Source organism: Chanodichthys erythropterus, chromosome 20 (genome assembly GCF_024489055.1).
Source record: "Chanodichthys erythropterus isolate Z2021 chromosome 20, ASM2448905v1, whole genome shotgun sequence".
NCBI lineage: Eukaryota > Metazoa > Chordata > Actinopteri > Cypriniformes > Xenocyprididae > Chanodichthys > Chanodichthys erythropterus.
Genome location: NC_090240.1, coordinates 1372075 through 1516253, shown reverse-complemented (window position 1 = coordinate 1516253; position 144179 = coordinate 1372075). Strand labels below are relative to the sequence as shown.

The following is a 144179-nucleotide window of genomic DNA, read 5'->3' as shown; positions in this document are numbered from 1 at the left end:
TCTTGACTTCATGCTGACCGAGTTTGGTGGCGATCGGATTAATCGTCTAGGAGGAGTATATCAAATTCCAGAGCATGCGTTTTTCAAACAACCCTTAATAGCTGACTTCCTGTTGGCGTGGCGATTAACTTAGAGCGCGAAAGTTGTTCGGCCCGATGAGGTCTATATGTGTACCGAGTTTCATACTAATACGTGCAAGCATGTTTAATATATGGACCAAATTTTCAGACTTTTTTCAAGGGGGCGCTGTCGAGCCCCCCTGCCACGCCCGGGTACCAGCCTCTCCGGCGTCCTAATGGCCGCGGATTCCAATGTGTGTGCCAATTTTCAAGAGTTTTTGAGCATGTTAAGGCCCCCAAAAAGCCCCGGAAGACGGAAAAAAAAAAAAATAAAAAAAATAACAAAAATAATAATAATCCTTAGAAGAACAAGAGGGCCCTGCGCGAATTTTCGCTTGGGCCCTAATAAATAAATATAGCTGCGAGCAGCGATGGCGGGCCCAAGCCCGGTGGCACCGCCACCCCGGTGGCTTCAGGGCAACTGTGCACAGCGGGCAATAGGCACTTAAAATGGTTAAACATCAAAGGACTATGTCAAATTCACTCCACATTTACTGCACTACAAGGTGCCGCTATAGAGCCCCTCCTCCCTGCCCATTTTCAAAGGATTACATGTGCCAAGTTTTAACATTATTCTGATGAATTTTGAAGCAAATCAGGTAAAAATAAGAGGGTGATCTCAATGTATGCTGAAAGTGACACATTTTCTGCTTCCAGTTGGTGGCGCTATGACTTTGAATCACAATAGTCAAATCCATGTGATCAGCCTCGTACAACGAAGACTAAGCCAAAGTTTCATCAAAATCAATTAATGTATGCAGAAGTTATAACACTTTGTTTCCCTTTTCTTGCCATAAATTCGTTGCCTCGCCACGGCCAAACCGTTTGAGATATCCAAAATCCGTTTGCAATTAAACAACTTCAATGTGTTAGCAACAAGTTAAAAAAAGCTTGGTGTAAATTGGATAAACCCTGTAGGAGTAGTAGTATAAAATTCATAGCCTGTTTTTTCAAAAAATTAACATTCAAACAAAAATAGCCGACTTCCTGTTGGTTGGAGCTAATGAATGTAAATTAGAAAATTGTCCAGCTTGATGAGAACAATATGTGTACCGAGTTTGGTGACTGTAGGAAAAACTAACCCCCACTTTTGACAAAAGGTGGCGCTACTGAGCCCCTTCACCACGCCCATTTCTATGGCTTTGTCCATGTCTACTGGTTGACAATATTGATGTGTGTGTCGAGTTTCATGCAATTTGAAGCATGTTAAGAGCCTCAAAAACACTCAAGAATATTATTACAGTTTGACCTGTTGCCATGGCAACAATATTTCAAATATCAAAAATCCTGTCATAGGTCTACATCTGCTGTGTATTGACATTACACTGATGAAGTTTGAAGCAAATCAGGTAAAAATAAGAGGGTGATCTCAAAGCATTTTAAAAGTGATACACTTCTTGCTGCCATTTGGTGGCGCTATAACTTTGACTCACAATAGTTACATCCATGTGATCAGACTACTACAACCAACACACTCCTGAAGTTTCATAAACATCAATCAATGTATGCAGAAGTTATAACATTTCCTGTTTCCCTTTTCTCGCCATAAATTCGTTGCCTCGCCACGGCCAAACCGTTTGAGATATCCAAAATCCGTTTGCAATTAAACAACTTCAATGTGTTCGCAACAAGTTAAAAAAAGCTTGGTGTAAATTGGATAAACCCTGTAGGAGTAGTAGTATAAAATTCATAGCCTGTTTTTTCAAAAAATTAACATTCAAACCAAAATAGCTGACTTCCTGTTGGTCGGAGCTAATGAATGTAAATTAGAAAATTGTCCGGCTTGATGAGAATAATATGTGTACCGAGTTTGGTGACTGTAGGAAAAACTAACCCCCACTTTTGTCAAAAGGTGGCGCTACTGAGCCCCTCCACCACGCCCATTTCTATGGCTTTGTCCATGTCTACTGGTTGACAATATTGATGTGTGTGTCGAGTTTCATGCAATTTGAAGCATGTTAAGAGCCTCAAAAACACTCAAGAATATTATTACAGTTTGACCTGTTGCCATGGCAACAATATTTCAAATATCAAAAATCCTGTCATAGGTCTACATCTGCTGTGTATTGACATTACACTGATGAAGTTTGAAGCAAATCAGGTAAAAATAAGAGGGTGATCTCAAAACATTTCAAAAAGTGATACACTTCCTGCTGCCAGTTGGTGGCGCTATAACTTTGACTCACAATAGTCACATCCATGTGATCAGACTCCTATAACGAACACACTCGTGAAGTTTCATAAAGATCAATATATGTATTAAGACGTTATAACACATTTCCTGTTTCCTTTTTCTCGCCATAAATTCGTTGCCTCGCCACGGCCAAACCGTTCGAGATATCAAAAATCCCCTGGCAATTTTTAATCATCAGTGTCTTGACTTCATGCTGACCGAGTTTGGTGGCGATCGGATTAATCGTCTAGGAGGAGTATATCAAATTCCAGAGCATGCGTTTTTCAAACAACCCTTAATAGCTGACTTCCTGTTGGCGTGGCGATTAACTTAGAGCGCGAAAGTTGTTCGGCCCGATGAGGTCTATATGTGTACCGAGTTTCATACTAATACGTGCAAGCATGTTTAATATATGGACCAAATTTTCAGACTTTTTTCAAGGGGGCGCTGTCGAGCCCCCCTGCCACGCCCGGGTACCAGCGCCTCCGGCGTCCTAATGGCCGCGGATTCCAATGTGTGTGCCAATTTTCAAGAGTTTTTGAGCATGTTAAGGCCCCCAAAAAGCCCCGGAAGACGGAAAAAAAAAAAAAAAAAAATAATAATAATAATCCTTAGAAGAACAAGAGGGCCCTGCGCGAATTTTCGCTTGGGCCCTAATAATAATCCTTAGAAGAACAAGAGGGCCCTGCGCGAATTTTCGCTTGGGCCCTAATAATCCTTAGAAGAACAAGAGGGCCCTGCGCGAATTTTCGCTTGGGCCCTAATAATCCTTAGAAGAACAAGAGGGCCCTGCGCGAATTTTCGCTTGGGCCCTAATAATCCTTAGAAGAACAAGAGGGCCCTGCGCGAATTTTCGCTTGGGCCCTAATAATCCTTAGAAGAACAAGAGGGCCCTGCGCGCTTAATTCGCTTGGGCCCTAATAATCCTTAGAAGAACAAGAGGGCCCTGCGCGAATTTTCGCTTGGGCCCTAATAATCCTTAGAAGAACAAGAGGGCCCTGCGCGAATTTTCGCTTGGGCCCTAATAATAATCCTTAGAAGAACAAGAGGGCCCTGCGCGAATTTTCGCTTGGGCCCTAATAATAATAATAATAATAATAACAATAATAATAATAATAATAATAATAATAATAAACGGAGCAATTCCAATAGGGTCCTCACACCATCGGTGCTCGGGCCCTAATAATAATAATAATAATAATAATAAACGGAGCAATTCCAATAGGGTCCTCACACCATCGGTGCTCGGGCCCTAATAAGTATGAGCAATAATAAGAATGGAGCTTTGCCTTTGGCAAGCACCATTAATAATAATAATAATAATAATATAATAATAATAATAAGTATGCAGAAGATTAAGAATGGAGCTTTGCCTTTGGCAAGCACCATTAATAATAATAATAATAATAATAATAAGTATGCAGAAGATTAAGAATGGAGCTTTGCCTTTGGCAAGCACCATTAATAATAAGTATGCAGAAGATTAAGAATGGAGCTTTGCCTTTGGCAAGCACCATTAATAATAAGTATGCAGAAGATTAAGAATGGAGCTTTGCCTTTGGCAAGCACCATTAATAATAAGTATGCAGAAGATTAAGAATGGAGCTTTGCCTTTGGCAAGCACCATTAATAATAATAATAAGTATGCAGAAGATTAAGAATGGAGCTTTGCCTTTGGCAAGCACCATTAATAATAAGTATGCAGAAGATTAAGAATGGAGCTTTGCCTTTGGCAAGCACCATTAATAATAATAATAAGTATGCAGAAGATTAAGAATGGAGCTTTGCCTTTGGCAAGCACCATTAATAATAATAATAAGTATGCAGAAGATTAAGAATGGAGCTTTGCCTTTGGCAAGCACCATTAATAATAAGTATGCAGAAGATTAAGAATGGAGCTTTGCCTTTGGCAAGCACCATTAATTATAACAATAATAATAAGTATGCAGAAGATTAAGAATGGAGCTTTGCCTTTGGCAAGCACCATTAATAAGTATGCAGAAGAATAAGAATGGAGCTTTGCCTTTGGCAAGCACCATTAATAATAATAATAATAATAATAATAATAATAAGTTTAAATAGGATTACAGTAAGTTGGCTTTTTCAAGCCAACTTAATAAGTATGCAGGAGAATAAGAATGGAGCTTTGCCTTTGGCAAGCACCATTAATAATAATAAGTATGTGGAAGAATAAGAATGGAGCTTTGCCTTTGGCAAGCACCATTAATAAGTATGAGCAATAATAATACTGATGCTTTGCCTTTGGCAAGCACCATTAATAAGTATGAGCAATAATAATACTGATGCTTTGCCTTTGGCAAGCACCATTAATTATAATAATAAGTATGCACGAGAATAAGAATGGAGCTTTGCCTTTGGCAAGCACCATTAATTATAATAATAAGTATGCACGAGAATAAGAATGGAGCTTTGCCTTTGGCAAGCACCATTAATTATAATAATAATAAGTATGCAGGAGAATAAGAATGGAGCTTTGCCTTTGGCAAGCACCATGAATAATAAGTATTTCGAATAACAATAATGGATGCTTTGCCTTTGGCAAGCACCATTAATAATAAGTATGCAGGAGAATAAGAATGGAGCTTTGCCTTTGGCAAGCACCATTAATAATAATAATAAGTATGCAGAAGATTAAGAATGGAGCTTTGCCTTTGGCAAGCACCATTAATAATAATAATAAGTATGCAGAAGATTAAGAATGGAGCTTTGCCTTTGGCAAGCACCATTAATAATAAGTATGCAGAAGATTAAGAATGGAGCTTTGCCTTTGGCAAGCACCATTAATTATAACAATAATAATAAGTATGCAGAAGATTAAGAATGGAGCTTTGCCTTTGGCAAGCACCATTAATAAGTATGCAGAAGAATAAGAATGGAGCTTTGCCTTTGGCAAGCACCATTAATAATAATAATAATAATAATAATAAGTTTAAATAGGATTACAGTAAGTTGGCTTTTTCAAGCCAACTTAATAAGTATGCAGGAGAATAAGAATGGAGCTTTGCCTTTGGCAAGCACCATTAATAATAATAAGTATGTGGAAGAATAAGAATGGAGCTTTGCCTTTGGCAAGCACCATTAATAAGTATGAGCAATAATAATACTGATGCTTTGCCTTTGGCAAGCACCATTAATAAGTATGAGCAATAATAATACTGATGCTTTGCCTTTGGCAAGCACCATTAATTATAATAATAAGTATGCACGAGAATAAGAATGGAGCTTTGCCTTTGGCAAGCACCATTAATTATAATAATAAGTATGCACGAGAATAAGAATGGAGCTTTGCCTTTGGCAAGCACCATTAATTATAATAATAATAAGTATGCAGGAGAATAAGAATGGAGCTTTGCCTTTGGCAAGCACCATGAATAATAAGTATTTCGAATAACAATAATGGATGCTTTGCCTTTGGCAAGCACCATTAATAATAAGTATGCAGGAGAATAAGAATGGAGCTTTGCCTTTGGCAAGCACCATTAATAATAATAATAAGTATGCAGAAGATTAAGAATGGAGCTTTGCCTTTGGCAAGCACCATTAATAATAATAATAAGTATGCAAAAGATTAAGAATGGAGCTTTGCCTTTGGCAAGCACCATTAATAAGCTTAAATAGCAGATCAGTAAGTTGGCTTTTTCAAGCCAACTTAATTAAATAGTCTTAAAATAAGGTTCTAGGCTAATGTATACGCACTCTTAATGCAAATATATATATATATATATTTAACCCTCTACCGCATGCATTATGATAAATCTATAAAAAAAAATATTTGACTCTTTTTCTTTTCTTAGAATGGCTTAACTTAAAGTGCTGTAAAAAAAAATTTGGAAAAAAATATTATTTTAAGGTACTTTATTATATGTTGCCATATGGCAACAACGTACAATAGTGGAAAAACTTAAAATAAGTATAAGTGTATATAGTTCATATTTTTCCTCAGAAATGTTGTTTGTATTGAATCAATTAGTGCTATTATAAGTTTTAGCAGTAATTATAAACAATACCTTATACTTATTTTCCAACATCTTGTGTTTTTTCTCTTTTGCTGAATAATGCTTTATATTCTTTAAATTTCACCTTTTTTCTGTATGAAACTTCAAAAAGCATTTTTTTTTTTTTCAAAGGTGAGACACATGTAGACATCACATTTGGTGCTCTTTACTCTTACAATACACTTACAGCCACTTGCACCTGCCTTTTTGAGACACCATGGTAGGACAGTGGTTGGTCTGGGCCAGTATACATGGCTGTGATGGCAGATCTCTGATGTTGATTTAATCCATAATACAAATGCCATGGCAGTCCTTAACATACGACTAATCAACATTATATCACTAGCATTAATGTTTTTATTGTTATAGCTTAACAGACTGCAGCTGATCTTTGCTAGCTATCTAACATATTATAATAATGCTATTCCATTACTGCGCAGTGTTGCCATATGGCAACACAGACATTTTCTAGATTTACCAAAAACTAATTTCATAAAAACATTTTTGAGTGGTGAATATGTCATCATACCTTACCTGAGATGATGTTAACATTTTTTTTGTGAATGTGACATGGGCAGGTCCTTGTTTGTTACTGACGTTTTAGTTTGCTTTCAGCAACTAGCGACAAGAGATGGCAGTCTGTCAGATATAGCGTCACAGAAAAAAAATGCATGTCATGTGACTTAACCAAAGCAAATTCAAATTCAAATTCAAATTCAAATTCAAAATTGCTTTATTGGCATGACTGTAAATAATACAATATTGCCAAAGCATACATATAACAATAATAAAAACATCTGTATAATAGAAGAAAATATAAAATATTATAATGCTATCAAATATTACAACATAACAAACTTAAATTAACAGTGTAACACAATAGAACATGTCTGAACATTTGTTACCACAGTGGTTAAACAAATATACACACACATGTACGGAGGGTCACTGTGGTGGACGGTAGGGAATCACACTGAGGTCAGACACACACATTACACACATTCACCTGCTGTCTCTCAGGCTGTGGCACATCCACACGTATCTCGCAGCCAGTGCTGCTGTCGGTCCCTCTCCTAATATTAACTTTATTTGTTCTACTTCAGTCATGGCTGTAAAGTTCTTTATTACGTTACTGAATTTGGTGAAGTAGAGATCTCTAATTGATATGTATTTTTGGCAGTGAAGGAGGAAGTGCATCTCTGTCTCGATCTCTCCTGTCCTGCAGTGAACACACACCCTTTGCTCTCTGGGTAGCCAGCTCTTTCTGTGTCTGCCGGTCTCGATGGCTAGACTGTGCTCACTGAGCCTGTACTTGGTCAGGATCCGTCTCTGCTTTGTGTCTTTGACACTTTGGAGATATTCTTCTAATTCATAATTTGATTTCAGTGTTCGATAGAATTGTAATTTACTTTGTGTTTTAGTTTTCTCATCCCAATGTTCCAGATATGTATTTTTAGATTGTTTGAAGATTTGGTTTATTTTGATGTTTGGAGAAGCAGTGCTGGTCTGAGACTGGTTAGTGTTAGTAGAGTTAGTCAGGTTAGTAAGTCTCAGAACCAGCTGACTGAGGTGACTCTTTTCGGGGTTCAGTTCTTGGGTTTGTAATGCTTTAAAATGTAGCGATTCTGTGGGACTTGATTTTAGATGCATCCAGAATTTGAGGGATCTTTTTTGCATATTAATAATCAATGGGAATCGGCCTAATTCTGCCCTACATGCATTATTGGGTGTTCTTCTTTGTAATTTTAGGATCATTTTACAGAATTCTGTGTGTAGGGCTTCTGTTGGATGTCTGTCCCATCTAGTGTAGCTCTGATCACTGAGTGGACCCCAAACCTCACTTCCATACAGCGCAATGGGCTGAATGACACTATCAAAGATTTTACACCAGATTGGAATTGGTAAATCAATGTTTTGGAATCTTTTCTTGATGGCGTATAGAGCTCTTCGAGCTTTATCTTTGAGAGCATTCACTGCCATACTGAAACTCCCCGATGCAGTGACGATCAGACCGAGGTAAGTGTACTGCATTGTGTGTTCTAGGGCGGTGCTGCCTAGACTGAACTGATATCTGTGTTCCTGACATCTGGGCTTTTTCTGGAAGACCATAACGTTGGTCTTCTTGAGGTTTACTGCCAGGGCCCAGTTCTGGCAGTAGTTCTCCAGCAGGTCCAGGTGCTGCTGTAGTCCCTGTGCAGTGGGTGACAGCAGCACCAGATCATCTGCATACAGCAAGAGCTTGATGTTCTTGTCTTGTAGAGTGAGTCCGGGAGCTGTAGACCGTTCCAGCTGCACCGCTAGTTCATTAATGTAAATGTTGAACAGCGTTGGACTTAGGCTACAGCCCTGCCGCACTCCTGTCTTCTGGGTGAAGAATTCTGTATGTTTGTTGCCAATCCGTATTGCACATTTGTTGTTCGAATACATTGATTTAATAATGTCGTAAGCTTTACCCCCTACACCGCTTTCTAAAAGTTTGTAATATAATCCGTCATGCCAAATAGAATCAAATGCTTTTTTGAAATCGACAAAGCATGCAAATATTTTTCCGTTTTTGGTCTGTTTTACGTGTTTATTGATTAGGGTGTGTAGGGTGTAAATGTGGTCAGTAGTTCTGTGATTTGGAAGGAAGCCAATCTGACTCGGACTCAGGACATTGTGTTCGGTAAGGAAGTTTACAATTCTATTGTTTAAAACCAAAGCACATCATTGGCTAAATTAAGGTCTTCTCTTACCAATAAAAAAAAAAAACTAGAATGTTTTCTTAAAGAGACGGTGGCAAGGAAATGAACATAAAGAGTATGCATATGGCAACACTATGCGGTAGAGGGTTAAAACTTAAATTTACAAATAATTTTCCTCTCGATTTGCTCTTTGAGAGACTTTATCAACCACTAGAACCGGGTGGTTTTCACTATCGTCGTACATTACACACACACATGTTTTACAGGTTAAAATAAATTCTAGCAGAGGATGGTTTCGATCCATCGACCTCTGGGTTATGGGCCCAGCACGCTTCCGCTGCGCCACTCGTTACTGATAAATTAGTTGAACGAGAACTGTATTGTACAAATTAATAAAGATTGAATATACTGATACAATTACTCTGATGTAATACATATCTCAGCACAACAGTGTTTTACATTTAACATAGCATTTAAAGCTGATGAAAAAACCGCAGTAAAGATAGTTTGCGGTTTGATATTCAGATTTCTTTTGGCTATAAATACGCAGTGCGCTGTCATAGACATGCAAATAATACCAAATATCGTTCTCCATGATTTGTGAATTAAGGTGACGCTGTCCTTTGGGCCGAAATCAGTTTTTTTTTTCGTAGCGACTCTTAATTTTATAATGGCTATAGCTCCAAATGTTGGACACTTAGAGGAATGAAACTGGTGTCATCTTCACCAGCTTGATCTGTGAATTTTTTCACAGCAAAGCTCTTGTCCGTAAACCCCTTGGTAAGACCGCCAGTAAGGAATGTGAAATAAAAGCGTTCTTCATGTTTAACGTCTATTACCAATGAACAGGCAGACTGCTGGAATAAAATAACATTGTTTTAGGTCGAGCTCGATTTGTGAAAACTTTCACAAGAGCATTTTGTCTCGTGGTCATGTTTCTCTTTGCTCTGCCCCCCGTTTTTTGTATAATATGATATATATATATATATATATATATATATATATATATATATATATATATATCTATATATATATATATATATATATATATATATATATATATATATATATATATATATATATATATATATAATTGACCTTGTACAGATAATGTACATCACTATTCTCATCTGTGAAAACTTTCACAGTTCAGTGCGGGTCAGCTGACCCATCCCAGGGTCACTAACATCGCTATTCTGATCTGAGAAAACTTTCACAATTGAGTTTTGGTCAGCTGACCCTTCCCCGAGTCACTAACATCGCTATTCTGATCTGTGAAAACTTTCACAATTGAGTTTTGGTCAGCTGACCCTTCCCCGGGTCACTAACATCGCTATTCTGATCTGTGAAAACTTTCACAGTTCAGTACGGGTCAGCTGACCATTCCCTGGGTCACTAATATCGTTATTCTGATCTGTGAAAACTTTCACAGTTGAGTTTTGGTCAGCTGACATTTCCCTGGGTCATGTACATCACTATTCTGATCTGTGAAAACTTTCACAGTTCAGTACGGGTCAGCTGACCCATCCCAGGGTCACTAGCATCACTATTCTGACCTGTGAAAACTTTCACAGTTCAGTACGGGTCAGCTGACCATTCCCTGGGTCACTAATATCGTTATTCTGATCTGTGAAAACTTTCACAGTTGAGTTTTGGTCAGCTGACCCTTCCCTGGGTCATGTACATCACTATTCTGATCTGTGAAAACTTTCACAGTTCAGTACGGGTCAGCTGACCCATCCCAGGGTCACTAGAATCACTTTTCTGATCTGTGAAAACTTTCACAGTTGAGTTTGGTCAGCTGACCCTTCCCTGGGTCATGTACATCACTATTCTGATCTGTGAAAACTTTCACAGTTCAGTACGGGTCAGCTGACCCTTCCCTGGGTCATGTACATAACTTTTCTGGCCTGTTAAAACTTTCACAGTTCAGTACGGGTCAGCTGACCCATCCCTGGGTCACTAACATCGCTATTTTGATCTGTGAAAACTTTCACAGTTCAGTACGGGTCAGCTGACCCATCCCTGGGTCACTAATATCGCTATTCTGATCTGTGAAAACTTTCACAGTTGAGTTTTGGTCAGATGACCCTTCCCTGGGTCATGTACATAACTTTTCTGGTCTGTGAAAACTTTCACAGTTCAGTATGGGTCAGCTGACCCATACCAGGGTCATGTACATCGCTATTCTGATCTGTGAAAACTTTCACAGTTGAGTTTTGGTCAGATGACCCTTCCCTGGGTCATGTACATAACTTTTCTGGTCTGTGAAAACTTTCACAGTTCAGTATGGGTCAGCTGACCCATACCAGGGTCATGTACATCACTATTCTGATCTGTGAAAACTTTCACAGTTCAGTATGGGTCAGCTGACCCATCCCAGGGTCACTAGCATCACTTTTCTGATCTGTGAAAACTTTCACAGTTCAGTACGGGTCAGCTGACCCTTCCCTGGGTCATGTACATCACTATTCTGATCTGTGAAAACTTTCACAGTTCAGAAAAGTGATGCTAGTGACCCTGGGATGGGTCAGCTGACCCGTACTGAACTGTGAAAGTTTTCACAGATCAGAATAGTGATGCTAGAGACCCTGGGATGGGTCAGCTGACCCGTACTGAACTGTGAAAGTTTTCACAGATCAGAATAGTGATGCTAGAGACCCTGGGATGGGTCAGCTGACCCATACTGAACTGTGAAAGTTTTCACAGATCAGAATAGTGATGCTAGAGACCCTGGGATGGGTCAGCTGACCCGTACTGAACTGTGAAAGTATTCACAGATCAGAAAAGTGATGCTAGTGACCCTGGGATGGGTCAGCTGACCCGCACTGAACTGTGAAAGTTTTCACAGATCAGAATAGTGATGCTAGAGACCCTGGGATGGGTCAGCTGACCCGTACTGAACTGTGAAAGTTTTCACAGATCAGAATAGTGATGCTAGAGACCCTGGGATGGGTCAGCTGACCCGTACTGAACTGTGAAAGTTTTCACAGATCAGAATAGTGATGCTAGTGACCCTGGGATGGGTCAGCTGACCCGCACTGAACTGTGAAAGTTTTCACAGATCAGAATAGTGATGCTAGAGACCCTGGGATGGGTCAGCTGACCCATACTGAACTGTGAAAGTTTTCACAGGTCAGAATAGTGATGCTAGAGACCCTGGGATGGGTCAGCTGACCCGTACTGAACTGTGAAAGTATTCACAGATCAGAATAGCGATGTTAGTGACCCTGGGATGGGTCAGCTGACCCGTACTGAACTGTGAAAGTTTCAAAAATGAGAATAGTGATGTACATTATCTGTACAAGGTCATTTATATAATATATATATATATATATATATATATATATATATATATATATATATATATATATATATATATATATATATCATATTATACAAAAAATGGGGGGCAGAGCAAAGAGAAACACGACCACGAGATAAAATGCTATTGTGAAAGTTTTCACAAATCGAGCTCGACCTAAAACAATGTTATTTTATTCCAGCAGTCTGCCTGTTCATTGGTAATAGACGTTAAACATGAAGAACGCCTTTATTTCACATTCCTTACTGGCGGTCTTACCAAGGGGTTTACGGACAAGAGCTTTGCTGTGAAAAAATTCACAGATCAAGCTGGTGAAGATGACACCAGTTTCATTCCTCTAAGTGTCCAACATTTGGAGCTATAGCCATTATAAAATTAAGAGTCGCTACGAAAAAAAACCCTGATTTCAGCCCAAAGGACAGCGTCACCGTAATTCACAAATCATGGAGAACGATATTCGGTATTATTTGCATGTCTATGACAGCGCACTGCGTATTTATAGCCAAAAGAAATCTGAATATCAAACCGCAAACTATCTTTACTGCGGTGATGAAAAAACAATAAAGCAAAAAGAGAGAAAGTAGTGAAACATTTTAAGGAGCGAGGAAATAAAATGACTTTTGTCCACAACCCCATTTTTTTCTTAAGCATATGTGCAGCTCTAACTGCAGGCATAATAAAGAGAAAAAATAACTGGCATATAACGTTGTTATACAGTTAAAGAATAACTGTATAACGACTACTAATGTAATAAATATATAATTGTAATAAACAGCTATTAGCTATATAAATAAAATAATAAATGTGCAATGGAAAAAATGTAAACATAGTGTAGACTGTACATGTAGACTGTATCAGGCTACTTTTATGTTCATGCTCACAATAATATCTGCAGTTGCAATCAAAATGATTAAACCCCCTGGACGACCTGCAAGACTGGTTTTGTGTAAGAAAGCTTCAACCAAGGCATCAAAAAACCATCTAGAAATTTATTTGAGTGATTCTGAGAACGTAAAGTTGACTTACTGAGTTTAAATGGAAACAAAATCTAATTAGATCTGTACATTCACATCCAAAATTATTAAACCCCCAAAAGTCAAATTTTGTAGATAATATTTATAATCTCAAATAAACTTTGCCTATATATTATTTTTCTTCTGACCTTTCCCACTGGAAGATCAAACATTGTATTCTCCTTAATGAAACTGGTCCCACTTTATATTAAGTGGCCTTAACTACTTTGTACTTACATTTAAATTAATCATTTGATACAATGCACTTATTGTGTACATACATGTGTACTTATATTTAAAAAAAATACCTGCATGTAATTACACCTATTAGTTAATTTCTGTAATTATTATTATAATTACACAGTTGACCCATCCCTTACTTCTTAACCCACCCTTAATCCTACCCATACCACCAAACCTGTCCCTAACCTTACCTGTATCCCACCTCAATAGCAGCAAAAGTGTTTTGCAATACAATATGAACACAATAAGTACATTGTACTTATTTTTTTGATGCAGTACTTGCATAGTATTTGAGTCCACCTAATAAAGTGGGACCATAAAACTGCTTTTTCTTCAATGCCCTGGTATGTTTGCAATGGTATCATACATTTTAAACTTACAAACGATGCTGCTAACTGTGTCTCTAGGAACGTTTAGTGTGTTTGAAATGGTCTTGTAGTCATAGTCTTTTTGATGTAATAAAACACAGCTTTTGTGAGAGCTCTTATGCCTACTCCTACTGCTATATTTGCTATTCAACTTCAGCACATGCATATAGGCTAAATTTATGCATATGCCACAACTAAAAGTAATTAAGTGTCGATATAGAGTTCCCAAGGGCTTAATTCTTCTTTTTTTTACCACAATTTTGTACCCTACCATAAGTGATTTGAAAACGGCATGTTGAATAGGGGTTGAATAATTCTGAATAGCTGTACTAGGCTATAAAAAAATCAAGATTTTTTTTCTTTAGAAAACCTTACATTTGTAAATGTTACAGTCTCTGTGGGGTTAAAATTTTTTGATTGCAAGTGTATGTTTACGTTGACTGTAAACATACACTTGCAATCAAAATTTGTCCTTGATGTTATTCCGTAGAATACATCCTCATGACGTCATCACGAAACTGAAAGTAACAGGCAGTGGCAGTTCAGCTGTGATAATAACTGTAGAAATGGAGATTTGGCAAAGTTTACCGCTGGACTGTCTGATCAGTATTTTCTCTCTTCTTCAAGATGAAGATTTAATCAAAGCATCCACAGTTTGTAAGGTAAGCGATAACAACACTTGATGATGATCCAATAGGGCCTAATGTTAGCCCCCATTCTGAACCAGTCACGTATCCTAGGCTAGGTCTAGAGTAAGTGCACTGCAGACCTCCTGATACGGATGAAGTAGCTTATGGGAGGCTCGTTATCGGAATCTGGACACTCCTTCCTTTTGTTTCCATTGGAAAGAAAATAACCGACGTAGTCAATCACGCTGAGATGTCATCCCTATAGCATACTTTACAGTTGAAGTAACCTGGGTTGATTGCTTGCGATTGGAACTGTACGTTCTTTTTTTCATTTTCACACACAAGCACACATTAATTGCCGCATGAATACTGACACTGACGAATAGTTTACATTGAATTGAAAGCACACAATGAAATATTACACTATGATAATTAGTTAGAAGTAAAAAAAAGAATGCCAGGCCATAGTGTTCAGATTGCTTCAATGTCTTCTGATTAAAGAGTACATGAATAAGAAAACTCACACGTTACATTTACAGTAGCCTACACTTTTTACTTATCTGCCTCCGCTTGTTAAGTCATGACGTAAGGAACGCCGTTGCAAATATGGTTGTAAAGCTGAAACTTAAAGGAATTGACGGAAGGGCACCACCAGGAGTGGAGCTTGCGGCTTAATTTGACTCAACATGGGAAACCTCACCCGGCCCGGACACGGAAAGGATTGACAGATTGATAGCTCTTTCTCGATACAAGCCTCGACTCATTTCACTTGAGATTGTCATCGACGGCTGTTTATGAGCGCTATTTATTCATATTAAACATCAATAATTTTAAAAAGTTAAACATTTTAAATACAGTCTACACAACAGTCTCCGTGCTCACAGCGTCACAGACATTAATATTTTAACGATTTATAAAAGATGATCTGGCCATCTGGAATTTTGGTATGGAGATAAAGGTAATGATTAGAATTTTTTGTAGTATTACTCCACATCGTGTGTGTATATTAGCACCATTTGTTGTTTTCTTGTGGTATGAGATAGAGCGTTAGGACCCGGAAGCGCTGCCGCGTGACGTCAGACTTAACAACCGAACATACACTGTGGTCTAAAAGTCTCAGATCACGCTGAAACCTGGAAACCTGAAAAAATTGAAGATTTTAGTGATGTGAAAAAAAATGTTAAACATATACGATTTTTTTTCTAGGAAACTAGTCAAATAAGCAAATGTGTGACATTGAGCATGTGATCTCGTATAATAGAAACATTTTCACTAGTGGACCTCACTGCATATTATTTTCATGCAAATTTAAACTGTTTGTGTAGGAATGGTACTATGCTGCAGAGACACCATGGTTGTGGAGGTAAGTCACTAAAGATTATATGTCGTTAAACATTGCTTAAACAGTAAAATTACAATAATTATCTGTACTGTTTGGGGGCCATTCATTCCTGGGATTCCAAGGGTCATTCCTGGGATTTGGTGCCTTTTGTGTCCACAGTAAAGATCATGATTTTACTACCTTAAAATGTTGAACAATATCCATTTTAAAGCTTTCTTAGTTATAAATAACACCATTTGAACTCTAAGCATATTGAAGTTGATTCAAAAAATAATTTGAGAAATTTTACAATATTTTGACCATATATCACTATTTTTCCTATGTCCCCAGGGTTGCGTATCCAATTTTCATGATAAATACAACACTTACTATACAAGATTTTTTGCAAAATTTTTACATTGTTGGGTATATCAGTAATGATTCTCTTTAGTGTATAGAGTTTTTAAATTAATACATTTGACAATTATAATAAAGGTTTTTGGCATGTCCCTCAAGTTATTTTTGACTACTATCCCTTCGAATGGAAGTTGGAAAAGTTAAATGACACCATATCATAAAGCAGTCATCACTTCTTTGGAGGCAAAACAACTTGGGCAAGTTTGTGAGATCTTCTATTATTTTAACTGTAAATTTGACAAATTTCATCTTTCAAATTTGATGTGATCATTCAACCTCCACACATCTACTCTAAGGGAAATATTTAAAAAAAGTTAGTAGAATTTTTTTTTTAATTACAGTGTAAATGAAAAACCTTTACAGTGTGAACCTTGTGTTAGCTTCTTGTTGCTCAGACACGGTGCAGTGGCTGATTTTAGGTCAGAATGTCCACTCTGCTGACCTAACAGAGTGGACACTGAGAGTGTACATAGTGATTGTCAAAAAAGTAATTTTTGTTTAAAGTTGAACAAGTAGTGTATTTAAAGTTCTTTGGTAATGTTTTACAATTGGTTTCCTATCAGCTAATATGGTGTTAAATCATGAATAAATAATAAATAAATCAAAATCCAGCAACAAAAGTAATATTGTAACTGGTTGTATGTGAGAGATAGGAAATCATCCATCCATCCATTTTTATACCACTTGTCCACCCTGTTATTATGTTGTCCATCCTATTAAGCTATTTATTTATTTATTTTACAATAATTTCATTAAAATAGCAAAACAACAACAACAGCAACAACGAAACATAATTCAGTGAAAATTTATTGGAAAATATCAATAATGTACTTTAAAACGTTAAACAAAACTTAGTTTTTTGTTACAATTTGTATCTGAAAATGAAAGATGTCAAATTATGCATTTGTGAGAAAGTACACTTAAGACATAATATAGCCTAAATATTTTCTGGTAATTTAATAACTGATATCATTTTAAAAGAACTAAGGGACATAAGTTGTCTAAATACCCATAAATTAGAAGTATTTAAAAAAGTTAATTTGTCACCAACAGGGTGGGCATTTTTGATCTAGCATTTCATTGATTTTGTTTAATAAATGGTTACATTTATCTACCCGAGCTTGACCAAAATCATTTTTCAAATGTTTTACATGTATCATGATTACACAAAAAAATCTTTTAAAAACTGGGTTTGATTTTCTAAATTTGATGACGTCCAAAAGGCACAGAATACCAGGAATGACCCATAAATTGCATTTATCTTAGGATGTTGGAGGGCTGATATCACTGTATATCTTTCTGATGAGACACTTAAGAACAAATCCTTGTGTAGGAGAATGTATCTGCAGAGATGGAGTTTCTGCAATGTTTCCCAGCTTCTCTCAGACACGGAGACACACTCATGGAAAGCTTATTACCTGCGTCGTTCTCACCTAGAGATGAAAATGGAAACCGGCAGGTCATGTGCAGACTACACGTGCAAAAGCCTACGAGGCCATAAAGGCAAGTGATCTCATCCAAGAGCTCAGCAAATATATAGCTATAATATCAATACAAATCACATCAAGGGCTATTTTGAATTCTCTTTAGTTGATTTTATGTGACACGTTAGCTACATTGACATGCAACCAAATAATCTGTAAAGTTTATCAGATTGGAAGGGGTGGTGTAGACCTGAAATAATAACTATAAATGTTGAATCCAAATGTTGAATTCTTGATTGGATTCAAAAATACCTCATGCACATGCACAGTGCCATGATGTGCATGTTTACATGCGTTTTACGTCGTTTCTTTTCGTCATTCGTCTTATAAACTGTTCAGTGGAGGAGACTAAATATTTACTAAATGTTTGCTAAAACAACAATTAACACTCACTGTACCACCGGTGAGATTTTCTCTGGTTCTGAATGCAGCAACTAGGCAGTTTTTATTTTCCAGAATACATGTACTGCACATGTAAATAAATATGTGAATGTGAATACGTAAATGAATCTGAAATCAGATTGGGGTTCATTTGGATTGACAAATCAGTGCATGTGAGTCATTCTCTGATTCCATAGGCAGGATTGTTGGTTTTGCATACCTGGCTGGAAACGATGGCTGCTCAGATGTTTGGAATTGCACTCCGGTTATTTGCAGTGCATCGACAGATGGCACAGTCAAAGCGTGGGACATTCACAAGGTATTACATGCTTTCTTGTTCATATAAATGTGTGTAGATATGAAGCTGGATCTCAAAAAATGTCTGGGATAAATTTCACCTCCAGATCAAAGGAGAAAAAGCAAAGCAGCTTTACGCAAACAGAGTTCAGTTCTGCTGTAAAGCAGATCTAAAAAGACAATAGTGTCATTGTTCAGTTCCATTCAATAACTGTGTAAAATTAATCAATTATCGAATGAGTTCAATTCATCTATAAAGCAGCTCTGTAGAAAACAGTGATGTCATCACATCAGCTCAGTTCAGTTCTCATCCAATAATGTCAGTGCAGTCAAATTAATAATATTGCTGAATATTAAGTGTTCCCAACTAAACAAGAACCCAAACCCAAAATCCATCAGGTGACAGAAAAGGAGAAAAAACCTTGGGAGAGTACCCTAATTCTGATTGGAATTTTTAAAAAAAATATATATATATTTCACCATTGTACATGGCAGGGTGACTGTATGGTTTCTCATATTTATTGTAAAGAAACTGAAGCCTATTGTAAGAACTATTTTTATGACATTTTGTGCTATGACATTTTTTAATACGGAAAGTGGTTTTGGCAAAAGCTAGTTATTTTACTTTATAACATGTTAAATATGGATTTTTTTTCCCCACAAATGCATCGCTTCGCTTCAGAAGGCCTTTATTAACCCCCCAGAGCCGTGTGGATTACTTTTATGATGGATGGATGCACTTTTTTTGAGCTTCAAACAGGTGGTTTCAGTGCACTGCCTTTATAAAGCTTGGGAGCATCAGGGTGATTATTAATATAAATCTGATTGTTTGTCTGAAAGAAAGTCATATACATCTAGGATGGCTTGAGGGTGAGTAAGTAATGGGGTAATTTTCATTTTAAAGTGAAACAATTCTTTAAGCACATCCAAAATCAAGACTGACAGTTTTTGATTCACCTATAATGTAATACTTGTTTCATGCAGGGTGTTAATCTATGGTCAAGTCCTGCCCAAAGCCCCATGCAGGACATCACAGTTGATCCAGTGCAGTCTGTCGTTGTCACGTCTGACAGCACAGGAACAATCAAAACCTGGAAGGGTGCAACTGGAGAGGAGGTGGCCTCCTTTATGTCTGGATTCTCTGAGACCACACTACTTTCATTCAACAACAAAGACAGCTCTTTTCTCTTGGTAGGCTATAATTTATAGACTTCTTTGTTAAATGTGTAGCTACACAATGAATATGTAGTATGTACTGTAGACTTACATTAAAATCTTTCATTTTTAGGTGGGAACTATTTTAGGTTCTTTGCTCGTCCTGTCTTGCCCTGTACTGTGTGAAGTCTCAAGGCACATGGTGTGTGACTCCTTCAGGCTAAATCTCCTCCTCTCATCGCCAGATAGAAAATGGATACTTGCTGCCTCCAAAGAAAAATTTGACTCGAGCCCAAAGGTAAACCAACTACTATAAATTAATTTCAGCCCATTTCATCATTGGAATTAATATAAATTTTTAATATAACATATAAACCTTTCAAGATAGAGCTACCATCTAATATATACTTCTGCAGAAACCACAAGTGTAATTTGAGCTTCATTTGTAAAAATTCCAAGTTTAATAGTCTAAGTTTAAAAAATAGACTATAGCAATATCAATCACCCTGTCCCATAAAGCACTGTGATTGAGATAATTCATTGCCTCCTCTCTAACCTCTTACATATTTTGGATATATGTATGGAATGTTTTGTGATAATCTTCAAGTATAGGGATTTAATGTATGTTTGAGTTTGTAAATTCTACTGTCATTTTTATATGATTGTCATTCCCAGTGCTTCATGAAATAAACAACTCATGGCCCATTAAAAGGTGTCAAGTATGCAATTTTGTACCTTTGGTCTTTTTCCAATTTTTACAAATTATTTTGCTTCAAATCAAATGTTTTACTGTAGTATATCATGTTGGAGTTCATCGTTTTGGTTCAAGGGTTAAAACTGACAATTGCCGGAAGTCTGCATCACACTTGACAAAATACCCAATAGGATTTTTCCATTAAATTTTGGATTACTGAAGAAAATATGTCCTGTGTACAACAAAAGTTTGTGATTCTTATAAATTTTGTTCATCATAATAATCTTCACAAACAAACACATGAATTTTTAAGCCTAAATACAATTGGAAGAAGTAAAAACATAAGCTATAAACAAACTGCACTACGGTCTCATGACTTCAACATCACCATCAAGCTTCTGACAACTCTTTCAGTCTTTATTTAAAAAAACATTTTTCCTTAAAGTTTGAGTTTGTACAGTTTTCAAGAGAGCGATCACTGATTATAAACACACCGAGGCTGTGAAAGTAGACTAGTGAGTATATGAGTTTACCAGTTCGGTGTGATGTTTAATGTCCCCGAGAACATCTGTAGTCCCATTACTGATGTACTTTATGTCATAGAATACATTTTGAAAATATCTTGAGCTTGTGTTCACCACAAGGTGGCATTTAAAAAAAAAAACAAAAAAAAGGACTTTAGGACAATGGAACCAGAAGTGATAAAACTTGTTTTCATGTTTTGGCCTAAAAAAAAAACATTATTCCTGCAGCACTATATCATCTATAACCATAACAGCATTATAGACATCCCATTTGAAAAGTATGTAAAAGTTTGTTTGGAATGAGAAAGTTTGTTTGGATGAATGACATCTGGTGTGTTTTTGTGGAGGTTTTCTACAGTGAGAGTGTGTGCTGCCCTGCTGAAGATGAGGGCAGTCTGTGTCATAGTCTGCCAATCACTGGCTGTTGTGCCGCTGTCTTCGTCCCGTCTCAACCGGCACGGCTCGCAGTGATCCAATCTGACGGCCTCTTCAGCCGCAAAACAATCTCAGTCTTTGACCTGACCTTAAAGGAATCCAAGTACAAAAAGGAACCACAAGGTTGGCATTTAGAAATATAGTTTTTCTTGCTGTAAGTTTAATGAATACTCTATTTTTGTTTACAATCTTCATATACCTACAAATTACAATTGAAAGTATTTTAATGCAATGATATTCACTGATACAGTATATCATTAATTCCCACTTTAGCTCAGCAAGTCGCATCTTTTCGGGTAGAACTGAGCCATCGCTCAGACGTCGTTCTTGAGGCAAGAGGGAGCAGCACTCTTCTGGTTGTAGACGGAAAACATCTGAAGGTCTACACATTTAAAGGAGAACTTGTAGCTAGTTTTGAAGACCATTTACAGCCAATCACTTCTCTTTGTGTGGTAAGCTGTTTGAACATTCATATCAAAACTTTCCCTGTGAATGGTCTCACTTATAAAACATGAATTGTGCTGATCTTGCAGGACAGTTTTAGGGTGGTGACAGCATCTCGTGACCTGTCTCTCAGAGTCCTGACCTGGAGAAATGATCCAGAACACGGGCTTACCCTTGCGAGCCAGTATCATTTGCTCGGAGGCTCCCTCACAAGGTCCAGGTACAGCATTATCACCCACACTGGCAAGTGATGTTTACTTGCACCGTGTTTTGACAGCTATTTTGCAAATGGACTTTTTTCTTTTAAATGTATTTCCAGAGGATTCACCAGAGTTGCCTGTGATTATTCGAGTATTGTGGCCTCGGTGGATTCATTGGATGGGAAGGATGTTTTAAAGGCTTATACCTTTGATTTCTGATCTCGAAACCACCAAATGTATTCAGATCTTTTGCACTCACTGACCAGATTCATGTTTAGCATGATAGTGCAAAAGATGCTCTTACATAAAGCATAACTTTTCTTTTTTGTAATAAGCTAATCTTCAGTTAGCCTACACACATTCACCTCTTAATGTAAAATAAAGACTGTTTTCATTCATTTCTAGTTTGCATACAATCTACTTATTTTATTACAAATAACTGTACAAACATGGTACAAAAATGAGAGGTTTCAGTTGCAATGCTTTTCAAGTATTAAAACCATGGCACATAATAATATATAGTGTATGATTTTTTTTTTTTTTTTTTTTTTTTTTTTTACAGCAAAACAATTAAGCATACAAGATGCATTTTTCTGCTTTTACAAATGGGAACAATATCATGTAGTCTATCTGTGGACTAAATTACAGTGTGCATGACCATGTATTCTTCATATGAACCAAAACCCGAGGAACAACCAAAGATTTAAATAATGATTTTCCCATGACACTGCTTTTCAGTCCTATACCAATCTTCACCGGTTACTGAGAAACTGCAAAAGCAGATGTATAGAGTTTTTCTTTGACGATGGACAAAGATGTAAACAAATTCTCTTTTTAGTTAAGGTGTTCAGTTAGGTATTGTTACCTGTGTTACACCTCAAACTCGTTCATGGCAGCTGACCTCAAATGATGCAGAACAAGCTTCAAGACCTTTTTCATGATTTCGTGGACACTCTTCCCATCATCTGTGTTTCTCATCTGAAAAGTGCACCAAAGTGAATACAAGTATGCATGTAAGCATTTAGGCACATCTTTAGAATGACAGACAGTACCTTTGTGAAAGCTTTTGTTGCTCGCTCCAGAAAAGCGCTCTCGACTTCCTCAGGTATTGTGAATAAATGAGCAAAACAGTCCAGAATACACATAACTGTTTCTCTTGAAGCCTGGTAATAAGAATGGATTCAGATCAAGGAGCAAAATTAGTTTCATTTAGAATTATGCATGGAGTGTCTCTTGTTATCTTACCCTATCTAGGCTGTTGAGGACAGTCTTGGGGTCCTCAATGGTCTCTTCTAGCGTGTGAACATCATGGGCTGAGATTATTGGTACTTTGAGCTGCTCCAGCCAGGACCACAAGATTCCAGACAGAATAAATGGGTCTTTTTCCAAACAAAGTCGCTCCCAAGCACCTTGGTGATTAAGATCGGTCTGCAGAGAAGAATGAACTACTAAGAATACTGTACTAATGTTGCATTCAGAAAACTAAGGTCATATTTTCTACATGGTGTGAAATAGATTGTTGTTTAGCCAGATAAGACAACAACTAGGTCCTGCATGCAGAGCTTGCTTTTTCTTCAGTAGGACAGTGAGGATGGATGGGAGGTAGGCAGACTAAGGGGACGCTCACACAGAACACGTTCCTATTCCAAGGCGCTACTTTACCATTGTTTTTCTATGTAAACAACAGACGTGTATGACTATTGCGCTTGTGTTTTTTGCAGTCTTGCGCATGACACAGCATTCTAAAAACACAGCGCTCATGTTAAAATCAGTTCAACTTTTAAATAAACACGTCTTGCATTCCACTGCCAAATGTTCTGTGTGAATGAGCAATTGAAGCAATTGAAAGGACTGGGATGCAGAGTTTTCAACACCTGGCTACATAAACCCCTGACCTGTTGGTTCATGAAACTAGGCTAGGCATTTTAATGAACTGAAAAAAAAGATGCAGAATTTTTTGCAGAATATCTTTTCACAAATTTGCACATTCATTTATTAAAGAGGAGGTATACATATTTTGGCCTGCTTGACCTGAGCCTGAAGTGTCCCCCTAGGACTCACTTTTCTGGTTTTAGTGGTGGTTTATATATACCTGCTTAGGCGCTGATTGGTCAGATTTAATGAACTTGTTTCTCATGAACTTTTGTCAAACTATTTAAAACAATGAACTAAGAAAAAACTAAGAGACCATTCAGCCATGCAGCCTCTAAAATGGTGAAGACACAGTGGGCAAGATGATTTTTGCCTTTAGTAGAACAGAAAAAAAACTGGTCTTGCCCGAGACCATAAGCCAAAGCCTAGATTCAGATCAAGACCTAGACCACAAGAGCAACACTTCAAATCTGATGGGAGAGCAATCGAAGACTCATGTCTGGAGGTGTGCTTGTTCTGAAGCTCCTAACCCACACCATAGACTTTTATGCTTCTTAGTTCATCAGTACATGCACCTATACCTGCCAAGCAGCCACTTTCTGAATTTGTTCCTTTTCTCCATCGTTCTCAAGGTCTACCGCGAGGGACTGAGCTACCAGGAGTCGCCGTGACTCCAGAGACAACTCGGACTGGACAGTGATGAAGGGCACCTCCGAATGGTCTTTTCCATTAACTTTTTTAGTCTCGTCACAGTCAGAACTTTGCTTACAGTCTTTCTTCCAGAAAGACAGTATCCTGGCAATGCTTGTGGTGTTTTTCTCATCCGAAATGCCTAGAGATTGGCTTCGCTGCAGGACAGACTGTCTCCTGTTTTTGAGCAGTGGAGATCCTTCTGTCTGGTCCATAAGTGTTTTCAGCTCCCATATATTGCTGGTTGAGCTGTAGATGGGATTCTCCTTACAAGCCCCCAGAGAAGGAGGGACATAGTTCTGGGAAACTCCCAGCTGATTGCTGCTGGTGGATAAGTGGATGCTGGCTAAAACACCGAGAGGGTTATCTGAGAGGTTTAAAGACGCTGCTAACCTCCGGAGGTCAGACTCGCTGTAGCTAAGGCTCTTACGGACATAGTAAAGAGGTTGTGAGTTGTCTCGATTGGCTCTGGGTAGACCTGGAAGACGTGGCCTGATGATAGTCATCCCATTTCCCATGATCTCTCTGTTTAACTGATATATTGAGTTTTCATTAAACGTTTTCTCTGCCAAAGGTGTGATGTCTGGAACTTCAACAATGTCCTCCTCAATAACCTGACGATTCTCTGCGATGTCCAGTAGAAGCCTGCAGATGAGGGTGACGAGCTTTGGCATGTATCTCAGCTGCCGTGCCTCGTGTCCGTGCAGTATATTTTTCTGCCGGATCAAATATTGTGAAAGAGTGACAGGTGGCGCTCTTGGCTCAGCGTTAGCAAACAAGTTCCTTAGGGGAACTAGGAACTGAGCAAACTGTCTGACACACTGGAGCTGTCCTCTAGTCTGGATCGAATTTGGTCGTTTGTCTCGAACTAACAGAATGGCTTGATCTGCTCTCATCTGTGTAGTGAACAACAAGAAACAGGCCAGCAACACACCTATGACAAAAATTTGTAAAAAGAGTTAGTATCCAGCTAGCATACATATCATAACACTGCATTTTGATTGAGGCTAGGTTGTTGCAGTACCACATTTATTTATTTATTTTTTTACTTTCTAGGAACCACACGTATAATTAAACAAAATATTGTAACCAAAACATGACATGCAGTTAACGTATTTTATTACCAAAAATGATCAGTATTCGGAAAGGACTACAGGCCAGGACTCTAACTCAGGTTTCCTGAAGTGCTGTTGCGCTACATGTTGGAGCACTGTTCAATAAGCCCTGAGACCTTTTAAAAACATTTGGTTACGCTTTATTTTAACGTAAGGTAATTGTACATTTAAGTACTAAGTGATCTTTATTAGCTACATGTAGTGATATTTATTAGGGGTTGGGTTAGGTGTAGATATAGGGTTAAGTGTAGAGTTAGTTGCATGCAATTATGCATAATTTATAGTTATTGCTATTGTAATTACATGTAACATGTGTAACAAGAACACTATAAAATGAAAAATTTTGTGCTCACCGAGTAGTGCTTACGCAGATGCTTTTATCTAAAGTGACTTGCGCTAGCATTATTACCGAGACAATCCCTCTGGAGTAACCTGAGGTTTAGTGTCTTGCTTGAGGACACAATAATGATAGCTTATGGCTGCCATCAACCTTACAGTGCTTAAGCCTATAAGCCACATCACCCCCCCCAAAAAAAGAAGTGGTTTCCACCACTGCTCCACTTTCATTAAAACATATTGTAAACATACAGAACTATACCTGTTCTGCCAAGCCCCGCATGACAGTGAACAGCGATTTTGCCTTCTTGAATGGCAAAAGACATGACTTTCACCATATCCAAGACTGATGTGAGAGACGCCACACCATAGTCATTCCATCTAAAGTTGTAGAAATATACTAAAACAGAGCAACAAGAGTACCTTTATAACCTGAAGACATAAGAACAACCACAGCTACTATGTTATTACTTAATTACTTTAAGAGGATTCTTTATATCTTTAACCTCTTTATGTCACATTATACAGGAAAGCACATTTTGACATCTAAAAGTTTTGCAGAATTAAATGTTACTCACTGCCAGCTTGCATGAATGTCTCCGGTCGGTAAGTAAAGCCACTCTCGGGATCTAGCGGGTTACCGCAGCTGGCATGCTCGCCAGGGCATTGGAGGTTAATGACGGTCTTCAAACCACATCTTAACATGATGAAACGTTGAATTATAAGAGTGTACCAAACACATGCCCCAGAACCAGTTTTCTAAAGGCACTTTTAGTTAAGATAATCAGTTTTACCTCAAAAACTGATCTATGATGTCAAATTTTTTAATAATTTCAGTGGAAGGACGGGCCATGGCGAGCAGATCATCAGTGATCCTAGAAAAAGAGGAAAAGAGGAACCATGAATTAACAACAAATCTATTAATATGGGCTATTATTGCATCAAATTTTAAACTTAAATTTTTATTGAGGTAATATCTTAAAGCCTTTAATTTTAGGTTGACTTTCTGAAGAGGAATCCATTTTTTTGCAATTCTGTTTGGCATTTAATAAGAAAAAATCAACAATACTTTGACATGCTGAGAGATCTTAGCACAACATATAGAGAAGGTTCATAGACTGCAAAAGGCTTAACCTTTATATCTTAAGACCACTAAATTCCCTTGTTTAAGTGTACAGGTAAGTGCATGCAGTGTACCAAGACGAGTAGATTCCTCTGATGGCCTGCTTGTCCTCGGTCCAGTGTGAGGGGTCCTCGTACTTGCAGGCCTGCCCTCCACATCCCATGGAGCACTGCATATGGCAGGGAATTACATAACGCAGCGCCTCTCCAACCATTGTGTATTTTGCTCTGGGAACCCTGGAACCCGTCACTTTAAAAAGACAATCATAATTTAGAGTATAATCACTTTCAAACTTGTATTAGTGAAAGACTGTCTGAAATAAATTTCTAATAAGAGTCTACTCAAGTGAGCAAAACCATTCGCCAACTGATGAGATTGGCTCAGTTTTGTAATACAGTTGTATAGAAGATGCAGAAATCCTTGTTGCTTTACTGATTACAGCAAGAAATCAAAATGCCTTTAAAAAGGCAAGATGAAGGCAAGTTCTTGTAAAGACGGACTCTAGAAGAACACAGTGTAACATTGTTCTGATGGTTATTATTTGTCTATAAAAATAGTATATTTACACTGTGGCTGTAACTTTTTGCCATTGCTTACCAAAGTCCATGATATTCCCTCCTCCATGGCAATATCTGTTTGGGCACAGGAAAAACGAATTAGCACTACAGATTGCAAAGAGGTCATTTCAGGACCTAGGCTAAATAAATAAATTCAAAAAGTTTGGGGTTGGTTACGATGATTTTTTTTTTTTTTGAAAGAAGTCTCTTCTACTCACCAAGGCTGCATTTATTAGATCAAAAATACAGTAATATTGTGAAATGTTTTTACAATTTAAAATCACTGTTTTCTATTTGAATATTTGTAAAATGCTATTTATTCCTGTGATAGCAACAGCATCATTACTCTAGTCTTCAGTGTCACATCCTTCAGAAATCATTTTTATATGCCGATTTGCTGCTCAAGAAACATCTATTATTATCAATTTTGAAAACAGCTGTTGCTTTAATTTTTTGTGGAAACCGTGATACTTTCCCCCCTGAGCATGCTTTAACATAAAGTTAAAAAAAAATAATTATTTGAAAATGAAATCTATTGTATTATTGTATTTACTATCACTTGTGACCAATTTAATTTCCTTGCTGAATAAAAGTATTAATTTCTTTCTTAAAAAAATAACTGACCCCAAAATTTTGAACAGTCGAGTATCCCAGTTTGATTTTAGATTATAGCCTCCCCAAATCACAGGTAAAAAAAAAAAAATCTATTTTTATGATCTTCTGCATTGTGACAATTAAGCAGTTTTCCCCCAGTTCTCTAATGTAACATGAAAACAATGAATTCACTGACATTCAAGAAACTAACACCTTTGCGACCATCGTGCGAATTTTTTCTAAAGAATGAGTTGTGATTACTCACCCAAACACAGCTAGAGAAAATTAACTGTACTTTCACTTTGATCCATTGAATCCACAGCTGATTTGATAACTTGATGTTAAGAGTAAAAAGCAAATATCACTTTATCATTTGTTTTGTCTTCCTTTAAGATGCACAATCTTCTTCACTGTGCAAAACTTATTGATCCATCCAGATACACTGTACATCCTGGTCATTTTCAAACTGCAAGTGTTTGAGTGAAGGTAAACTTAATCCTGCTGTTCTCTTGCCATGCAAGCGGTCACATCAAGCCAAAGAGTGAATAAAGCAGCTATTTCAGACTCCCAAAGCTTTACCAACTAATCCACTTACTCCTGAAATAGCCCATTTCTCTGGCCACTGACCTTAGAGACACACACTGGCTCTGTCTGTATTCTAGCAGTTTGAACTCTTATTTTTGTGCATTTATTCCAGAAAGAAAATGAGGGGAAAACAATTTCCTTCTACGATCGCCCAGAATTTCAGCAACGGTGTAAAATAATTTCTCCTTTTTTCAAAATTGGTATACATAAACACTGGATTTAGCAAGCCCCCCATCCTGCAGATATTGAGTTTCTTTTTGTTTCGGCTATTAATTCAACTATTAAAAAGGTCAATACAGATCGTACTGAACCCAGTAACTGAAAATGACAATGAGGTAAGGTTCTCAAAGCTTTGCAAACTGATTGACTTACAGCAAATCTGATTAATGGAGAGTCTCCTAAGCAGGAAGTTAAACAGCTGATGCACTGCTCCACTTTTAATTAATCAGCACCAAATACACTGAGCCAAATTGATGATGGCTGTGATACAGGGAGACAATACATATTTAAAGGCAAAAGCCACTTTAAATGAATAAAATAATAGCTCTAGAGTTTTTATTGTTTATGAATAAAGGACATAGATGACAAATAATAATACATTGTGCACACCAGTAATGGTAACTCTGACTGGCCCTCTTAAGTGTCACTGATGACATCTTAACCCTAAAATGTCAATGTATCCCCTGAGATACAATAACATTTGGAGTCCCCTCCAAATATTGTAAATATGTGAAATATATCAACTTTTATCTGAAGGGGAGTAGATTTCCCACTACAGGTAGTTATGTTGTTTTTAAATGCTGCTCATGAGCTAAACAAATAATGTATGAACAAAGTCACCAGATCTAAATATTCACAACAAACACCCTTTCAACATGAAATCAAGAAATGAGACCTACACTTTCCCTGTCTCTCCCCACAGCCTCTCAAATGTTTGATTCCCCTGGGATACAAAAACCTTTTCAGTGTTAAATGTCAGTGTGTCATCACACATCAATGCCATAACCATCCATATCAGTGAACGGATCATACTTGCTGTTGGTCTCACAGCTGCACTTACAGTGAGCTAGTAAACATCAGAAAACAGATCTGTCCACTCTGTTCACTAAAACGGGCGTTTCTACAAAATTTGTTTTTGATGAATGCAAACGAGTTAAGATTACATTAAAATGGAAAAATAACAACATAATACAATGAAACACTATTCTGCTTTATAAGAAGTTGACAAGACAATTAAAAAAACATTTTCAGATTCCACGAAATAGGAAATTAGTGATTGATAGGGCTCAAAGATGATGATGATAATGATGTTACTGAAACAGGGTTCCCACTCTTTTTCAGCGATCATTTTCCAGGACATTTTAAGTGTTACTATGGCAGGAATAAAAGACAAGGATCACACCCTAAAGTGATATATTGCTCTCCAAGTCTTTAAAAGGCGTACAGTTTATTGCCATGACTTAACTATAAAATCAGTTTTTAATATGAGCTCTTAATCATACATTATGACTATGGAAGCTGGTTTCCGCCACAGAATGAAAAAAAAAAAAAAGTCGCAATTACCTTTTTTGTATCTCACTATTCTGACTTTTTTTCTTGCAATTGCGAGTTTATATTACAGTTATGCAATTTATAATTCTGACTTTATAACACAATTGTGAGTTGAAAAAAAGTTGCAATTACCTTTTTTATTCAGCAGCAGACACTTCCATAGTTTATTGCCATGACTTAACTAGAAAATCAGTTTTTAATTTGAGCTCTTAATCATACATTTTGACAAATTGTTCTTGTTACCAGTGTCCATATCATAGCAAAAAATACTGGAACTATTTTAATGTCTCGTTTAACTATTTGAAAATAAAAATATTAGTCAAAGACAAAGTTGATGAACAACAAAGAAACCCATAACGAGTATGCAATAGAATATGTGGCAGGTTTATTAGTTATTTCTGTCCCATCCAATGCTGGTTATCATCATGTCAATCAATATAATTTTGGATTCAATCCCGGATTTAAATAAATTAGTCATTCCCAAAACTTTGCAGTGTGTATACTTAGCAGCATGAAAAATGTTCAAATTGTGAATGGGTTATATACAGATTTTCCTTTTTTAATCACTGCAGCTGTCAATCACTTCAGTACAAACTCACAAAGTTCTGCACTGTTGTGAAAACTCCTGTTATAATCAATGAAGTTGGCTACATTGGCTACGTTGGCTACAAAAATGCACTTTGTAATGATGTCTAATTAAATTTCACTTACAGAAAGTACACTTTAATGACAATATTTCTAAATATGCAAAGTGCACTTTTTAAAAATGGACTTTGTATTAATGTCTAATTAAGTTGTACTTAAAGAAAGTACACTTTAATGACAATATTTACTAACACGCTTAAGTGCACATTTTAAAAATGCATTTTGGAACCATGTCTAATTAAGTTTTACTTAAAGAAAGTACAATTTCAAGACAACATTTCTAAACACACTTAAGTGCACTTTTTTAAAAATGCACTTAATTTTTACTTAATTATGACTTTATAGTGTTTTAAATAAGTACACTTATTTTGATGTATTGACTAATATGCTAAAGCACATGAAAAAATAATTTATTTTAATTTCAATTTAAGTGTGTTGTCCAAAATGACATTTGTTAATGTATTTTAAATGTGCTTAGTCTTTAATATATAGTATACTGTGTGCATTAATACACCTGAAATGTATTTTTCTTTTGAATTTCAATACACTTGCTTATACAGTATAATCCAGTACAACTTATTGTTGAAATTTTTATCACTAGCTCCTGCTCTAAACTCAATTAGTGTCAGTTTTCTACATAATATTTGACATAAAATGTCATTTGTGGAGTGCTGAATTTGTGATACTTAATGCAATATTGCTGTACTTTACATATGTGTCTAATAATTTTAATATCATTATGTTGTTCTAAGTCGAATAAACATATTTAATTGCATTAGTTGCAAGCAAAGGTTTAACAAATCTAAACAAAATTAATGTGCATTCATATTCAGTTAAAATACATTAATAATTTTAATCAGACTAAACTGTAAAAATGATTGACTTTTAGCAAAGTCCCTTTAAGACCATAGACAGTAGTTTAAGACAAGTCATTTCACTCGGCGGCCATCTTTGAAACGCCTCTCGGGCATCCTGTATGGAGGACCAAACCTGCAGAAATTAAAAATGAATAAATAAATGAATGAATATATAAATTAATAAATAGATAAATAATGTGATAATAGGAAAATTAATTAATGAATAAACAACATGATAAAATAAATATTATTCATTTTTAATAAAATTCATTTTCCCCCCTTAATTTATTATTTTCTGCTTTTATGTTTTAATTATTTCTAATTTTATTTATTATTTTATTTATTTTTTCCATTTATTTTATATTTACTTATTTTATGCATTCATTTATTTTTATATTTATTTATTCCAATATGTATTTATTTCCAGATTTATTTATTGTAACATTTATTTATTTCAACTTTTTAAATTTATCTTCATATTTATGTTTACATTTCTTTGTCATGTATGATAATTAGGTGGGTTGGTCTTGCTTACCATTGGTTCATCATTGATTGAAGCGCTTACTCGATTACTCTGGCTGTGTAGTGACAGGTTGTAGCTCTCGCGCGTTATTTTCACAACAACAAGGGTGACACCATTGCGTTCGTTTAGTTATCTTACTTCTGGCTGAGAGGGATCTAATGCTAGTCTCTAGCCGTAATCCTATAACTGTAACGGTAGATTATATTAAGCGGTCGGAGTGTTGCGCTGCACTTTACAATTCAACACCCACCACCTTAAGACGAGGAGGAGCACCTGAGGCAATGGCTGAAGGCGCTAAACTTGAAGTGCCCACATTTCATGGACGGGAAGCTGACTGACGAACACCCTTACCCGAGAAATGTCTCGGCTACGATGTTTCCGTAAAGAAGTCACGCCAGATGCTGAACAGGTTGTCAGATTCAGGTAAGCTAACTTAGCTATAGCCATGTGCTTGTTAACCTAACGATAGATTTGTGAAGTCCGTTCTATGAATTTGAGATCAGTAATATTCACAAAACACAATGAATCTTGCACTATTACCATTGTCACCTGTATATTTCATATTAACGATAGTACATTTACTGTAGTACTATGGTACAGTAGTCTTACAGTAGCTTACATTATTCCTGTAAATTACAGAGATTGCAGATGATAGCAGGCAATCTAGCAACATCTCTCATATTGATATTGATGTACGTATCAAATCAGAGAGATTGTGTATATACTGTCTCGTTTTTAATGCATCTCTCTCACACTGTTCTGTTCAAGTATGAGTGGCATTGTATATTCATTCTCATGATGTATTATTACTAATGTAAAAATGTGTTTGGTTATACTATTTCCACAGATGCATCGATGAGCATCAGTGATCAACTGTGAAGATGCTCACATCCACATGCCCTGAACTGTGATGCAGAAACACAATAGGAGGATCCATCTGTCTCTGACCACAACTACACATCAAAATCGCACCTCAACCTGAAGCCACCTACATCTGAGATGAGAACACAATGCGTTGAGCCAGCGCCATTGTACACAACTCTGCTGAGAAACAACCATCTTTGTCAGCACACAGGGTTGACATCGGATGCGTTTCATTCAGTCGCCGAGCACCTTACCAATACATACACCAACAGCTTCCAGCTACACACTTGGGATCAGCTCCTGATTACTGATGAAGCTGTGTCTTAATTTATTGCAGGGTGATCTTGCTTAAAGGTTTGGTGTTTCAAATCCTGGTGTTATGATAAATTCATAACTGCAAATTCAGAGTTCCTGGAATACCTTTGTCCAGGCGCTGAAATAAATGCAGACAGAGGCTTCACCATTACCGATTTCCACTATGAAAGGAAGGTGAAACTCGTCATTCCAGCATTCACCAAGAGAGACTCTCCAAAGAAATCATCGACACCATTGCCAAGTGGTCATATGACTGAAAAACTTGAAAAACTGAAAAATCCTTTCTTAAAACAGTTCCAATTAAACTCACCCCTAAAATTGATCATTTAGAGAATGTGTCCTGTGTAACCTAAGCAACATAATTTCTGATGTAGAGGAGGAATAAGTGTTGATTTGTAGGTGCGTTACACTTCTGTCTGTGCTGTAGTTTTGATTTAACTAATCAGTGTAAATAGTGTATGTAGTTATTTTTATAAACCTTTACTATGTTACTTATCTGTAAAGTTATTTCTATAAACCTTTACAATATGATAATGTTATCTTTTGTGAAGTTTTGTTTTAATCTTTACAATGTGGCCAGATGTTAGCTGTCAGTAATTTCTTATAAAACCATATAATGTAAGCTCTGTAGATTCCCCTTAAAACTGGAAGGAATGAAGTCTACTGATTTAAATGGAGTAAGTCATGTCAAGTTTGCAAATAAATTCCATCTTGGTTTATTGCATATGAAAATTAAATGGTGAAATATTACATGAAGGTCAGTAAAAGTTCTCTAACTTCCTGATAACAACAAACACATTTACAACTGATTTTATATAACTTGTATTAAATGATACATTTTCTAAAACAAATCACAAAGTTATCTCTTGTTTTACAAAGCTGATTTAAAATAAATCCAGTCTTCTTCACCTACACCCTTTACATGCTGCTCCATCAACTCCTGACAGTCCCATGGTTTTCTCTGGCCACTTCTTCATATCGTCTACCCACGTTAACAATGTCGATATGAGACCATCTGATCGTCGTATAAAGTTTTCTCCGTGCTCCCAATTTAAAACATTTACTGCATTAACGTTATTTGTCATTTTGCTAAAGTTATAGCTATTAATAATCTAACCAATTGTCCACTGAATGTCTGACTCTAGGCGTCATCACCCTAGCGTCTGACGTCGACGGTTCCAGACTCGATGACGATGATGCTGTGGGGGATCACATAAGTAGCTTCAGCTTTGTGTTTTTATTTCTGGAAAATAGTTTACATATTTCGGCATAACGCGAATAACGGTAGGTGAAAATAACTTACAACTCTACGGCTGCCGCCATTTTCGTTGCAAACTGCGATCTCTATCGTTTAGTTGGCCTGACGATTCTGTGCGTGAGCTCTTAACCAATGATGCACTGAAGCTGTCATGTGATGTGATGGTGTATTGATTCAACACTGTTGCTTTAAATCTGGGTGAAGGGGAGCACCTGGGGGTGTGTCTTGGGAGAGAATGTTCGGGGTCATGTTGTTGGCTGGAGGATGCGTTGCTAGTGGTTAATAAAAGAAGTGTTCATCTGCAGTAATTGCCATTGTCGTCACTTCTGACACCATGTAAAATGACCGCAAATAGGCAAAGTTTAATCCGCCCTCAAGTTTTTCCCTCGATAAGCCGACGGAGTGCATGGGTTGGAAACAAAGATTTCAGCGTTTCCGAACGGCTACAAAGTTAGACAAAGAGGACGGAGAAGTGCAAGTGAGTTGTCTCATTTACGCCATGGGGAGCGAAGCAGAGAACATTTATAAATCGTTCGTGTTCGCAGAAGAAGCACAGAGAAATGACTTTGAAATTGTCCTGGGAAAGTTTAACGAGTACTTTTTCCCGAGGAGAAACGTCATTCACGAACGCGCATGCTTTCACCAGCGCGTGCAACAACCCGGCGAAAGAGCGGAAGCATTCATCAGAGCGCTGTACGAGCTGTCAGAGCACTGTGAGTTCGGCGCCATGAGAGACGAAACAATACGCGACCACATCGTGGTCGGCATCTTGGATAAAGATCTCTCTCGGAGGCTGCAGTTGATCACCGATCTCACACTGGCACAAACAATCCAGACTGTTCGTCAATCGGAGGAGGTGGCCACACAAGTCAGCATGCAAGGCGAGACGGTGAGCATGGTCAGAGCAGTTGTCAGCACAAGTAAGCAACCTGTGAGGGGACAGCGCAGACCTAAAGACAAAATCCGACCTGACAGTCATGGAAAATGTGGACATTGTGGAAATGCTGTGCATGCAAGTGATGAGCGCTGCCCTGCAAAGAAAGGTAAATGCCACAAATGCCACAAAATCGGACATTGGGCCAGAGTATGCCACAGTAGCAAGTCAGTGAGAGAAGTCACTGAATGTTTTGACCAACCTTCATACTTTCTGGGATCAGTTTACAATGTAAATGAACTAGAAGAGCAGTGGATGGTACAGCTCCTGATTGGGGCGACCCCTGTAAAATTCAAAATAGATACAGGGGCTGATGTAAACATTGTGGCAGAAGAGACTTTCAGCAAACTAGTTCCTGCAAAGGCGCTAGAGCCAGCCAATGTTACACTGGATAGCCCTGGGGGAAAGCTAGCCTGCCTGGGTCAGTTCCGAGCCACTGCAGTGTACAAAGGGCAGTCATACCCATTTTCTGCTTATGTGGTCAGTGGACACAATGTTAATAACCAGTCGGACGCTATCAGCTGACATGAACCTTGTAAGGAGAGTGGAGGAGGCAAACAGAGTGGCCTCCGAGCACTATGATGCATTTGGTGAGCACGGCACACTCAAAACCGACCCTGTCAAAATTCAGTTAAAAGACTCAGCGCTGCCATGTGCACACTGCGAGACGTGTTCCAATACCAATGCTGCAAAAGGTGAAAGAGGAGTTGCAGAGGATGGAGAAGAATGGCGTCATAGAGCGGGTGACACAACCTACTGAATGGTGTTCGCCGATGGTTCCCGTTCTGAAGAAAAACGGCAAAGCACGCATTTGCGTGGATCTCAAAAGACTAAATGAATCAGTAAAACGAGAACATTTCGTGCTACCTACTGCAGATGAGATTATTGCTAAACTGAGCAGTGCTAAAGTGTTCTCCTCCTTAGACACAGCCAGCGGATTCTGGCAAATTCCTCTCCATCCTGATAGCTGCAGACTTACCACCTTTATCACGCCATTTGGGAGATATTGTTTCAGGAGGCTTCCCTTCGGGATCTCGAGCGCTCCAGAGATCTTCCAGAGGAAAATGCAGGAGACGCTTCAAGGGCTGGAGGGGGTAGAGGTCTTCATGGACGACATACTGGTCTATGGGTCCTCCCTGGAACAACACGACTCTCGTTTGGAACAAGTGCTGCAGAGAGTGGAGTCTACGGGGTTAAAACTGAATCCTGATAAATGTACGTACAGACAAAGCCAACTTCAGTTCCTGGGTCACCTTATTAACGAGACTGGGGTGCAGCCAGATCCAGAAAAGGTGGATGCCATCAGACAGCTGCCACCACCCAAAAATGTGCAAGAACTGAAAAGGGTGCTTGGCATGGTGAATTATTTGGGGAGGTTCATTCCCAACCTCTCAACAGTTAGCCAGCCACTGTACGAACTACTCCGACAGAAAAGTTTGTCGATGTGGACACACACGCAGCAGACAGCATTTGAAAACATCAAAGAGCTGCTCATGAGGGCACCAGTTCTTGCATATTATGATGTCACTAAGACCACTGCCGTCTCGGCCGATGCGAGCAGTTATGGACTTGGGGGGGTGCTTTTGCAGCTACACAAAGAAGGATGGAAGCCGGTAGCATACTGCTCCAGATGTCTCACTGATGCAGAAACCCGATATGCAAAGATTGAGAAGGAATGTCTGGCTGGCGTGTGGGCGTGTGAGAGGTTTGAAAAATATCTGTGCGGCTTGGACGAGTTTAAGCTGGTGACAGATCATAAGCCTCTTGTTCCTCTTATCAACAACAGGAGTCTTGACAACGTTCCAGTACGATGCCAGAGACTTCTGATGCGTTTAATGCGGTTTAAGCCCAGAGCAGAGTATGCGCCAGGCAAGACGCTTGTCGTTGCAGATACACTGTCCAGGAGCCCACAAACTGCTATTACTAAAGACATAGAAACACATACTGATGTAGAATGCTATGTGAATGCAGTAATACAAGGTATACCTGCAACGCCCCATAAAATTGACTGTATCAGAAATGCTACTACAACGGATGGTGAGTTGCAAGCCGTAATCAAGCTAATCAGAGCTGGATGGCCACAACACAGGAACCAAGTTCCGGTATCAGCCATAGAGTACGCGGTTGCAAAAGCGGAGCTCTCAGAGCATGAGGGTTTAGTGATCAAGGGAAGGAGAATCGTTGTGCCAAGGGCGATGAGACAGGAGATTCTGGAAAAGATTCACGAAGGTCACCAGGGCCTTACAAAGTCTAGAGAGAGAGCACAGGAGTCAGTGTGGTGGCCAGGGATTTCAGCGGACATAAAGAACACAGTGCTGTCATGTCAGATATGCCGTGAGTTGAGAAATACACAGCAGAAAGAGCCCCTGATCTCCACACCACTCCCAGAACGACCCTGGAAAAGGATTGCAGCTGATCTTTGTGAACATCATGGACAGAATTATCTAATCGTGTCTGATTACTATTCCAGATTTCTGGAGATATTGCACTTACCTTCCACAACAACATCTCATGTCACGCAAAAGTTGAAGGCTGTCTTTGCCAGATTCGGGATTCCGAACGAGGTGGTGAGTGACAACGGTCCTCAGTTCTCCAGTGCTGAGTTTCAGGAACTAGCCAAGCGACTGGATTTTAAACACATTACATCAAGTCCTCACCATCCTCAGGGTAATGGTCACATTGAAAGGGCTGTGCAGATTGCAAAAAGAATCCTGAAGCAGACAGATCCTCTGCTAGCTCTCATGTGCTACCGATCGACCCCCTGTGCCACTACAGGAGTTAGTCCAGCAGAGCTTCTTATGGGACGGAAAATCAGAACGACACTTCCAACCCTAGAGAAGAATCTTCAACCGAGGTGGCCAAACAGGAAGTCTGTCATGCTGAAAGACAAAATGGAGAAAGACAGACAAGCTTTCTACTACAATCGTCGTAATGGAGCTAAAAATCTGTCAATGCTGAGACCAGGTGACACTGTTCTTACCAAGCTGGACCATGAGAAGGTCTGGGCATCACCGGCAGTGATCAGGCGAGAAAGTGTAACACCTCGTTCCTATGTCATTGAGACGGAACAAGGAGCGGTACTGAGACGTAACAGACGTCATCTGCAAGCAGTACCAACACCAACACAGACAACAAAACAGACTGTACACACACATTCACCACAAACAAAAGGGACTGTTGACATTCAGCCTATACATACTGATACATCAGAGACTGTACCAACCCAAACATGCAGGGACACATTTCCTACTCCTAAGCCAGGACTGATTGGGTGCAGTTTTCTGAAAATTCTAACCGTTTGTTCTGTTCAGTACAACAGTAGAGTTACATTGCTCAAATTCAGGATGTTTATACATTGATTACATGCTGTTTTGTTTTGCATGATAAGGTTTACTTTCAGAGAGGAGAGGAGAATAGCAGACTTTATTTTTTGAAAAGGGGGGAGATGTCATGTGATGTGATGGTGTATTGATTCAACACTGTTGCTTTAAATCTGGGTGAAGGGGAGCACCTGGGGGTGTGTCTTGGGAGAGAATGTTCAGGGTCATGTTGTTGGCTGGAGGATGCGTTGCTAGTGGTTAATAAAAGAAGTGTTCATCTGCAGTAATTGCCTATTTGCGGTAATTTTACAGAAGCTACAGAAGGACCGCCTTCCTCATTTCCATGTTACACACGGAAAAGTAAAAATAAATGAATAAATAAATAAATAAATCTAAAAATAAATACATGTGGGAATAAATAAATCTAAAAATAAATGAATGCATACATACATAAATAAATCTAAAAAATAATATATAAATATAAAAATAAATTAAAAAAGTTTTAAAAATGTAAAAATGTATAAACGCAGAAAATAATAAATTAAGGGGGAAAAAATTAAAAAATGAATTTTATTCTAAATGAATTATATTTATTTTATTGTCATTTATTCATTAATTTATTTTCCTATTATCACATTTATTTACCTATTAATCTATTTATTCATCTATATATTTATTTATTCATTCATTTATTTATTCATTTATTCATTTTTAATTTCTGCAGGTTTGGTCCTCCATAATCCTGGGCATCATGCAGCTCCTATCTCTTTGCTTTGAATGGGTAAACATCAGATTCTCCAAAACTGTTCGTCAACCTTACAATTAAATTTGATATTTGAAATCACCAATGAAATCTAACAACAACCGACTCATAAATTTAGTTTCTAAACGCTCTAATCATGACAAAAAATTTTTTTTTTTTCAGGCTGGATCAAGCTAATGCGCATGCGCAGACCTAAATGCGCGTCTCTTCGGTGGCGCGCGTCTGACTGTTAACGGCCGCTGAAGTGACGTGATGACTTTATCAGTCGGCGATTGGCTCTTGGCTTTAGAAGGCGGGACTTATTCCGCTATATTGCGCGTTACACTTTTACTACGTCCTAAAAGTATGTACTGTTTTTGTAAAGAAAAAGTACATACTTTTGAGTGTGTAGTAGAAGAGTATGCAAGTTTTGGGACATACTACCTCGTCATAACAGCGTCTTTAACGGACGTTCTGTTGCTTAGTTACTCAACCAGTAACTGTTTAAACTACCCTGTCAATCATCTTGTCACAGTTAAAATCCTCCACATTGAATTAAATTTATTATCCTACCGTTTCGGAGAGAAATGTAGTCGCACGTTGATCTGCCAGTCATGGGTCTTTCATGAGAACTCTCCTCAGCTTTGCATAATGATGCATTTAAAAGTTAATGACCAAACACATCGTTATAAAAGTTAACAATGCTGTTGCACATGAAATATAATGTGGATAACATTTAATAGATATCTTTTTGTCAGGTTAGACACTGCTTATTAATCATTCAAGCCCCTTTATCTTAAAACCGTCGTACCTCGCACGTCCGTCATGTTTGTAGTTTTTAAACACTTTTTATTCGTATTTGTAGTTCTAATCGAATCCTCGTCCACAGCGCAATGTGTTATGGGCAATATTAGCCGTTAGAAGTGTGTGTCACTGTCACTACTCGATCCGTACCGGAAACACGATTTGTTCTGCGCATGTGCAAAATGCGTCTACTTCCTGTCTGAAGTATGTCGAAACAATTTACGGCAGTTGACACTACCCACACTACCCGATCCGTACCGGAAATAGTTCTTTACTAGTGATTCTTTTGAAATGAATACACTTTTTTTGTAAAATATATTAATGCTAATGCATGGCATAAATTAAATTGATTAAATAAAATAGAAAAAATGAAATACAATTAAACAAAATAGTTTACATTTGCTTGATCCAATTTGTGAAATACAGATACACGTATATATACGTGCTTGTTTATATTTAATATTCATTTTCTAAAGATATGTTCTACTTATTTTAGCATACTTTAACAAATGTCTGCATTTAAAAAAACAGGATAAAATTGACTTATTCATTCAATTTATTCATAAATGAACTCATTCCTTCCATCTTGTGATTCTTTTGACATGAATACACCTTTTTTTTTTGGTAAAATATATCAATGCTAATGCATGGCATGAATTAAATTGATTAAATAAAATAGAAAAAAATGAAATACAATTAAAATAGTTTACATTTGCTTGATCCAATTTGTGGAATACAGATACACATGTATATATAAGTGTGTGTTTGTTTATATTTAATATACATTTTTTAAAGATATGTTCTACTTATTTCAGCATACTTTAACAAATGTCTGCATTTAAAAAAAAAATTACTTATTCAATTTATTCATAAATTAACTCGTTCCTTCCATCTTTCATTCATTCACCCCCCCCCCCCCAAGTTATTCATTCACTCACTCCCTTGATCTCTCCCTCCCTCACAAAAGTAAACCCACTCCCTTCTCTCGCCTCACTTCACTCTCGTCCGTCTCTCTCTCTCTTTCTCCCTCCCTCCCCGTCTCCTTCCTTCCCTCTCCTCCCTTCCTTCCCTCCCTTCCCGTCTCCTTCCCTCCCTCCCTTCCCATCTCCTTCCCTCCCTTCCCATCTCCTTCCCTCCCTCCCTTCCCATCTCCATCCCTCCCTCCCTTCTCCTTCCCTTCCCTTCCCTTCCCTCTCTCCCCTCCCTCCCTCTCCTTCCCTTCCCTCCCTCTCCTTCCCTTCCCTCCCTCTCCTTCCCTTCCCTCCCTCCCTTCCCTCTCTCCCCTCCCTCCCTCTCCTTTCTCCCTTCCCTCTCCTCTCTCCCCTCCCCTTTCCCTCTCCCCTCTCCCTTCCCTCTCCCCTCTCCCTTCCCTCTCTCCCTTCCCTCTCTCCCTTCCCTCTCTCCCTTCCCTCTCTCCCTTCCCTCTCCTTCCTTCCCTCTCCTTCCTTCCTTCCTCCCTCCCTTCCTTCCTTCCCTCTCTCTCCTTCCTTCCTTCCTTCCTTCCTTCCTCCCTTCCTTCCTCCCTCACCTCCTTCCTTCCTTTCTCTACTGGAATTGCTCAATGGGGAACATGGCATTAACACTTAGGCCTTCTTTATCAGCACAGTGAGACAAAAATGTTTCCATGTCCTCTTGCAACTGAAATATAAATAAAAAGTCATCCTTTGCTTCAGAGGATGCACCCTCTTGGACCTTCCTGAGGGCATTTTGTTGGTCATCATGGTTCATCCTCAGAAAAGCAGGCTCTGTCACCTCCCCACGAAACACGTCACTGTGATTTTGCACCCAGTACAATGCTGTATATAGGTCTCTGACACTTTTTGGTTGTTGCACCTGGATAAGACAATAATGGCACATAAACTAATTGAACTATTTTTCCAGCATGGAAAAAAAGAAAAGAAATAATAATAATTTACCATATCAGTGTCCTCTTTAACCACAGCTGTTCTGCTGGGCAACAGTTTGGTGGTGGATTTAGACACCCTATAGACAGGTTCAAGGGTTCCCTGAAGGAGCTGGGATGCCTCTTCTGTCCAGAATGCAAATCTCTGTCCATGTCTTTGGAAAACATGAAAATGTATATGCACTCTTTTTGTTAACACCTTTCTAGTATCACTTTGCTAACAGTGACTAAATTAGGAGCTGGTCCAAATACCATTTTTTGAGCTTTGAAGCATTTGGTAGCAATCAACACAGAATATTCAAAGCTGTGGAGGGAGGAGGCTAAACATATTCTTTGCTAATAATCGAATATTCAGGTCAAGTCCTAGATTAAATACAGCCAAGATATTGAAATTTTATCTGTAGAGTCTGTCATACCCTTCTAAGCAAAACCTCTCCATCAGCTGAAGGCACCACCACTGACGAATCATTGGCACCTCCTCCTAAAAACAAACAAATAAAAATAAAAAAAATGACACATACCAGTATTTTGATGGTATACTTGTGTAAAAATCCATCTTACCTCAGTGAATGTTAATGGGCACGAGGTACAGGTACTGAGAGCATACTGTGAAATACAAAAACACAGTAAGACTTTGATTTGATAATCTAACATCTTTGACAAATTAAACATTCTTACCATCAGCATGTAGACAGCACAGGAAATCCCTGAACGCTGTTGAGGAAAAAACTGGAAAAAGGAGAAGTGCATCCACATTTAATTTAAAAACAACTGCTAGCTTGTTTAAACATGTACAGTGGGGATCGAAAGTTTGGGAACCCCTTTCAGAATCTGAAAATTTTTAACAAAAGAGATCATACAAAATGCATGTTATTTTTTTTTGTTTAGTACTGTCCTGAGTAAGATATTTTACATAAAAGATGTTTACATATAGTCCACAAGACAAAACAATAGCTGAATTTATTAAAATAACCCCGTTCAAAAGTTTGGGAACCCTTGCATCTTAATACTGTGTGTGGTTACCTGATGATCCACGACTGTTTTTATGTTTTGTGATGGTTGTTCATGAGTCTCTTGTTTGTCCTGAGCAGTTAAACTGAGCTCTGTTCTTCAGAAAAATCCTCCAGGTCCTGCAGATTCTTCAGTTTTCAAGCATCTTCTGCATATTTGAACCCTTTCCAGCAGTGACTGAACGATTTTGAGATTCGTCTTTTCACACTGAGGACAACTGAGGGACTCAAACACAACTATTAAAAAAGGTTCAAACATTCACTGATGCTCCAGAAGGAAACACAATGCATTAAGAGTCAGGGGGTGAAAACTTTTGAATTCAAATATCAAGGTAAATTGTATTTAATTTTTCTTCTGGGAAACATGCAACTATCTTCTGTTGCTTCCAAAGGGCAGTACTAAATGAAAAAAAATTATATTTCAACAAAATAAGAAAAATGTGGACATCTTCATCCTGTTCAAAAGTTTTCACCCCCCAGATCTTATTGCATCGTGTTTCCTTCTGCATCAGTGAGTGTTTGAACCTTTTGTAATAGTTGAGTTTGAGTCCCTCAGTTGTCCTCAGTATGAAAACACAGATCTCAAAATCATACAGTCACTGCTGGAAAGGGTTCAAATAAAATGCTTGAAAACTTATGAATCTGCAGGAGCTGGAGGATTTTCTGAAGAACAGAGCTCAGTTTAACTGCTCAGAACAAACAAGGGACTCGTGAATAATCATCACAAAACATAAAAACAGTCGTGGATCATCAGGTAACCACACACAGTATTAAGATGCAAGGGTTCCCAAACTTTTGAATGGGGTTATTTTAATAAATTCAGCTATTTTTGTCTTGTGGACTATATGTAAACATCTTTTATGTAAAATATCTTACTCAGGACAGTACTAAACAAAAAATAACATGCATTTTTGTGTGATCTCTCTTGTTTTGTTAAAAATTTTCACATTTTCACAGATTCTGAAAGGGGATCCAAAAACTTTCGATCCCCACTGTATACATACATACTTAAATGGTTAGTTCACCCAAAAATCTGTCATTAATACTCTCTCATGCCGTTCCACACCCATAAGACTTTCATTTATCTTTAGAACACAGCATCCGTAAGAGGTTTGTTTTCTCGTGCATCAATCAGGTTTGGTTTTATAGAATTAGTCCACTTTTAAATAAACTTTTCCTTATAATTTACTCACCCCCATGTCATCCAGGATTTTGATGAAAACATTCCAGGATTTTTTCTCCTTATAGTGGACTTCAATGGCCTCCAAACGGTTGAAGGTCAAAATGACAATTTCATTGCAGCTTCAAAAGGGCTTTAAACGATACCAGATGAGGAATAAGAGTCTTATCTAGCAAAACAATCTGTCATCTGTCACTATTCTAATTACAGAAAAACTAAACTGGCGCCACGTTCGTTCCGTAAGTAGAATAGGGAAGGCGTAGGACATACAGTGTAAGCGTTTTGAAGAACACTGAAAGCGGAAGTACGTTCAAGACGATATTTTGTGTTTATAAAGCATACACAGTTGTATTTTTTTCGAAAATGACCAATCGTTTCACTAGATAAGACCCTTATTCCTCGTCTGGTATCATTTAAATCCCTTTGAAGCTGCATTGAAACTGTAATTTTGACCTTCAACTGTTTGGTGCCCATTGAAGTCCACAATATGGAGAATAATCCTAGAATGTTTTCATCAAAAACCTTAATTTTTTTCGACTGAAGAAAGAAAGGCATGAACATCTTGGATGAAACGCTTATACTGTATGTTTGTATGTTTGGAACGACATGGTGGTAAGTAATTAATTACAGAATTTGGGTAAACTAATCCTTTAAATCATTTAAAACATACCCCAAGGTCTCTTCCTGTTTTTTCCGTCCAGGATCCCGGGGCAATGAAGGCTGCAATGTGTCTGGCATTCCAAAGAAAACACAAAATACATCATGTGTAATTAAATGATCAGTTCTGCAGCCTGATAATGAGGCCCTTAAATGAACTTTAAGCCTGAGAACGAGGCCCTTATAAGAACTTGAAGCCTGAGAACGAGGCCCTTATATAACCTTGAAGCCTGAGAACGTGGCTCCTTTTTGAAATCATAACCAAATAACATGCCTGGAACAAGGCCAGTAAATTATATATCTTTAGTCTCAACCTAAATATGGTTCTGTAAGCCTCATCTCCAAAACCGTCAGGGCGGAGAGAATCAAGAAAAAGTATTTCCCTCTTAGCCACCAACATAACCTGCAATGGGTACTTTGTTAATATCTCTCCAACCCTACCTGTTAAATTTGAAAATATTACAGCTAGAAAGATTATAAAAAGAAACTCAACACAGAGCAGATAGTGGTCAGGTTCACCCTGCTGCCTGCTCCAAGCTGGAAATAGTACAACATCCTTGGACCTCACGTTTTCCTAACAGTATTTGGACAAAATAATATGCATGCATATACTTCTGTGCCTGTTTCGAATAGAGTTCTTTTTCAGTTGATGAGTATATGATAGCAAATGAGAACTTACAGGCAAACAATGCACTGGGTCCACAATTTTGTCTTTCCAGGTGGGAACAACATAGAGGTCCACAATGTGAACATTTTTTCCCTTAGGGAAAGAACATAAGTTATTAAACACGCATGCATCAAAATAAATACTTTTAAAAGAAGATATAATAGTATAAAGTACATGTCTTCGTGCAGCTTCTTCCACAATCTTGAGGCAAGCATTTCCAATCTGAAATTAATTGCAGAACGATTACATCCTGCGAACGCTGCCATGTGGAACATTATGCATTATCTGGGAATTTGTTTTTTTGTGCAGTAAATAAGACACTAAACATACGTACATTAGATTCCATGCACTGGTTTAAACCCAGGCTCCAGAAGTCTTCTCGTGTGAGGCAAATTTTGCCTTCCTTCACGATGAGTTCTTGTGATGGCCTGTTTTTGTCCAACACATACTTCAACTAAAAATAAAGAAAGTTTGACATGAACAAGTAATGGTTATCATTTAAATATGCAAAGTGTCACTAAATAGACAGAATGCTTACCAGTTCATCTTGAATAGGGCCCAAGTCCTTCTCCCACTTTGCACCGGAACAAGCATATGGATGCTCTATCTGCCTTTCAAATGTTGCAGTGGTGTAACCGTGGTCCTGGAGAAACTTTCTCTCAGTTGGTCCATCTAATGATAATTACATACAAATATCCTATATTTCTAAAATTTAACACTTTTTTGTAAATTGTTTCAATCAGAGTTTATCAAACACTCTTACTTTTTAATCGGTAGTATGTCCTCAATCTTGACACATTGACCCTCTGGACACTTGACCCTTTAACAATGGTAGCCACCCCTTTGGAAGAAATGCTGGCTACATTATACGGTCCTTGGTGCCGACTTTTAAATGTGTCTGTTCGTCGTTTCTTGGGGTCCCCTGAGATCAGAACGTCATCTCCGGCCTGAACGGAACATACCCTCACAAATTTGCGTTTGCGATTTTGGAATGATTTCTGCTGCTGTTTCTGTGCTCTCTCTATGTTGCCAAGAACCTACAAAAAAAAAGAAAAAAAAAAAAAAAAAGAACAGTACCATAAAATGAAAACTTATTGAAAACAAATACAGAATTCTCATCTCTTCTCTTGATGGGATTTTTTTTTTTAAACCAACATATCAATGGAGTCTCAGTCAGGCTAAGGCAGAATAAGGAACAAATTTTATTAATTACAATCACTGGGCCTCCATCATCAATTCTTTTCCTGGTGATGCTATCTACTGAAGCAAATAATGCTAAAGTGATAATGACACTCTCAGCATGCGCACACACAGTCCCAGAAACATTACATTTTCCACATCTCTAAAATATTATATTATATATATATATATATCAGTGTAACAGTGACATAAGAGTTTAGAGTTACATTTAAAGCAGAATCACAGCAAAGAACATGCATAGATCTAGGTCTAATTCCAATAGTTATACATAACTTAATTTACCTTTATATCAAATACAAACCGTTTCATTGAGAAGTTTCATCTTATTGACTCTGGTGTCAATGTCATCTTCTGGGTCAGCAACTTCAAAATCATCTCCCATGGGACAGGCATTCATGACCTCAGGCAGACGTGGGTGTCGATGGAAGAGGAGGAAGTAGGGACTGTATCTAGTGGAGTACTAATCACATAGGAAGATTCCCATTAACTATTAAATTTGTATTATCACGAAAACCTCCACCCTCAACATTACATAAATACATTAATTCAGTTATACCATTGACAACTAACCATACATATTACAGATATAATAAGTAAGCGTGTTAAGACAACCTGCTTTGCAGTGTTGATTCCATGTACCACAGCAGGAAGGTGGAGGTCCCAATCATTGTGGTTGTCATTCACATACTTCCTGAGAGTACGCTTGATATTCTGATTGGTTCTTTCATCCTGTACATATCAATGCATTTATAAAGTTGATAAATAACCATAAGACAACAAGAGATCTTACCGGACAGATATCCAAAGAGTTACCTGTCCGTTGGTCTGGGGATGGTAAGCACTGGAGACAGCATGTTTGATTTTCAGCATGCTGAAAATGCTGTTGTTTAGCTGCAGGGAGATCATCAGTTAAATTTGCACGAGTGGAGTAATTGTAGATAACAATATATGTTGAGACGAGTAAATGGGGAAAAAACATAATTAAACCTTTACAAAACCTCACCTTGTTAACAAACTCCTTCCCTTGGTCTGTAATGATTTTCCTAACCATGCCGAACAAGTACAACTTTGCGGTTATTATTGCAGACACCTCAGTTGCCGTCTTAGATTGCAAGGGTTCTGCAATCACCCACTTGGTGTACAGGTCTGTCATGGTAAGGACATACTTGTTGTTGCGTGCTGTTTCTGGCAGTGGTCCAATCAAATCCAAACCAAGCACCTCCCAAGCTTCGTTTACCTGCATGGCACAAAATTTACATCAGCCAAATGCTAGTAAAACTGTACACAAGCTTGTATGCTAAAACATTGTAAGCAGTACCTTAATGGAATGCAAGACTGGCACAACAGTCTTTATTGGGTCATTTAACTGGCAGCGGTGACAAGATCTGACCTAAAAAAGCAAAAGAACATTTTTGAACAAAATGTCTATAAAAACAGCCAGTTGACAAGTTGGTGATGACAATAGATATAACTTCTAAATCAAGGACGTATCTAACAATCAGAGGTGGTAAAAAAAAGAGACATTCTAAAGTATAGATGTATAACAAAAACTGGCAAAAGTAAAAGAAAAAGTAACATCTCTACTGTACATTACCCAGTCTTTCACATCCTGGATAATTGTAGACCAATAGTAGCCAGCAATAACCCTGTTTTGAGTGCCTCTGACACCACTGTGATTGCCAGTCCCAGGGTTATTGTGGCATTCTGTAAGAACAGACCTCTTCTCTTCCTCTGACAGGACAACTAGCCGCATGTATTGCCTACTGGGGCCGATGTAGAAGAGTCTGTCGTCTGTTTTAAGAAGAAAAAAGAAAATGTCAGAAAAAGTTATGTCTTTCTTCATTTGAACACAAAAGAAGATATTTTGAAGAATGTTGGTAATCATCAAATAGTTGACGGAAACCACTGACTTCCATCGTATTTGTTTTTTTGTTTTTTTCTACTATGGAATTCGATGACTACTGTCAACTGTTTGATTACCAACTATTCTTCATTGATTACCAACTATTCATCAAAATATATTGTTTTGTGTTCAACAGAAGAAAAAAACACATACAGGTTTGAAACAACATGAGGGGGAGTAAATGATGGCAGGAGTTTCATTTTTGGGTGAACTATCCCTTTAACAAAGCTTAGTATTTTATACAAAATTTGTAAATTAAGCACATGACCCAGGTTGTTCCAGACAGGCAGTTCTATTTTTCATTATAAAATCTCTTGGTACTCATACCCCTGGCTTCACAGATAAGGCTTAAGCTAGTCCCAGACTCAAATGCATATTGAGCTGTTTTAACTGAAAGTAACTTGCGCTAACTTATCCTAAAATATATGACTGCCATTGTTTTGTCTTAAAATGCACACCAGCAATTTTATTTATTTATTTATTTATTTATTTATTTATTTAAGGCACGTTTATAAAAGCTACTTAAATGCCATAATTGATTTTTGGCCTTATCCTGGCTTAATCCAAGCCGTGTCTATGAAATTAGGCCATACTTACCTTTGATAGTAAAATTCGTAGACGCCCGTTTCACCTTCCGACGCTCTGTGAAATTGTCAGGAATTTCTCCTTTTAAGAGAAATTCTTTAATATGTACATAAAACGCAAAAGAATCCATATTGCTATCATATGTCACTCTCCAGAACGTCTCTGTTGATCATATGCGCACACACACAGTACAAATCGTGACAGTGACGTCGTTGTCGTAAAAACGTTAGCGGTGACAGGAAGTAGCAGTAAATTCGCGCATGCGCAGAACAAATCGTGTTGCCGGTACGGATCGAGTAGTGACAGTGTGCACGGATCTGCACTTCGAATTCTAACCGGAAAAAGTACACCATCCGGGTATCTTTGGAATACTCATTTCAACATACTACGATTTGGGACATACTAATTCTTTTTTCGAATACTATTTTAGGACGCATAGTATGCGAATTGGGACGCAGCATTTCTCCCATTCAAAACAATACGAGTGACACGCCTTGTGTAATTCTATAGTCTTTGCTTTTAGTCAGGTGAATGAGTCAGGTTCCCTAAACGTACAGTCGAACTACAACAATGAACTAGAAAAACTTCAATTTGAACAGAAATTAAATCATGCACATAGCCTATAAAGTTTTTGTCTGTCCATATAAACTTCCCTCGTCCACTTCACGAAGTGGAACGCACTTCAAAATGGCGGCAGGGATTCCCCCGAGGGGAAGTGTTTAGGGAAGTTCGCGAGTGCGTGTCTAAAACCAAACTGGAACGCAGCCTAGTAAGACTTCACCAGAGTTTGAAAAATGCACTTTCAGCCATCTTTCTGTGATCGCGATGCGCGAGGCAACTCTGCTGATCAAAGATATATCATATCTTGATATATGCTCACTTCATTTTTATTTTTTCACCGTAACATAGCAGTTCTTATTGCCATTAAGAGTGTAACTTGTTTAGTTTAATCGCAATATGGAGGGGAATTAATCATGTTTACTATATTTTTTTAATGATTGCATTATAATAATTTCTTATATGAATGTGATCGCGTGTGTGGGCGTGTTTAAAGAATTTGGTTGCTGAAAATATTTTAATTGAACTGACTTTTTAAATCATTTGAAATGACTTAAGGTTAAATTTGCAGAACTAAATTCAAAGATCTGATCTTGTAACATTCAAAGACATTTACATTTAATCCATCTAATCACTATTATAACCACCAGTAATGTTCAACTTTGTGTTCATCCCACATCAGAAACAGAAGTACTTGAACTGCAGACAGAATAAACAAACTATAATTTTACCAACATAGACCTACTTCTTCATGCTATTAAAATAGTTATACTTATAATTCCATCACTTACCTTTGAGTGAATATCAGATTTGATCGTTAATTTCAGAGATGTTGTTTTTAAGAAGCTTCCAGCTCACCTGTTAAGTTTCACTTTCTCTGAAGTCTTTACACACGTGCAGTGATGTCATATAGCTCTGCCCATAATCAAAAATATGAATCAGTTCCTAATTAATCTCTGCTGAGTGCGTAACAGTGTAATAAATATATAGACAGACTATATGTGTAGTTTTGTTTAGTTCCTTAATGCCCACTGTATGACGAGTGCACACGTCACGATCCTGAAGCGCGAATCTCAGCCATTTAAATTTCAACGGTTTTTTTGCGGTCCGTCTGAGGAGATTCTGCCGATTTATCAAACTAAAATATGTGAGTATTGCTTTATTGCATTTTTTTTGTCATAACAATGTAAATAAATTTATGAAATTCTCGTCAACAGTTTATTCTCAGTGTAGCACAGAAGAAGACCATTTTTCAAATATGCTTACGATATCACCCCCTCTAGAAATACTGCTTATAATCTATTTTTCTTTTTGCATTTGAAAAGTGAGGTGTTCAATTACTGTTTGTGTTTGTAATATGTAATATTTTTGTGCTTATCTAGTTATGTATTCATTTTGTAGGACAGGTCAATGGAGATACAATGCAAGCTGTGTGGAATCAAAGACCCGTATTGATGAGGTGATGTTACAAGTTTTGCCATTAATTCAGCCAGCACACCCTGACAAGCTAAACACTGCCATCAACTATCCTTATACCTTTTTAATGCTTTGAATCTTTTCTATTTGCAAGTTATACATTCTCACATGTGCACTTACAAATCCCCATCTCATCAGTATATATTTATAATGATATTATATCATTATTTTCAAAGCAAAACGCATTCTGTGTGAACGCCCGCTCAATTTGCTTGAGTCTTGAGTTATTTATCTATATTTGTGTAATTGATAAAGTTATGTTTAACTCCCTGTAAAGTAGGAACAATAACATTTATAAAAATGTTCTCTATGTTTAAAGGCCAGTGTTAGTAAAAATGGTGTGGTCACTGGAATCCTGGTGTTTGTGGGAAATGTGAAGGATGTTCTCCCAGGATTCTACTGTTGTCCTGATGACTGAGGTAATTCATCTTAGGTGATGCAGTTGCGGTCAAAAGATTACTTACACCTTGCAGAATGAACTGCTTCATCAGGGAAGTACTAAATAAAAAGACAACATGCAAATTTTTATGATCCCTTTTATTGTTAAAATTATTTTGCAGATACTGCAAGGTGTTAGGGTGATTTGCCTACAGTGGTTCAGGCTGCAGGATGGCCGAATGACTACAGAAACGTTATCAGACAAGAAACTTATAGTTTTCTACCATCTTGCTATTACCACCCACTGCCGCTTATACCAACGACGGAAATAAGTGCAGTTATAATATCAAAATATGTGGGAGATCATTGCACATCAAAGTTAATACCTAATCAAAACTAGTTAGCACATAATTTATAATTGAAATCGTTTAATAATATTTGGTTTAGGACTGCACGATATTGGCAAAAAAAAAAAAATCTGCAATATATATTGCTATATGAAAAAAATTCACCAGATGACTTAAATAGCTCTATTTGGAAAGAAGTAATCATTCTAGGAGGATTGGGTTGACTTTGTAGGTGAGTGACTGCACATAGAAAATAATGAACAAATTATAAGCATAGATAAATATAGAACAAAGATACAAATTAAATAAATAGTGCTTTATATTTTTCAGCTAAGTCTAACAGTATTCAGTAGGGCTGGGTATTGACAATGTTCACGATTCGATTAGATTTCTATTCACAAGCTTGCAATTCGATTTCGATTCAATATCGATTATTTTGGATGTATATCAGATACAGTTAATGACAAATTTTCTTGAGGAAAAAAAATCTCTCAAATAATGCAATAAACTAGACGAGGGAGTCACTTGGTACTATATTACTATAATATTGAAGGTTAAAATTAACTTATTTACATACAAACACTTAAATTACAATAAATAGTTTTTTTTTATAATAAAGTTATAATACTAACTTTATAATTACATAATCATATTTCTACTCCAATTCGTTTTTCGAAATATAAACATTTAAATCATGGCTGTCATAAATAATTTATTCAAACATGCATTAAATACATAAATTAATTATAAATAAAATAAAAATTTAAAATAAAATTATAATGAATATGTAACGTGGTGCATATAATTAGCAGAATGCTCCTCTCTATAGCTGACTAATGAGTTTATGCTGAATATGATTTTCCTGAAGTAAATGTGACGTTATGTGACATTGTTTACAAGCTGTTTTATTGACGTCTTTCCACGGATGAAACACTGATCTGAGCGATTAAATGTGACATGTTATGGATCAGTTGTACTGTATCTTGTAACATACCTTCAGATGTTCATTCATATTTATTTCACCCTGTAGCTGGTATTAAAGTGGAGGAGATGATCGTTACGCAGTACACATCTTGGCTTCAATCACTATCAGCAACTCTTTGCCTTTAGGAATACCAAATGGGTCTAGGAGGGGGGTGGAAAAGGACATAAAATGTCTTTGTTCATTTTTGATTATTTCCAAAACTACAAGGTGTATATAAACTTTGGAGTATATCTCTATATCTATTGACTTCATTCAATTGAGCCAATTATAACTGACTCTGTTTACAAACAATTGTTTTCCTTCTGTTTATCTTTTTCCTCAAAGTATTTTTTATTTTTTTTACTTTCCTGCCTCTTTGGAATATGTCCATTTAAGCATACTGTGTAGAGATGGTGCGCAGCTTCATGGACATTTGAGGTTTTCTGCCGATGGAGAGCTTCTGGGACATTGACATAAACAGCACTTTTTCCTACAACATCAAAAAAGTTGGTGATAGACAATTTTGGTTTCTTGTTTTTGTGCCTTTGGAATTTGTCAAGTTTTTTGTTTTGTTTTGTTTTGTTTTTCTTTTCAAAATTACATTCACTGTAATGCTGGAGAAAGATTTTAGAAGAAACCTTTTGGTCCTGTTTAATGTTTGTGCTAGTAAAGGTTTCAGAGCTTATAAGTAACTAGGTTCGATAACACTTTACAATAAGGTCTCATTTGTTAACATCAATTAATATATTAGACAACATGATCTAACTATGTGCATTAACTTTTTACAGTATTTATTCATCTTTTGTTAACATTAGGTAATAAAAAATAGTTTTTTCAAGTTAGTTAATAAAATGTATAGTCATTGTTCATGTTAGTTTACAGTGCATTATCTATTAACACATGTAACTTTTGATTGTAATCATGCATAAGTAAATGTTAAAATGAATATTAACCAGGATTAATAAATGCTTTGAAGTATTTTTCATTAATAGTTCATGTTAACTAAAATAGTCAACTAATAAAAAGTTATTGTAAAGCGTTACCCAAAGTTTTGAATCTTTTTTCTTTACATTTTGTTTGTATACATTTTTGTTTGTATCTTATTTATCATCTTCTAGATCATACCGAATTATTTTATCTGAAAATGTAAAAATGCAGAAAGTGATGGGTAGGTTAAGCTTTAGGTACTTTGTATGTGAGGGAGAAAATGATAGTGCATATAAGCCTCTCTGTCCTCCAGACTCTTTCTATATGAGAGTTAAAGTGTTGCAGTTGTATAGTGTTTCTTGGGTTTTTCTTGTGCATCAACAAAAAGGTTTTTGTATATTTGTTTTAGAGATTTTGTCGATAAATGTAGAGGGTTTCAATTTGCATTTGTGTTGATTGCAATATTTTGAAATATACTAAATTGTAACTTCATTATTATATGTAACTACAAATACATTATTTACATTTGTTATTACATTAATTAAAAATGTATTAAATGATATAACAGTGTACATGTAAATTACATTGAAATATGGTAAGTGTACTTCCGAATGTACTGACAAGCAATTAATGTGAACTAAAATATACTTCAAAGTACATAAATTGTATTAAAGTCGCACTTAAGTAGTTTAAAAAAAATTCACTCAGAAATTCAACTTATTGCATTTAATATGAACTTAATCTGTGATATATTTAAAATTGATTACAAATAGAATGCACTTAAGCAGCTGAAAACATTACATTTAATTCACACTTAAGTGTATTAATAACTGATATTAAAATATATTTTATTTCACATTAATTGCTTGTCAGTACATTAGGCAGTGCACTTCAACTATATTTTAAACATACTAGACGTAATTATGAAGGTTATCATAAAGTTGTATTAAAGTACCACTTAAGTTGTTCAAAAAAAATCACTCTAAAGTTCAACTTATTGCATTTAATATGAACTTAATCTGTGATACATTTGAAATTAATTACAAATAGAATGCACTTAAGCGATGAAAACATTACATTTAATTCACACTTAAGTGTGTTCTTTTTAAGTATATTATTTGTGCAATAAGTACACTTTATAAAAGTATACTAAAGTGCACTTTTTTTTCACAATGGAAAACACACTAGATGTTTATTCTGTGCATTTTGAGCACTTTTTGTGTTAAATCATATTTATTTTGTCCATCAAAGGTGTACTTTCACTTTAATTGAGCGTTAGCAGCGCAGCAAAAATAGACCCAGCGCCGAAACGATCGCGGCACTGCTGCTTCTGCTATGCTCCTGCTACGCGCTGCCGCGCAGCCTCTGCGTGCGGTATGAATGCTTTCATCTGTTAACATGGACGCCGAAAAAATATGCGCTGCTTACGCTCTGCTGTGTTAGCAAGTTACTGAATTAGGTAGCTGCTTATTAATTAACATTTTCTGCATACATTTGGGCAGTTGATAGCATTAGCTAACTGCTGCAAGTGGCAACACAAACTTTTTGTTCTCGACTAAAGAAAAACCTAAGAACTTTTAAAAACAATAATTTTAAAAAGGACATCATCAAGATTTTCCAGGACATTTTTCATTTTCTCTAATTTTCCATGCGTTTTCCAGGACTGGAAAGTTTGTCATCAATTTTCCAGGAACCCTGCTGAAAGTATAACTGCAGAGCCATTTCTCTGGATGAGAATGAAATGTACCTTACAGTGAGGAGACAGCTTGGGTGTACTTATTTCCAATAAAGTCCATCATCAAACTCTTGGTAAAGCCGGAAAATCACATTAAGGGCTTCACTGGTGGTGAGATAACCCGAGTTCACGCAGGTTGAAGTGGGTCATTTAAGAAGCCCTCAAACTCAGCTCATGGTTATCATCAAGTTCATTCAATGGATAAAAAGCCTTTTAATGCTTTCATTAGATGATATTGCACAGTTTGACATTAACTGCCATAAACTACAAAGAAATTAAATTTAATATTATCAGGAAAATTGGTTACCAGCTCCTGCTTTTTAAAAAATAACTATTGAATCTGAAAGGGAAAAGTGCTCAGTACTAACTATCCCTTAACCACTGAACAACACAGCATTCTGGGATATTACAGTGTCTTGAATTCTAAAATAAGGAAAATTATATTTAAAAAAAAAAAAAAAAAATACAGCATTTTATTTTGTAAGTGCAACTGATTTTCATTAGCATTAAAATTAGGTCAAAAGAAAAAAATAACACTGAAAACGTATTAGTGTGTACATGCCTTTTGTACAGTATGTTGACATTTATGTGTCCTAGTTTCTTTCTGTATGTATGCTGGTATTGAGATCTGTATAGTTCATGTGGATTCCAGTAGACATTTACTTCTTTTTCTTCTTCTGATTACCTTATAGAGAAAAAAAATAAAGTCAGTATGGATCATAAGAACATACGAGTCATCCACACTCTGATGACAAAAAAATATAGAGCTAGCTGAATATTCAGGTTAAAGGTATAGTTCACCCCAAAAATGAAAATTTCCTGATTATTTACTTACCCCAGGCCATCCAAGATTTACACAACTTACTTTCTTTAGCCAAAAAGAAAATAAGGTTTTTGAGGAAAACACTTCAGGATTTTTCTAATGCAAGTGAATGGGGATCACCAGAGTCTTATTTTAATGGTTCAAAATCTATATTTCAAATGTTCTCCTTGGCCCAGATCTGGGATGCGTGTCCACGAGACAGTTGAGTCCACCACCTCGAACGTGACCTTCCCAACATGCATACAGTACGTCATAAGGCAAGACCCGCCACATTGTTTATGTGGAGGAACAGAACTGTCCAAAAGTTGAATAGTCGTTGCTGTATATTAATATTTGTGTCAGTTTATTGTTTAAGCCTCTTGGCATGATCACTTGCATTTTTTTCCTGATAACAGCAGAAAGAACTTAAAATACTCCAGCATTTTTGGTTGTAAAGATAAGAGTGAGACATCATTTGAAATTGTAAAGGGTCTACTTTTATCTGCATACTCACAATAACAAAATGTTGTGCTTTTGTAAAATAAAAAAAAACAAATAGGATGTGCTTTAAATGCGTCTCTTGTAAACTATCTGGAGCGCGTCACAAAAATGAACCGAAACTCAATGTATAATTGACACGCAGACATAAGAATATGTCTATAGAAAGCTTGAAGTGTCTACCTTTAAATGAAGTCATATCTAAAACAAATATTCTCTGATGAAATAATCTGTATGAAACCAACGAGAAGTAATTTCTTCCCCGTCTGACCTCATTAGTTTTAATGTGGTCACACCCATGTGCAGCGCAGGCTATTCATACGGTAGTCACCCTTCATCAGCTGGAGTCATTTGGAGCCCTTTAAAGCTCCTTTTGGACCGTCAAAAATGAACTACGTTGATCCCCGTTTACTTGCATTATATGGATATAAATCCTGGAATTTTTTCCTCTAAAATCTTAATTTCTCTTCGGCTGAAGAAAGAAATTCATGTACATATTGGATAGCCTGGGGGAGAGTAAATAATCCGGAAATTTTCATTTTTTGGGTGAATAATTCCTTTAAGCACAGCAGTAAGTTTTAAAACGGTTCCAGTTATTGTTAAAGTCCTCCTGTAGTCAATAATTTCATCCCTTAAAACTCATCTTTGATAACCAAAATTACATATTTAAATGTTTTATCCTGTGAAAAAAATCCCAATGCCTTAAAATAACTAGAATGTAACTCTACACCCTTGCCTCATATACACAGATCTATGAATATGATAATTAGCCCCGCTTCCACTCACTCGCATGAGCTCAGACGAGAACCAGTCGGTCAACCTACTGAGGTAAACGCTGCACAATGTTACCGCTTTTTACAATGTCGGACACATAACAGTAATTAATATGATTAGCGTTTTGCTTGGCTATATTATTAAACAGCTAATAATGTGTTGCTACTGTTACATAAACCATGTTCACATTCACGAGTGAGGCAGCTGTCTTCTAACAATCAGTATCCTTAGAAACGCTTTAAACAACTCAGAACTTCAGTGGAAAAACGCATATTGTTCATCATAACATTTTAATATGCATAATACACCCGTATATTGCAAAATCTTACCCGATTTTTCATATCAACAGAAAAATATACCAGCATAACCTTCTTTTGAGACGCCCTTGCGCGGTCAGTTAATGATATGCTAAAGCCCACGAGCAAGTTTGATGTGATTGGTTACAAGGTAGTTTGTGACGTCACAAACCCATGGTTTGAAATCGCTGGTGTTTGAGACTGCTTTGGTTTACTGCAGTTTTAAAAGAGAAAATAGTCTGCAATGGTGTTGACTTATGAATTTGCACATGGTTTGTCTTAAAAGCATGTTAAAAACACCAGGTAGACATATGAACAACATTAAAAACTTGATTTTCACCACAGGGGGACTTTAAATCTCATAGCTTTTTAAAAGACAGCTCAATCTAATGGCCTTTGGTCAGTTTTTCCAGTGTGGTTTCTAACCTGTGGTGCTCCACATCATGAGGTTGAGCTTCTCTCCTAACAGGTAAAGAGGAGCCATGGTGAGGGACGCACCACCCAGGAAAAGACACAATCCCACGGGACTTAAATGAGCCATGATAGGGTACACCCACATCCCTGAAGCTTGGTGCACCCACAACACCCTTATGAGTGACAAAAGCATAAAAAGACATGAATGGTTGTAATAAGAAACATAAAAATTACAATTACTTTGATTAGATCCATGTGAGCAAAGCAAGCAGAACGAGATTACCATGACAAATACAGGACAGAAAATAAAGCCAGAGCGGAAATCCCTTTTGTGCGACTGGGATATTTTTGATTCTGCAGGAACATCTGAACCAGCAGCAAAGGCATGATCACTGTGTGCTGGAGGAAAACACAAATCATCCGTGAACATCATGCAGCACGTGTCTGCTGAAAACCAATTCTGAAAAATTGCATATGCTATACTGCATTAAATGAGATGTAAACGAAAGGGTTAGTTCACCCAAAAATGAAAATTCTGTTATTAATTACTCATTAATTACTCACCTTCATGTCGTTCCAAAGCTGCAAGACTTTCGTTCATCTTCTGAACACAAATTAAGATATTTTTGATGAAATCTCAGAGCTTTCTGAGCGGTTTAGTCCAAATTTTCTGAAAAGACTTGAAAACTTTATATGATGTATGATATATGAATTTAGGCTTTTATTCATATGTAATGTTCAAATGATTGAGTCTCTTCAGAAAATTTGGACTAAACTGCTCAATTCATATGGATTATTTTACAATCTCTTTATGAACTTTTTGAGGCACCAAAGCGTTCAGTTACGTAGCCGTCTATGGAGGGACAGAAAGCTCTCAGATTTCATCAAAAAGATATTCATTTTTGTTCCGAAGATGAACGAAAGTCTTACAGGTTTGGAACGACATGAGGGAGAGTAATTAAAGACAGAATTTTCATTTTTGGGTGAACTAACCATTAAGGGTGTATATTCAGTGTGCACATATCCCTAATCAAAGTCAATTAATACTGCGCAATATATATAGTTAAATAATGCTCTCACCATTGCATGATTCAGCCAGATAGGAATGATCTCATCTAAAAATTTGGGATACACCAGCTCTCGGTTGTAAGTGTAGAGAGTCCAGAAAGAAGCAAACACAAACTGCAAAGCAAGAAGATCAATAAATTCAAAGTTCACATTAGCAGTTGACCAATAACTATTATTATTATTTTTTTTTTAAATGGATGTTGATAATACCAATATCTAAGCAGCATTATTCAATATAAATGATACAAATGAGATAAAATTATTGACATTTATTTTTACACCAATATTCACTTTAAAAAATAAAAAAAGACAATATACATTGAATCATATTGTCCTGCTTGGCAGGCATGCACACTTCACACTATACTAAACTATTTTACACAACAATTTTCTACTTTCTAATTTTTCAACAATTTTTGCAATTTTCTTCTATTACTAATGTTATTTTGAGAGCTCATATTGAGGCTTTTATTGAGACGGCATGAAATATTTGTACTATGCATGAAATACTGTTTTAAAAATACATTCCATTGGACTATTGGTGAAAAATCTGAAATGGTAGCCAGTGGCACCATCTAATATACACTCTCCAATACATCCAAATAAATTTGAACCAATAAAAAAAGTCTGTTTCTATAGTATGCGAATGCCTGACAAATAACACTTTCAAAATGACAAAAACAACCTAAAACAGGGAAATACTATACATTCTTTAAAAAAAAAGTTTTAAAATTCAGTAAATGTTTTTTTTTTTTTTTAAATCATTATTATTTTAATATTAACTATATGTACTTGGTCTTTCCAAAAATACAGGGACATCATTTGAACATCTAGTCATACTCAAATGTCACTGCATTATTTAACAATTGAATAAATTAACCAAAAATGAAAAATAATAACATTTATTTACTCAAAGAAATAGCCTGGATACTCTCTTCCACATAATTGAAATGAAAAAGAACTGATACTTTCATTGAATTTTTAGTGATAACGACTACAGCTGCAGTATGACTAACATCAAATACTTGACAACCCCAGATTTTTTTTTTTTTTTTTAAGTTATCCTGAAAAGAGAGGTATGCTTAAAAAATAATCTTCTGTGGAATAAAGTCTATCATAAAGGTTTGATACAACATGACGGTGGGAGCATCTTAAAGGAACTTTGGTACTACTCACAGTCCCGACAGGAAACGCTAGAACAGTGAAGTAAAAGTCTCTGGCTTTAGTGAGTGTCAGAGGAGTCCCGCTCCGAGTCTGTTTCACCGGCACTACGATGTGTATTACATCCACTAACACACACAATCCAAAAAACACCACCTGCATTACCTACCACAAACAAAAACAAAAAAATACAGATGTGACATGAACACGCGGTCATAGCTGACAGCAGTGACATTGACGGATTCAGTGAGAACTGTTCCTACCAGATTAATAAACGTCAAATATTTCCAGCGCCCTCCGTATGACCGCACACCAGGGTGTCTGTCTGAGGTTTGCAGAGAGCAGTTGCTCCAGATAGTGAATAAATACCAGCTAAAAATAAGCAGGTGAACCAGCAGGGACACCTTTGGTCCTATTCTTGTGGCGGTGGTAGCCATGGTCTCCTTCTTTGGATTTTAACGGTAGCGTGCATCCTGAAATTTGCACTACTGCCATCTTCTGGAGTTAAAGGATTAGTTCACTTTCAAAATAATATTTCCTGATAATTTACTCACCCCCATGTCATCCAAGATGTTAATGTCTTTCTTTCCTCAGTCGAAAAGAAATTAAGGATTTTGATGAAAACATTCCAGGATTTTTCTCCATATAGTGGACTTCAATGGAGCCCAAACGGTTGAAAGTCATAATTACAGTTTCATTGCAGCATCAAAACGTTCTACACAATCCCAGACGAGGAATAAGGATCTTATCCTTAGAAACTATCACTCATTTTCTAAAAAAAAAAAAAAAAAGAAAAAAAAAAAGATATGTTTTAACAATAAATGCTCATCTTAAACTAGCTCTTTTCTTCTTCTCTATTTGAATTTCAGCAGTGTAGACACTTCTAAGTGTGTTACTGCCCTCCACAGGTCAAAGTTTGAACTAATTGTTATATACATGCAGTAGCATATTGTATATGACAATTAAGTTCAATCTTTGACCTCTGGAGGGCAGTAATACACTTAGTGTCTACACTGCTAGAATTCTCCTCTGGCCAACAGCGAACAGTGATCTATTATGATTCAGGCAGCTATCATAAGTCTGATGGGATGGCAACAGTTAAAGTATTTATTCCAGTTCCATCCAGTTGAGGATCGTATTCATCACACCAGTATGGACAGTCTGTTGAGGAACTCTGCCACTGGCTTTCGTGTCGATGAGGCCTTCACAGTGGATGATCTAGTTGACTTTATCTTTGTTGACTTCAGGGCTGCGTTGTGGTCGTGTCAAGGTGCAGGTCCTCAATCTCACATGGATACGGCCCGATTTTCGAACCGAGCTTCAGGAGTACCGGCACTTTTATTTTTCCACTTCAAGCTGGTAATGTGTATAGTAGTTTATTGTTGCAAGTTTTTTTTTTTTTCAGAACCAACATAAAAGGACCAATGGTTTTTATTCCCATATTTTTCTGCTGTTGCTCTGTCTAATGTCACACCTCATAAATATGAATGTAGGATTGATTCATACACCTTCGGTCAGCAAGTTCTTCCTAACAAGTTCTGACTACCTTCCATGATTGATTACCTTCTTTGATTCTAACAGACTGCAGCCAATGGTTCATTTGGTATTGCTGCTGTCCTTAATCGGAACCATAATCATATAATAGCTTTTTCACTAGTTTAGTCTGTCCTTGAAGCAAATACAACCACTGTGTCCAGTTCAATTATGGCTAAACCAACCACAACACACTTTGCACATTTTCCACACACACAGCCACACACCTCCTCTCTTCATTCTCTCCCCTCACTGAGACAGAAGTATCCAAACTTCTCCTCTCCAATCATCCTACTACCTGCCCTCTAGATCCCATCCCCACACACCTTCTACAAGCCATCGCTCCCACACTTTTACCAGCACTGACACACATCATCAACGCATCTCTCCACACTGGCACTTTCCCTAACACATTCAAACAGGCTCGGGTAACCCCACTGCTTAAGAAACCCACATTAAACATGTCTCTTGTAGACAGCTACAGACCTGTTTCTCTCCTACCATTCATAGGAAAAACACTTGAACGAGTTGTTTTCAACCAGGTGTCATCTTTCCTCTCACACAGCAACCAATTGGATGTCAATCAATCTGGTTTCAAGAGTGGCCACTCGACTGAGACTGCACTGCTGTCGGTCACTGAATCCCTGCGGATTGCAAAGGCATTTGATTCCAAATCATCAGTTCTCATTCTGCTCGATCTATCAGCTGCCTTTGACATGGTGAATCATCAGATCCTCCTGTCCACCCTCTCATCACTGGGCATCACAGGTACTCCACTTCTCTGGTTTGAATCCTATCTCACAGGAAGGTCTTTCAGGGTTGCCTGGAGAGGGGAGGTATCCAAAGCTCATCAGCTGACCACGGGTGTTCCTCAGGGTTCAGTTATTGGACCCCTCCTCTTCTCCATTTACACTACATCACTTGTTCCCATCATTCAGGCACATGGTTTCTCCTACCATTGCTATGCTGATGACACACAACTCTTCCTTTCATTCCAACCAGATGATCCCACAGTGGCTGCACGAATCTCAAGCTGTCTGGCGGACATCTCGGCATGGATGAAAGAACATCATCTACAGCTCAACCTGGCTAAGACTGAGCTTCTCGTGTTCCCTGCCAATCCGACTCTAAATCACGATTTCAGCATCCAGCTAGAGACATCCTCAATTACCCCATCAAATTCGGCCAGAAATCTTGGAGTAATCCTTGATGATCAACTGACCTTCAAAGACCACATTGCAATGACAGCTCGGTCATGCAGATTTGCACTATACAACATCAGGAAAATCAGGCCCTTTCTAACAGAACATGCAACACAACTTCTGGTCCAGGCTCTGGTCATTTCTAGGCTTGATTACTGCAATGCACTTCTGGCTGGACTGCCATCATGCACAATCAAGCCTCTACAAATGATTCAGAACGCAGCAGCACGTCTCGTCTTCAACGAGCCCAAAAGAGCCCATGTCACGCCTCTCTTCATCTCTCTTCACTGGCTACCACTTGCTGCTCGCATCAAATTCAAGGTGTAGACGCGTGCTGATCCTCTTCCACAGGCTCAGCACCCTCCTACTTCCACTCACTCTTACGAGTCTACACTCCTACCAGAAACCTGCGCTCATTAAAGGAGCGAAGGCTTGTGGTACCATCACAGAGAGGCACGAAATCACTTTCCAGAACATTCTCATTCACTGTCCCTTGCTGGTGGAATGATCTTCCTGCCTTCATCCGGAATGCGGAATCCCTGGCAATATTCAAAAGACAGCTGAAAACCCATCTCTTTCGTGAGCACTTAACCTCATCTTAAAAAAAAAAAAAAAAAAAAAAAACAACTTCTTATTCCTATCCTTTCACTTCCTCTAATCCCTCTCTATTGTAGCTTAGGATAATCTGAGCACTGCGTATAACTTGTATTATGAGCACTTCTTGTCTATTTGCCTCGTCATGACAACTTGCTTGTTGTATTTCCTCATTTGTAAGTCGCTTTGGATAAAAGCGTCTGCCAAATGAATAAATGTAAATGTTCTTCTCTCATTGTGACATACGTGAGAAAAACGACCGGATGAGAAATTTTTTTGAGAGTGGGCAAGTTTGTAGTCAGTTGTGGATTTAAACTTTATTAGCTAATGTACATTATCAGAGAAGAGATAGTGAGTCACAGACTAATACAATATAGTTAAGAAAGAAGAATGTGTATGTGTGGAGAACAGTCTGCTTAAAAGTATTTAAACATTTGGTATCAATATTTATTTGAAGATTAAAGGGTTAATTCACCCAAAAATGAAATTTTTGTTATTAAGTACTCACCCTTGTGTCATTCCAAAACTGTAAGACCTTCGTTCATCTTTGGAACAAAATTAAGATATTTTTGATGAAATCTGAGAACACTCTAACCCCTCCATGGACAGCAAATGAATTATCACTTTCAAGGCCCAGAAAGGTAGTAAAGACATCGTTAAAATAGTCCATGTGACTACAGTGGTTCAACCTTAATGTTATAAAGCAACGAGAATACCGGTTCATTATTGGCCAGCTCCTGCGCTACACACGGTCGTGGTGCTCACGTGTACAGCGTCGACCAATACTGAGCCGGCATTCTGATGTAGAACCTGGAAGTGCTGCACTGTGTTTATTACGTCAACAGAGTAGGAGACTGACAGGGAAGAGAAGAAATTGTTGAAAAAAGTTGTTTATTTTTGTTTTGTTTTTGCACACAAAAAGTATTCTCATTGCTGACATGAACTAGTTAAACAACTACCTTTCTGGGCCTTGAAAGGAGCAATGACGTTGCTGCCTATGTGTGGTTCAGAAACCTCTTGGATTTCATCAAAAATATTTTAATTTGTGTTCCGAAAATGAACGAAGGTCTTACAGGTTTGGAACAACATGAGGGCAATTAATTACATTATTAATGATGTTATTAATGACAGAAATTTTCATTTTTGGGTGAACCGTTTAAAGGTTCAGTAGGAGATTTCTGAGAAACGCTGTTGAAAGTGGATCGGACCGAGCAGCACAACACACTTGTAGCCAATCAGCAGTAGGGGTGTGTCCACTCATGATGTGAGAGAGTGAGCAAGAGGGAGAATGGAAAGACTGTAGAAAGAGAGATGGCTGCTAGACATTACAAAAGAGAATATCACTGGAAAAATAAGGTTTCTAATAAAGGCAAGAGCTTTAGAACCTGCGTTAATATTAGAAAAGCTTCCCAGCATTGGAGAGACCCAAGCGGGAAGGCCTTAAAACAGATGCTGAGGTTGTGTTGTTTCTGTTTCATATGTGAGTAACAGTGGTTTTGCTGTTTCACAGAACCAAAGATATGCTGTTGTTGTAGTGATAGGTATAGTAACAGGACAGTTGAGTGTCATTGTTTGACCAACTCCAACCAACTCCTGCTTGTACAAAATCTAGTGTACTGTATGTTCATTTTTTTGTTTTTCCTTGACTTGAACAGCATTGCATGTTTGTGCATTTTGTGAGCGGAGCAATAAAGGGAAGGGTGTGTTTGTTTGGTTTGATTTCAAATATTAACAGTGTTTCTAAGAAATCGCTCACTGCAACTTTAACCAAATGTTCACACTTATTTCTGCACAATGAGTGTCTTACGACACTCACGTTACTGACAGAATCATAACTGCATAGCCAGTCGAAGCTTGCAATGCACAAGCATCCTATGTGGGTCTCACACATCGTGCCCATTGGTCCCCCAAAAAGAAGGATGCAGAGGTGAAAGTGTTAGCAGATACATTTGAGTCTGATAGGCAGGTAAAAAAGCAGATTATCCTTCATTCAGAATTATGTGAAACAACAATTTGAGAAACCAGCGGCAACAATTTGACAACCAACGTAGTTTCAAGATTATTCAAGTTTCAGGTTTATTGTCTGTGACATGCTCATGAAAAGTTACTCAATTCAAAAAAAAAAAAAAAACCACTGCATTAAAAAAAAACAAAAAAATAAAACAAAAACAAAAAAACATACATGCATACACATTATATCTGCATATCTTTCCCAGTTCCTTTAAGGCAAAAATCTCAGAATTTATTCCATTGCATTTTTGCTACCCTTCTTCAGATACTCTCGGTACAGCAGAAGTCGTTCTGTCGTGTGCTGCGGTAGCCTGCTTCTTCGGGCCCGTACAATACAGGATGCTAAAGGAAATAGTCTTTTAAATCCCCCTGAAGATGCTGGGACAGCCAAAAATTTGCGGCATATGCTTTGTAGGCAAGGGAAGCGGGTAGCTTCTTTCCAGAAGGTTTGAACAGAAACATCTTCCTCAGACAAGAGCTCTGATAAATACTGATTCAGCTCAGTGGACTGCCTATCAACATGTTCTGGTTTTTCACCTCTCATTTCGGTTGCAGTTTCACTCAATGCTGATTCTACAACTTTAGAGGCACGGTATTTGGAAGGTGTAAACAGTGTGCTACTCTTGAATTTCTCTTTTCCATTGTCAAAAGGTTGAAGCTTGATTCGTGGGTCCAGAACTGTGGCTAGTATCAAATCTCTTCGCAAAATAATAGGTTGGAAGTAGGAACGGAGACCAGAACGGAGGACTGAGCAGAAAAGGCTTAACTTTGTGTCCTTGGTCTCAAGTGTTTTATCAAGTCCAATGATAGTTGGAATGATGAGGGACAAGGTGATACCGTCTTCCTGAAGTACCTGGACCACCTCTTCAAAAGGCTCCAGTAAGCCAACAAAGTCCACTACTTGATCATGTGTTACGTGAACCACCGGTGGACAAATGTGGCAGCTTTTTGCCTCTGTGCGGGCTTGATTCAAAAGGGTCATCACCAAGTTCCATACTGATTCTTGCATTATTTCACGGATGATGGTGAATGTGGAGTTCCAGGTATACCTGCTTGTGCCGTAAGTACCAGATAGTGAGAGCTTGCATTTCTTTGTAAGAACCTCAAGCCAGTAGGTGCTGCGGCGAAAAAAAGACACCACACTTTGTACCTCAAATAGTATACCCTCAACAACTCTGGACTTCTTCAATGCCTCCTTAATTACGCAATGCAGTAGGGTAGTAATACAATCCAGATGTTTGCTGGACGAAATTTCAGCTATAGAGAAATCATCTATGATGACCTGATCATCAAGAAAACTCAATAATTCATCTTCATCTGGATCATTCTTCTGTGCAGAATACATGATCTTGTAGTCACAGAAAATATCATGTGTAGCAATAGTGTTCTTGGCCTCATGGATGATACTGTAACCAATGTTATGGGGGAAAAGCCCATAGCTTAGAAGAACTGATTCGATTTCTGCTCCAATCTTTGTTGTAAACTGATTACACTGCAAATGGCGAAAAGCCACAGTCGGCCTGTGAACGTTCCAGTCTTCATCAAGAAAGTGCATCTGAATGGCAAGAAGTGGCTCTATATGTTCACTAGCCCAAATATCAGCAGTGATGTGAATAACATTATGGCCTCCAACCAAAGATACACAGTTCCTGAGCTGTTGGATCAGCTGTGGCTTGATGGTTTTCTCCACAGCATTATATAGTTGTGAAGCTATCGTGTGCTGTGAGAGCTGTGGGTATTGAGGACCCATTGAAGTCATGAACTTACGAAACCCAGAACCTTCAGTAAAGTTGAGCGGTAGCATGTCCTCGGCAATCATTTGCAAAACATCATCTACAAATGCTTTATGTTGTGACTCAACAATGAAGGGACTTCTGGAGATAGAGGGTGAAGCTGAACATGGATAGAGGGGTGGACTGTTGGCCTTCAGTTTTTTTTCTAAAGCTGCCCTCTTCATCTCTTTCACCTTGGGCAATGGCTCCACTGTACTTTTTGACTGTGAATTAAAATTAAACATTAAAATTACAAGTGTAGGTAAACATTTATTTCTAACCTATTCCAATTACAATAGCCACTTTTCCACAGTCGGGCCAAACTTTACCTTTGCCTTGCAAGAGTTTACATTTTATTTCATTTTATTATTAATTTTTGTTTATGTTGCTCAAAATAGAGCTTTTAGCCAACTACAGAGAAATTGGTAGCCAGGCAACTGACGAGTGAGCAATCCTGACTGGCAACATCACGACATAACTGCATTCTACTAGCAAGGTGCTGAGAAGTCCGGGCCGAGAAAGTTTCTAATCGTGCTGTGCTAAAACAAGCTCAAGTAGAAATACAACTGGAACTGTTCCTTAACGTTCTTAGAACCGTTTGGCCCGAAGGTGGAAAAGTGGCCAATGTCAGCAGTTAAGTAGATTTATCCTACATTTGTCCTAAATATTATTATATGGCATGTGTATCATGGGTGACTTTTCCAGTGCGGTTTTCAGAGTCTGAGCTGATCTAAATCTCCTCAGGTTATCCACTATAAAGAGCAGATGGGTTAGTGATTAATATAAAATTAGATATGAGGAAACTTTGTTGCCATCTAAATCAATATCTAAACTAGGGGTGTGCACAAATAGTTGAATATTCAAATATTCCACCTGTAATTAATATTCAAAAAATAAAAATACTATTCGAATTTTACTATGTTGCTTTGCTGGCCGTAAATGCAGTGAATCCATGATAAATCCTAAGCACTAAAACTCGCAGTTATGACTAAATGCACCGGGTGGCGCTGTGGAGTGTTTTTAACAAGTTTATTGAATTTGATCGTCACATAATGTTGTTGTCTGCCTCGTGAAGTTTGGAATTACTTGGATGAAAATTATCTGACACAATGGAATTACTTTTGATTAAATGAATTAATGAAACAGGGTTATCATAATATCACCACCATAATGAGAAAGCATATGAAATGAGGAAACACAGCTGTCCATCAATGCATTCATGACAGGTAGGCTAAGCACAGCTATACCCAAAGTGAGCCGAGAAGATAACTTATCTGATAGCAAAATGATTTTGAGACATATGATTCCTTTAAATTTCATCGAGGAAGACATATTTACAAACAGAAAACACAAAGTGCTACTGATTGAAAAGTAGCTTAGCATGCCATTATGTATTATCATTATCTTGTTTCTGCAACGTCTGTCAGCGCGGCTCGTTTTCTTACCCGAGCATGTGGATAATATTATTGTTTTTCTCAACATGAACATGTGAAACAATATGATAACGATAACCATATAGGCTACTGTCTCGAGTGTATTATGTACGTTTTGTACGATAATACACTCGAGACAGTAGCCTATATGGTTATCGTTATCATATTGTCTGCTTTATTAACGTTTTTCTAGTTTGAAGAAATTGTTTAATGCTTTAAACTTAAAGAAAAAGCTTAAGATATAACGTAAGCTTGTTGTGTATATTGCCCTAATCATAAACTTGTTCAGAAATGGTTACAAGCTCTTGATGAATAAAAAAAAATAAATAAAGTCCTTCTTGTTTAAGGTAATTTAAATAAACAAATATTCGAATATTCCTTTTTTTTACGAGCCCAAATATTCAAATACAATATTTTGGAAAAATGCCCATCCCTAATCTTAACCAGGGTTGTCAAATCCAAACTCAGCAAGGGCCATGCCGAGGGTTGTGAATAAAATCAGGGGTGTGAAAAATGCTTGCTCCCTTCCTGATTCTTTTTATTTTTTTTGCATGCTTGTCACACTTTAATGTTTCAGATCAAAGAAATTTAAATATGAATCAAAGATAACACAAGTAAACACAACATGCAGTTTTTAAATTAAGTTTTTTACTATGAAGGGAAAACAAAATCCAAACCCACATGGCCCTGTGTGAAAAAGTGCTTGCTCCCTGTTGTTAAAACATAACTTAACTGTGGTTTATCACACCTGAGTTCAGTTTCTCTAGCCACATCCAGGCCTGATTACTGCCACACCTGTTTGCAATTTAAGAAATCACTTAAATAGGACCTGCCTGACAAAGTGAAGTAGACCAAAAGATTCTCAAAAGCTATGTTGAGATCCAAAGAAATTCAGGAACAAATGAGAAAGAAAGTAATTGAGATCTATCACAAGGTCTCGAAAAGGTTATAGAGCCATTTCTAAAGCTTTGGGACTCCAGCGAACCACAGTGAGAGCCATTATCCACAAATGGCAAAAACATGAAACAGTGGTGAACCTTCCCAGTAGTGGCTGGCTGACCAAAATTACCCCAAGAGCGACGACTCATCCAAGAGGTCACAAAAGACCCCACAACAACATCCAAAAAACTGCAGGCCTCACTTGCCTCAGTTAAGGTCAGTGTTAATGACTCCACCATAAGAAGGAGACTGGGCAAAAATGGCCTGCAGGGCAGAGTTCCAAGACGAAACCTGCTGCTGAGCAAAAAGAACATAAAGGCTCGTCTCAGTTTTGCCAGAAAACATCTTGATGATCCCCAAGACTTTTGGGAAAATACTCTGTGGACACCTTTTTAGAAGGTGTGTGTCCCATTACGTCTGGCGTAAATGTAATGCAGCATTTCAGAAAAAGAACATCGTACCAACAGTAAAATATGGTGGTGGTAGTGTGATGGTCTGGGGCTGTTTTGCTGCTTCAAGACCTGGAAGACTTGCTATGATAAATGGAACCATGAATTCTACCAAAAAATCCTGAAGGACAATGTCCGGCCATCTGTTGGTGACCTCAAGCTGAAGCCAACTTGGGTTCTGCAGCAGGACAATGATCCAAAACACACCAGCAAGTCCACCTCTGAATGGACTTCAAAAACAAAATGAAGACTTTGGAGTGGCCTAGTCAAAGTCCTGACCTCAATCCTATTGAGATGCAGTGGCATGACCTTAAAAAGGCGGTTCATGCTCAAAAACCGAATTAAAACAATTCTGCAAAGATGAGTGGGCCAAAATTCCTCACAGTGCTGTAACAGACTCATTGCAAGTTATCGCAAATGCTTGATTGCAGTTGTTGCTGCTAAGGGTGGCCCAACCAGTTATTAGGTTTAGGGGGCAAGCACTTTTTCACACAGGGCCATGTGGGTTTGGATTTTGTTTCCCCTTCATAATAAAAACCTTCATTTAAAAACTGCATGTTGTGTTCATTCTTTGATTAATTTATTGAAGAAATATAAGCGTATTAATATATTAGGGCTGTCAACGTTAACGCGTTAACGCATGCGAGTAATACAAAATCCTTAATGCGTTAAAATATTTTAACGCAAAAAAATTACGGAAGCATGTGAAATTGCATCATAACTAGGGCAGGAATCTTTGGGTATACAGCGATTCAATTCGATTAATGATTCATAGGTGTTCAATTCGATTCAAGAACGATTTTTGAAAATTAAGAACGATTCGATACGATATTAAAATTTGGTGCGATTCATTGTGCATTTTAATATGCATTCATAGGGTTATTGAAATGCTTCCCTCAATGTGTCTTAGTCAGGGTAAGATTTACACAGCGGCCTTCAGGAGGTCAGAGAGAAAGGGCAACAAACAAACAAACAACAACAACAAACTTTTGTCCATTTTTAATGTTAGTTCATGTTAGTTCTTAATGATGCTACATAACTTTAACCCTCTGGAGTCTGAGGCTGATTTGGGGCCTGGAGAAGTTTTGACATGCCCTGACATTTGTGCTTTTTTCAGTTGTTAATTAATGGAAAAAGTGTCATTAAACTGTATTCAGCACAAACTAGGCTACCATAATATGTGAGAAACATGTATGTACATGTTTGTATTTTTGATGGAAAAACGTTTATGTGTGGTTATTGAAAAAACAAAAAACTTAAGTCACTGAAATAAGGCCACAAAAAAATATTATATATGTGTTCACAAGACTTCTGGGTATTGGAGATTGTAGACTAGAGTATTTGCTTCAAAATTATGTAAAAAATATCCTTCCTACTCCTTCATATAAAACAATAAAGAGATTTAAATTTTCTAAAACATCTTTGGTCAAGAAACACAGTATGCGTGGAGGCATGAATCATCATGAATAATGGGTGATTCTCTTCTGAGAAGACAAAAGAATCGCATAAAGAGCTCTAATGACCTGCATAAATAATGAGCTCTTTCAGACAGGTAGGCTGTGAAAAAACACTCTGTGATCATGTCTCAAAGCTCATCATGGTGTAAATCAAACATACAGAAAAACAGCAATACTGTGAAATATTATTACAATCACTATGAGTGCTGGATACTGTGTTTTCAATTCATACTTGCAACCGGAGGGCGCTCTGTGCACCTTTAGTCCACAAATGCCTGCTAAAGAAGAATAGGCAATCCAGGAACTAACCGAACTAACAGAGGCCAGAGATCGCTAACTATGGCTATTCAAAACACTTTTCAAGACAATAAATACACGATTGGGACAATGCATACAAGTATTGACTCAGAATTTGCCTCTGAATAGCGCTGGCTCCATGGGCGTGGTCGCATTAGCGGATAATGAGCTGAATCACAGACTTCTGACATGGCTCTCTTTTCATACAGATTATATAAACAGAGAATATTTGTTTTCGATTTGACTTAGACGATTTAAAACCTGACATTTCAAAGTTTTTTTAAACATAAGTCTAATTTTTTTTTCATTAGTATTCACTAAAACACGCTGGATTTCTACTGTTGCTATAGTAACGAACGCAACTTTAATGCGCATCTGATTGATAAACTGAACGCCCTTTTGTCAGTGTTGTTAAAGGGTTAGTTCACCCAAAAATGTCATTTATTACTCACCCTTGTGTCGTTCTACACCCGTAAGACAGAACACAAATTAAGATATTTTTGATTAAATCTGATGGCTTAGTGAGGCCTGCATTCAAAGCAATGACATTTTCTCTCTCAAGATCCATAAAGGTACTAACATATTTAAACAGTTAAACAGTAGTTCTAACTTAATATTATAAAGTGATGAGAATATTTTTGTCTGCCAAAAAAACAAAATAATGACTTTAACAATATAGTGATGGGCCGATTTCAAAACACTGCTTCAGAGCTTTGCGAATCGAATCAGTGACTCGGATCTCAGATAATTTGTGTTCCAAAGATGAACAAAGGTCTTACGGGTGTGGAACGACATGAGGGTGAGTAATAAATGACATTATTTTAATTTTTGGGTGAACTAACCCTTTAATGTTGTAGTTACTTCAGCAGTTTCCTTCATACATTCAGTTTAACGACATTAAGTTTATCATTTCATTTATCATTCATTGAACTGTGAGTATGGGGTTGTATCGAGTGACCCAAGACACTCAGACAAAAGGACTGACACCACCGGCCTCCCCAAAAGGGCCGTTGCGCCCCCCTCCCATTAATGCAGGTCCCCTTCGAAAGAATTGGTATGGACCTCATCGGGCCATTAGAGCGATCAGCAAGAGGGCATCGCTTTGCATTAGTCATTGTGGATTATGCAACGCGATATCCTGAAGCAGTGCCGCTCCGCAACATTTCCGCTAAGTGTTGCGGATGCACTGTTTAGTTTAATCTCCAGAGTGGGGATTCCGAAAGAAATCCTCACTGATCAAGGCACGGCGTTGGGCATTAAATCCGTTCGTACCAGCGTCTTTCACCCACAAACGGACGGGCTGGTTGAACGGTTTAATCGCATGCTTAAATACATGATTTGTAAATTCGTTCAAGAGGACGCCAAAAATTGGGATAAGTGGTTGGAACCTCTGTTATTTGCAGTGCGAGAAGTCCCACAAGCCTCCACGGGGTTTTCCCCCTTCAAGCTTCTTTTTGGACGCCAGCCCCGCGGGGTATTAGACGTCCTAAGGGAGACTTGGGAGGACGGACCATCTCAGGCCAAAAATGAAATTCAGTATGTGCTGGACTTGAGAACAAAACTCCACACATTGGGGCGGCTGTCTATGGAGAATTTGTTACAAGCCCAGCACAGACAGAGCCAGCTGTATGACAGAGGAACTAACTTACGCAAATTTTCACCGGGAGATAAAGTACTTGTATTGCTTCCCACTTCAAGTTCGAAATTACTTGCAAAGTGGCAAGGACCATTTGTGGTTACAAGGCAAGTGGGCGAGCTCGATTATGAGGTTGTGCGTTCCGATAGGAGGGGAGCACATCAGATTTACCACCTCAATTTCCTTAAAAAATGGAATGAGGCGGAATCAGTGATGCTGGCAACAGTGATTAGCGGAGAGGATGATCTCGGGCCAGAGGCTAATATCAAAAAACAGTCCCTCGCTCTGGCACCCAGGGGAGATCACCTCTCGCCCTCACAGCTCACTGATTTATCTAAGTTACAAGCAGAATTTGCCGACGTGTTTTCTCCCCTACCGGGCAGTACAACCCTCATTCAGCACCACATCGAGACAGAGCCGGGCGTGGTGGTTCGCAGCCGGCCGTATAGATTGCCTGAACACAAGAAAAAACGTAGTTCAGGCAGAATTAGGGGCTATGCTTGAAATGGGAGTAATAGAAGAGTCGATAGTTTTGGTTACCAAGACGGACGGCTCAGTTCGATTTTGTGTGGACTACCGCAAGGTGAACGCAGTGTTGAAATTCAACGCGCATCCAATGCCTCGGGTGGACGAGTTGCTTGACCGGCTAGGTACGGCTAGATTTTATTCGACACTGGACTTAACGAAAGGGTATTGGCAGATCCCCTTGTCGCCATTATCCAAAGAAAAGACAGCTTTCACAACGCCGTTTGGATCAGCGAGGTCTGCAGCGGGAGAGAGCATCGGGAGATCTTTGGTGAGCGAACGGGTTAAATGTAAATCAGTAACACCTGTTTCTCATTTCAGTAATTGGCGCGGAGACCGGTTAAAACGCAGCGAGAAGCAGGAGTCGGTGAGAGAGAGGGGAACTGCTGACTGAGCCGCTGGTGCACGACAACACTGCTGGAGTGAAGCCCATTGTGGATTGTATATGCCGAGACTGGAGTGAAGCCCTTTGTGGATTATTTTGTTTTACTGTTGTGCGTTGCACAGTTTTTGTTTGACGTTTGAATTTATTGAAATAAAGATCAGTCAGCAGTTGAACGTCGACCCTGTCCCCTTCCTTCCTACACCTAAGAACATTGTCATTACTACAACAACATATAGTGAATGATAGTTCATAAATGGTCAAACATGTAGAGTATACATTTGAACCATCAAAAATATGTAGTAAAAGAGATTACCTTTGTTGAATTAATTTATTTCTAGAATAATTAGTTGGGGCCAGTAATACATATTTATTATGTATAACTATTACTATTATTATTATCATCATTATTATTATTATTATTATGTACATATTTACTAGGGGTGTAATGGTTCAGATTACTTACGGTTCGGTTTTTATTACCGTTTTAGTGTCACAGCATATATATATATATATATATATATATATATATATATATATATATATATATATATATATATATATATATATATATATATATAAAACAACAAACTGCCAAAATGAGGGAGAAACGCGGAAGAACATTTAAACTGTCTAAGGATATTTTCAGTACATTTAAGAGCACTACAGTCTCTGAACAAATGACAAATGTAAGTTTAACACACAAAGAATAAAGCAATTACATTTTTGTACGTTCTTCTTTGAATTGTCAGTCTATTTATTAACTTACATCGTCTTCTGTGTAGCAGAATAACCCAACTTTGCATCGCGGTCATGATCAGACGTACAGGTCAGTATCCTTTGCATAACGTAACATTTCATTTGAAGAAGACGTGATGAAATATGTGCGCATGCACACTACTAGTTCATGTTTAGAGCACTAGGGTATATGAAATGGGTCCTTAAAAACTTAAACACACTTAAACATGTGGAAAACGTTGTTAAGCTTATCCGCACAGAAACGCTCTATCTCGCACGCCGCGTGAAGTTTAAATTCTCCGCTGTAATCAAGGGCTGAATCCGAAATCGCCCCCTATAACCTCAAATAGGACATTATTTGAAACGACAGCCATTTGTAGTGGTGTCCGAAACCATAGTGAACGTTATTGAGTGCATTTATTCAATCTCACATTGCACTGCAATAACGAGTGTACAGCCGATGTATACACAACGGCTGTCCGAATTCACTCACTCTCTTTCATTCACTCTTTCAAGTGAACAATATAAGTGGATAACTTGGGTAATAGTGAATGAGGCTTTAGGCTTACCATAGGCTGTGATGTGATCTCAGCTGTGCTCTCACTACAGTGCAACAGTGAAACGTGACCCCCTCAAACAGTGACGGGCTGCGCCGCGTTTTGAACATTGGTTAAGCGGCACATACTGGTATTGCAGTATCATCAAAATTCATATCATAACAAAAATAAATACTGGTATTCGGTATGAACCGGTATACCGCCCAGCACTAACATTGCCCTGAGCTATTGTTTGTGCACCAATCCTATGCACCAAAAGCATGCTTTCAGTTAATTTCAATATGTGTGGTATACAATGAAAAAATAAAATTATAAAATTAATTAATAGCTAAATCACAGAACCTGCAAAGACAACTTTAATATCAGTCTCAGGTAATAGTATGGTCTAGATTTTTCTGCTCACTTGTGCAAGTTTATTGTAAATAGACACTTTTATAAAATCATGTGAAATGTACTTAAATAGCGTTTTTAATACATTTAAATAAATAAATCAATAAATAATTAATTTAAAGACATATGCATCATACATTATATTTGCATTAAACACAGCACATGACCTTCTCTAATGGCCATGTCTAGAAAACACTCTCCTCTGTTAAAAAAAGGGGGTAGGGGGGTTAGGACAGAGAGAGAGAGAGAGAGAGAGTCTACGTCTGTGTGTGTGTGTGTGAGACCTCCTCCCCGCCTGTTTCTACGGTTTTGCCCATATCTACTGGTTGACATCTCTGACGTATCGAGTTTCATGCAATTTGAGGCATGTCAAGTGTCTCAAAAACATCCAAAACGAAAATTGAGATATCACGATTCTTTTCACAGGTCTATATCTGCTGTGTATTGACATTACACTGATGAAGTTTGAAACAAAAAGGGTAAAAAAAAAAGAAGAAAAAAAAAAAAGAGGGTGATCTCAAAGCATTTTGAAAGTGACACTTCCTGCTGCCAATTGGTTGTGCTATAAATTTGACTCACAATAGTCACATCCATGTGATCAGCATCCTATAATGAACACAGAGGTGAAGTTTCATAAAAAGCAATCAATGTATGCAGACGTTATATATTTCCTGTTTCCCTTTTCTCGCCATAAATTTGTTGCCTCGCCACTTTAGCATCCTTAGTGTCTTGACTTCAAGCTGACAGAGTTTGGTGGTGATTGGATTAATCACCAAGGAGGAGTCTATCAAATTCCAGAGGATGCGTTTTCCAAACAACCCATAATAGCTGACTTCCTGTTGAGGTGACGTATAACTTAGAGCATGAAAGTTGTTGGGCCCGTTGAGGTCTACATGTGTACCGAGTTTCATACAAATACGTGTAAGTGTGTTTGATATATGGACCAAGTTTTTAGACACCGTTCAAGAGGGCACTGTCAAGCCCCCCTGCCACGCCCGGGTACCAGCTTCTGCCCGGCCCTGATGGCTGACGATTCGGATGTGTGTGCAAAGTTTCAAGAGTTTTTGAGCATGTTAAGGGCCCCAAAAATGCCCAAACATTCTACACATGGGATGCGCATAATTGCTTTGTGTCGCTCTGTGGTGCGTTTTGCAAGTTCCGTCGTTAATAATAGAGTTTAATGGGACTTATGACCATAGTTGACTAACAATGGTTTCGGGAAACGCACTCCTGTGTGGGAGCCGGTCATATTATAATACTTTTGAGCAATAAAAGATTGTTAATAACATTTTTTGTTCTGCCCCATCTATCATATGTTGCTGCCTCATTAAAAAAAACTAAAAGAAATGTCTTTTAATTTTATAGTAAAGCCTATATTTATATATAAATATATTTAGTTTATGTCATGAATGACTCAAACATTCATGAAAAACAAGCCATGAGTCATGGATGAAGGAGTCAGCTGGACTGTTTATTTTGAATGTCTACCAAGCTAGTGAAGCTATTGGTTTATTTACAGTTGTTGCACTAATGCACAATTATTTAATAAATAATTCACTACATTTGTGTCTGTTTGTTATTTTGTTTTATGAATTTAGGAAAGTAATGTTTAAATCAAGCCTGATACCTTGCACAAAAGAATGATCCCAGTTTCTTCCACATAGTGAGGCATACAGGTTATTAGGCAAATTTAGCACTTTTTTTTATTATTACTTGAATATCGGATCGGTATCGGCCCTGACCAGGGAGTCGACCATTTTAAGGGCTGTCTCAATCACAGAATCCTTCCAGGGCACTGAAACGTTCACTCCCTAAAAAGTCCCATAATGCACCATGAAAACAAGGGAGTTGTTGTTTCCTCCTTATATAAATCTCATTTGTTTAAACAACTTCCGAGGAACAGGCGAATCTCAACATAACACCGAATGTTATGTAACAGTCGGGGTGTACGCCCCCAATATTTGCATATGCCAGCTCAGGTTCAAGCATTAGACAAGGGCAGCCAGTATTAATGTCTGGATGTGCACAGCTGAATCAACAGACTAGGTAAGCAAGCAAGGACAACAGCGAAAAATGGCAGATGGAGCAATAATAACATGATCATTGATATCATGATATTTTTAGTGATGTTTGTAAATTGTCTTTCTAAATGTTTCGTTAGCATGTTGCTAATGTACTGTTAAATGTGGTTAAAGTTACCATAATTTCTTACTGTATTTACGGAGACAAGACTGTTGTTATTTTAATTTTTGAAACACTTGCAGTCTGTATAATTCATAAACACAACTTCATTCTTTATAAATCTCTCCAATAGTGTGTAATGTTAGCTTTAGCCACGGAGCACTATCAAACTCATTCAGAATCAAATGTAAACATCCTAATAAATACTATACTTACGCGATTAGACATGTTGCATGACAAACACTTTGTATAGATCCATTTTGAGGGTTATATTAGCTGTGTAAAGTTTGTTTATGGTGTTTAAGGCAAGCACAAGCTCCTGGGGCGTGGAGCACGAGATTTAAAGGGGCTGCGTACCCTGAATCGGCGCATTTATAATGATAGGCAGTTAAAAAAACAAAACAAAAAAAAAACTATGGGGTAATTTGAGCTGAAACTTCACAGACACATTCAGGGGACACTTAAGACTTATATTACATCTTTTGAAAACATGTTCTTCGACACCTTTAACTTAAGTTATGAAGCGCAAAACTTGAATCACGTCAGCCAACTCACTACACATAATTATATTTTATTTATTTATTATTTAAATTTATTATATTTCATCATAAAACATACATAGCTAGACAGGTAATGAACATAATCTAGCATAATCTAACATTTATAATTTATTCACGGCTAAAATGTTGCACGCATATATAACAAGCAAATAATTAATCATAATGTACTTTAAATAACATTACAAGTAATGTCAGAAAATATCAGCTCTGTTGTTGTTCATAAATACCAGTAGTGATGTACAATGAGGACGTTGTCACGTCGCTGGAAATAGAGTCATAAGTGTCCCAATGTGTAGTGAACCAGCATCTTTTACTGTCCTTACCAGTGCCCGAATTCATGTACACTATATACTGATTCACGAGCTCGGGAGCTAGGGAACCCTATAATTAGATTAACCACATGTGCGTCTGCAGGACTTTTGTCTTCAAAGCCCATTCTTTGAAGCATGTGTGACAAGCTCTGTTCAAGCTCTTTCTTTCCCTTTGTTAGGAGTTAGTTTCTGTGCACTGCCTGCCAAATCTTTCTCTCTCATTCCTTTTTCATCTCTGTCACACAAGTGAAAAAGCAATCATATATATATATGCGATAAATGCGATAAATGCCTTTTATTAATAATTAAAGTCATTTATTAATTTTGCACAAAATGCACTATACGTCATGTTATTCTGTCATGTTTTCTCCCTTTCTTTCCAAACCACAAAAAACGCCAGTCTCCCTTCTCTGCAGAATGTATATCCGCTCAACCAATCACAGCGCACCATTCCATGCACTGTAAACAGTAATGGCGGCGCTCTGAATACACCCGGCATCCTAGTTTTCCTTATCTACTTTGTGATCAATAAAAATAGAAAAATGAATCATTTTGACGGCATTGATGAACCTGTGGTGGTTTCTGCGGTGGGAAAGAAAAGAAAAGTCGCCCTTGCATTGGAACAGGGTGAGTGCGAGCATTGTGAGCTGTTCACAGTTAAAATGCTCCGTGCTCATCTAGCGTACTTCCAAGGGGCCAGCACCCACAGTATGATCGTGGAGCTCGAGAATGGATTTAGCTGACAAGCAGGAGAAGGGTCCTGCCCCATTTCCCGCTTTGTCACCTGATCCATGCATCCACTCGTGTGATCGCCCAGGATGCGCCTGTATGCCTTTCCTCCAGTTTCTATGCTCCCAGGAGTTCTAGGCAGAGTTCGCCAACAAGGCATTCACCTCTTACTGAAAGTGCCACATTGGCCAAACAGAATATGGTTCTCGGAGATAATATCTCTCCTCGATGGCTCGCCATGGGCGATACCGAAGAGGAGGAACCTTCTGTCTCAGACGCAGGGGACAATATTTCATCCCTGGCCGGAGTTGTGGTACCTTCATGTTTGGCCCCTGAGGGGAACCAACTGAGGGACACAGGGCTTTCACCTGATGTTATTGAGACCATTTTAAGTGCTAGGGCTCCCTCCACTAGATCAAGTTATGCCAACAAATAAGGTGTCTTTGAAAGGTGGTGTACTGCACATAATGCAGATCCAGTTAACTGACAGATTGCTACAGTTCTTGACTTTCTGCAAGAGAAATTATCAACAGGGACATGCCCCGCCACTCTCAGGGTTTATGTGGCCGCTCTTTCGGCTTGCCACGCTGTGATTGATGGGGTTCCCTTGGTGAAGCATGTCCTGCTCACACACTTCGTTCGTGGAGCTAGGCGGCTGAGGCCTCCTTCTAGAACCAGGATCCCTTCATGGGACCTAGCTATAGTCCTAGAGGGCCTGGTTGAGACCTCCTTTGAACAGTTAGAGTCAGTTTCTGACAAGCTGTTAACTCTGAAAATGTTTTTTCTTATTGCTATAACAATAATTCATGTTAGTCTGGGCTCTCGCGTCTAGTGTCTGAGACTCTCTGTGTTAATGTGACTTACACTTCACACCCTGGGGGTCCGGACACACAGTGACACGGCATGGGTATTCTCCTTCTCATAATGCTTAATAAAGCGTAGCTCGAGTGTAGCCTTTGAAAGGGAATGCCCCGGGTTACTTGACTGTAGCCCATTCCCTGAAAAGGCGGGATCGAGAAGCTGCACTTCATTGCCGCACTGAGATCTCCCAGGACTGCTCTTCAGACAAAATATCCTGCAGTTGCACCTGTGGTTCATCTAATTATAGCCTCTGACCTGACGCATTCTGATGATATCGCGATCAAGGCTATCGAAAATCTAGGTCAATTTGATTGACGTTTTATACACATATTCACAGCTGGTCACCACTAAAAACGTTTCCCATAGCACTGAATAAAGCGCAGCTTCTCGTTCCCGCATTTTCAAGGAACAGGGTTACAGTCAAGTATCAAGGTGTTTTAAAGGGTAAAAACAATAGTCAAGGTCGCTGGCGCCCTCTGCAGGCATTTGTTATATTACATAAAGAACATTAGTTGTACAATTCAATACATGATGTATTTTGACAGTTTTGTTCAATAAAACCATACAATTACTTGCTTTTGATACTTTACTTGAATCAATTATTATTGTGTTATTGCCATTATATATTTATTTTTTAAGCCATATGTGTAAGTTAATGTTTTGGAGTGGAACTTTATAATGTTCGCGTTAGCAGTTGAGCTATACGCACTATGGGTGCGCCATTTTTGTTTATGCTGCGGTTCAAAGAATAGATGTGTCGGATTTACAACGCATGAATACATCCACTTCGTTCGAAATACACGGATGGATGTAAGTGTCCGGTGAATTGGGAGAAGAACAGGGTAAACTTTATAATTGCTTGCCTTACTCACAGTATGTAATATGTATCAGATATGAATATAATGCGTCATCTAATTATAATGGAAAGGATTATTATTGCAGCTTCCTTGGACATCAGTGTATATTTTACAAACTCTAAATGTACCGTTACTAATACTTATGTGTATTTAAATATCTTAAACCTAAAATAAACATCATGTGGTTGAAAACACTGAATAGCTGTAATAAATGCCAAGCACTGAGCGCATCCGTCTCTGGCTCAACGCCCGCACCCAGAGGGGGAGGGACATTCGATTACTTGAGTAATTGTCAGAATAATCGAACAATTACTCGATTACCAAAATATACGTTAGTGACAGCCCTAGTATGGTTATGGTAACTACAGGGCTTCGTAAAATATATTAGGCAACTTCCTAGGTTTTTCATTTTCATTCTTTTTCTGACATTGTCAATAATCTGATCGGCCACATCAACATCGGCCACTTGTGAAATATTGTTGATATACGATAATATCGTCAGATCGCCTAGCCCTACTGACCACAGTAAAAGAGCACTAGCAGACTCCATTTCATGAGCAAAACCACCAACAGTAAAGTCATAGTCAGACTAAACTAACAAAAATTAAGAATTTTGCAAGATCTAGTGCTAAACAAACTGGATATTTACACAACAGTACAAGGTAAATATATAGAATACCTTTTCGTGACTTGTGGAAGCAGATGTTTCTTTTTGTGTCAGGTAGATTCCAAGATCACTCAAATCAACATCTTCCATCTTATAGGTGCCCTTGTCCATTTTACGCTTTAGGGTTGAATACCAATGGTTCTTTATGGAATTATCAGTCCTATCAAACATTACCAAATGCTTTCTGAGTACTAAGTTCATATAACTGTATATAACAATTATAACAGTAATTACAAATAAAGATACAATAAATGACAATACTATAAGACTATTTAACACTAACCATAACAATACCGATATATTTTAACAATACAAACACGACTTTAAAAATCTAAACATTTCTTTAAGTTCTAAATTACCTTCCAGGGAGAAACTTTGCAATTTGTGCCCAACGAGATCCCAGAACACAATGGTATTTTATGATCAGAAGATCCTCCTCTTTTGTCCAGGGTGTCTTAATCACAGAAGGGTCAAGGTGATTATGCCACCGTTCTCTGCACTGTTTGCCCCTTCGACCTTTTAGGTGCTTTGCAATTGTGCTCCACTTCTTGTCACCATACAAAGACACCAGCTGAATGAGCTACAGAAAGAGAAGACAACAGTTAGACAGCTTTCCATTTTGGCACCTTCAAGATAATACTTCTTAGAAAAGAATGAGGATATCCATGAACAGCACACTTGATATGCCCACTTCGTTACAAAGCTGCATGTGCTCCATGCATTTTGTGCAATGGTGTGGTTGTCTGATAACACAGAAGCAAAATGTGGCACTCAATTAATGCCATAAAATTAAAATGGAGGGCAAGTGACACAAAACCGTGCCCTTTTGTCCAGCCCTGATACTTCAAGTCTAATAAATATACCAATTAATGCTCACCTTTTCATCTTCTTCTTTGGTCCAGGTTCCTTTAATGAGCTCTGGGTCTAAGACAACTGTGAATCTGTATTTACAGTCCTGTGCAGAGCGCCCCTGCAATAATATATAATTCCATAGTTCCCAAAATTTCTTGAATATGTACAACCACAAACATACAAATAAACACTTCAATATTTATGAATTAACACTTTAAATTAGAAATCACTCACAGGTAGGTAGCCTGCGATCAGTTCCCACTCATCTCTTCCAAACTTCCCCACGAGGGACGCAAGATTTTCATCCTAAAAGTTAGCCATAAAACAAACCACCAGAAAAAGTTTACCTTTAAAAATGTGCAGGTTACAAGGTTGAATATCAAGAAACCTATCAAGAACTTGTCATATTGTACACCAAAATTAAAAGAAGCTATTTATATGAAATTATATTTTGGTTAAAGACTATTGCGATTTTTTGCATTGTGACTTTTTTTTAACAATTAAAGATCACATTTTCATAGGGCTGGACGATTATAGCCTAAAATCAAAACCTTGATTAACTGAACATTCTACCTCGATTACGATTATTATTATTATTATTATTATTATTTATTTATTTTTTGCCCTTTAATCTTTTTTGCCATAGTTCACTGACAAGATTTGTATTGTAAATATGATTGACTATTAACGGTGGGATATATTTTCCTATTGAAAGAGTGATCTGACATAATAGCTCACTATCAGCAGTTATTTTATCTATGGTTTGTAACATTTCTTGCAGATTTCTGCTCGAGCGCGGTAGCTCAATATAATAATACACATCTCAATCGTCTAATCAATTGATTGTCTAAACTTGCGAACCGTAATACACATACAACTGACAAAGTTTAGTGAAGACCTGGTGAAGTCGCAAGGCTCACCGCTCACGCGCCATCACTATGTGTTGAACTGGCGTTCACCTCCATGTTGCTTTTAAGCCACTGACTCGACAGGTTAGCGGTTCTGAATTTCGGTTTCGATTACTTTTCGATTAATCGTCCAGCCCTACATTTTCATATAAATACTAATTAAATAGGTTTTTTTGCCATTAATCTCACCAGACACACACACACAAAAAAATCATTTTCATGGTATCCCACATGCAAATAAATAAGAAAAAATAATTATTTAAATAATTTAACAGCATGCAATAATAAGAGTTTAAATGATTTTATCATTATTAAACACGCGTTAGGTAATTTACTTGCACTTTTAGAACATTTTCTTCATTTTTATTGAAAATAAATGCCTTTCTGGTGTGATATGGAATGGGAAAAGGGAGAATAGCAAACTTAGCAGAAGGCAGATTCAAACCCAGTCAACTGCATCACAAGTTAATTCTCTGCACCCAACACACTACTGCCTACACCACTGCAGCCACAAGAACATGTGTTAATTTTAACCTAGTCTGACATTTTTGGGTGAAGCTACTGTAAATTTGCACTTAGTAATAGATACTCTGAATAATCTTGTTTTCCACTTGCATTAAGATTATTTTTATTACCACACTGGCAGATATTGATCATTTTCAAGTAAAATGCACTTAATTTAGATCCCCCAGGAAACAAGACTAACTATCTTATATAATTTCCTTATATAGAAAATCCATCTTGACTTAAAGTCCCTGTAAAGTCAATTCTGAGAATTCTTTCTAAACACTTTATAAATGTTACAAATGTATTGCTGAAACACATTACAAAGTCTGTGAATTGAGTAATTCTTAATTGTGAAGTTAGAGCGTTTTCACCAAGTCTCTGCTCAGGATTTTTTGGGCGGAGCTAAAACGGGGGTCTAATGACGCACATCGTCCCCCCAGCATAGCCCCGCCCCTAACACTATATAACTGTCGATGACACACCGAGTGTGTCTCGAGTGTCATTAGTTATATACAGCCCTTTGTACATTTAGCTAGTAATGCCTTCGTCACGCAAATGCATATTACATGGTTGTTAAAATATACAATATGCTCGGTCTCCTTAAATTTCCTAAAACGATGATATGAAGGATTCTAAAGTGATCGTTGTACTCCGGATATTTTATAAACTTTCATAAGACAGCTGGGATTCACAGATAATCCGCTGTTTTTGGTGAATGTGACTGAACAGACCTCGTCCAACCCTCCCGCCTCGGCCTTCTTACCATCCCGACGATAACCGATGATATATGTGGCCGGACAGAGTCTCTCCCGTCCCGGCCTTCATCCTCCCGTCTCGCGGCACCGTCATTTGTCGACTCGAACAACAATCTGGCAGTACGTGCCCAATGAGCGTAAGTTGTCGTGTGTGCTTATGTTATAATAAGTAGGTACTCCACAGTAACTCTACTAAAATGTGCAAGAGGGTTACGTGGTTCTTTTGTTTATGCATCAGTATGTTTGACTCATTTGACAAGTAAGTTGAGACGGCAGCTCTCGCGAGTGGGCATGGTTTCAGCGCCGACAGCAGACCTTTTACAGTCTGTGCAGCAGACACGCCCCCAGCATTTGAGAGCAGAGAGCGCTGCTTATTTTTCGAGATTTTGATAACTTCTTTCATTTATTTGCAGATTTTTTTAATCATTCAAATTTGGCTGGGTGGTTAATAACACATTTTTCTGTGGTGTGACAAAGTCCCTGTAAAGTCATTTTAAAGTATGTGTTTTGAGCTTAAGTATTTTTAGATATTTGTACTTGAAATAGGACAAAAAATACTCAGTAAGAAAAGCATTTTTGCAGTTTGAATAAATGAATGAAATATTTAAACATCACTAGCACTTTAAAAAGAGGGAGGAGACCGAAATAAACTCTGGGTTTACCGAAGAAAACCTGCTCCTGACCAGGTTAGGTTCACAGAGTAAGATACCATGGTAACTGACTCTGAGTATAAGTTACCTCTCTTTCAGAAACAGGCTTGACTTAACCTGCTTTCTTGGGTTTGACATACCTCTCATTCTGAAACAGAAAACCCAGAGTTTCCCTTATTTCAGGGTTAACATACTCAGAGTTTTCACTTAACCTCCTTTCTGAAACGGGCCCCTGGTATCAATCTCAGACAAAATAATTTGCCAGATCTATGGAAACCCTACTAAGAGGTTGTTCCACATTATTAAGCAAGTCACAGTTCTCATGCAATATGGGGAGGAAGAAAGATCTTTCTGAAGATGAAAAGCACGAAATGGCCCAATGTTGTGCAAAAGGCATGAAAACAACTAATATTGTGTGAAAACTGAATGGAGATTATCAAATTATCATAAGATTTGTGAGTAATTTAGAGCACAGCAGAACTCGGTCAGATAAAGGCTTATTAATGAAAGTTCCTGTCAAAAAAATTCACTGTATTAAAAGGGAAGCTATAAAAATGCCAGCCTGCATGGAGAGCTTCTTAATCTCCAGAGACACCAGAAGATTCAAATACCTGTTTGCTGCTCAACACTGTTTTTTTTATAGCTGCCCTTTTAATACAATACATTTTTTTATCTTCAAAAATTAATTTAATTAATAAATTTTTCCATCTTCAGAAAGATCTTTCTTCCTCCCCATATTGCATGAGAACTGTGACTTGCTTAATAATGTGGAACAACTTCTAAGTAGGGTTTCCATAGACCTGGCAAATTATTTTGTCTGAGATTTATACCAGTTATCTAGTCTGGGTAAACCCAGCCTGATCTGCCGGCGATTTGATTTCGCTCGGCAACTCAGTCTGGAAATCTGTGCATTCATTTCTGCTGCGCTGTTACACTTTTGCGGGAACCAATCACAGACTGGCTTATCCACCTTGCTCGCTATTGGCGGGTATAAGACGATGACGATAGAGAAGCGACGGCAAGCAGCTTTCAAACTCTATCTGATCTACCCGTCACTTCAATATAACAATGCACAATCAAAATCACATTTACCTTAACATTACGTTGATCCGACAGTCTCTTCATAGGAAGATTTCAAACAGCGATTAATGACACACAATGATTCTCTGCTGTTATTTTGGTGGTTTGCTTCACGATGTGAGTACAGGACTCTTTTACTTCAATGCCCCTTGATGGTAGACAATATTTTTATTATTTGCTCTATATTTCGTCTCCTGCTTCTTGAATCTCGTGCCGCCTGAGCTGACTGGTTTGGTTGTCATGACGATGACGTAGTTTAGGGCGGCTATATTCCGCGTTCATTTACACTGAACCAGAACAGTATCAGAGTCGCCTTTTAAACTCTCAACGATGCTAAATGACTTCTTTAGTTTAGCAAACAAATTGCTCGAGTGGGTGTAAATACCGATCACTTTCATGTTTTTTTTGCACAACCTGCAAAAAAAAAAATCGCTCGATGCCATTGCTGTTTCTGCAAACCGCGGATCAATGCTACAAACCAATACAAACTAAACCTGCGTCTCAATCAGCTCCCTAGTTCTCTAGGTCGTGAATCAGTATATCATGAAAGTGAATGTGGCTGATTTCCTGATCAGTGCCCTGACTACTGAACTAGGGAGCTGATTGAGACACACAGTAAACCTGTCTGGAGTTTTCTCATCTCTCTGCAAAGTACGTCACCCGGATCGTTGATCTGATTGGTTGAAGGACTATCCAATTGCGTGACTCTTGCTGCGTCCGAAATCGCATACTTCCCTACTATATAGTATGCGAAAAACAGTATGCGAGGCGAGTAGTATGTCCGAATTCATAGTATTCGAAAAACAGTAGGCGAGAAGTACCCGGATGACCTACTGCTTCCGCCCGAATTCTGTAGTAGGCATTCGATGGACGCTGCGCTATCCCGTGATGCCACAGGAGAGAGGATTCTTCATAATTCAAAAATGGCGGAAAGCGGCGATATGCAGCTCATTCAAGTCCTTCAGTACCTCAGGGAAAAACTGTTTATTGTGGTTAAATTGCACTTGTTTAACATAATGTAAGTAAACGGCTGACTTATTGAAAGTTTAAACAATGTAATGAGAAGATTAAGAGTCGGTTGTAAAAAGATGTTTAATCATTATTACTGACAGCACATCAAGCTAACCAACAGGTCGAGATAAGTTACATCCGCTTGCTAACACTGTTTTATTTAACGGAGACGTTCGTTGTTAAGCAGTTTAATGAGATTAGAAAACTTAACGGACAGCAACATTCAGGCAGCAGTAGTTTATAGGGCTCACAGTTTGTAGTTTTTTTTTTGTTTTTTTTTTAGAATATGTATATTATTATCATTGTATTTATTTGTATATATTGTATATAATATTTAGGCCATGTTGTGCATTTCTCTCGCCCTCTCTGTCTATCTACACACTATTTATATATAATGTATTCAAGTTTGTTTATTGATTCATGTCTTTTGTTTCTCATGTATTTTTATATGCATTCATTTTAACAATAAATTGCTTAATTTCGTTGCTTCAAATCAGCCTCTGTCGTGATATTCACAGATGTATTTTTATTCTGAGGTAAAATTTCCTAGCTAAATAGGTGATTATACTTTGACATATTTAAGTTTGCGCGCTGTTGTGACGACGCATGACAAGTGACAACATTAACATGGTGGATGTAGTACGTCCGAATTCCATTCATACTACCCATATTCATACTATATAGAACGTACTGTTTTAACGGTCGGGAAGTACGTTCAAATTCAAATGTAGTACCTACTCATGTAGTATGCGATTTCGGACGCAGCCTAATGCTCGTTGATCACGCCTCTTGTGCAGTAGGGAATACATAGCAAACTCCCCAGACCAATGTTCAATTTTAAATTGAGCTTGGTCTGGTGATAGCCAGACTAACCAGTTATCTAAAAAGACAAGGATAAATAAAAAAATAAACATTTTCTTAGAAAAAATTAAATCTGAATGTTTATTGTACTGAAATCTTGCTGATATGTCATAATAATTTGGAACGTGGTGTAGTAAACAATAGGATGAAAATGACAAATTATTGTCATGGTTTTTGCCACAAAAAACGTTTTATTGTGTCCTGAAAGCAAATACTCTCTCGCTCTCTCTCTTTCAAACGTACACACATACTGTATAGTATGGACACACACTCGCACAGAAATGTTTTGTCAGCGCTGCTCTGACGAATTAGTCAGTAAAATAGTTTAGCAACTTAAAAGATTCATGAATCACCAGCAAGGTAATAACTGTGTGGTTCTTGAGGTAGATAAACTGATAGTTTTGCTATTAGTAGAGACACCGGTGCCGTGAGAGACGCACAGACTCAGGTGGGCTAATTTACATATGCTTATTCTCTCTCTCTCAGCTGTGTTAAAGGGATAGTTGACCCAAAAATGAAAATTTGATGTTGAATTTGATGTTGAACACAAATGATGATTTTTAACTCCAACCGTTGCAGTCTGTAAATTGTATAATGCATGTCAACGGTAACACAATCTATAAGAGTCAAAAAAACATGCAAAGACAAATCCAAATTAAACCCTGCGGCTTGTGACGACACATTGATGTCCTAAGACATGAAACGATTGGTTTGTGCAAAAAATTGGACCGTATTTATATCTTTTTTTATCTCTAATACACCATGTCCAACTGCTTTGCCATGGCATCTGGTGCGTGAGGTGTATACGCACTCTGCCATATAGTTTAAGGAATTAGTCCACTGTCAAATAAAATTCTCCTGATAATTTACTCACCCCCATGTCATCCTAGATGTTCATGTCTTCGGTCGAAAAGAAATTAAGGTTTTTGACTAAAACATTCAAGGATTATTCTCCTTATAGTGGACTTCAATGGTCTCTCCAAACAGTTGAAGGTCAAAATTAGTTTCAGTGCAAAAATACATCTGTATATACTTTATAAACTAATGATCGCCTTGCACGTGCTTCCGATTTCCGTATTCTCTAAAAAGCTTACGCTGTATGTCCTACCCTTTCCTTTCTACTAACAGAAAAAAACGGAACTGGCGCTGCGTTCATTCCGTAAGATGAATAAATAAGGCGTAGGATATACAGCGCAAGCTTTTTGAAGAATACGGAAAGCAGAAGCACGTGCAACGCGATCATGTGTGTTTATAAAGCATATACAGTTGTATTTTTTAGAAAATTACCCATCGTTTCACTAGATAAGACTTTTATTCCTCGTCTGGTATTGTTTAAAGCCCTTTGAAGCTGCACTGAAATTTTAATTTTGACCTTCAACCGTTTGGAGAACATTGAAGTCCACTATAAGGAGAATAATCCTGGAATGTTTTCATCAAAAACCATTTTTCTTTTCGACCAAAGAAAGACATGAACATCTTGGATGACATGGGGGTGAGTAAATTATCAGGAAAATTTTATTTGAAAGTAGACTAATCCTTTAAACTATGCCAGAGCGTGTACACACCTCACGCACCTCATGGCAGTTGGACATAGTGGTGTATAGGTTGTTTGCACATGACATCACAGCAGCAGCGCGAATGAGTCTGGAGGGCAGGGAGTGATTTTTCTATATAGGAATCCTATCAAAAACTCAAAATTCGTATGTTTTGCGTCGTTTGATAAAATCGAGAACCCAGAAGGTGTTTATATCGTTTACATAACTTTTACCGTCTTTTTATAACTTATATCGCTTTTTACCTTTTAAAGTTGTCGCCTTTAATAGTGTTTTGCGTCTGCCGATACTGAAATGAATATGTATACCTGCTTACTTTATTTGTTTTTGACTTCGTTAAATATCCACATTCTTCATGCAATCGATTGCAGGGAAGAGAGGCTATTTTATCCCATTGAATGATAAGCGAAAATACCAAATTAAGTTTTGTAGTATTCCGTTCACAATGTTGATCTGGTTACCATGAGAACAGTGTCACACGCTGCTGCTTCAGCATATGGTAGAAAATGTCCAAATAATGCCCCCTTAGTGTGTTTTTACACGTAACGTTATAAAAGGAAACAATTGTATTACACTAGGGCTGGGCGATATATAGAATGCTTTTGTCATGCGCATTTCGTCAGTATAGCCGGTTCCCTGATTACCGCTAAATCGCCATCACCTGCTTTCAAATGGTGCGGCATTTAATAGACAGAGCCGTAGTTCACTGATAAGCCACGCAATATCGCGTTCAATATTGATATGAATCGCCGTCGATATTGAACGCGATAATTAAGCCGCAGGGTTTTTGACTCTTATAGATTGTGTTGCCATGCATTAATACGACTGACACACTGCAACGGTTGGAGTTAAAAATCATCATTCGTGTTCTACTGAAGAAAAAAAGTCAGCTACATCTTGGATGCCCTGGGGTTAACAGATAAACATAAAATGTTCATTTTTGGGTGAACTATCCCTTTAATAACTGTATCAACTGTATTAGTCTGCTATCAATGGTTCAGTTAGCAAGAGGCTTGGGATGAGATGCGTAAGAAATTAGTCCCACACACAAGAGTGTTTTAAGGACAATTGTCTTGAAATACAACATCGGAACAGTGTCTTGAGGTCAGGTAACCGTAGTATAAGTGGAATAATTGACTCTGGGCTGTTGAATTCTTTGGAAATAATGCACTCCGCTTTACGTCGTGGCCGCATTACCACCTCGGGTTTGCATTATTTTTTAAGAATTCAACAGCCCGTCGTCAATTATTCCTAACATATCAAATACATGAAATTCAAGAATACAATATACAATTATTGATGTATTATCTTATTAATGATTTAAATGTACCTCAGGGCTTTAGCTCACCTCTTTTGAAGTCCATCTGCTCTTCAGTCGCTCAATATCTTCATCAACATCAGACTCAAGATCAGTCACACACGTAGGGTTAAGACTTACCATAGCTTCCATTACACTACAAATACAGAGATGAGAATCAGCACACCAAATAATTGCTTCTGCTTCCAGCTGTATTTTTGTTGGAATGTTTGAATTTGTCCAGTTCAGTTGCTTAGCACTTAGCACTCCAACCCTAAACTGGAGCTGAACGCTGCTATACAATTCTATTAGGGATGTGACGGTGAGGAAATTTTCCCACTGTGTAATCGACGTGTGACAACACTGGTAATAAGGGTATTCGTGGAAAGCTGGGGTTTTTCCCTCTTTCCCTCGCTTTTAAATCATCCAGTGCGTGTCCACTGGAACAGAGCAGAGGGAGCATTTTCAATTAATTCCTATGGACTAAAAACACTCACTCCATGCCAGTGGACATGCACCATTATGAATGGCCGGTGTTGCGGCTTAACACGAATTATGAAAAATGAATTAATGGTGCTGCGAGGGTGTTTCTAATACAACAGCTGAGTGACGGCAAATTTCACATCTTTTCTCTCCTCTGACCATCGTAATCAATAGGGATGGACGATTGGGCGATATCCCCTAAATTGGCAGTTGACAATGTTTACAGTAAAACACTGCGATGGACGATGATATCATCGGGTGGGTGTGGGGAGATTACTTTAATTTTTCGTTATTATATAATTATTATGGGTGTGACGAGACAGGTATCTCACGAGACGAGACTCGAGATTGAGTTCACGAGATGAGACGAGACAATATTTTTACACACTATTTTTAAGAAATCCTCAATGGCGAAATACATGACTAGAAAAAATATTCTACTTTCCGAGTATGAATTATCATATGCAGTAAAAGACAATACTCAAGTACTGTAAAAGGTTTTGCCACAAACTCAACTGACTTCTCTTCTGTATGATTTCAGTCTCTTCAGACCTTACTGTACATGATTTATGAGCTTCAACAACTTTTGACCTCCTAACTGAACTCCTTTCCAAAAACTGATCATAGAAATAAAAATGGTAACACTTTACAATAAGGTCTCATTTATTAACAATGTATTAACCAACATCAACTAACAATGAGCAATATATTTGCTACAGTATTTATTAATCTTTGTTTATGTTAGTTAATAAAAATAGTCATTCATTGTTAGTTCATGATAGTTCACAGTGCATTAACTAATGTTAACAAATGAAACCTTGCTGTTTGTGCTTAATAAGATTAAGAAAAAAAACGTTATTCATTTTTTATAGTAACACTTTACAATAAGTGCAACCATCACACTCTCTCAATATTCAAAGTGCAAATAAGACCAAATTTTTCTTTGATACAAAGCTAAAAGATGGTTACAACTACACTGCCCAGCCTAAAATAGCAATCATATTGAGAGATATCCAGTCCCTCCAGGATTTCGCGGGACTTTTTTCTGATTTTTGCAGCCTAAAATGACTGATTTTGCAGCGGCTTTTCTCAAAATTTGTCAAAATTTTTCTCAAGAAATTGCATTTCTTGTGTAGATTTTCAGTAAAAATACACCAGAATCAATATTCCTCTAACATTTTTATTACTTTTCTGAGTTCAAGAACCACTGGGCTCTGTAATTTGTAAAAGGAGAACTCTGATAATAACTTAAAATATAATTTCAACATTTTATTTCATATGTAACACCACATAAAACATTTTTTTTACTATAAATTTTTATATTGCAGTGTTTCCCACATGATTTTGTGAAAGGGGGCATGGTTTTCAGGTACTCTACACAAATAGATTTGATGTCTGGGGGTATATGCTCCCCCTTTAGAAAGGTTTATATATTTTATCAATCAATTTTGTATATTTTATGTATCAAATATGATACAACAGGCTTTCAGGAACATTTATTTGTTTATCTCTCAATCATCATTGTATTCCTATTGCATTGCATTGTGTTTTGCCCCCCACAATAAAAATTATAGAGCTTTTATCATAAAACTAAGCATATCTTCTTACCAAGACATATTATTAGGAGATATAGAGTGACAAATTATATTTATATGCATTTTATATAAGTAGTCTGCTGTACTGTTATAAAGATCTCATTGATTTACATTTTTGGTCATATAAATAACAACTGCAGCAAAGTGCAATTTTTGCGCAGTTTTGGCCTAAAGGTAAAAACAAAATTCTTTAAAAAAATATATATTTTCTGACTATTATTTTATTATTTCAGGCAATACATACAGGCATTGCTGATAAACTGAACCGATTGATGGAAAGGATGTCACTCAGAGCGTGCACGCTTGTGTGTGTGAGAGAGAGAGAGAGAGAGAGTTGCGCGCTTACTGTTGCGATGGTTGACTGACTGACAGATGCATTGCCGAAGCAACGGCGCAAACAGTTGTTTATCAATTCAAGTTCAGCGCACATAGCCTACTTCGAAGTGGGCTTTCCTTTGGCTGAATGTACGTTGTGATGACGTCACACGACTTGTTCAGGCCCAAAATCTGCGGCAATTTAGAAAAATTGCAAGCCCCTCTGAATTTTTTGGCATTTGCTTGATTTTGCGATAAATTCTGCGATCGCAGAATCCTGGAGGGACTGGATATCTGTGTAATGTACCTTAGCCTTACGTCATTTATTAGCTCAATTTAATTGTTAAAGGGAATAAGAATTGAATCAACTGTAAATGATTCACTGTAAATGATTCAGAATTAATATTTAACACTTCATCAATTATTCGTCCAGCGAAAGTTGAGGTTAGAGTATTTTACCAATTCTGGATAAAATATTATTCTGTGGTCAACAGTAACAATATTTTATTATGATTATTGTTATTATAATTATTATATTATTATAAGCAAGAGGTAACTTGATCTTAAGTTTAAGACAGTAATTTGACACACAATACAAGAAACTCGTATATGTGAAAATCAAAACAAGATTTTTTGACTACTTCTAATGATTACAGGAAACTAAGGCTAAACACACACACACATACACACATACATACATGCACACACATTCGCGGAGTTCATGAGTTATGAAAAGTCCCAAGTTCAGTGCTAACTTAACTTATAACCGCAATAAAATCACAAAAGCAGAGCTTTGGCTTGATTCTTTAGGTTTAAAGGAGTTTCACCAGTTTCCAGCAAGAGAGAGAGAAGTTTGCTTGTACCTGCGTTTGCTCTGACAGCTGAGGTAATCGGGTTGTTCCGTGACTCGTGTACAGCGGAGTCCCGTGTTCTGGATTGGCTGTCTTTCAGGTGACGTCTTCTCGGGAAAGCCCTGTGGGTTGCGCGGAAGCTTTAAAGGATGTTGCTGTTCTGATCTGAGCGTCTGGCTTGAGCGGCTCTCTTCTTGGGAGACTTTGGTCAGATATTTCGCAGAGGGTTTTGGAATCTGGATGTGACGGCTGTTGATCAGCGGCGTGGCTCGTAGTTCAAGTCGACGACTGTTAGATGGAAAATCAGCCCCGGTCAATCAGTTCTCAATGACCCATGCGACTTTTCCGCCGTGGTCAAAGTAGCGGTGCTTCGGCTACTTCTGACCGATTTCTGACTTCCAACTTCTGACTCTGACCTTATTTCATATTTCTCAACTGACCGACTTGTTCGGACAACATAGTTTTAAAGGAGCAGTTCTGGCTCCCTCCTTCAGATGCGATCCTCCAATGAGACGTTGCTACGGAGATTAGACACGCCTCGTCTATTGTCTATTGATCACATCGCGTGATATCTGCAGAACATTTTCCTGTTTTATTAACAACTTTATAAAGTTTCTTAATATTTTCCTGATACTGAATTTCAATGTTTCATTCACACAGAATTACAGAGAATTATAAATTCTGCATTTAGAGCTCAAACACGACACACTTCTTACACACATATTACTAGACTGACCTAATTAAAACAATGATTATAAGAGAAAGAAGATGCATACAGGACTACAAACATATAAAGCATTGACTCCAACATATTAGTAATCACATCATAGCAAATGTTATTCTGGATATAGTTAATACTTTAAGTAATCGACAACTGTCCCTTTTGAGATTCAAGATTGAGTCCTTAAGCATAGTTTAAACTTCGACCGGAGTCACGAGTGACCGGGTCAGGATGGATTGCTCAAACAAGGGAGGTATAGATAGGACAGATTCGTCTTTAAATCCATTGATGGGTGTTTTCCTGTTCTGTCCGATAATACAAGAGGGTTTTGTGAGAGAATCAATAGATTTAATGTGATCAGACCCACGTGATGGGTCCTGATTAGTTTATTGCTGATGAGCAAAGAAGTCCTTTAGACAGAGTCCTTTGTTAAAAGAAGTCACGTCATCACTTCTGTAAAAGCTAGTTTTTTCCTGTCAGGAAATGGATCTTTTGGACCAAATGAAGCTTTGTTCAATCATGCCTCTGGCTGATAAAGCCATTTGGTAACGTCTGTCGAACGGGTCCCTACAGAGTCCCCCTTTTGCTTGGCGAGGTTCCTGGTGCGAACGTCGGCAGGCACTGGAACAAGAGGCAGAGAGAGAACAGACAAACACAAAACACAAACAACGCTTCCCTCACTTGCCTGAGGCCTGGTGAAGGACTTGGGTATCTTGGACTAAACGGGTTAGGAACACTCCAACTAACATAGGGGCGTACTGTTTAAGATCAGTTGTAATTGGGTGGTTTCGACTAATCTAATTGTCAGTGGTTCGACGAGGAGGTAGAGGCGTGATTTCAATCAGGTTGGTTGAGTTCTCGAGTTCGGGTTCAGGTTCTTGGTCGATCTTATCACGTCGGAAGATGCGCGGGACGCCTGACGTGCATCTATCGAAAGATTCTTGCACGGCGTTCACTCGCTTGTGCAGGATGAAGGCCAGTGTCAAGGTCACAATATATCCTACAATAGTAGAGATGCAAAGTGCTGTGTCAGCAGCAGACCAAGACCGAATGAACGACACGCCAGCGGGCGGAAGGCGAGCTATAGCTTCTAAGGCTGTATCAACAGGAGTCAGATCAATAAGTTGCGTTCCTTCCTCCCTGATCCTCTCTTCCGATTCTGGATCGAGGACGAAGGAATGCTGTTTGAAGTACGGTGAGATTTCGAGTTCAGCCTAGTGCTCATCGTCGTGATACACTGCAAGATCGTCGATGTGGAGGATCGAGCCCTTAGGGACATTGATCCAGAGAGTTTGGTTAGGCAGGATAATACGTGTGGCAGCTAGTGTTGGGTCTAATTGATTCTAGGCCGCAGGAGCCCTCGGTATTATCAAATACGAATGGTTTACTCGGGCAAAGGTAATGAATGTCTTTAATGAGTGTACACATTTTTAGGTTTGGGGCCAGGTACAACTGTTTGTTGTACACTCAGGAGTGTGTACTTTGACATAGGTGTTCCCTTGCCAAAATCAAAAATTCACAACGTCTTTGAGCCGGTACATATTATTCGAATCGATAATGGGCAAGCTGAGGAGGAAGACTGATGATAGCAAAAGAGGAGAAGGGAAAGCATAAGGAGAGAGGGAAAAGAAAACAAAGAGGCACAAGGACACTGAGTTTACTAGAGCAAAGCGAGTGTCACATGTGTGAAGCAACTCCTTTCTACTAGAGGTTGTTCCTAGCAGTGCTGTGGAGGAGCATGTGTAAGTGTTGTGTAAAACAAAACCAGAAAAATAAAAGAAAAACTTTCCCTAAAATGACAAAGTCATTAGTGTGGTGTAGAGTAGGGATTGTCGGTCTGTGTCAGTGGGTTTGAACCTCCCCCTTTTCCTGTCGGTTGGACCCTTGGTGCCTCTTTATCTGGTTTCGATGGACCCATCGAAGGACAGGCTCGTTGCGGCCTTGTCTGATTTTGATTCGGTAGGCGACAGGTGAGAGCTTGTCCACAATCTCATGTGGTCCTGTCCAGTGAGGTAGGAACTTCTTTGACAGGTGATGGGGAACTTTCTGCCTTGGCTGGGCAAAGCTGTAGTACCACATTTTGTCTCCGACATTGAGTTCTTGGTAAGAAGCCTTTTTGTCGTAGTAGGCTTTACGACCTTCCACGCTTCTTTGGAGGTTTTGTTGTGCGAAGGCGAAATTCGCTCTCAGGTGCTGATGCAACTCTTCCAGATACTGATGAGTGGTGTAGGCGGTGACGAGGTTCATGTCACCAGGTTGGTACAGCAGGTGTAGTGGTGCTCTGTGGTTTGGGTTTGCCGGTTGGAACTGGCAACACACCAGGCATCCTTTTACGTATTCCGTCACATCTTGCTTCATGCCAGGCCAATATGCTACTTGTTTGAGCGTTTCATAGGTGGCCTTGGCACCATGGTGTCCAGCGCATGGTGCATCGTGGGCGTGTGTCAGCATCATCCCCCTTTGGCTCTGAGGAACTACAAGCTTTGGCGCAGTTAGGGGCTCAGGGACATATGTGAGAACGCCGTCCTTGAGATGCAGCATGTGCTTGATTGAGTGAAGGTGGCGGAGATCAGAGGACTTGGATAGGTCGGAGGTGGAAATGGGATGAGTTATCGGGTCGGAAATGTGAGCGACAATGGTTTGCAGCATTGGATCCAACGCTTGGAGGGTGAGGAGATCGTCAGCAGTGAACTGAAGTGAGAGGTCAACATGGGAGGAGGCGGGGGTTTGCGCGCCAATGGCGTGCTGGCGGCGGGTTATGGCTGCAACTGAAGGGTTGGGTGGGAGGGATGGGAATTTCCAAGGCTCTCCATGTAATGCACCTGCTTTGGCAAGGGCATCGGTTTGGTCATTGAGATCTTTGTCTTGGACATTTATGGCAGTCATGATTCGGAGGGAACCTGAGTCTGAGTCAGACGCTTGCAATGAGCAGAGGAATGGGTCTTGGTTCCTGTTGCTTGGAGTGGAACTTGCTCTTGGTTTTAAACTTGCATCGTCAGTCAGTAGATGGGGGGCGGTGTCTGTGACTTGACACTGCGATTCGTTGGAGTTTACTGACTGGAGAGGCAGAGGCTCACGGACTTGCGTCCATATCTTCAGGTGCTTGAAGTCTATTAAGGGTTCAAAGCGGTTAAGTAGGTCTTTCCCAATGAGGAGAGGGTATGTGTTGAGTGGTGAGACGTATACTGGGTGAACAAGGTTCATTGGTCCCACTGTTAGGTGAATTGGGGCCACATGTTTTAGTTGTAGGCCTGTGTGGGAATATGATTGGAGGTTCAGCTCACACCTTTGAAGTTTAAAGGTTCCATTAGACCTCTTTGTTCTGCTTTGGACTTCTTCAAGGAGTTCTGTTGACATTAGGGTGATGTCAGCTCCAGTGTCGAGGAGGGCTTCGACCTTGATGTGTTGTTCGATGATGACGGAGAGGTAAAACTTTCTTGCTATACCTTTCACAATGAGATCACCCAGGAGTTGTGGGACTGGAGTTTGGGATGAGAGAGGTAGGATGTCAGCGTTTATTTCGTTTTCTTCAGAGGAGTGGCAGATGACCAAGACAGCACTTTCAGGAACTGGAGTGGTTTCCACAGCAGGTGTTTGTTGGATGCTGCTGTGATCTGACCCATCAGGTGTTGGATCAGTTCCTGACTGTTTTGTGGGATGTTCAGGTGGGACTTCTTGTCCATTTGGAGTTATGGTGCTTATGGTTCTCTGGGAGAGAGGTGAGGTGCTATTCTCTGGGGTCTGTTGAGTCAGGTGGTCGCTGCCATCTCGTCCGGCCGCTAGTCAGGATGAATCTGGTTTCTTTTTCTCTTCCCACTTCCGGTCTTCCTTTCGTTGGAAGAACTCTTTCATCATCATTTTCATCAGCTCTTGAGAGTCGAAACAAGGTGAAGTCTTTTGTTCTGGTATGGATTCATTTTGAGCTCGGTCAGCTTGGAATCTTTGTGAGTTTTTTCGTCGATTCCTTGGGCTGGTTGCTCCAGGGTGTGTTTGTCGTTTTCCCTTGGATTCCCATGAGCTTTTTCCTCTGGGGTTTCCAAATGAGCTTGGCTGATTCCAGGTTTTCTCCCAATGACTCTCATGAGGTCTTGATTGGTTCCATGAATTTTCCCAGTGACGTCCAGGTGAGCGTTGTCGTCCACGTGGTCCATCCCAGTGGTTGTCTCTCTGTTTAGGTCGAGTACCAGTGTGGGAGTCCCACTCTCTGTTGGACGAGGATGCATTCCACTCTTTGGGTGTCGGCTTGGCAAGGTCTTGACGCTGGGTGCCCTCTAGGGCCAGCCCTTGACTCTGTGTGTTGAAATCAAGAACTGTGGTGGTTTTGGTGCCCTTTTCTAAGGCCATCTTCTGTTTGCAGTAAGCTTTGTGCGCCAAGTCTCTTAACTGTTGAGCGGACAGGCAAGGACGCCAAGATGGTGGCTCACCCCAGGATGGAGGTTTCTCAGGAAGAGAGTTTTGAAGTTCAATTCCTCCTCCATATTCTGTTCGTTGCGAGACCCGAAGTACGCTAGCCTGAGTCGGCTATAGAAGACTTGAGGAGATTCATGGCGACCTTGTTTTGTTTCCAGGGCAGCCACTAGTCCTTGTTCTGACTCAGGGTCAGCGAACTCTTTAATGAGAGCTTCTCAGAGCAGGTGGTAATCAGTCTTTGTGTGGGCAGGCTGCCAGTCCAGGAAGCTGCACACTTCAGAGCTGGATGTGGCTCTGAGCAAATAAAGTCTATCTTTGTCAGTGACATTGGGTCTCATCTCCAGATGGAAGTCAATATCTTGCAGATAACTCTGAACATTTGGACTACCTGGCACATTTGGAGTGAATTTGCCAATGTTTCTAGCAAGCTTGTCAAGGTCTCTGAGGTCCAAGCCATGAGATGATCTGTGGCTGGCTGGAGCAAATTCTTTTAGTTTAGCGGGGAGATAGGATTCTCCAGAGGGAGCTGGTGACTGTTTTGGCACTGCCCCCTTCTGATCATGTGCCAGTCCAGGAACAGGGGAGCCGGTCCTGCTCGGCAAAGGTGAAGTTGGTGTCCGACGTGTTCTTGACGGCTCACAGCGCAATTCATATGCATGCTTGAGTTCCTCTTTAATACTGTCGGACTCTTCTTTGATGTAGTCAAGCTGACGTGTTAGGCGGCTGACCTCATTTCTTGACTCATTCAGGTGAGTTTCGAGAGCTTTAATTCGGCTGTTCTTGTCTCTGAAGTCAGCCTTTGCTTTTTCCAGTAGCTGTCCTGCGTACTGTAGCTTGTCGGAGAGATCAGCGTAGTCTGTTCTTCCTCGTTCCATTTCTTGCGTAGTAGCTGCTAGGGTCTCTTTTAGCCTGTTGATCTCCTCTTTTGCGCCTTGTTCCACTTCATCAGGCCCTTCTTGTCATTCCTGAGCCTCCAGCTCCAGCTGTTCGATGCGTCGTTGTGCACGTGTCAGCTCCTGCTGGCGATGGGCGGCTTGCCTGTCGCTCAGTTTGAGGGTGGCGATGAGTGTGTGGCTTAAGGAGCCGGTGATCTTGGCTAGTTCTTTGTGACTGTAGCTCTGGCTTGGGTCGTTTCATGAGGCTTGTTATGTTGTCATCCAGCTGGTCCTGTGTCTGATGCTTTAGTGTTTCAGCGGCTTTAGGTAGGATGCTGTCTGTTACAACACTTAGCCGGGTCTCCAGGTCCTCCCAGTGTCCAGCAGGGTCTGTTCTGCGAGACATGTTTTGGCACTGCGAGGGAGATCTAAACTGACACAGACCTTGAAGAAAAGAACAAAACAAAACACAACGAAACAAAACAAACAAGCAGGGCGAATCAAAGGTGTAAGGGTGCAATGTCAAGTGTGAGCTAATGGGAATGAGTAATGAGTGTGTAAATGTGCAGGTAAGACTGGTTCGAGACTGTGGTCCTCTCGTGGATGTGCTTCTAACTCAGAGTCTCTGCGAAAAGAATCAGTAAGCACACACAGGTAGCACAGCTAGAGAAGAGCAGAAGAAAAGAACAGCACGAAACAACAGAATAGCATTTAGCAAAGAGCAGAGTAATAATGGGGTGCTTCCAGTTTCCCTATAAAATGAAGTTTTTGTCTTTAACACTGTTTGCAGAATGAGTTTTGTAAAATTTAATTTAGAAGGATGGTTCTAGACAGGGGTTTTGAAAAGGATTTCAAAGTACCAGGACTGTGATTGTTATTAAAATTCCCTTCGGGGTGAAAGAAAAACAATAACAATGACAGTATTGGTTTCTCAGCTAATAGGATTGACAACCATGCACCACAAAGTGTTTCTAGATGCGCGATCGGGGTTTATGGACGCCTACCAGTCTCCTTGTCAACCTGCTTGAGCCTAGGCTGAGTAGGATAACAGGATGTGGAGGGAAGGTAAAGTGAGTGTCATACAATTTTGAAAGAAGTGTTCCGTTTCCCAAATATTTGTCAAATATTTGTCAAACACTCTGCTTTTATGACTTTCACAGGTACAAATCCAAAAACCAGCAGCAGTAGTCAAACCAGAAGAGGACAGCTGAGAGAGAGAGAGAGAGAGAGAAGAAGAAGAGAGTGAAGTTTTGCTCCCAAAATTTGGAAAAATTACAGGGTTGACAGAGTGGTGGCGCTAGGAAGTCGCTACACCTAGGGGATTGGCTTACTGCGCTAGCAGAAGTCAACTGACCCAAGTATTGAGGGAGACCCCAAAATGTTCCTTTAAATAAATGAATTAAATCAAAGACTAAGGGAGTGAAAGTCTGAGACTAACTCTATTTTCTTATGAAATTTGAATTTAAATTTGGAAATTATAGTTGTGAATTAAAATTGTAATGGGTTCAGCATTAAACATTGAGAGCAATTATAATCAAATTAATTAATCAAGTATCATCTGAATTAGGGAAGCCCAAATCCTAATTAATGACTAATGAAATTAAAATTTCAAAGAAATAATGATTAGTTAATGATTAAAATTGCCAGATGTTTGTAAGCAACTACAATTAAATTAATCCACAAATATCCATACCATATGAAAGCTAAACTGAAATTATGAACTTGATTTTCAATTAAAATTGAAAATCGAATTAAAGTTCCCAATCAAAAATTCATATTCCCAGATGTCATTAAAATCAGTAAGAGCAGTTACAAATAACAGGAAATGTCCTCAAATGTAATCAGGATGATTGCTAAATATAAAACAAAACCGTGTTTAACTGACAAGAGTAAATTTAGGAGAGAGACAACTCTTCAACAAATGAGATCAACAAACAGGTTTATTAATTTAACATTTGTCACGTTCTCTCAAATCGGAGGAGATGAGAAAAAAAAAAAATAATAAGATGTGCAAGTTAGAGAGAGAGAGAGGTGAAAGCACAAGAGTGAATTAAAGTTCAGTAAGAAAGAAGTCATTCCAACATTGCAACATTGCATTCAGACCACAAAATGCTATGCTAGCCACTAGCTCTTTAGCAATGCTACTAGCTTTACATAGACTGTAATGCAACCGCGCTAGTTTTAGCTAGCTCAGCTTATGCTAGGCTTTGTTTACACACAGTTGAATATGGCGCTGGCAGTCTGCGCATGCGCACTTAAAGGTTGTCCCGGAAAAGGTTTCTTAGGGCTTCCGGGTTACAGCTGTCACTGTCGTGGTGACTAACGCACAACAAAGAATACACTTGTTCTATACTCTTTGCACACAGATAACAAACAACAAAAGCACAATAATTATTGAACTGACAGCGCAGTTCATTCACAATGAACCATTCAGCTTCTCGCGTTTCAGAGCTGAACAACCCCCTCAAGTTAGAGTGAGGCACATTAATCCACAGATTTTTCTGCAATTAATAATTAACGTTACTGAGATCTCGGCGATCTGAATTCGTGTCAGTTTCTGGACACGCAACAACATGCAAGATTTACTGCAACAATACTAGATCAAGAATTTTAAAAATAATCCCATTCAAATCAAACTCAGACATGTGGTGTTTAGAGTATTAATATCTCATCTCACGAATGAGCGGATATAGGCGGCACATTAGGTAGCTACTCTCTAATGTAACCATGCAGGGATTTTAGCTTAGTTGAAATAACATTGGAACACGCAATATTATCCACTAGCTACAAGGCCTAAAGAACAAAAGCAAGGAACACGCTTACTCTGTCCTGGTGCGCTCTAAGGCGACTTTCCTTTTGTCTTGGCAGACAATCTTAGATTCATTTACTGCAGCTTTAACAACAACAACAAAACGTACAGACAAACAACTCGAGTTCAGATTTCATTCATCCACCGCGCCTTATGTGCAATCATTGTAATGACAATCAAAAAGCCTCGTTTCTGTTTCTAATCTATTTTCCGGATTAATAGAAAGATACAATCACACAAGTTACTTGTTTTGTGTACAAATTAGATTAAACTGCCCGAATTTTTCTCCACCATTATGTAATGTACCTTAGCCTTACGTCATTTATTAGCTCAATTTAATTGTTAAAGGGAATAAGAATTGAATCAACTGTAAATGATTCACTGTAAATGATTCAGAATTAATATTTAACACTTCATCAATTATTCATCCAGCGAAAGTTGAGGTTAGAGTATTTTACCAATTCTGGATAAAATATTATTCTGTGGTCAACAGTAACAATATTTTATTATGATTATTGTTATTATAATTATTATATTATTATAAGCAAGAGGTAACTTGATCTTAAGTTTAAGGCAGTAATTTGACACACAATACAAGAAACTCGTATATGTGAAAATCAAAACAAGATTTATTGACTACTTCTAATGATTACAGGAAACTAAGGCTAAACACACACACACATACACACATACATACATGCACACACATTCGCGGAGTTCATGAGTTATGAAAAGTCCCAAGTTCAGTGCTAACTTAACTTATAACCGGAATAAAATCACAAAAGCAGAGCTTTGGCTTGATTCTTTAGGTTTAAAGGAGTTTCAGCAGTTTCCAGCAAGAGAGAGAGAAGTTTGCTTGTACCTGCGTTTGCTCTGACAGCTGAGATAATCGGGTTGTTCCGTGACTCGTGTACAGCGGAGTCCCGTGTTCTGGATTGGCTGTCTTTCAGGTGACGTCTTCTCGGGAAAGCCCTGTGGGTTGCGCGGAAGCTTTAAAGGATGTTGCTGTTCTGATCTGAGCGTCTGGCTTGAGCGGCTCTCTTCTTGGGAGACTTTGGTCAGATATTTCGCAGAGGGTTTTGGAATCTGGATGTGACGGCTGTTGATCAGCGGCGTGGCTCGTAGTTCAAATCGACGACTGTTAGATGGAAAATCAGCCCCGGTCAATCAGTTCTCAATGACCCATGCGACTTTTCCGCCGTGGTCAAAGTAGCGGTGCTTCGGCTACTTCTGACCGATTTCTGACTTCCAGCTTCTGACTCTGACCTTATTTCATATTTCTCAACTGACCGACTTGTTCGGACAGCATAGTTTTAAAGGAGCAGTTCTGGCTCCCTCCTTCAGATGCGATCCTCCAATGAGACGTTGCTACGGAGATTAGACACGCCTCGTCTATTGTCTATTGATCACATCGCGTGATATCTGCAGAACATTTTCCTGTTTTATTAACAACTTTATAAAGTTTCTTAATATTTTCCTGATACTGAATTTCAATGTTTCATTCACACAGAATTACAGAGAATTATAAATTCTGCATTTAGAGCTCAAACACGACACACTTCTTACACACATATTACTAGACTGACCTAATTAAAACAATGATTATAAGAGAAAGAAGATGCATACAGGACTACAAACATATAAAGCATTGACTCCAACATATTAGTAATCACATCATAGCAAATGTTATTCTGGATATAGTTAATACTTTAAGTAATCGACAACTGTCCCTTTTGAGATTCAAGATTGAGTCCTTAAGCATAGTTTAAACTTCGACCGGAGTCACGAGTGACCGGGTCAGGAAGGATTGCTCAAACAAAGGAGGTATAGATAGGACAGATTCGTCTTTAAATCCATTGATGGGTGTTTTCCTGTTCTGTCCGATAATACAAGAGGGTTTTGTGAGAGAATCAATAGATTTAATGTGATCAGACCCACGTGATTAGTTTATTGCTGATGAGCAAAGAAGTCCTTTAGACAGAGTCCTTTGTTAAAAGAAGTCACGTCATCACTTCTGTAAAAGCTAGGTTTTTCCTGTCAGGAAATGGATCTTTTGGACCAAATGAAGCTTTGTTCAATCATGCCTCTGGCTGATAAAGCCATTTGGTAACGTCTGTCGAACGGGTCCCTACATCTGTATTCATCAGGGAGCCGCTTTCAAAATATTGAGGGGTATTGAAATCATGTTTGAATGCCAGTACCACAGTTCCTCAACAGACCGTCCATACCGGCGTGATGAATACGATCCTCAACTGGATGGAACTGAAATAAATACTTTGATTGTTGCGATCCTATCAGACTTATGATAGCAACCTGATTATAACAAAGCACTGTTCGCCAGAGGAGAACTGGCCCCCCGACTAAGCCTGGTTTCTCCCAAGGTTTTTTTTCTCTCTCCATTTTAACACCTATTTGCCACTTGTTTGCCACCTGATGTCACCTGATGGAGTTTGGGTTCCTTGCCACTGTCGCCTTTGGCTTGCTTAGTTGGGGACACTTGACATTTGATATTCAACAGTATTCTTAACATTTATTCAACAGTGCTTCTGATCTGCCTGCATTGACACTATTATTTAAGAGCTGCTGTGAAGCCAAATAATGTACCAGTTATCAATGTAAAGCTGCTTTGACAATCTGCATTGTAAAAAGCGCTATATAAATAAAAGGTGAAATGCGCGCTCGCGTTTACTTTAACTGCGCGTAACTCTGTAAATATGGAGTGGCGGCGACCGTTATCCAACTGAATTAAATGTTTTTTATTTAAATACAAAGCAAAACGACAGGAGGGGCGTAATGTAAACGAAGCGGTGGCATATTATTTCCTAATCATCCTAACACTCTGTCATGGCAACATCACGAGACTACTTTTCGCCTCGACAAGAAATCTTGTCACATATTAGTCTGGTGAGATCTCATGCCACGAGATCTCGTCACACCCCTAATAATTATTATTCGTTATTTTACTTTATTACTATTTACTTTATATTACTATTTTACTTTATTTATTTTATTTCCCAACTTATGAGTCATCCGGGCTTTCCAATTGGTTGCACGTGAGGGGGGAAAAAAGTAGCTTCCTTCCACTTAAGAAGAGTTGTGCACAATTTTTAATATAATATAACATACGTCGGCTATGGAATGTGCTTCCTCTGCCCGTCAGGAATGCACCAACGTTGGGTCATTTTAAAAAGTTGATTAAGACACATTTATTTAACCCTCTGGAGTCTGAGGCTGATTTGGGGCCTGGAGAAGTTTTGACATGCCCTGACATGTGTGCTTTTTTGAGTTGTTCATAAACATATTAATGGAAAAAGTGTCATTACACTGTATTCAGCACAAACTAGGCTACAATAATATGTGAGGAACATGTATGTACATGTTTGTGTTTTTGAAGGAATAACGTTTATGCGTGGTTATTGAAAAAACAAAAAACTTAAGTCACTGAAATAAGGCCAAACAAAGTATTGTAAATCTGTCTTTACAATACTTTTGGGTATTGGAGGTTGTAGACTAGAGTTTTTGCTTCAGAATTATGTAAACATTATGCTGCCTACTCCTTCATATAAAACAATATATTGATTTAGTTTTTGTAAGACACTTTTTGCCAAGAAACACAGTATGCGTGGAGGCGTGAATCACCACTGAATAATGGGCCATTTACACCTGAGAAGACAAAAGAATTGCATAGTAATGAGCTGAAATTACTTGCATATTAATGAGGCATTTCAGTCATGTAGGCTGTGAAAAAAACCTTCTGTGATGTCTCAAGCTCATCATGATATTGATATCATGATATTACAATATAAAGTAATGGTTTTATATTATACTTTAAAATATAATGTATTTCTGTGATGCAAAGAGTCTGAATATAGGCTTTTAGTTTAAAAGCATGCACATTTGGAGAAATATTGGATTCTCATATGCTTATGTCAATTTTCTATACAGAGGAGTTATATTTATTTAATATTCATTGTCATTACTATGAGCGCTGAAGTTTTCAATTCATACTTGAAGTCGGAGGGCTCTCTCTGTGCATTTTTAGTCCACAAATTCATCTAAAAGAAGAAGAGGCTATTCCATGAATGGAGTTTCCAATTCATACTGCAGCCGGAGGGTGCTAAAGAAACAAAAACTCATCTAAAATTCATCTATAGAAGAAAAGAAAACAGGAACTAACTGCATGTCTTCTAGAGCTCCCTAACCATGACTTTTACATCCACATAAACACTTTTCAAGACAATAAATACAGATTGAGATGATGAATGCATGTATTGCCTCTGAACTTGCGTCTGAATAGCGCTCCCTCCGTGGGCGTGGCCGCATTAGCGGATAATGAGCTGAATCACGGACTTCTGACATGGCTCTCTTTTCATACAGATTACATAAACACAGAAGGTTTGTTTTCGATTTGACTTACACGATTTAAAACCTGACATCTTAACGTTTTTTTAGACATAAGTGTAATTTTTCTGTGATTAGTATTCACTAAGTTACAGTTCATTTTCTGAGAACTATCAGATGGGACTTCGTTCAGAGGGAGAAGAGAAATCCCGCATCATGTTAGTTTTCTTTATTTTACAAAAACCACAACATTTAGTTTTTACTCTGAGTGTATACAAATAAAAGAAGATATTCTATAGTTTCAATTGATATATTACTTATGTCTCTATGACAAAAAATGACGGAGTATTTTAAGTCTGTTTTGCTGCAATGTGAAAAAAAAAACCTGCAAAACGCACCGGCGCGTTTTCAGACCTCAGAGTGCTAAGACTGTGCTTTATTGTATTACTGTAACGCTTTGGGTTTAAGAAAAGTGCATTATAAATAATAATAATAATAATAATACATTTTATCTCTTTACATAAATACTATTTTCTACTTAAAACCTATAATTTCGTTATTTTACTTTATTACTTTATTTATTTTATTTCCCAACCAATGACTCATCCGGGCTTTTCAATAAGTTGCTGTTAAGCATGTAAGGGAAAAAAAGTAGCTTTCTTCCACTTAAAGAGTTGTGCACTTTCAGGGTTCCCACTTGTCTGGCTATCACCAGACCAAGCTCAATTTAAAATTGATCATAGGTCTGGGGAGTCGGCATGTATTTTCTACTGCACAAGAGGCGTGATCAAAGAGCATTATTCACTAGGGGTGTAACCAATGGCACGGTTCGGTTCGGTTTTCGGTTTTGGAGCCACGGTTCGGTTCGGTAGACGTGTTTCCTGTCATATATCATATATAAGTTTTTTCCTGTCATATATAAGTTTTGTGAAACAGTTACGACAGATTGGGTGTGCTTTGTCTATGACACAAATTCATGTACTTCACTGGAAAACCAAAATGTTCCCACACAATAGACTTATATCTGTCCGGGGGATCTGCAATCTCAGGCGGAGCAGCCATCCTGCGTGTGACGCTCACTCCCAAGTCACATGACATGAAATGACATGCACTTGGAAAACATTAACTTTGGAATATAATATTTAGAACAGCATTTAAAAAGCTCTTTAAGTTGACTTGAAAAAGCCAAGCTAGAAAGTTTGAAGTAGTTTTAAAAGTTTGAAAGTTTTCAGTTTGAAAGTTTTAGTTTAGTAGTTTTGATAGATAGAAAGAGAGAAAGAGAGAGAGAGAGAGAGAGAGAGAGAGAGAGAGAGATAGAATCTCAAGGCTAGGGTACTCAAGGTGGTTGCTAGGGTGTTGCTATACGGTTGCTAGGGTACACGGGGTCGTTGCTAGGGTGTTGCTATGCGATTGCTAGGGAACTCGGGGTGGTTGCTAAGGTGTTGCAATGCGGTTGCTAGGGTACTCTGGGTGGTTGCTACAGTGTGGCTATGCAGTTGCTAGGGTACTCGGGGTGATTTCTAGGGTGTTGCTATGTGGTTGCTAGGGTATTCTGAGTGGTTGCTAAAGTGTTGCTATGCAGTTGCTAAGTTGATTTGGGTGGTTGCTATGAGATAGATAGATCATATTAGAGATAGATAGATAGATAGATAGATAGATAGATAGATAGATAGATAGATAGATAGATAGATAGATAGATAGATAGATAGATAGGTTTATGAGTTTTAATGGATTAGAAATAGTACATAAAATGGCACTTGAGTCTAATTGAGTTTGAGTCTAATGGGCTTCCGTAGTTTAAATTTGAATATTGACAGTTGGAATTTGACAGTCTTGGCTCATTTGAACATTCCATCAATGAAAGTCAATGGGATTTTTCCAAGCTTTAATAGTCACTTTTAGGAAAACCATAAGTCGGATCAGTTAGTAAAGATATAGCACACTAAGTCAGAACATTCTGAAGGTCTGACCCGAGTTTGGAGTTTGTAGAGTTAAAGCTCTAGGAGGAGTTAGAGTTGGAAATTGTAGTCTCACATGAAAATAGCATAACAGTAAGTTGGCTTTTTCAAGCCAACTTAATGAATGTATGGGGTTCCAGACTGAGTTGCCGGGCAAAATCAAATCGCCGGCAGATCAGGCTGGGTTTACCCAGTCTAGGTTCCCACTGTTTTTCAGCAATCATTTTCCATGACTTTTCCAGGACATTTTTAATTTTACTATGGCAGGAATAAAAGACAAGGATTACACCCTAAAGTGATATATTGCTCTCCGAGTCTTTAAAAGGCGTATAGTTTATTGCCATGACTTAACTATAAAATCAGTTTTTAATATGAGCTCTTAATCATTATGACAATGGAAGCTTGTTTCCGGCACAGAATGAAAAAAAGGTCACAATTTCCATTTTTGTATCTCACTATTCTGACTTTTTTATATATATATTTATATTACAGTTATGCGATTTATAATTCTGACTTTATAACACAATTGCATATAAATTCAGTTTTTAATATGTCCCTAGGACATAACTAGTGTTGTCAAAAGTACCGGTACTTTGGTACCAACCAAAATGTTTCCATGGCTGCGGTGTCACATTTACTTACTAACCTATTTTTTCTTTTGACAACACTAGTACTGTGGCAGTCGGTACTGAAATTTTGAAAATGTGACGATACCCGCATTTCTGTAGTACCAAGATTCTGGTATATTCGGTACCCACCAATAGGGCTGTGGCAGTATTTACTTGAATATGACACGAGTGAAGCACAAAGCTTTGTTTACAAAAGAAAAAATAGGTTAGTAAGTAAATGTGACACCGCAGCCATGGAAACATTTTGGTTCGCGAATGAGAGAGGTACGCGAGTCCATAAATTTAAGCTTTGTATTCTGCTTTGTGAATTGTGATCTGGTCACCTGATTAGCAGAGAATTTAACAATATTCTATTAGTTATTCCACTGAACATGGAATCTCTGTTTCTTTTTTCAAATCTTCACTCACGCAGGGGATTATAAACGTTTCTTTCTTTCATTCACATTTAGGCCTATTATATTCGCATTCTTTACTGTGGTAAAGTAGAAAAAACACTATAGGACAGAAACCTTTTTGCTTGTACATCAATTTCTATTTAACACAGTTTGTGCTTGTTATTAGACTTTATAAGGTGCATCAAGTTTATTTGTATATAGTGCGTCTCACACACGCTGGTGATTTTTACATTTTTTTTTTTTTTTTTTGCTTTTTAGACTGAATTTCTTGCCCCTGCGGAGGATAAAACTCGCTCTTCGGACCTTTTACAACAAGGGTCAGTTGCATGTAACGTCAGGAGATAACATGAAGATATTATTAAAGAGAAATGGTCTCTTTCCTGCTCGTGTCCCACATCCCTCTCAAAGAGCAGAGCAGTAGGCTATATGATGCATCTTTGTGTGGAAATAATAAAATAAATAAATTGTTATTTACCGATATTTATTTCATAGTTTTACAGGCTGTATTGTGTTGTTTCACTGACGGAATTGCTAAAATAAACACGCACGTCTGTTACCCCTGTTGAAAAAACCTGCATATGCTGGTTAAGGTAGGTTTTGAAGCTGGTATGCTGGTTTGAGTTGGTTTATTCTGGTCCAAAATGGATGTTCAAGCATTTTTTTGAGGTAGCCTAAATATTATATATATATATATATATATATATATATATATATATATATATATATATATATATATATATACACATACATACACACACACAGTCCAATTCATATTTAATATGTTTTTAAAATAGGCTATATAAAATAGTAAAATAGTTACAACTGATTTTGCTGTGGTACTGAAATTGGTAAAGAGAACTGTAAAATTTCCATGGTATTAGTAACGACTACTGGAATTTTGATACCATGACAACACTAGATGTAACGATATCAAAATCTCACGATACAATAATACCTTGATATAAAGTCCATGATATGATATTTATTGCAATATTTAAAAAAAAAAAAAAAAAAAAAGACAAATGAAGACTTGGAAAAAGTGCCATAACTTATGATAAGTGTTTAACAATGATTGAACATTACAATGATGTACAAATTAACCATGTCATATACTGTCCTCTTTTCTTTATCCTCTAATCATAACTGTTGCTTAGAGGTGAGGTATAGTATTAGATGAGTTAAATGACCTAAAACTCCCTTTTATAACATAAAATAATTAGGGGTGTGCACAAATAGTTGAACATTCGAATATTCGACCTGTAATTAATATTCGAAAAATAAAAATACTATTCGAATTGTACTATGTTGCTTTGCTGGCCGTAAATGCAGTTGAATCCATGATAAATCCTAATCACTAAAACTCGCAGTTATAACTAAATGCACCGGGTGGCGCTGTGGAGCATGTTTAACAAGTTTTTTAGAACACATTGAAAAATTCTGCTTTCATATTGAAAGACTTTGTATTACGCTCTTTAACAAAGCCATATGGTAGGCTATGGCATATGGATAAATATATAAATGAATAATTTTTATATTTTAATAAAGAAACAAGTTTGATTGTTCACTTGAATTTATTTATCTCTCTCTCACACAAACACACACCCCCACACACACACACACAATGGCATATTGATAAATGGGCGTCGGAGCCATTGTATGTGGGTCTTGTCCCACTCACTTTTTAAGACCAATGATATTGGACCCACTCACTTTTACCGTCTCTAATTCAGCATTTGTCTAATCCCCCTAAGGTGATGCTACTCCACAAACCACCAACAGAGCATAAAAAATAAAAATAAAAATATTTTTTAAAACATCGCCAAGTAAAACGCTGCGTTTATAAAGAAATGTTTCTTTACGACCACAACAAACAGGACACTTTTCAGACGCGAATTCCACCTTCGCCTCATCGACAGGTGCAAGTCAAACGAGCGCGGAAAAGGTAGCTTCAGCTGAACAACAGTGAACTGCGGTCAGATGATTTCAGGGTATGTCAGTAAAACTCCAATCAGCCGTTAGGCTATAGCCTACTGTGCTCGAAGCGTGAACTCAAGAATTGCTCTCGCAAATCCGCCGGCGCGTGCTGCATATTACTTTATTATAGTTTAACTAAAGCGCTAAAGAAACTACGGCATGCGCCATCATTATTCTGAGGTAAATTAAGTCATGGAATTACCAAACATGCGATTAAAGCTGCCTCAAAACTGCATGCATGTATGTATTTGTTGACATGGTTTTAAAGCTATTGTTATCCAATTTGTTGACCTTAAAATGTCTTAAAATGCATATATGTACACCAAGGAAATCAACATTTTCTAGCATAATAACCCCCCTAGCATAATACTTTTTGTGACCTCGGTAAATATAAAACCCTGCGTACGGCCCTGCTTATTTTCTATCTAACGAAATCAAAGGTACTAATTGTGTATTTCCTTGTATGCACTAATGTGTGAAAATAAATGGGAGCAAAAACGTGATTGAATGTAAAGGTTTGTGTCTCGTTGTTCTAATAAAAAAATAAATAAAAAAAAATCAATAACTACCGATTGATTGGCATTTTATCTATCAATCTAATTTATACATATATATACATATATATATATATATATATATAAAATTGCATAAATAAAATTGGGAGGGAGGACCCACCCACATTTTTATTTTTTTTTTGCTTCCGACGCCCATAGTATAAATTAATTAATTTTATATTTTAATAAAGAAACAAGTTTGATTGTTCATTTGAATTTATTTCACTCACACTCACTCATTTATAATTTTATAAATGGTAAAATAACCTAAATCATTGTTCAATCTTACTTGTGAAATGTAATCCCATGCGATCTGGTATCAATACTGCGTCGGTTATTGCAACCGTAAGTTGCACAAAATACTGGCATAATTGCTCGCTCTCCGTTGACTCCGATTGACTCTGGTGCTAGCGTTGAGTGGAGAGACCCAACCGATATGGCGGCGACGCTGGATCACGCTCCAGCACGTCATGAGGCGTCTACGTATATATGTCTATGGTCTGCCTCGCGAAGTTTGGAATTACTTGGATGAACACAATGGAATTACTTTTTGATCAAATTAATTCATGAAACAGGGTTATCATAATATCACCACCATAATGACAAAGCACATGAAATGAGGAAACACAGCTGTCCATCACTGCATTCACGACAGGTAGGCTAAGCACAGCTATACCCAAAGTGAGCCGAGAAGATAACTTATCTGAAAAATGATTTTGAGACATATGCTTCCTTAAATTTCGTCGAAGGACACATTTACGAACAGAAAACAAAGTGCTACTGTTAGAAACGTCTCGTTTTCTTACCAAAACATGTGGATAATATTATTGTTTTTCTCAACATGAACATGTGAAACAATATGAAAACGATAACCATATAGGCTACTGTCTCGAGTGTATTATGTACGTTTTGTACGATAACTGGCACTGTCTACTTTATTAGCGTTTTTCTAGTTCGCGCTGCTTGAGCTTAAATGCTTTTGTAATTTAAATTTGTTTGTTTGTTTGTTTGCACAAATTGTTTAATGCTTTAAACTAAAAGAAAAAGCTTAAGATATAATGTAAGCTTGTTGTGTATATTGCCTAATTGTAAGCTTGTTCAGAAATGGTTACAAACTCTTGATGAATTTTTAAAAAAAATAAAGTCCTTCTTGTTTAAAGGGTCATGAAACCCTAAACCAAAATTTCTGAGATTTTAACAGAGGTATGTGTGTTGAACACCATTGAAGACAATGTTAGCATCTGTTAGATTTAATAGTGGGGGGGAAATGGTTAAATTTTAGTTTTTATACGCTATTTTCGTCTTCCGGGCTTAAAATCTTCACAGATAGTGCTTTGATGACTCATCGGTGTTTCATAATTATTAACGAGACTGAGTTTTTTATCCAATGAGTAGACACTCTCTTAATTATTCATGACACCACGTGGATCTTTCCAATGACGAGGACGGTTAACGGCACTAAACAGTGAGAGAGACTGACTGACTGACGGTGCGTGTCCGTTGGCGCGGAGCGAGCGGGTAAGTGCGAGTGTTTTCGGTTCATTCCTATGGAAGTTGAGCCGCGCGTAAGTTAAATGTGACTGGTCGCTTGCTCTGCTCCAGTCGACACGCAGCCTGACTGACTGAGCGTGTTGCAGGTTCGGCACGTAGATCTATGCTATGTACGCAAGGTTTTTTTTTAAGCGTTATTTTTTTTTTTCAAATATATGCATGTATAGTGTGTATATAAACAACTATATATTTTATAATGACTGTAATTACACATGTACATTAATATGTTTTAATAGAATTACGATTACTGTAGGATATATGTAGCAGGGCATTCAGTAACTCTTGAAAAGACAAAAATAAAGTGTCAGTGTATTTCATTAGATTTTAACTTTTCTTTTTTTTTTTTTTCTTTTTTTTATGTAGTATTTCCTCATGTTTTACCACTGATTTTTAGTGACAGTCGATATGCATGGGCTACTGGCGATGAGAGTTTCCCCCCTCTCCTCTCCTCTCCTCTCCTCTCCCCTCCCCTCTTCTCACAGCCACCACGCCCATTTAAGTTGCATTTTTCAAAAAGATTGTGAGCTAGACTTGAGCGGAAAGACGGGGGTTTCATGACCCTTTAAGGTAATTTAAATAAACGAATATTCAAATATTTGTTTTTTACGAGCCCAAATATTCGAATACAATATTTTGGAAAAATGCCCATCCCTAAAAATAATTGCACCAGCTGGACCTTGACAAAGGTAACATCTATTATGTTTTCTAACATTCTCAAGAGTTGTATTTGTTAGTTAATGCACAGTGAAGTAAAATGAACAAACTGAGAACAGCTGTATTTTTATTAACTAACATTAACAAAGATTTTAAAAATGCAGTAACAAATATATTGCTCATGGTTAGTTCATGTTAGTTAGTACATAATAACGTCTCGGTTACGTATGTAACCCTCGTTCCCTGAAGGAGGGAACGGAGACGTACGTCAGTAGTGACCGACGAATTGGGATATCGCTAGAGAGCCCCTATCAGCTTCGAGAGAACTAAAACAAGCCAATGGAATTGGCGTGCGATATTTGCATAATGCGCACCTCCCCTAACAGGTGGATATAAAAAGGGGGGCAGATGCAATCGCACTCTGTTTTTCGCTGAGGAGACAACCGGTGTCCGCACTGCAGCGAGGGTACAGAAACTGTGGCGACGGGACGTACGTCTCCGTTCCCTCCTTCAGGGAACGAGGGTTACATACGTAACCGAGACGTTCCCTTTCAGTCGGTCACGTTCGACGTACGTCAGTAGTGACCGACGAATTGGGATCCCAACTAAAACGCCACAGTTACGAAACCCCTTCCAGTGCCCAGCGCAGGCTCTAGCCGCCCGTCGCACCAAGGGGACGGAGAAGGGGGCGAGCTTACGCCGGGAAGTCTACTGCTGTTCCGATATACCCACTAAGTAAACTAGACTACACTGGGGAAGCGAACCCGTAAGGAACGCTGCGGAACCACTACCTACCCAGAGGGGAAGGAATTTACATGGAAAACATATGGACTGGCCCGCAGGGCAGAACGCATATGAGTCCCTGGGATGGCTCCACCTGAGTAGGGGGAGACTCATCTGACAGGAGAAAGCAGAAGCTCTGCTAAGGGAAAGACACGGGCTCACCGTAGGGAGTAACCGTGGACAATACACATATGGAATCACTCACGTAGAGGGATTGCAACATATGGAACCCAACCAACAGACAACATCGAAGAGTCGAACATCGAGTGACCAATATGGAGCCACTAACAAGACCTGCTCCTCATCCTCCCTGACCTAGCACAGGAGCTGTGCGAGAAGGCTCACTGGGGGAAAACGCATATTGCGTAGGCCCCGGGGCCAGCTGAGTGCCAGGGTATCCGTGCCGAGCGACTCGCCGGTCAGGGAAAACCACTGGCCGAGGGCAGTTCCTGGGGAGGCAACAGGACTACCTGGGCCTCGCCGAAGTAGTGCCAGATCAGCTGGACCGCCTGGGGATGGAGCCGCCACTTGCCCGCAAGTGGAGGCTGCCGTAAGAGCTCGTAGGCTGCACGGTTAAGCACACCTGGGACATGAGTGGCCTGAAGCGACCTCAGATGCTTCTGACTCCATAGCAAGAGATGGCAGGCGAGTTGCGATATGCGACGGGAGCGTAGACCAGCCTGATGGTTGATGTACGCAACGGCCGCCGTGCTTGTCCGAGCGGACCAGTACATGCTTGTCTGACAGCAGCTCCTTGAAGCGGCCCAGTGCAAGACATACTGCTAGCAACTCGAGGCAATTGATATGCCAATGCAGTCGAGGCCCCGTCCAAGACCCGAACCGCATGCCCGTTGTACATGGCCCCCCATCCGGTGGTAGAGGCATCTGTGTGGACCACAGCGTCCAAGGGGTACTCCCGCCCGCAGGGACAAAGGGTCCGACCACCGGATGAGGGTAGGGCGGCAGCTCCGTGTCACGAGGACACTGAGCGTGCTGCGCTGCCATGGCCATCTCGGGACCCAGTCGCGGAGCCGGTGTTGAAGCGGCCTCATATGGAGCAACCTGAGCGGCGAAACGCGGCTGCAGATGCCACATGCCCCAGGAGCCTCTGAAGTCTTTCAGTGGGGCCGCCATCCTGCGCTTGAGCGAACTCAGGCAGTTCAACACCGACTGGACGCGCTCCTCAGAGAGGCGCACAATCCAGGTGACCGAGTCTAGCTCGAGACTGAGAAAAGAGATCCTCTGCCCGGGGGCGAGTTTGCTCTTGTCCCAGCTGACCCAAAGACCCAACAGGCTGAGGTGAGCTAAACCATCTCCCTGTGTACGCACAACTGCTTCGCGAGCTGGCCAGGAACAACCAGTCGTCGAGGCAGTCGAGAATGCGAACGCCCTGTTCCTTGAGGGGAACAATGGCCACCTCCGCAACCGTGTAAGGCGTGGAGCGACAGGGCCAGCCCGAAGGGTAGGAGTTTGTACTGACATGCTCGACCCGAGCGCAGAATCGAGACATGAAAGTATGCATCCTTCAGGTCGAATGCTGCAAACCAAACCCCGGGACGGACGCACTCGAAAATGCTCGAGAGCAGCACTCGCGCAGATCCAGGATTGGCCATAGCCCACCGCCCTTTAGGGTACAATGAAGTAGGGCTGAACCTGACTTCAAATCGGCTGGAGGGACCGGCTCGATTGTATCCCTCGCCAGGAGGACAGCAATCTCCACTCGGAGAACAGGTGCAATGTCCAACGACACCTAAGTGAAGTGGACACCCCTGGACGCCGGAGGACACCGGGTGAAATGAATCGCATAGCCGAGTCTGATAGTACGCATGAGCCAGCGGAACGGGCTGGGGGCACTAACCAGGCCTCCAGACACCGAGCCAGCAGAACCAAACGCACCACAGACGTACCGGGGGTGGGGCAGCGAACCAGAGTACGGGGACCCGACTCGGGCGGCGTGGTAGCGGCCCAGAGTGTGATCAGACTCTGCGAGGTAGCAGTGCGTATGGGAGACGGCACACGGGGCGCGGCCTGCACCAACACACTGACACCTGCTGGCGAGGTGAGAGGGGGCTGGGAGTAGCAACGCGGGGCGCTGCACATCGCCAGCCACACTCTTGGGACGTAGAGGATCGGAAAACAGTTCTTAGTGGGTACCGCTGGACTCCGGAGAGCCAGCGGCGGAACAGACCAATTCTCCACCCGGCCCTCCTCCGGGGAGAAAGAACCGTTTACGTCAGCTCCAGGTCGCCATATCTCCAGGACCGTCTCCCGCTAGTCAGGTGACTGCGGGTTGAGCGGGCTGGGTTCAAGGCCAGTTTGTGAGATGAGCGCATCGAGAAAGCACACTTTGACGACGGCACATCCCAGCAAGACTCGCCAGGGGTGTTTCTGGACCACCATGGTGGACATTGTCTGGCCAGGGGCCTGCGCTTTGATTTGCATCCTGCGTAGCTCAACCCCGACTCAGAACTACCCACATGCAATGAGTGCTTTGACCTACTGCAGACTTGCCAGGGGCCAAGACTCATGCAGGGCAGAGGTGGTGTGCCCGTAGCACTGCCACCCCACCCTAGGGGGTAGTGAGAGAAAAAAACTTGTAGTGCAGATTATGACCCTCTTGGCGTTCCATATTAACGCCAAAAAAGGCCACAAACTGCCAAGTTTTTTCATGCACATCCGGGCTAAGCCAGGGGGCGCGGCAAGGCGAGTACGCGTCGCACGACACCCCCGGGGGCCCGGGAAAGCATGGTTGCCAAGTCTGAATCCGATTCGGCATGAGCACGCCACAACCGTGGGACGCTCAGCCTCATCTTCATGTTCAGAGCCCAACAATACTCTCTCCAATGTAGCAGTCGACATCTGATCCTCTGCTGGAGCCCTGACTAAGATGTTAGGTCCTCCATATTTATTTTAAGGAGGACCAGCAACACATGCAGAAGCTACCAGCCATGTTGGACAGTGAACGTGGCCGCCCAACTGGACGACACACGGCACCCTGGGCACCGACGTGGCCATGTATCTAAACATGATCCACCCACGAACATAGTCACAACATGTTTGCGATGCACTAGAGGAGTGGGGGGCCCACGGAGAATGAGTCGGCGGGTATTGCCCCACTGTGATCCTCTGGTCACCCAGGCTTATTAACCAAAGTAGCACTTTTCTGATTCAGAAAAATAACTAGATCGGGGAATAAGTGAGGGGACTCCACCTCATTAAAGGCAGCCGAGTCTCGACCGTGCATCTAGAGCGCCAGACAGCGCGCAGGGTTGCCGTGGCAACGCGCGCTGTCAGCCGGCAATTCGACGGCACACGGCGCGCTGAGCGCTCAAGCCCTTACGAGAAAGGCGAGCAAACAACGCGCCGACGTGGACATATTTCCATAAGAAAATATGACCACCCACAAACACAGTCTCAGCACGCTAAGCAGACATGAGAGAAAGTGATCGTGGCCGTCAGAGAGGATAGGAAACGACCGCCTCCAGAAACGCACAGACAGAATGACATCTTGAAAAAGACGCAGTGTCTGTCTGTGAAGCTCTTTTAGAAGGGGAAACTTCAGCTCTTTTGTGTCGAGACACACAGGGAGCGTCACGACGTGTTTAGAAAAACACAGGAGGAACCAGACCAAATCGCAGACCAACCAGTGGAATTACAGCGGAACGCTGGGAAAACAGTAGATGTTTCCACCCGGCTCACTCCAACTCGCGACCTCGCTGCAGGCGTCGTCACACCAACACAAGCGCCGAAACTTCTTCAGAGGCTTGAAGTTCAAACAGCCGCAGGACACCAGGTAGGCTCCGAAGCGAAAGACAGAGTGCGATTGCATCTGCCCCCCTTTTTATATCCACCTGTTAGGGGAGGTGCGCATTATGCAAATATCGCACGCCAATTCCATTGGCTTGTTTTAGTTCTCTCGAAGCTGATAGGGGCTCTCTAGCGATATCCCAATTCGTCGGTCACTACTGACGTACGTCGAACGTGACCGACTGAAAGGGAACTAATGTTAACAAATGAACCTTATTGTAAAGTGTTATCACAAATTCAATACAAATAAGATGCTTGAACACACAAGTAAGATCCAGACAGGTGAAACAATAGTTTTTACGTTGGATTCATAAGGACTTCATTTGATTCTAGATCAGGGGTTCTCAACCTTTTGCAACTCATGGCCCACCAATGACTGTTTAAAAGCATTCCGAGGACCACCTTTCCAAATATGATAGTATGAACCAAGAATAAGAGAAAATTCAAAAAGTACAATGGTATACTCCACTGTTAATCTGTTATGCCACTGTAGCAGACTAGGTCAAATCAGCAGATGAAAACTGTCCTTGTATAAAAAAAAAAGACTTGGCAGGTTTACTCAGTAACTTTAACCATTTATTCTTGTAACAGGGCAGGTAGGACCAATGACTGGTTCAGACACACAAGGGGAACACTCTTTTAACAAATTAATTAATAATAACATCCATGCTAAAATACCTGTAACATTCTCTCTATTCATTTACAGAAGTTCATTCACCCCAATTTATCAAATACTATTAGTGATATGAACATGACTGTGCGTATATATGTATACACATATACCTCAGATTTCATTAGATAGAATACAAGCTGGACCATACACAGGGTGTAATTACCAAGGTCAGAAAAAGTAGTATGCCAGGGGGGTACGGGGGCATGCTCCCCCTAGAAAATTTAGATTTCTTTGGTGTACATATGTGCATTTTTAAGACGTTTTAAGTCCAACAAATTGGATAACAATAGCTTTAAAACCATGTCAACAACATGCACAGTTTTGAGGCAGCTTTAATCGCATGTGTGGAAAATTCATGACTTAATTTACAACAGAACAACGGCGGTCATTGCTCGTAGTTTCTTTTGCGCTTCATATAAGCTATAATAAAGTAATTATGCAGCGCGCGCCGGCGCATTTGCGCATGCAATTCTTGAGTGTGCGTCGTGAGCAGTCGTGTTAATTTTACCGACATAGGCTGACAACATCTCATCTGACCGCAGTTTATTTTTGTTCAATGAAGCTCCTTTTCCGCGTTTGACTTGCGCCCGGCGCTGAGGCGAACTCTGAATGCGCGTCTGAAAAGTGTCCCGTTTGTTTTGGTCGTAAAGAGACAGTTCTATATAAACGCAGTGTTTTACTCGCCGATGTTTAAAAAAAAAAAGATTTTTATTTTTGGTATTTTATATGCTCTGTTGGTGGTTTGTGGAGTAGGCCTAGCATAACACAGGGGGGATTTTTTTTTATCCCCACCGAGGATAAAAATAATTCAGCAGAGGCAGGGATACATAGACCAGAAGAGGGGAAATCTGCATTTCTTTTCAGAAAATGATCCGTTTCATAGAAACATAATGTTACGGCATTTGATCAAACAGATGTTCAATTTGACATTGCGACGTGATTGGTGTTGCGATATTTAAAAATAAATTACCTTTTAGATAATGCATCTTGACTTCACTGTCACATAATATGTGTTTTTGGTCACATAAATTCATAAGAATAATTAGATAATTAGAAAATATCAAGATTTGTCAATTTAAATATATATATATATATATATATATATATATATATATATATATATATATATATATATATATATATATATATTTTGGGTGTAGTCTAACACTGCTTACGCGGCCCACTAGATGGCGCTCCAAGGCCCACTAGTGGGCCGCGGCCCACCGGTTGAGAATCGCTGTTCTAGATAGAGACATTTTTAACGGTAATTTGTTGCCACCTAGTGGCGTAACAATGCAATCAATACAGTGGTTATTAGAAGCACTTTCAAAGGTGATTTAGTACCTGAATTATACACTTTTGTACAGTTCTGTGATAATGGACCCTTTTCACATTTCCGGGTTTCTCAGAAGTGGAAGTCGTCAAAGTTGAGTAAAATTCTATAGTGGTGAATGAGAGAATACATTAAATATAATTTTTTGTGTTTCCATTTGCTCAAATAGCAAAAGAATAACTCCACAATTGTGTTTTCACAACTTTCAAAAAGAGAAAAAAATAGAGAGCGATTGATAACGGCAGTCAGAAGAGAGAAAGATCATGTCATTTTTACTGTCACTCCCATAGCCGCTGTATTAGAAACACCCTCACAGCAGCGTTAACTAGTTTTTTTTTATTTGATGCAAAAGTAATATATTACTAAGAATAGTGTTATAAATGTACATACGTTTTTTAAAAAAATATCAAAATATAATAATAAAAAAAAAAAGTACGATATTGATGACCGTTACAATGCGTCATCACAGTCTGTGAAAAGGGTCTATTGTAATATTTGTAATAGAAATGATACTGTGTATTTGACAAGATTGTTTGTGAAGTTGATTATATGTAAACATGACAACTCTTTTTAGATCAACGGCAGGGGGAATGCAGATTTGAATGTTGCGATTTTATTTTTGTCAAAAGTTTAATATACATGGGCAAACCGTTATCATTTAGGAATTAGATCATGTGGGTGATGAAATCAAAAATGTGATCTTTTAAAGACTAATAATCGTGCAGCTTGCCTTTGTGCACCTCTCTCTTGCGAGCGCTCTCGCTCTCTGCATTGATATCTGACGTATATGAGTAGCACGAGCTGCGAGGGCTTTTCAGTACATTCATTGGTATAATGTTCGTGAGGTGAGATGTCTCTATTAAAGCAGTTTCTCAACGTGGACCCCTAGTGGTCCTTGATGTAATGCCAGGGGGTCCTTATAAAATATCTGAATATGAATATTTGTATATTTTGACATTTGACATGTTCCCATAAAAGAAGAAGATAATATATATAACTGACAATGTTACTGAATATTGGAGAAGTCAACTACCATAATAGTAAATTATACATTATTGCATTTGGTTGTCACAAAGACATGATACCAATGAGCCAATATTATTCTGAGGTCCTTGAGGATGGTTCCAAAAAATAACAGGGGTCCATTACTCAAAAAAGGTTGAGATTAGGGCTGGGCGATATATTGCATGCGATTGTCACGCGCATTTCATCAGTAAAGCCAGTTCCCTGATTACCGCTAAATTCCCATCACCTGCTTTCAAATGGAGCGGCATTTAATAGACAGAGCCGTAGTTCACTGACAAGCTACGCAATATCGCGTTCATTATCGAATATACGCGATATTGTGTAGCTTGTCAGTGAACTATGGCTCTGTCTATTAAATGGCGCTCCATTTGAAAGCAGGTGATGGCGATTTAGCGGTAATCAGGGAGCCGGCTTTACTGACGAAATGCACGTGACAATCGCATGCGATATATCTCCCAGCCCTAGTTGAGATTCACTGTATTAAAGGATACGTTTCACGCAATTTGCCCACCTATCACACCAGAACCATTTTCAGAACAGAGATAAAAAAAAAAAAACCTACACTTTTTGCCCGGAAGACTTATTTCATACAGTCATGTGACCACGATAATATCAAGAAAATTTTGCTATTGCAATACCACGATATTGATAATACCATTACATCCGTAGTAATCAATCTCTCTATATTTTTTCCCTCTTTTGCAAAATCAATGAAAATCAATCACTGATTTTTTCTTTTGCTTTTGGAGCAATTGGAAATACAAAAATTATATATTATATTTTTTTTGTATTTTTTTTTTTTATATAATTGCTGTCGTCTCCCATTCACCACTATAGAAGTTTACCCAACTATGACGACATTGCTTCAAAGAACCCCGGAAAACTGCACAAAGTGCTCCAATGAGAAGCTAGGTACAGAAAACTGAGTGATAGTGAAGGAACTGTGTCTTTGCAAAATTTAATGAAATGAGGTTGATAACACATTTGCTCACTTATTAGTGTAAAGACACAGAAAAAAACATAATTAAGTCAAAAGAGGTAGAAGTTAAACATACAAATAAAACATACAACATACCTTACTTTCCCTTTTAAATAGCTGAGCTTTTAAAGGATGACTCAAATGAATTGCCAGATAAGTATAACCTGAAATTTTGAAAGAATCACTTTAGTATAATAAATAAAACTTTCCACCACATTTAAAACTAGATTTATTTTTCTTGCATAGCTAACGTTACACATAACTGTAACTTTTAACGGTGGTTGTGATTTCTGTGTGTTCAACTAAAGGCTGGAATACACAACACTTTTAAAATCTGAATAGATTTTAAAACACTCTGCATCATACATTTGCCGACTTTGTTTGACAGGGAAAAGCTGGGAATGAATGCCTGAGGATCACACTACCAGACTTCTTGTTCCAAACACAACAAAAAACTCACACAAAAACATGTGCTTTGAGATGCATGACAAATGCAAACAAAATGCGTTCTAAAACTGTCGCAAAACAAAAAATATTTAAGCTAAAAAATCTAGCTAAAACGCTTTCGAATATAGGCACACAAAAAAATTCAATATCACTGCATCCAAGAGCACTAATACCCTACCATTTATTGTAGATATAATTTATTTTGGTGGAATTAAATAATAATACTAAAAAATAATGACAATAATGTTACAGCAGAGCTCGTCAATTTGTACCCAGAAGGCTAATTCACTGTGAGGTTTCTCTGGGGATTTAGAGTAGAGCATAGACTGTAAAAAAAGATGGACGACGCGACGCCGCTTCCTTCCATTGTAATGAACTGAAGCCAAAATGGCCGACCGAATGGGCGCTGACATGTTACGCAATACGTCAAAAAAAAAAAAAGTTTGGAGCCTGGGCATGCGCAGAAGGAACCGTCAGTGGAGCCGGAGGCGGAGCCGCGGTATCAAGCTTCCGCCCAAACGCACTCGCAATCAACCACGCCCCCTGAACTTCTTACTCGTTTTTTTTATTGGCGGTTCACATTGAACTTCTCTTTTGCTTGCTGAAATAAGGTAAGTTAAATACAAATACAACAACTAACGACTTAAATTTAAATACATAATAATATACTATATTAAAACTGACGTTGACTATTTTTTAAATGATTTAAAATGAACAAGTCTTTCACGATGTGTTGGACACTATGGTTGGACAGCAAAATTAACGATCTTTAGTTAATGCAGTCTGTCAAAGTTATTATCATACAGTTTATTGCGACCACATGCATTTTTTGTTGTTGTTTCATTTTTGTTATCTTCATTTTAGGATTAACGTTGAACAAAATGAATTAATAAAGCCAAAAATGTATTAATATACATTGTTCATTTTCAAATAAATTGTTAGTGATAACTATAATACATTGGGATAGGTCAAAACATATCGTAATTTATTTATTTTAAATATATAAATTATACACAATTAAAATATGCACAAAATAATATTCTGTTTCTAGAGCAATAATAATTTTGAAACAGCTAATTCAGTAATGTTAGATAAACTCAATAATATGCCACTAGAAACAACTCAATGGTCATCCTGCCATTTTAAATAAAATTAAACTAACGGTAACGTTACAGGAGATCGATTTGCTGTAAGTGCTCTATAATTAATTAGAGTAGGCTATCATTAGTTTTGTCCTGCTAATTATTATTTTTATACCCATAAAAATAATTAGTAACTTAACTGCCAGATAACGATCACCTGCTTTTTTTCTGTCATGGCTAACGTTAAGCATGTTATCTTAGCTAATATCATTTATTAATTAGCTTATAAAGCCCACATTTAACGTTACCGGAAAAAACTGAGTGATCCGTCAGATCCTGTAGGTCGTTTAGTACAGTTTACTGCTGAACAACTCATTTTGTCGTTGTAAAAATAACACAGAAATCGAAAATTAAAAGTTAGTGATATATCTTCAATCTCCCCTCGAAGCTCCGACAGTTAAGAGAAGCTGTCAATCAAAACTGTCAATCAAACCGACACGCCCGTTTCTATATCATCAAATTGCTAGCTAAAATCAAACTTATCACAAAAAAACACAATTGAATATATATCAGCGTGATAACAACTACCTTAAATGACCAAAACCATCTTTCTGAAATTTTTTATTGGAGAGTAATTAATTTTTTTTTTTTGACAAGCGCCATTCGTTTGCATTGAGAGGGCGGGGTTTATGACTTGTACTGCATCCAGCCTCCAGGGGGCGATGAAAGAGCCCGTGGCTTCACTTTTCAGAACGTATGAGACACACCCGGAGTAGAGTTGTTAGTAGTTGCTGTACTTTGAATCACCAGTTTTGTTCTTCTCGCCGCATTGCATTATGGGCACAACTACGACCGTTAGTGTACATATTGCATATTATATGTTACATAAAAAAGATGAGTAGTTGATAAAAGGCAAAGTGTATGGGAAAGAAAAAATCTTCTAGGACAACACTACAAAACACATTGTTCACTAACGTTACATTGGTGAGAGTGAGTTCCGACAGTGAAACTTCACAATTAGCATTTCTGGCTAGTTCAGAGGCAAACTAATGTTACCCACCAACTCCTCTGGAAAAACGTTACCCTTAAACTTGCGCTGTAGTATAGGTCTTCGTTTATAATAACGAATAATTTAGTATCAGTCTACTAATAAGATCTCTGCTCTATAAAACTGAAGCTGTTCTTGTATATTTCAGACACCAAAATAATAAGAGAAAAATTCGACAGCTGGCTCAACGGCTACTAACACGTTACTTTTGCTGACAGAGTAGTTGATTTGAGCATCAGTTTGTTGACAGAGATACTTGATTTTTATTAGTTGTGATACCATTGAGAACATTTTCAGCAATTTTAAAGGAACACTTAAACTGTTGTTTTTCATTCTTACCCACATGCTTGCCTGGACATATCTTCGCTGTTTTGCAGTTTCCGGTAATTCAATAGGTACCACACTATTATAAGTGGAAAATATGTGTTATTGTTATGAATAATCGTCTGCAGGCTATGTCTGTGTCGTTTTGTGTGCCGGCTCACAGGCGCCTATAACCTCCAACTGCTGCCTGCTGACTGAGCTGAGCCCGCGCGCACGGCTTCTGTGTTGTACTGCGTCATGTCTGCGCTCACGTTTGCGCAGTGTACCCACACTTGGGTTTTAATCCCACTGCAGCCACATGTCTCTGCAGAAATACGTCTTCGTTCAAGAACGTTAACAGTCGTTGCAAAGTTAGTACACGTGTTTATACATTCATTCAAATAATTCATTGTCATCTTCTGTGTCCCAACACAATTCTGTATTATTCTGATTCTAGGTCACTATATGGGGTGAGAAAAATAGAGATGTTTTTTTTTTTTTAATCTAATTTAAATCAAACGTGTTCTTAACCCTCTCGCTGTGTGTAATTTTGACAATGGATCCGTAGTACAGCAACAGTTTGGATCTGCCTTCACTTTTCATTATTTTGAACCACATGTGTAAAATAGGGCTGTCAATCGATTAAAAATTTTAATCTAATTAATTACATACTCTGTGATTAATTAATCTAAATTAATCGCATACATAATTTTTGCTGTGAAAGAATTAAATATTTCAATTCAAATGAATCAATGCAGGGTTTTTCCTGGGTCAAAAATGGTCTTCGGTGTTGACAGACATGGTCATCCACCCAAACAGAAAAAAGTGCCCTACCCACGTGATCTGCCATTTAGAAGTTATATTAACTAATAATATAATTTTCTACCATATACAATTGAATGCGCCTAGCTAACAACAACTTGCTTTGTTCTGGTTTCACCTCACTCCAGTCTAAACTAACTGATTTTAGAGGTAGGCCTAATTTACTACACATTGTCATTTAAATAACCTGAAAATATTGTGGATTATTAAGGCTAATTTTACTAACCACTCTTGCTAAACGGGGTAAGCACACTTATGTTCTCATTTCAGAGTTGTTCACGTAAATGATTATTATAGACCGTGTGGACAGATCATCAGTTGTCATGATTCATTAAAATGAATCTGTTCAAATGAGTCATTAGGTCGCGAATTGGACATTAGCGGACGTTGACGCGTTGCGTGCGAATCGCGACTGTTATTAGGATATCGCAAAAGATTTGTCAACACAGAAACCACTTCACCACTGGATAGGATTTTCTTTTTGTTAACTGAAAGTGTGGTTTATGTCAGCTGCACGTGCAAGGGCGCCTGTCATTTTCCGAATGCGCCTCATGAAACATGGATTCGGTCTTATGAACTTTTAGCATTGTGTCAGTTGATTTAGATTATTATGTGTGAGGTAAGTAAAGCTGAGTTCAGACTGCACGATTTTAGCCCCGATTTTGGCTCGCCGACAGGTTTTGAGAAATCGCCGACAAATGCCCGAAATCACAAGCAAATTGGAGCTCGTTCACGCGAGTGACAATCACGCAGTGTGAATGAGCAAAGACGCGATCTGAGAGAATCGCAGACGAGTCGCAATTCTGCTGTGTGAAAAGTCTTCTTGCTGGCTTTAATAATAATAATAACTCCGGTCTTGCGTGATATCGCGTTGTTTCCTTGTCACATCTCACGTGTGTTTGCTGTGAAACGTAGTTTGCATGCCAGACAGAGATGTCGGCGATTCTTCCTATTGTAAAGTCATGCAGTGTGAAACCTTCTGTCGCCGATCCATCGTGCAGTATGAACACAGCAGTCACTGAATGCTGGCCAAAATAGTCATGCAGTGTGAAAAGAACAGTGACCCGACTGCTTTGAAAATCGTGCAGTCTGAACTCGGCTTTAGAGAGAGTGCAAAGACGGTGCTTACTTTCTCGCATGCACGAGGGAGGAGCTCTGCTCGTTCTGTCCGTCAGTGCAGCAGTCGTCTCCCTACTTCATTTTACAGTCGAATGGTGGCTAGAACGGCTCCAGGTTCAAAGGTCAATAAGGAATGGATTAATCTGCGTTATTTTTTTTACGTGTTATTTTTTCTCCGATTAATTAAAGGTGCCCTTGAACTTTTTTTAAAAAGATGTAATATAAGTCTAAGGTGTCCCCTGAATGTGTCTGTGAAGTTTCAGCTCAAAATACCCCATAGATTTTTTTTAATTCATTTTTTTAACTGCCTATTTTAAGGCATATTTAGAAACAAGCCGATTTCAGGTTGCGGCCCCTTTAAACCGCATGGTCTCCGCCCCCTCCCGAGCTCTCGACTCTATCACAGCATAAACAAAGTTTACACAGCTAATATAACCCTCAAAATGGATCTTTACAAAGTGTTCGTCATGCATACTGAATGCATGCGTCGGATTGTGTGAGTATTGTATTTATATGGGTGTTTGCATTTGATATTGAATGAGTTTGAGGCTATGCTCTGTGGCTAACTGGCTAACACTACACTGTTGGAGAGATTTATAAAGAATGAAGTTGTGTTTATGAATTATACAGACTGCAAGTGTTTAATAATGAAAATAACGACGACTCTTGTCTCCGTGAAAACAGTAAGAAACGATGGTAACTTTAACCACATTGAACAGTACATTAGCAACATGCTAACAAAACATTTAGAAAGACAGTTTACAAATATCACTAAAAATATCATGTTATCATGGATCATGTTATTATTGCTCCATCTGCCATTTTTCGCTGTTTTCCTTGCTTGCTTACCTAGTCTGATTATTCAGCAGTGCACATCCAGACGTTCTGCCCTTGTGTAATACTAACTGCCCTTGTGTTATACCTCAATCATAGGCTGGCATTATGCAAATATTGGGGGCGTATACCCCGACTGTTACGTAACAGTCCGTGTTATGTTGGGATTCGCCTGTTTTCCGGAGGTCTTTTAAACAAATGAGATTTATATAAGAAGGAGGAAACAATGGAGTTTGAAACTCACTGTATGTCTTTTCCATGTACTGAACTCTTGTTATTTAACTATGCCAATATAAATTCAATTTTTAATTCTAGGGCACCTTTAATCGAAATTAACACGTTTTTTTGACCGCCCTAGTGTAAAATACTATTTTTTCCCATATTCATCAATAATTATTACTAAATATTATTATAATTACCAAAAACTTTAGAAAACACATGTACAACGATTTTTTTAATCGAAATTATGTATTTCCTAGTCTAAAATAAACTCACAATGGAGCCTTGGCAGCATGTGACCTAACGTGCTCATGTCTCCTTCATGTCCTTGTTGCCAAAAATGTCAAGCATGGCACATAGATTTTAATTTTATTGGATGAAGATGATGTCATATGATAATACATATGACATCAAATGATAATTTTTTGGTTGAATATTATTATTGTTTTAAATGCGATTTTCTCTGTCATTTATGAATGATGAAGCACCATAGAGAGTTAAATTGACAAGTTTAATATGCAAATATTAGGCTATGTGATGTTTTCTTTATCAGTAATTGATAGGAGATGAGTTCTGTATACATACTGTGTTAGCATTGTTACCAGAGTAATTTTTTGTTGAAATAATTTTTTTTTTGGTCTACTTCTCATCTACTAGGTCACAGGAATGCTAAACCATTATTCGTTAATAAGTACAGGACTTGTGACAAGAGACCAAAATACACACTGCTATTCTGCCTTATATGAGCCCCTAAACTGTAAACCATAAATGACCAGATTTTCATCCTAAAACAAACTCACAATGTACATTTATGTGACCACATGCTTAATAGGGTCCTTTGTGGCAATGGATCTCAAATGTTTGACTTAAGGCCCAGACCCTCCCACAAAATGAGTTTTTAGCCTGAATTCATTGCTGCTTTGTCATATGGAAAAAAAGTGCCACATCAGAGGAAGGTAAAGTTACATATATCTGTACTTTTTCCACAGTGAATTCTGACATCACACAGATTAAGTTAACCTTTAGAAAAGATTTTATTAAACTTTAAACAAAAACATGTAACAATATTAGCAGTATATCTGTATAGCCACAATGAGAAAAAATATATCCTGTATATTTGTCAGTGGTGTTTCATTTCTCAAGACATGTTAAGCATGAATACATGATTTCATAAAGCACAGTCACATAATGTTCACATTTATGGATCATACATAATATAGATTTGATTATGTGACATTTTTAATAACAGCAGAAAAACATTGCAATACAGGAAGTTTTACACAAAATGTTACAAAGCAAAGCATTTTTTTCCATGTTCGTTTCAGTTATCAGATAAAGAATATTAGACAAGGATATTGCCAAAGATCCACAATCCCTAAGAGACGAGCAAGATCAGAAATCTAGACTTTTACATATTTTGCAACTAACTGCTTTTCTAGTGGTGCAATCAACATCTCCTGCAATGTCCTTACACAGCGAACACGCGTGCAATGCATACTGATGAAATATTCCATTTTTATTATGAATGCAAAATCAGCAAAACTCATCATCCAACAGCTGCGTTTCCTGCCTTGCATCTTTTACCCTGATTACAGTCCAGTGTTTTTCCATTGTCCAGAAACGCCTTGCGCTCACACTGACCTGAAGGTAAGTGAAGCCTTAATCCATAAGCATGTCTCAGAGGAAGCCATCTTCTCCAGAGATATACGAGAAGCCATTGAAGGCATTGGAGCTGCTGGTGGCCAAGCTGGGCGTGGGCTCTGGCGTGCGGCCCACAGAGTTGGGCACCATCTCTCTGGTGAACTCTGGGTCAATATGCTGAAGGTCTGCAGGGCCTCTCTGGAGAAACATGCCACAAGCCTTTTTACACAAATCGGCTTTAGTTCCAGATGGAACAGAACTGAATACCTACATAAAGTGAAATGGTACACTGATAATCTTTGGTACCCAACAAAGACCAAAGGCCTAGAGGGAGTTTGTAAGAACCTACCACATTGGGGTTATATGGAGGCGTGATTCGCTTGTGGTAGAGGTCATCCCAGTTTATGGGGGCAAAGAACACATGATTTTTAATCTCCAACTGCAAAACCACAACAGTTGACACATTAACTGTGACACTTAGCCTGATAAACAGTTTCACAATGACAAAGACCTCCAGATGGTCACTCACAAAATCAGCAATAGCTCCAATTCGTCGACGCTGATCTTTCTGTAGGAGTCCGTAGAGCAGGTGACAGGTGGCCTCGGACTTTCCAGGTGGCAGGTAAAGTGGTTTATGCAAGATTGCATCGTACATCTCAGATACATCCCGGCTGTAGAATGGAGGCTGTTTGTCGCAATCATCCAAAAAAATGTTTTTATTATATTCCATTAAGTTTAGGCTAAGCTAAATAAAATATATTGAGCCAGTAGGCAAACTTACTAAGCTGTAAAGCATCTCATAGAGCACAGCTCCAAGACACCACCAGTCCACCGTGCGGTCATAGGGCTCTTTTCGTAGGACCTCAGGTGCCAGATACTAAGAGTGAGAGAATATCACATGATTTTGGGTCACATTAAAGGTGCTTGAAATTGTTGGAATAGTTGAATAACAAGAGTTCAGTACATGGAAATGACATACAGTGAGTCTCAAACACCATTGTTTCCTCCTTCTTATGTAAATCACATTTGTTTAAAAGACCTCCGAAGAACAGGTGAATCTCAACATAACACCGACTTTTATGTAACAATCGGGATCATTAATATGTACGCCCCCAATATTTGCATATACCAGCTCATGTTCAAGGCATTAGACAAAGGCAGGACGTCTGGATGTGCACAGCAGAATCATCAGACTAGGTAAGCAAGCAAGGACAATAGCGAAAAATGGCAGATGAAGCAATAATAACTGACATGATCCATGATAACATGATATTTTTAGTGATATTTGTAAATTGTCTTTCTAAATGTTTTGTTAACATGTTGCTAATGTACTGTTAATGTGGTTAAAGTTACCATCGTTTATTACCATATTCACGGAGTAAAGAGCCCTCGTTATTTTCATTTTTAAACACTTGCAGTCTGTATAATTCATAAACACAACTTCATTCTTTATAAATCTCTCTAACAGTGTGTAATGTTAGCATTAACCACGGAGCACAGCCTCAAACTCATTCAAATATAAACATCCAAATAAATACTATACTCACATGATCCGATGTATGCATGCAGCATGCATGACGAACATTTTGTAAAGATCCATTTTGAGGGTTATATTAGCTGTGTGAACTTTATGCTGTTTAAGGCAGTCGTGATCTCGGGGCGGGGAGTGCGAGGATTTAAAGGGGCAGCAGCCTGAATCGCCGCATTTATGCCCCAAAATAGGCAGTTAAAAAAATTAATTCAAAAAAATCTATGGGTGAAACTTCACAGACACATTCAGGGCCATCTTTGAAACGCCTCTCAGGCATCTATTTCAGTCATGCAAGTGCAGCTCCTATCTCTTTGAATGGGGAAACATCAAATTCTCCAAAGCTGTTAACCAAGCATATGATTACATTTCATATTTGAAATCACTAATGAAATCTGTTTAAAAAAATGTTTCATAAATTTTGTTTCTAAATGCTCAAATCATGACAAAAAACTGCATTTTTCAGACTGGACCACTCAATGCGCATGTGCGACCATAACTGTGCATTTAACTAATAGTTGGATATGTAGTACATCCTACTTTATATCAATTTTTCTTTCAAAACATGTTTTTGTCTTACCGAGATTCACTATGGTAAGCTTATTATAAGTGTTTATATTTTAGACCTAGTTTTCATGGGAAATTCTATACGTTACTCACCTGTGTGTGTATTGTCATATCCATAAATAGAGAAAAGTTGCTCCGGCTACTTTGACACGTGTATGGTGTGGCAATGGCATATGTTGTAACAAAAGTTAACATGGAGCAGCTAAGGCCCTGTCCACACGAACACGGGTATTTTCAAAACCGCAGGTTTTTCTATGCGGTTTGGCCGTTCATCCACATGCAAATGCAGTAAACGGTAACTGAAACTGAATTTTTTTTAAAACTCCGACCAGGGTGAAGATTTTTAGAAACTCTGGTTATGGCGTTGTCGTGTAGATGGTGAAACCAGAGATTTTGGCCAGTGACATTGGAGTTATTTCCTTTGTTTGACGTCAGATTTTGTCTCCTTTGTTTATGTGTGGCGAGTTTTGTAATGAAGGACATAGCCAAAAAACTTTTTTTAAATAACGGTTTTCTATGTGAGGACAACACTTAACGTGTAATTAAACACATTGTGTTCATATTCTGGGCTCATCTGCTTTACTGTACATAGTATGGTTTATTAGTATGATGTTTACTGAGTTTGGTCTTTTAATATCACTGTCTTAGTAGCCTACATTAAGCCACGTTAAATGTTTTAGAATGTCCCAGTCACTGCTTATGACAATGTTTGTTTGTTTGCTTTTTCTTTGAATGAATATGTTACATTGTATTTTCTGGTTTATAGAATTATTAATAATAATAATAATAAAATGCTTAGTAAAATGACAATGTTTAATCTACCAGAACTAATAATAAACTTTTTTCTAGGCTTCTGATTGGCCAACATGGCTTTTGAAAGCACTTCATAGCGTGTTTTTGCATTTTCATGTGGATGTAGATTTCTTTAAACCTGTGCTTATGTGGACGCGATTTATTTTTTTATTTTATTTTTTTTTTTATCTCCACTCCCATTACAAAGAGACAGGATATTTTCTAATATAATTCTTAATATGTGTTCAGCTGAAAGAAGAAAGTCATATACACCTCACTGAGGGTGAGTAAATTATGGGATTATTTTCATTTTGGGTGAACTAACCCTTTAACTCGGAATGAATAGGTCAGAACTACAGTGCTCAGCATAAATGAGTACACCTCCTTTGAAAAGTAATATTTTAAACAATATCTCACAAAAAATTCTGAAATGTTGACAAGACTAAGTTTTATATAACATCTGTTTAACTTATAACATGAAAGTAAGGTTAATAATATAACTTAGAGAACTAAATTTTCAGTTTTACTCAAATTAGGGTGATGCAAAAATGAGGACACCCCACTGAAAGTCTCTGGAGTAAAGCTAAATTTTAGACTACAAATGTCTAATTTAACAAGAATTCAACCACAGGTGAGTCTAATCATTCATTACACAGATGTCCAGCAGACTGTTGACTATAAAAGAGTGTTAAAACCCCTTCCCATTTCATTTTGTCAGCAATGGCACCACATGGAAGAGAAATGTCACAAGAACGAAAATAATTTCTTTACACCAGAAAGGTGACGGCTACAAGAAGATCAGCAAAGCTTTATTTATCAATCAGAATACTATAGCAAAATTGGTACAAATATGTAAAAAAGATGGAACTGCAACCATCTCACAGAGACGTCCAGGTCGTCCACGGAAGTTAACACCTTGACAGGAGCGTCTTCTGATAAGAAGGGTTGAAGAAAATCGGCATACAAGTTCACTGCAGTTTCTATAAGTAGAAAGCCAAACTGGGGTGATTATTTCCCATGACACAATACGGTGTACACTGCAGAGGAATGGCATGCATGGGTGCTGTCCACGAAAGAAGCCTCTCCTAAAGCCCAAGCGCAAAAAAGCCTAGGGAGCTTGCCAGGGCCCATGCTGACAAAGATGAAGACTATTGGGACTCTATACTCTGGAGTGATGAGACCAAGATAAAAGTTTTTGGAACTGATGGCTTCAAAACTATATGGCGTCGGAAAGGTGAGGAATACAAAGAAAAATGTATGGTGCCTACAGTGAAACGTGGTGGCAGTGTCCTTATGTGGGGCTGCATGAGTGTTGCTGGTGTCAGGGAGCTGCATTTCATTGATGGCATCATTCTGAAGAGACAAGTTGAGCATCACTCTCCAGTCTCTAAAAGAGGTCATTCTTGAAGAATGGGAAAAGATAGGTGTTGCAAAATGTTGCCAACTTGTTCATTCCATGCCTAGAAGACTTAGTGCTGTCATTAAAAATCATGGAGGCCATACTAGATGTAGTAGTTTTTGTTGTGGGGTGTACTCATTTTTGCATCACCCTAATTTGAGTAAAACTGAAAAATGTGTAATCTAAGTTATATTATTAACCTTACTTTAATGTTATAAGTTAAACAGATGTTATATGAAACATAGTCTTGTCAACATTTTGGAAATAGTTTTTGTGTTCATTGAGATATTGTTCAAAATGTTACTTTTCAAAGGGGGTGTACTCAATTATGCTGAGCACTGTATTTGCATCTTGATTCGTACCTCTGGAGTGCCACAAAAGGTTGTGGTGGTTCCTTCTGGTTCTATTCCCTCTTTACACAAGCCAAAATCTGTTAACACCACATGGCCCTGAAAGAGATGAGAAACAAAGGTTTCAAAATGTATTTATTATTGTTCATATTATGTGAATTCTAAATTCAAATTAGTTTTACCTGGTAGTCTAATAGAATGTTTTCTGGCTTGAGATCTCTAGATGGGAACATGAAAATATGAAAGTGAGGTCAGGCCAACTGTAAATGGGATTATAATGTGCTATGAATCGAAAGCGTCCCAATTACTGACCTGTAAACTATATTGAGAGAGTGAAGGTAGCCAATGGCACTGGCCACCTCAGCTGTGTAGAAACGAGCTCGTGCCTCTGAGAAACATCGCTCTCTTTGCAGGTGATAAAACAGCTGGAGGGCGACAAGAGAGGACCACTTAGACCTTCTTTTAATACATTCACTCGAAATATTGTCATTAATAATGTTGTGCTAAATCCTACCCTCTGTCAAAATCCTGCCTCCCTTGGACCCCAAATGGTAGCTGTTTGTAATTCCTGATTAAAAATTCTTTAGCATTATTCTGTTGTATTAGATCATCTCAATACAGTCTACAGTTACGTTAAACAGTTCTTCAGTCTGAGTAATATATTATTAAGTAGTCTTATTTATCTAGTGATAAATATACTACCATTTAAACATTTGGGGTTGGTAAGTTTTTTTTTTTTTTTTTTTTTAATTTTTGAAAGAGGTCTGTTAGGCGCACCTTTTTTTAATCAAAAATACAATACTGTGAAATATTATACTATAATAATTATACTGTGTTCTATTGTAAAATGGAATTTATTCTTGTGATCAAAGCTGAATTTTCAGCATCATTACTCCAGTCTTCAGTGTCACATGATCCTGATTTCATTCTAATATGCTGATTTGCTGCTCAAGAAACATTTCTGATTATTATCAATGTTGAAAGCAGTGTGTATTTTTGTGGAAACTGTGATACTTTTTTTTTTTTTTCCCCAAAGGTTTTCAGCATTTATTTGAAATTGAAATCTTTAACATTAGAAATATCTTTACTGTGATTAATTAATTGTGTCTTTTTTGAATAAAATTAATTTTTACTTTAAAAAAAGAAGAAAAAAAAAGATCTTACCCCAAACTTTTAAATGATAGTGTATCATGGTTTCCACAAGAATATGAAGCAGCACAACTGTTTTCAACATTTATAATAATAATAATAAATGCTTCTTGAGCATCAAATCAGCATATTAGAATGATTTCTGAATGATCACATAACACTGAAGACTGGAATAATGATGCTGAAAATTCTGATTTATCCATCACAGGAATAAATGACATTTTTACAATATGTTCACATAGAAAAACAGTGCAAATTTTAAAATCACTATCAGCCATGCTTTCTTCCCATACCTCTCCACCATTGACATAATCCAGGACAAAATAAAGCTTCTCAGAGGTCTGAAAGGAGTAGTGCAGCCCGACCAGAAAAGGGTGTTTCAGACTCTTGAGTAGCACATTCCTCTCTGCCATTATATTCTTTTGCTGTTGTACACAACGCAACATTGACAGAGGTAAACAAGAGAATACAGATATGAGCTGACACCATCTAGAAGACAAGTGACAAGGCTACAGCCTGGAACAGTTTCAAGACGAGCTTCTCAATAGCAATACAATGATATTCTGCAAGCAACTTTAACAGTGCTTGTGTGTTACATACCAGGATCATTTTTATTAATTATATTCCAACATCAAAACATGTGGTAAATAGTTACTGCTACTGCAGTAAATAAAAAGCCCATCTTTTGGCCAGCAAGTAGCGTAATATATTGCCATGGTGCAAAGGACAGAGTAAAAATTAGATTAGATTAGATTCTATCATTATCAGAGTTTTGATCTTTCATATGTAACACTAAAGTCTCTCAAGGGCTGGTTATATGGAAAAACAATATGCATGGTAAAAAACAACCAAACAAATACAAACCTCTTTTTTCTTCAATATAACCTTCTTTTGCAAAACTTTCACTGCATAGAATTTTCCATCTGCTTTCAGTTTTGCTAAAAGCACCTGCAACCCACATGATATCTCAGATATTGTTTTGGATAATATAGCATTTCTGTAATATATATATATATATATATATATATATATATATATATATATATATATATATATATATATATATATATATATATATATATATATATATGTATTTTTTTTTTTGAAGGTCACTTAAGCCTTTAAAACAATCCCAGTGAAAAAAACCCAAAAATTTTCATCAAGGTAACCTTAGTAGACTTCCCTTTGAAGCGTTAATCATTTCTGAAGTCATAAGGTACAATGTTAATCAGATAGTGGCGTCAGACCTGCCTCACCTTCCCAAATGTTCCTTTACCAATCACAGCCAGGAAGTCAAAGTCAGTGGGTTTGGCACTGAAACAATAAATGTCAACATTCTAGCACAAATTATTATGATACTGCATCACAATCTCTATCTATGCACATAAATCCATTTCTGTGTTCATTTGCGCATATGAAAGGTTTACATGATTCTTTTGACAAATAACTAATAAAACAGTGGCATCTTACTGAGGATTGACGGACACACCCAGATTGACCTCGTCTGATGGTGACGATAATGGCTGAAGGGACATTTAAATATGTTAAAAATATGAATCTGCATGGCTGATCTAAAACCTGAAGATGTTAGAGTGAAGAATAAATAGTTCTTACTGGATTATAATGAGCCATCTTCTGTTCCCCTTGTGTGTCTCACAGCAGTTACAGTCCTGAATGTAAAGATTTGATGTGTCCACCAGCACTGAACTCTTATGCTGGTCCGACTGTAGATGTGCCACTGAGAAACTGGATGTTCAGGTTTTGGTGACACATCAGACCCATGAAGGACATTTGGTAACTCAGCATGAATGAGTTTACACAGTAAATACAGCTTTGCAATTCTCCTGCAAATTAGGACTATGAATAAACACAATGTTCCAAAAGGTCATCTATAGTTAGCGTACAGGAATGACTAAATGTGTTGTTTGTTTGTTAGACACAATGTAGTAAAACAAAAAGATCACTTTGTAAGTGACAGTCATAATCATTAAGTTATTCATGTTTTTATTCCTCTTATTCAACACCATCTGTTTATTGGATGGTCAATTATGACCTTTAATAATAATAATAATAATAATAGCATAATAATACATCTTTTGGAAGTATATTAGTATATACACTGACAAGCTGTTTAAATTCTAGTTTCTAATAAAATAAAAATAAAAACAGAGTGTAAACATGGTCATAACAGATGCAGACAAAAACGTGCATTTAAAATAATTTGTTGAAAATTAAACAGTTCTGAGAAACATCTTACCTGTCTGTTTGGAGTAAGCGTTAAATATATAGTTTATGAAGTTTTGCTGATAAAGTGTTATTGAAGTGCATCATTTTCTGCCCATGTCTCAGAACTGTCTCGTTATGCAGCTGGTTTGGCTAAAGGCCCGGGTGAATGATCAACCCATGTGTGCATGACACTAGATATGAGAGCCTGTGTTTGTGTGAGCCAGAAAGACGTACTGTACACTCAGGATAGCAGTGTGTGTGTGTTTGTGTGTAATTTGTTATGCTCTGGAGACATGTCTCCAGAGCATAACAAATTACACACAAACACGTTAAATAAGTTAAATCAGATAAAACTTCCATCTGGGGACATTCGCATTTGTAAAAAACAATAAATAAAGTCGGCTTAAATAATCTTTTGTTTTTGAAAATGTAGAACTGTTAGGGTGTGGCTTTGGGTTAGTCAGTATTTATTAGCTGCATATAAAAACAATAGAGGTCTATGTCCTCATTTAGATAAAGTGTGTGTAGGTTTAGCTATATTATGAGGGCCGAATGTCCTCACAAATGAAATATCATGACAACCAACATTATATTATAATGATAATCAACAGTGATTTGAAAACAGATTTTATTCAAAATTGCAAAGTACAAGTTTTCGTTATCGTCTCCATGTAAACTACAAAAATGCAAATTTGTGAAGATGGTGACGTCATGCGCATGTGTATTACGTGTTCAGTCTGTAGGCATTTAGTGTTTCTTTTCTTTTTTTTTGTTGAACTTTTTATTTATGTTTTTCTCACAACAAAACAAAAAGAACATTATCTGAGACAAGAGATCCAAACACAATGAGTATACAGAATAAGGGGGAAAAAACAAAACGCAAAAAAAAAAAAAAAAAAAAAAAAAAGACAACAACTTTATTTTAATTTATACATTCAAATACTCTTTAACCATGTGCCATCTCTGATTAAAAAGGTCAGTTTTCAGTTGTAATGATGCGGTCATTTTTTCCATCATATAAACCTTTTTTACTCTCTGTTTCCATTCAGTTACAGTTGGTGGATTCACAGACTTCCAATTAGCAGTTATGTTTTTTTTTGGCAATTAGTAATAATACTCGTAAAATATATCTTTGGTCAGCATTGAAAACATCAGCTGGTATAACCTCCAATAAGAAAAATTGTACATTTGGGGAAATTTCTCTTTTTACAATCTTCTCCATCTCTTCTTTCACATTTTCCCAATATGTAAGGATTCCTGGACAATCCCAAAAGATATGTGTGTGGTCCCCTGTTTTGCCACATTGTCTCCAGCATAAAGCTGCAGAAGGATTCTTTACAAAATTAGAAATAACCAGAGGGGTATGAAAGAAACGTACTTTGATTTTCCAGTCGAATTCCTTCCACTGTTGACTGTTAATCCCCTTATGGCATCTATAACAGAATTTGTCCCATAACTCGTCCTCTATTATTGTGTTAGCCTCTAGTTCCCACTTTTCCTTAATATTATAAGTATTTCCAATCATGTTTGTTAACAGTCTTTTATAAAGATGAGAAGCATGTTTACCGACAGGGAGATGTTTTTCTATAATTGTGATAAAATATTGTTCTATGCCATTTGGGATTTTAACAAGCCTTTCTTTTTCCTTATGGTTTGTAATGTAGTGCCTAATTTGTAAATATCTATAAAAATCTCTTGATGAAAGGTCAAATTGTTTCTGAAGTTGTGCAAATGACTTTAAATGCGTTTCTTCAAAGAGCTGGTTAAAAATCAGAAGACCTTTAACTGCCCATCTCTTAAAACCATGGTCACTCACTGAAGGTGGAAAATCTATATTGTCCCCTATGGGCATAGCTCGAGAAATTGTTCCAGCATCCTTAAACGTTTTCTTCACTTCTGTCCATACCTTTATGGTATGTTTTATCCAAACATTTTCAATCTTCATTTTCTTTACATGTTTTACATCTAAGAAAGGTAGGGCAGACAATTGTGCACCCTTAACTTCCCCTTGCTCTATTTGAATCCATTTTGTTTCTTCCTCTCCACTGATCCAGGTCACAATTGCTGCTAGTTGAGCTGCCCAATAATAGTATTTTATATTTGGTAAAGCCAAACCTCCTTTATTTTTGGCCAAATAAAGTATTTTGAGTTTAATTCTGGGTCTTTTGTGTTGCCATATGAATTGAGAAATCAATTTATTTAACATATTAAATGCGGAAACTGGAACTCTTATGGGTAACGATTGGAATAAAAATAAAAGACGTGGAAGCATACAACAAAGATAGAGGAAGAACTTCCCAACGAACTAAATCCCTTTTTATTTGATTAAATAATTTATTATAATTAGCCTCATAGAGCCTTGTAGTATCAGGTGTGATGATGATGCCTAGGTACCTAAATCCTTGTTTGGACCAGTGGAATGACACCATCTCGTTTAGTTGTTTAGGCCATATTCCTGATATCATCATTGCCTCTGATTTATTTTGATTAATTTTGTAACCAGAAATGTCGCCGTAGTCTTTTAGGCAGTTCATTAGTCGGGGCACTGAGGAAAGGGGATGCTTTATAAAGAGCAAAATATCGTCAGCGAAAAGGGAAATTTTATGAACTCCCCCCCCACCATCCACAACCCCCTCAATCTGGACATCCTGTCGTATTGCCTCTGCTAGAGGCTCGATACTGAGAGCAAAGAGAAGGGGCGAGAGAGAATCGCCCTGTCTTACACCTCTCTCTATATCAAAAAAGTCAGAACAATGTCCATTAACTCTAATTTTAGATTTGGGATTTTTATACAGTAGCCTAAACCAAAAAATAAATTTTTCCCCAAAACCCATCTCAATTAGTGTCTGTTCTAGGAATTGCCAATCTACTCGATCAAATGCTTTCTCAGCATCTAAGCTGAGAAGCATTGACGTTTGAGTACCTTTTGCCATAAGTGACTGCAGATTTAATGCTCTCCTTATATTATTTGTCCCCTGGCGACCTGAAATGAACCCCGTTTGATCTGGTTTTATTAATTTCCTAATGTATTTTTGTATTCTAGTAGCTAAAATAGATGTTAATATTTTATAGTCCATGCATAGGAGGCTAATCAGACGATAACTAGAACACTGCAATGGATCTTTTCCTTCCTTATGTATGACTGTGATGATAGCCTCTGACCATGACTTTGGAGGGTTCCCTGAATTTAACGCATAATTGTATAACTTGCATAATATTGGGGTTAGGTCGTCCATAAACGCTTTATAATATTCTCCTACGAACCCGTCTATT

The 144179-nt window shown here is 38.3% G+C and overlaps 6 protein-coding genes and 1 long non-coding RNA gene across 31 annotated transcripts; 2 read left to right on the top strand and 5 right to left on the bottom strand.

The window, feature by feature from the left end:
- Window positions 1-14448: 14448 nt before the first annotated feature.
- fbxw12 (F-box and WD repeat domain containing 12) lies at window positions 14449-22420 on the top strand. Of its 2 annotated transcripts, none has more exons than XM_067372414.1 (10): window positions 14449-14603; window positions 15896-15933; window positions 17642-17815; window positions 18375-18492; window positions 19455-19661; window positions 19759-19923; window positions 21191-21401; window positions 21552-21730; window positions 21812-21942; window positions 22042-22420. In XM_067372414.1, the coding sequence occupies exons 1-10, from the start codon at window positions 14508-14510 to the stop codon at window positions 22139-22141; spliced, it is 1419 nt and encodes a 472-aa protein (XP_067228515.1). In that variant the 5' UTR covers window positions 14449-14507; the 3' UTR covers window positions 22142-22420. The 2 variants fall into 2 exon arrangements, with proteins under 2 accessions (XP_067228515.1, XP_067228516.1); XM_067372415.1 differs by lacking the exon at window positions 14449-14603 and adding an exon at window positions 14674-15528.
- Window positions 21228-52072, bottom strand: ptpdc1b (protein tyrosine phosphatase domain containing 1b). 8 transcript variants are annotated; one of them, XM_067372411.1, is made up of 12 exons: window positions 34853-34981; window positions 34667-34748; window positions 27656-27690; window positions 27133-27307; window positions 26730-26810; window positions 26514-26632; window positions 26198-26335; window positions 24376-25418; window positions 23168-23350; window positions 22975-23085; window positions 22788-22900; window positions 21237-21366 (listed from the first exon to the last, which is right to left on the bottom strand). In XM_067372411.1, the coding sequence occupies exons 3-11, from the start codon at window positions 27663-27665 to the stop codon at window positions 22793-22795; spliced, it is 1968 nt and encodes a 655-aa protein (XP_067228512.1). In that variant the 5' UTR covers window positions 27666-27690; window positions 34667-34748; window positions 34853-34981; the 3' UTR covers window positions 21237-21366; window positions 22788-22792. The 8 variants fall into 8 exon arrangements, with proteins under 8 accessions (XP_067228508.1, XP_067228512.1, XP_067228514.1 ...); XM_067372413.1 differs by having other exon boundaries at window positions 34705-34748; XM_067372407.1 differs by lacking the exons at window positions 34667-34748; window positions 34853-34981 and adding an exon at window positions 51062-52072 and having other exon boundaries at window positions 21228-21361; window positions 27656-31980.
- Window positions 41566-43066, bottom strand: LOC137009712 (octapeptide-repeat protein T2-like). The gene is made up of 5 exons (XM_067372161.1): window positions 43051-43066; window positions 42927-42991; window positions 42524-42655; window positions 42290-42440; window positions 41566-42164 (listed from the first exon to the last, which is right to left on the bottom strand). Exons 1-5 carry the CDS (start codon window positions 43064-43066, stop codon window positions 41566-41568), a joined length of 963 nt encoding a protein of 320 aa, XP_067228262.1.
- On the top strand, window positions 51283-53610 carry LOC137009842 (uncharacterized). 2 transcript variants are annotated; one of them, XR_010892966.1, is made up of 4 exons: window positions 51283-51417; window positions 51672-51729; window positions 52066-52165; window positions 53502-53610. It is a non-coding gene; the product is annotated as an uncharacterized lncRNA (long non-coding RNA). The 2 variants fall into 2 exon arrangements; XR_010892965.1 differs by lacking the exon at window positions 53502-53610 and having other exon boundaries at window positions 52066-53490.
- On the bottom strand, window positions 53581-61835 carry adtrp1 (androgen dependent TFPI regulating protein 1). 2 transcript variants are annotated; one of them, XR_010892964.1, is made up of 6 exons: window positions 61374-61835; window positions 61126-61275; window positions 59962-60063; window positions 58894-59054; window positions 56660-56782; window positions 53581-53596 (listed from the first exon to the last, which is right to left on the bottom strand). XR_010892964.1 is itself a non-coding variant. In XM_067372416.1 (6 exons), the coding sequence occupies exons 1-6, from the start codon at window positions 61545-61547 to the stop codon at window positions 56757-56759; spliced, it is 729 nt and encodes a 242-aa protein (XP_067228517.1). In that variant the 5' UTR covers window positions 61548-61832; the 3' UTR covers window positions 55703-56756. The 2 variants fall into 2 exon arrangements, 1 of the variants encoding a protein (XP_067228517.1); XM_067372416.1 differs by lacking the exon at window positions 53581-53596 and adding an exon at window positions 59165-59280 and having other exon boundaries at window positions 55703-56782; window positions 61374-61832.
- A 4645-nt stretch (window positions 61836-66480) lies between these two features.
- Window positions 66481-128494, bottom strand: mybl2a (v-myb avian myeloblastosis viral oncogene homolog-like 2a). 11 transcript variants are annotated; one of them, XM_067372396.1, is made up of 9 exons: window positions 128297-128494; window positions 125477-125544; window positions 123387-123481; window positions 92716-92821; window positions 84277-84348; window positions 84068-84160; window positions 83550-83770; window positions 83203-83350; window positions 66481-68445 (listed from the first exon to the last, which is right to left on the bottom strand). In XM_067372396.1, the coding sequence occupies exons 4-9, from the start codon at window positions 92815-92817 to the stop codon at window positions 66682-66684; spliced, it is 2400 nt and encodes a 799-aa protein (XP_067228497.1). In that variant the 5' UTR covers window positions 92818-92821; window positions 123387-123481; window positions 125477-125544; window positions 128297-128494; the 3' UTR covers window positions 66481-66681. The 11 variants fall into 11 exon arrangements, with proteins under 11 accessions (XP_067228497.1, XP_067228498.1, XP_067228495.1 ...); XM_067372397.1 differs by lacking the exon at window positions 123387-123481 and adding an exon at window positions 105586-106145; XM_067372394.1 differs by lacking the exon at window positions 123387-123481.
- A 3789-nt stretch (window positions 128495-132283) lies between these two features.
- Window positions 132284-141117, bottom strand: sgk2a (serum/glucocorticoid regulated kinase 2a). 5 transcript variants are annotated; one of them, XM_067371044.1, is made up of 13 exons: window positions 140938-141103; window positions 140295-140524; window positions 140151-140203; window positions 139937-139994; window positions 139545-139628; window positions 138974-139105; window positions 137844-137956; window positions 137714-137750; window positions 137544-137630; window positions 133677-133772; window positions 133425-133580; window positions 133245-133334; window positions 132290-133093 (listed from the first exon to the last, which is right to left on the bottom strand). In XM_067371044.1, the coding sequence occupies exons 2-13, from the start codon at window positions 140310-140312 to the stop codon at window positions 132932-132934; spliced, it is 1086 nt and encodes a 361-aa protein (XP_067227145.1). In that variant the 5' UTR covers window positions 140313-140524; window positions 140938-141103; the 3' UTR covers window positions 132290-132931. The 5 variants fall into 5 exon arrangements, with proteins under 5 accessions (XP_067227149.1, XP_067227147.1, XP_067227146.1 ...); XM_067371046.1 differs by lacking the exon at window positions 138974-139105 and having other exon boundaries at window positions 132285-133093; window positions 140938-141105; XM_067371045.1 differs by lacking the exon at window positions 139545-139628 and having other exon boundaries at window positions 132285-133093; window positions 140938-141105.
- Between the last annotated feature and the right edge of the window lie 3062 nt (window positions 141118-144179).

What these genes read in the sequence shown, in the direction of transcription:
- fbxw12 (XM_067372414.1), top strand. Translation starts at nt 14,508, where the DNA reads ATGGAGATTTGGCAAAGTTTACCGCTGGACTGTCTGATCAGTATTTTC. An exon ending in AAGACAGCTCTTTTCTCTTG is followed by an intron (nt 19,662 to 19,758) that starts GTAGGCTATAAT and finishes TTTCATTTTTAG; the next exon opens with GTGGGAACTATTTTAGGTTC. An exon ending in CAATCACTTCTCTTTGTGTG is followed by an intron (nt 21,731 to 21,811) that starts GTAAGCTGTTTG and finishes CTGATCTTGCAG; the next exon opens with GACAGTTTTAGGGTGGTGAC.
- ptpdc1b (XM_067372407.1), bottom strand. An exon ending in TGCGGGGCTTGGCAGAACAG is followed by an intron (nt 25,419 to 26,197) that starts GTATAGTTCTGT and finishes TTTTTGTCATAG; the next exon opens with GTGTGTTGCTGGCCTGTTTC. An exon ending in CAACAAAAGCTTTCACAAAG is followed by an intron (nt 22,901 to 22,974) that starts GTACTGTCTGTC and finishes TGCACTTTTCAG; the next exon opens with ATGAGAAACACAGATGATGG.
- LOC137009712 (XM_067372161.1), bottom strand. An exon ending in TTAAAGAGGACACTGATATG is followed by an intron (nt 42,441 to 42,523) that starts GTAAATTATTAT and finishes TGTCTTATCCAG; the next exon opens with GTGCAACAACCAAAAAGTGT. An exon ending in CCTCAGGAAGGTCCAAGAGG is followed by an intron (nt 42,165 to 42,289) that starts GTGCATCCTCTG and finishes TTCCCCATTGAG; the next exon opens with CAATTCCAGTAGAGAAAGGA.
- adtrp1 (XM_067372416.1), bottom strand. Translation starts at nt 61,547, where the DNA reads ATGGCTACCACCGCCACAAGAATAGGACCAAAGGTGTCCCTGCTGGTT. An exon ending in TAGCGTTTCCTGTCGGGACT is followed by an intron (nt 60,064 to 61,125) that starts GTGAGTAGTACC and finishes CTTGCTTTGCAG; the next exon opens with TTTGTGTTTGCTTCTTTCTG. An exon ending in TCTGGCTGAATCATGCAATG is followed by an intron (nt 59,281 to 59,961) that starts GTGAGAGCATTA and finishes GTTTTCCTCCAG; the next exon opens with CACACAGTGATCATGCCTTT.
- mybl2a (XM_067372393.1), bottom strand. Translation starts at nt 128,316, where the DNA reads ATGTCCAGGCAAGCATGTGG. An exon ending in GCAGATGGACTTCAAAAGAG is followed by an intron (nt 84,349 to 92,715) that starts GTGAGCTAAAGC and finishes GCTAACTTTTAG; the next exon opens with GATGAAAATCTTGCGTCCCT. An exon ending in CCAAAGAAGAAGATGAAAAG is followed by an intron (nt 83,771 to 84,067) that starts GTGAGCATTAAT and finishes CTCTTTCTGTAG; the next exon opens with CTCATTCAGCTGGTGTCTTT.
- sgk2a (XM_067371044.1), bottom strand. An exon ending in ACATTCTATTAGACTACCAG is followed by an intron (nt 137,631 to 137,713) that starts GTAAAACTAATT and finishes CATCTCTTTCAG; the next exon opens with GGCCATGTGGTGTTAACAGA. An exon ending in CCTTTTGTGGCACTCCAGAG is followed by an intron (nt 133,773 to 137,543) that starts GTACGAATCAAG and finishes TCTCACTCTTAG; the next exon opens with TATCTGGCACCTGAGGTCCT.